Genomic DNA, 112,519 nt, shown 5'->3' with positions numbered 1-112,519 from the left:
GTTTGACAGAGGGGCTGCTGTGTGAAGCCCACAGGAGTAATCTCCCTCTACAATAAGAAAACTGTCACTATCTGTCTCCTTTGGTATCTCTGCTCTGATGGTTTAAATATGAAAAAAAAGTATTTAGTATCATTTAATCTACCTACTGTACGTAAATAAAAGAGTTGGGAAATTAAATTCATCATTAGGCTATATATCAACAAATGAAAATCTAATATTGGAACAAGTCCAACGACAGTATACAACATAGAACATCTCTGAAAAAAGAGAGGATGTCAGCCTAATTGCACGTGAGCAGGAGTCAGAGCATCTCTAGTGAACCGAGGAAGCTCTGCATCCTGATCTCAGCTGCGCCCCCGCTGCCATGTCATAATCAACACCTGGGGACACGCCCACCCACCGGTTCCCAGCTCCGCCATTGGCTGCGCGTTTTAAATATTCCACACGCTGTCCGGCGATTGGCTCAAATCTCACACAAGTGATTTCATAAAGCAAATCTTTTGGAAGTTGTGTAAAGGGAATAAGTGGGGGGAAAAACCCTTGAGATAACTGCGGCATTCACGGCACAATTAAGCTGACGGTGTCTCCCTCTCTCTCCTCGCTGTCAATCGCTGGAGGATTTTTTTGTCGGAGTTTCCCGAGCATCTCTGCATCTGTGAGTACCTGAGTTTGCTTGATGCTGCTGCTGCTGAAGCTGCTGCCTCCTCGCTCTGTGTTCAGGAGCATTGTAGCGCTCCGCTGGGATCTACTGCAGGAGGAGCCCCGAGAAAAGTTGATCTCCGTCCTGATTTGAACGCAACTTTCTTGTCAGAACTAATAAATTCCGATTTAAGAGGTTGCTTTATCAATATTGAGTAAAATAGTCCGTAATCTTGTTTTTATCACCGCCTATATTAACTGCCACGGATTAAGCGCTGCGCTGCCTCACACAAAAGTGGATCCCCTGAAAAAAAAAAAGAAAAAAAAAGCTGCCGATGAGCAGAGTGTGAGATGATGGCAGGTTTTATTGGAAAATTGACTTTTTATTGCTGCAGTTTTCCCCTATTGAAAAGAGTTTTGTGATAATTTCTTCCACAGTTTCTAATTTAATACCACATTCATAAGCTTTGTGTACTGTATCTAATTTGATGCTGATAGATAGATAGATAGATAGATAGATAGATAGATAGATAGATAGATAGATAGATAGATAGATAGATAGATAGATAGATAGATAGATAGAAGTTATTTAGCATCATGTATTATATTATAACAGCTTCAAGTGGGAACTCTACAAAAAGTCCCACAACTTATCATTAAGTTGGGTTCATGATATAAAAACATCTCCATATAAACTGTTTTAAAGTGCAGCTGTGGTCAGTGTTTGGCTGTAAAGCAGATGAGGTCCTTCAATGAGTTGTTACACTCTGTGTCTGCCTGAATGAGGCGTTTGATTGATCGATATTAAATGTGGTAAGTGATGAATGAATTGGAGCCCAACATTAATGGTAATTGTTGATTGCTCATAGAGACTGCTCAGTGTAATTCAATGAGACTGGTACAGCACTTAACGTGTGTGTGTGTGTGTGTGTGTGTGTGTGTGTGTGTGTGTGTGTGTTCTGCAGTGAGTGCCCTTCACAGAGAAGAGCTTATGGAAGTGTGTGTGTGTGTGTGTGTGTGTGTTTGAAACTGAAGATGTTGCCGGCTCTTTGTCGCAGTGTTATCAGGATCAGAGCTGGGCTTGAACGCTCCAGAAAGCACATGCTGATGTTGCACGCTTTGGTAATGGCCTCTTAATGCCACCATAAATAACCAAATCGAAAAACATTTCTCTGCTTCAGACAACATTTTTTCCGGAGCTATTTCATGCTTTACTACAAATGACTTTATTTGATGCTTCCCGTCCTCACAGCGGGACAGACAGTTGTTGACCCTGCAGATGTTACATCCCCAAACCCCCATGAGTGCTTCAAATGTTTTATGAATCTTAGCTAGTAAGAAAAGTCACATTGCAATATTACTGGACGACTCAAATGGAGTGTCTTGGTTTTTACCGCAGTGAATGCGGGACAAAGCGAAGATGTGTCCTTGACTGGATAATGTAGTACAACACCATTTCATCAGGCCGGTCCCCAATGGTCCCAACCACTCTCCTGTCCTCTCTTTTACCTCCCTCATCCATCCAGATATTACTTTGTATGGAATTATTGGAGACAGGTAACTTTTTTCTTGGTTTTCAGACTAGTGTTGAACAGAGAGATATACTGTATATACTATATATAGGCCTTGGTATATGACTGCAGTCCTGGAGTAGCTTAGCCCTCTCTTACACTTAATCCTCATTTGTATGGACACTCAATCTCAGCTGTCCACCTGTAGTATCCAAAAGTAGTTGTTTTGTCCTCTAATTGTTTGTCTTAAAAGGATTCTTCAAGTGCATCTTCACCAAAAAAGATATTCCAAGGGATTGTACCCTTTTCTAACATACTTTTCTTTTTACTTTTCAAGTGTCCTTTTCCTCCTCTTTTTAATTTATAGCCCAGCACCCCTATCTAACACAGAGAATATGAGCGAGCGTGTAAAGCTGCCTTCTGTGGTCTGCAACCGCTCTGCTCATTTGTCATTACATCCCGCTCTAATGGGAAGAAACTGCCTCATCTGGAGCTCCCGGTGTTGTTAATTAACCCTTGTTGCTAACAGCCACAGTCTACATCGCTACCAGCTCTCCAGCCTGCGTTATCGCCGCGCCGCCTGCCTCGGAGAGCTAGCATGAGCCCTGGTTGTATTCCTGCGGGTGTCATCAGAGGTGCTTCCTCCCCCCCGCCGCCCACCCATGTGCTTTTGGGAGTATCATTCAAACAGCAATGTGGTTTTTTTATCTTAAATTGAATTGTTGAGGGAGATGTTAAAGAGCCATACATCACCTGGACACGTGGAGCAGAGAGGGAGAATCAGCAGCAGAGATGGGAACGCCTCAATGGCATTACAGATGGAATGAGTGCTATGATGAAGGCTGGGTTCATAAATCCACAGGCAGTGCAAATCAAGTTGTCAGCTTGTAAATACCATTTACTTTGTGTGTGTGTTGCTTGTGTAAAGTTTTTGCACTGCGGCTGCTGATGAGTGTTTTATTTTAGCCTTAAGGAGGTGACCTTCCTTTTTCCTTTCTCCTCTCAGTCATTTTCTCTTCTCCCGTCTCAGCTCGAGCATCAGAAGCTCCACCTCTACCTGCCTGCACTTCACCAGTCAATTCAATCAATATCTCTACATTCACCTTTTATCTGCTGACAACTGAAACAACACTTAAGACATCACACAGGCCTTTTATTCAAAGAAGATTTCCCAATTTTGTTTTTTTGGTGACCCTCCCTCTGGACAGAACTCCTCAGGTCTGTTCTCTCAGGTTGTATTGGTTTCCTCTGGGCTCACTTGGCTTCTGGCTGATGCCCTGCTCTACGTATGGATTTTCTGTCCTGTAATTCCTCAGCCTGTCTGCATGTGATCGGTTGTTCATATCTGAGCTTGCAGAGTGCTGCTGATTGCAGTGGTATATCTTCATCTTTGTATACGAGTACTGTACAGCAGAGAGCTCTGCAAAACAACACACTGATGTCTCCCTCACAATGGATTTGGAGAATTAGCAACGACAGGAGTTGCAGTTTGCAAGACAACGTATGACCTAAGGCTTTTATTTACCTCAACGGCGGGAACAAATGTGCGCTTTGGTGCAGTTGCAGAGAGTGGGACGCAAATTGTTCTTTGTGTTATCTGCAGTGACAAAGTGGCCTTGTTCTGCCTTTTTTAGTGCAAAGTGAATATATTCTATGAAGGATGCAGAAGTGGTAGTTTTTTGGGTGCGATATAAACAAGGCGTACAACATGATGGTCGGCTTCCTCAATCTCAGCTGTTGATCAGTGGTGTGTTCTCTCCTTTTAGGTGAGGATGTTGTTGTGGCTGGTTTTCTTCCTGCCTGTACACTCCTCGGCTCAGCGATCGGAGCCCATGTTCTCAGCTGTAACCAAGACCGTCCTTCCTCCTGACTACGAAAACAACCCCACCCAACTCAACTACGGCGTCGCCGTCACTGATGTGGATGGCGATGGAGCCCTGGAGATTTTTGTAGCCGGGTGAGAAATGCTTGCTCTTCCACAAAGCAATACAAGAGTGCTTAAATTTTTTCCTAACACACAGGTGGAGCAACTAATGAACTGCTCATTCCAAAATACCAGTGCAGTGTCATTTTCCGAGCTAAAGGTTAAAAGCAAAGGCAAAAGACGAGAGTTGGTAAGGGTGCCCAGAGGCTCACTCAGCTGATGAAAATAGATGTGATTGGATAGAGCGCCATTGATGGGAGCAGTTTGGCAAGCTTGCCTCTACCCAGTGAAGCAGCAATGAATTTCTCAGTGCTTAACAGAATATAGATGCACCAAAATGACCCTGCTTAATAAATGTAATTTAGCCAAGCCATCACATTCAGCAGGTCTGCTGGACAGGAGGGCATCACAGAGCCTTTTAAAAGGATGTGAGTTCATCTGAGGTTAGAAGAATGTGAAAATGGAGAGGTTGAGTTTAATATACTGCTGTTTTTGACCTTTAGCGATTAAGCATAACTTTGATTTGATTTGATTAATTGATAAATTTGATTTTATTATTTCAATTACACTATTATCAGAGAATAGACGATGATTGGATGAGTCACATACAGTCACAATGGTCCCACTTTTCATTCTTGAGCTGTTTTAACATTCAAAAACTAACGGTGAGATGTTCTCCCCTCCTCTCCTCTGTGGCTCTGTCATCATCGTCTCCTTAGCAGAGTCTCTTTTTCTGGAATCTCGAAATGTATGGAATATAAAAAATATTAAGGAAAAGTTTAATTTTGATTGCACCGTGTTGATTCAACCTCACCTGTTACAGTAACAGCATGATTAATTTAAGTGGGACAATGAAGAACATTGAGAATCAATCATCAATAAATAATCGGGTTATGCTGTATCTGTGTTTAATACACAGTTGCCCATAAAGCTGAAATAAAATATTTTTCATGCCTACAATGTGATTTATTCTTGATGGATAAATTGTATATGTCCTCAAAACTTTATTGATCAATCGCTTCCAAACATATCACTGTGAAAATTAAAACACAATGAACCTTTCTAATAGGAATGTGTCTGAAAACAATATTATTCCAACTTTATGGGCAATTAACCTTAACTTATTAGACAACACATCTTGTTAAAGTCTGCTAAGGTCCGGAACACAAAAAATGCAACATTCAAACAATGTTAGTTTGAATTAAGATTTTTCTGTATTGTTTTGCTCTCACTGGTTTCTGTCTCACTCATAGGATGATGTCATATTAGCCTGAGCACCAATCAGGATTTAGCAGTTTAGCAGCAAATCGATGCTAATAGCAGCCTCAGGTCTAATAACCTGACATCTTTCCATGTGCAGGATTTCTGTTGTTGTAAATCTTTGCTCTTTTCCTGCCACAAAACAGACTTGGCCAGTCAAACATGCCATCTTTCAACTTCTCTGAAGTTTTCTGGAGCTTTCAAAATCCAATTCTACAACAGCTGAATGATTTCAGCCATAAATGAAGCATCATGAAATTGTTTTCAGGCTTTTTAGGCAGCCTCATTAGTCAAGACGCGTGACTTGTAGAATATAAATGGCAATGAATGATTCATCCTGTAAAATTCTTGCTGACAGTCTTATGTAATGAACAAACAACATTTTGCCACTGGTGTCTGTTGACAGCTACAACGGCCCAAACCTGGTGCTGAAGTATGACAAGCAGAGTAAGCGGCTTGTCAACATCGCCATTGACAACCCGAGCTCCCCTTTCTACGCCCTGAGAGACCGACAAGGCAACGCCATCGGAGTGACAGCGTGTGACATCGACGGAGACGGTCGGGAGGAGATTTATGTCCTCAACACCAATAACGCCTTCTCTGGTACAGTACAAGCTGTGTAAAAATATATACAGACGCATCACTCACAAAGGGATTATAAGTCTTTTCTTGTACAGAGACAAAGCAGGAGAATCAGTATGCAGATATTAAGCTTATCTCATCGGAGTCTTCATCAGATAACAGACAAGCTTTGTGCTGCTATTAATCAATCTGAGAGCTAGAGAGCGCACACTGCCAAACCTGCAACACCTCAGCTCTATCATTTTTACAAAAACTCCCGTATCGCATTCCTCAGTTTCAGCCACAGCTGCCTGCTCTGGTGTTTCCAATCACCCACAGTTCTCACATTGTATAATAACTCTTTACTCTCCGCAACAGCCTGTGTTCAACTCTCACAAACGTCTCTCCGCATCAAGGTCAGGCAACATATTCTGACAAGCTGTTTAAGTTCCGTAATGGACGCTTTGAAGACCTACTGAACGATGACATTAACGAACACAGAGACGTAGCCAACCGTGTGGCTGGGCGCTCAGTGGCCTGTGTGGACAGAAAGGTATGACACACACACACACACAAACACAATCGCATATACGCACACAGAGCAAGAGTATAGATGCAGATTCGCAGCACGGACGCACACACACACACAAACTCCCCAGAGTGTCTTCTGTGTACATGCATGGCTGCTTCTGTTTGTTTACCAGTGATAACTCATGCCCTGCCTACACCGCCCTTCTCAGCATGTGCTATGACAGTTCATTTGGGGGGAATGGTGTGCCATTTTCTCTCTTCTGTCCATCGCACCAGTGTAATTACAGCAGCCAGGCCTCGTTTGTTTTATAGAACATCTTACGAGGGGAGGAGTGATGACTGCACACTACTAACATTTGCTCTCTCTTTCTCTTTCTCTCTCTTAGTCCCTTTCTCGTTGTTTTCCTCTCTCTTTCCACTTCCTTTACTCCAGTTTTTTTTCTCGCTCTGACTGACACGCTCACACTTTCTTTGTCTCTTATCTCGTGCCCACGCGTACAGTTCTCACTTCCAATCAGGGGGGACGGGACAAAGGAGGTAATAGTGGGAAGAGGACAGTAGGGATTACAATAGATTTTCTTTTTAACCACAGTCCCATCTCACTGAGCACTGATAGGTTATGCAGGTGCCAAAGCGATTGGAGAGATATCTACTTTTAATGGCTGATGCTTTTACGGGAAGCCAAAAACCCTGATGCGTGTTCTTCCATGCTGGTTCCAGCAGACAGGCGGAAAGAGAAGGAGAGAGAAAGACAGAGAGATTACATTTTCCTATTGTTGAGCAGATTTTGAACAACAGCAGGAGGTGACACTGGCCAAACACAGAGCATGTTGCCCTGTTGGTTGACGAGCTAATGCATTTGGTCCTGTTTACTCATAAATAAAGCGTTATCATCCAGGAAGAAAGAGGAATAATTAGTCATCCAACCATTTCGCCTCTCTCCCAGTCTCCCTGAGAGTGACGTCCAATCGTTAGTCTTTTACAAACTGATGAAGGTGACATATTGATGGGGTCTCGCATTGAACTGATGGATCGGGTCACTTTGCACCGGCAGAGCAGAGGATGGAGCTTCTGACAGTGAGTGGGTTTTAAAAGGAAGAAAAAGTGAAATATATTTGACAGGCAGCGCAAAAAGCCATATGTTTCCTTTGAACGGGGAGAAATGGAAACGTTACATCAGGGGTGGGAGCTGTGCGGTAATCGCCGCGATCGCTGTAAAGGGCACGCGGTCACATATCCCTGCACCAACATGTACTCCGCAGGCATGCATGTCACACTATTCACAACGCCAATACCAGTGACAGAAATTTGCCTTGGGTGAGGACTTATTGAAAAATCATTGACTTTTAAGTTTGTTAAGTAACTGCCAGTGGCCTTCATTGTAGTTCATTCCCTTTTTGTCAAGTTCTAAGTGTGTGTGTGTGTGTGTGTGTGTGTGTGTGTGTGTGTGTGTGTGTGTGTGTGTGTGTGTGTGTGTGTGTGTGTGTGTGTGAGAGAGAGAGAGAGAGAGAGAGAGAAAGTGCTACCCACTCCTCCCACCTCAGCCAGCCATAATGTGACGCTTGATGACATTTACATCACCTAGACTCATTTGCTTTTCTTGTCTTGTAAAAATACAGTAAGGTGAATGGAAATGGTGAGATGATGGCGTGCATTGTGTGTGCGTTTGCATATGTGCACGTGTTTGTATTGACTGAAATATGTTAGGCCTGGTGGGAAAGCTCATTGGAATTGAGTGTGTAGTCTATTAGCATGGTTCCGTCTGTGAGTTTGTGTCTGCAGGGACTCTGACTGATAATGGAGTGTGAAATTAATCTCCAAAGGGAGGCAGAGGAAGGAGTAGGGAGAGAGGCAGAGAAAGAGGGAGTAAAGAATAGGAAACAGAGCGAGGGGAGATAAAGGGGAAAGAAAAGGTTAGGACAGGGAAAAGGTGAAAATATGCAGATAATATTCAGAGATGGAAAATCATTTTTAAAAGATGGTTATAAGGGATACGTCTCGAGAACAACGATCTTACTAACAAGTATTGTCTTTGTAGCCAAAGCCTGATTTAACTTATTACTGTTGTAGAGCTGCATGGCTGGACAACATATAATTCCACACACAAACTGCCTACTACAATAAATACTCACTAAAATGAAAATAGTTCCTAAAACTACACAATATACTCCTATATGCTAAAAGCTACATTGTAAGTGAAAAATAATGCAGCAAAAGATCAATATCTCTGTAATGTGCCAAGCTGTTCTACAAAATGACACACATAACATCATTTATTTCATCCTCATCATCAGTAGACACCCATGGGCTTCAGGCTGAGAGTCACAGAGGGAAGTCAGAAAGCTCAGAGATACAAACTCACATATTGATGGGTTTGGTCTTGTTTTGGGATTTGTAGACAATATGGAGGAAAATCATATATTGCCAGCCCAATGATCTGTTCCCTAATAACAGAAAATATTTTCTCATGTACTTCCAGCTATATTAAGCCATATGTTATTTTGGTTTTATGCGAGTAGGTTTTAAGACATTGTTTCTGCCTCCAGCCCAACACAAAGGAGGTGAATGAAACCGTGTTTGTGGTGCCGACAGCACTGAAGAGCTGCATTTTAAAAAACCCATTAACAATGTGTTTTTACTGTGCTTTTAGATAATCCACAGACACACACGCATCTAAAACCCTGACAAGCAGCTAAATTCCAGTGACGCTAAGTTGAAAAATATATGGTTTCTTTGTTTTCTCATTCATTCTCATCTCATCAACAGACTACTTGCAGAAAACAAGTGCAATAAGTTTCAAGGAAAACAGTAAACAGCAAACTTCAGAATAAAAGACGTGCAGTGTAGATATTTTTCTTGACCTGATTTTCCAGCCACAGCGTGGTGTTTTCTCAGCCTGAAGGACAAAGTATAACTTCATATTTATGACTTCTGGGGCAACTGAGAGTACGAAAATTATGTTTATCAAGAAATGGAAGAAAAATAACTTCACTGAATAAAAATAATATTTGCTTTTTCTCCCAGGGTACAGGGCGTTATGCTATCTACATAGCTAACTATGCCAGTGGCAGCGTGGGTCCTCATGCCCTCATAGAAATGGACGAGGCAGCGAGTGACCTTTCACAGGGTGTCATTGCCCTCTCCAGCGTGGCGGAGGAGGCTGGAGTCAACAAGCTCACTGGTAGGTATGAAGAAATGACTGTGTGTGTGTGTGTGTATGTATGTGTGTGTGTGTGTGTGTGTGTGTGTGTGATGAAAGATCATCTAGCACTACCGGACCTTCAGTCTGATTTATACAGACATCTGCAGAGGAGCATGTGCTCGTTGTACCCAGAGAGTCTGAAATATAGGACTTTGCTAGACGGGAGGAGAGCTGGAGAGATGCCCGGCGAGAACAGAGAAAAAAAAAAACGAAAGAGCGGGAGGAAGAAAGGAGAACACGATGAGTGGAAGCGTGAGGGAAAATAGAAAGGACTGGAGAGAAAGAGAGAGAGAGAGAGAAGTGTTAGTGGACTCTTTTGGCCCCGTCAGCTGTTTACTCCAGTCAAAGTCACAGGGAAGCGAAGGGGAAGGGCGACACATACATACATCAGAGCGGCTCAACAGCCCAGAGACGGCATCTATCACTGGCTAGTGTGGTTCCCCCTGACTTTGAAGGTTTGAATACAAGTGGCTGTGGATGCCACTACAGAACTGTGTCTTTAATGTGCAGTTAGCTCAGTCTGAGCCGGTCGGATCCAAGTGGTACACGCCAAAAGACTATTTTCCATGGATGTTAAATGGAAGTTTATGGTATTACTTACTGATTTATTAGTATGGGGATTTGAATGTGGAAAATAGTGCAGGCATTTTCTCTCTATATTCTGCCCAGTACTAAACAAATGAAAACAGCCAGATAAAATAATGTTTAAAAGGCTGAATTCATCACAGTCTTCTAGGCAAAGACACGGGTTTCAGGAAATTATACCTATAATAATTTATATTATTTATTCCATTTGTAATAAATGCATTTGATTCAACCATTCAATTATATCATATATTGTTTCCCAGCTCCCTGCACAGCTCGACACTTAATCTCAGTCTTAGTCCCTCCTAGACTTTGCTGCAGTGTTTTTAATCATTTTTGACTTGTAGTGGAATTTTAATGAGTGTAATGCTTTTTAATGCAAACTATTTTTTGTTTTTCATTCCACTTTTTCCTGTTCCTGTTTTTTTGCTGTTTTATTTTTGCAAGCCGACTCGCTACAAAAAGAATGTCCTCTTGCGGGAGGCAGAATTTAACAAATCGAACTCCAACATTTGAATGATTTGAAACTGGACGGATGATTGAACGTGTAAAGTGTTTTCTTTTTTACTTTGAAAAATAGCACAAAAATTGGTTTGGGTCAGTATGATCCTGTGATGGATACATGCTTTGGTATAAAAGAGGAGAACAGTAAATGTCAAAATAAACTGTTTCACCATGATTTGTTTCAGAGATCATCATGAGTAATAAAAAAAAAAACGCTCTATGATACTTTACTGTAACCACTGAAAAGTCCTTGATGCTGACGCACAGGTAAGTTTTCCAAGTGGGACACGACTTTGTATTTGTGCGTAACAGAATCAATCATCATCACCTTTTACATGCAGGATGTCATTTAAACCACCAGGGGGGCAGAGCGAGCCGGCTCTGATTCGCTCTGAGTGATGTACGAGAGATGGCTTTGTCATCAAACTGCCGTTAATCAGAGCAGAGGGACAGTCAGTGAAGTTGTATATCTAATGGTTACATATCTCTGGAGAGACGTTAGTGGTTTATGGCCGTAGGAGGCGAGTGATATTTGTCTGGGCTGATGGAGCGGGCCACTAAATCAGGAGCGAGTTCTCACTCACAGCCCTGACTCTGCATAGTGGAAAGGCAATCAAGCCCCTTTCAGCTCCATAATTAGACTATGCTGGTCTGAGATGAGACACTTTACCGTGACACTTCACTTTATAGAGTGTCATTGGAAAATCCTGGGGTGATATGGACTGTATTGAAAAGTCACAAAGATCTTTTCACAAGGAGAAAATTACTGTTAGCTTTTGGTTAAAGCAAAAGACTCAGCATGTGTTGTGCCTTTGCATTCTTGAATTTGTTTGAGCCTGTGTTGAGATGTGTTTATGAAACCCATCAGAGCCTGTATCTGCTCTGCTCAGAGGAAATTGCCTGTAAAGACAATAATGATGTCTTGCAGTTCAGTTTTGTAATGGAGCTGATCTTGTTCATTTTCACAACCATCCTGCTTCATGTTTTATTTTACTAACCTTCTTTTATGAATCATCTAATTTCCTCTCATCATCTCTGTGTGTGCAGGAGGGCGAGGTGTAGTGGTGGGGCCCATCGTCAGTCAGGCGCTGCCCGATGTGTTCTGTGACAACGAGTACGGACCCAACTTCCTGTTCAGGAACAATGGAGATGGAACGTTCACAGATGTGGCGCAGCAGGCTGGTGAGAGAAACATCAGCGGTTAAACACGTGTGTCATGTGAATCTGGTGCAACAACGATACACAGCGTCGGCTTCATGGATAATAAAGTGTATTACCACATAACTGCAGGTGTGGAAGATCCCATGCAGCACGGCAGAGGGGTGGCTCTGGCAGACTTCAACCGTGACGGCAAGACAGACATCGTCTACGGGAACTGGAACGGACCTCATCGCCTCTACATACAGCTGAATAACCGCAAACAGAAGTTTAAGGTGAGCTCAAAAGTGGCTCCTGGGTATTTACAGTTACAACTCTACATGCACACAAACAGGGCAGTTGCTAGGAATTCTGGGCCCCCTGAGAGAAAACTAAAGTGGGCCCCTTCCCCCTGACCTTTCCACTTTTTTTTTCTTCGGCTACGTATGTATTATCATTTTTTATTTTGCCTATACTTTGTCTATGGATATTCTCATTCATCCAGGTCATCGTTCTTTTCTGGGCGAATTGAATCGTAGGCAACTGGACTTGTATTTGTCTGGGCGTTTCGCCTCTTATCCAATGGGCTTCATCAGTTCGTACGCAACGCAACGCAACAAAAAAAAATTAGCCTACTTTGTTTTGATGCTAATGCAGCATTACTATGAGTATTAGTCAGGGTCTTATGCAGAACTAGAGAATGCATTTCCTGAAGGAAATACGGGTGAATGCTGAAAGCAGAATAATTCAGTCATACAAAGACTGGGCCCCTACAATTATCATCACCTTTCTCCCCTATACCACGGCCCTGCACACAAATACATTACAGAAACAAAGTACAGTATATTTTACTTGCCCCAAATGCTCACAGAGAAAAGTTTCTTGCCTCCTCACACCTGCAGAAAGCGGTGGGCATCTTTATACTGTAGGTCAAATAAAAGGTGAATGTGTGATTCAGAGCTTGTGGTTCTCTTTTTTCCCCCCTCTGACCAGATCAATGTCTAATGAACTGGCAGCATTAAGAGCAAACCTCACACATTATCTCTAAATCACAGAGTTATTAATGCTTGTAGGAGGGTGGGGAATTAGCATGACTCAGCGCAGACTCAATTTGGGGGCTGAAAGGGATTTAAAGATGGACGGCTGGTGATTTACTCAGCTTCTCAATCGGCTCCTGTGGGACAGGCGGCAGCGGCAGGAGCGTGTGTGTTGGTCAAGTACAGTGAAGAGACAGAAACGGCCTCTGCTGTGTGTAAATCTGCGGAGGTTTTGTTGCTTGGTGATCTATGCGTCAGCACCCGCGACCGCATCTTTTACCAAAGGGATAAACGTCACGGGAGACATCTTTATAGGGGTCAAATAAGGGGTTAATGTGTGATGGTTAGCCTAGAGGCAATTCCATCAGCATGACACACTCACAAACACACACACACACACACATGCTCTCAAGTACACACATGAACACACAGAAGACAAATTGAATTAGTCGGCCGATGTTTTTTTAAACCCAGATTGTTAAATCACAAGCCCACAACACATTTAAGACCCCTCTCCCCCCACACGAGCTGACACTCCCACTCGCCCGTATTGACCTTTGGCATGCATAATGAAGCTGTTGTATCACTCCAGTAAACCGCTAATTAAATTGGGCTGAAACAGCAGCTTGCCTGGGTATTGGAAAGTGCCGATTAGGCCTGTTTGTGCTTTAATTAAAATCTATTGCCGAGGTTTTCCTTGCAAAAGGTTTAACATACGCACGCACACGCACATGCACATGCAAAAACACTCCCACACATATTTAATTTGTATTCAAAGAGATGGAGAAAGTCCAGAGAAGTTTTGTCTATGAAAACCAGATGTGAAACCTTCTTATTGTCAGTGAATGTAAAGTTATTCAGAGTTGGTGTTTAGAAGGATTTTTTTTCATTCTAATTATAATTACAGTCAATTATTCATACCATTATTTCAGCTAGTGATTTTTTTTTCAGTTAAACAAATAATATGAGTAACTTACTAAATTTGGAGCACACACTGAAGAATACAAATGATAATACATAACAGAAATCTTTACAAATGTATTTTCGTCAAGTTGTGAGTTACCTTACATTATGTGTATTATTAGGTTATAGACCAAATTGATTTAGGGAAGTTTCTCACCTCTCACCCTCTTCTCCTGTGTGTTTCTGGGCTCCACTTTTGTTTTGGTAAGAGTCCCTTTCCTTTTCCTGATGGCACATCTATCCATCCACCTAATGGCACAGTAAATGTAAAGCTGTTCCGCTCCCCCTCTCCCTCGTGGCCTTAGTTGGCCATCCCCTCTCCTTCACCTGAGAAGCAGAAGGTCACTGTGGCAGCCCCCCCCCCCCTGCAGCTTTATGAGCCTTATAATTAAAACAGGGAGTAAATACTGGAGGGAGTGAAGGGCTGCTCTATAACTCTTCCCCGACTTATCACTGTGTCACTGAAGCGAGGAGATATCTGTTACTTTCTCGTGCAAAAACTCCTCTGCTGAAGAGACTTTTTTGGGCAGGAGAGTTGTAGTGTACTTCTCTGTTGCCAGAGGATGTAAAAAGAGTCTTTGTTCTTATCTTTAGGCTTCACATGAAACTCTTTTTCCCAGGGTGACTTACAGTGAGTGAGGCAGCAGATGACAGATCAGTGTCTAACTCAAGGACTGGACACTGGATTATTGATGGACGTGTTGTCTGTTGTGAAGATTGAACTCGTGACCCTATGTTCCGGGTTATGCAACCGCCTTTCTACACACTGGCTTGGCTCACACCACCTGAACACCTGTTAAATGAAACATATAAGTGCAGAATTTGATAAGAACAGGTTCTGGAAAAGTTCAAGTGAAAATCCTTTTTAAAAATTATTTTGGGGATTGATGTTTTCTTTTAGATTATAGAACATATAATCTAGCATTTTATAACATTTCAAATAAACATATAACACAAAGCATTGACTGTATGAATATGAGTGTGTTGGATGGATTTAGTGACTACTACCTAAAAAAAGGTAATTAAAGTGACTACTACCTAAAAAAAAGGTCATTAAATTAGACTAGAATTCAGTGAAAAAGGAAAAAGGAAAGGATTAATGAATGGTGTGACAAAACAAAGCAGTTAAGGTGTAGTGTTACTGTCCCTGTGCATAAATATGTGATGAATGATGCAATAAAAACACATTTTGTGAATCAATTCACTGCAGCTCAGAGCAGGTCTGGTTGAAGAGCAGAATTTTTCCAACTGATTCACTGCATTTTCTGACTCATATTCACCTTATAGAAAGGCATATCCAGCACAGAGAAAGAACGTCCTTTGTGTGTGTGTTGTGTGTAAGTGTTACTATCTATTTTACCATGTCTTTGCCTCTTTCAGGACATAGCGTCCCAGAAGTTCTCCATGCCGTCCCCGGTTCGCACTGTTATTGTTGCAGACTTTGACAACGACAATGAGCTGGAGGTCTTCTTCAACAACATCGCCTACAGGGGCCCCTCCGCCAACAGGCTCTTCAGGTACCCACACATACAGTATATAACACAGGTGCACACACTCACAGGTACATACACAAATGTTGCACAAGTATGGCTATATATGGCTAATATACGTTTTAATAGAGTTCATGATGATGAGCTTTATGGACAAGTCTTGCATCTTGATTTAATATTCTAAAACTGGGTTTGGAAGCTGAGAAGAATTTTAAAATCCCAGCCAAGGATACTTATCTAGTCTGGCATCCCGCCTCCTTCTCCACACATGAATGAATCTTTCATTAAGACAGTTTTAGGTCTCTTTTTGGCTCACGGTTTGGCTTCCTCTCTAGATAATATTAATGAACTCCGCTTTCAAAACGCAATATATGATACATATCAATTGTAAGGACTTAACAGTAGAATAAACTCATCCTGCCTGAATAAAAAAATCTGATCTGGCATATTTTTCTGAACAGGATGCAGCAATCATGATGAATTTTGCCATGAGCTGGTGGGTCAGTTCAAACTGAATATCAATAATCAGTGTAAGCCCCAGAGATTTCCTGGCTCAGAGTATTGCTGCATGTCAGGACGTTGGAGGACATATTTTGTCTTTCTGGACACGATGATGGTCTGACAGGGGTCACTGCTCTACAGCCCTGTGGCTCTGCTCAATCGTGCACTATGGAGAAGATTCAGCTAATTTTACTCTGCTCTCTGGCACTGAAGAAAAGCTCAAACTGTTGTGCTCAAGCTAATTATATAACTAATCAATGTTTAGCTGAGCCGTAGTGTTCAACAGCCAGAATCAGCACATCAGTGCACTGTGAAATGAAATTATAACTTGTGGAAGGTTAGGTTAGGTTAACTGTCCTCAAAGAGAAATTAGCTTTGGAGCAGGGTTCACACAAATACAAAAGGACGACATAAAAACAATGCAACAATAAACACCTTAATCAAAGTGCAATGTGCACAAGTGCAAATAGGCCTGGATCAGTGCAAGGAAACAGTCACTGCTGGTTAGTATTTAGCATTTCAATAGCACAGGGATGAAAGATGGATGGAGTATTTTAGTCCTATGAACAGGAGCTGGAAAACAGCAACAGCTCAAATTCCCTGTGAAGTGGATGGTCCAGACAGAACAGTATGCCGTTAGCCCTCTTAAGGACCTGGCTGTCATAAATGGCAGAAAGGTTGGTCTGAATCCTCCCTGAGATCTTGGTGGAGGTTTTGATAAGACTGCCAAGCCCGTTCTTGTCAGACAGATTTATGTTTCCAAACCAGGCAATAATACAGTAGGTCAGAGTAAATTCAATAAAACCTCTATAAAGGGGAGTCCTCATCTCAGCAGAAACATTAAAAGAGTTCAGTTTTCTTAAGAATTAAAGTCTTTGCTGGAGCATCCACAACATGGAAAGTTGGAAATGCCTTTTCACTGCAGGAACATGACAGCTTGTAATGTCTACAGCGGGGCCACGTTGACGTTTAAAATATTATTTAATTGCAAAGTTGCAGAGCATATACTCCATAAAAATCTATGCGTCTTAATTCTACTCAAATAAGAAGTATTATCAAAAAAATTTATTAAAATACATCGTCACAAATGAAAGCTGCCTACCCCTATTTGATGTTATATCACTATACATTACATGATGGAGTGTTAAATCCAACATGCTAATGTAAAACTGGTCAAGTGGAGCTAATTGTATCTATAACAATTGATTTTGTTTTACATATATAAACAGTACGTAAGCATTTAATAAATGCTTTATTACGCTATAATGTATGGATGCAGCAATAATGATATTCTTTAAGTTGTCCTGTACAGTATATACAGCACGTGTCAACAATTATAGCATCTCCTATAAAGACATACACATTATGTATTATTGCTGCTGTGATTTACTACATTATTAGTCACTGTCTGTTTATGCAGCAGCCTATTGTTATGGGCGCCTTCAGGAGGAGGAGGTTGTTTTTTTTCAGATGTTGACAACTACATTAATTATATTAATATAGTTGTCATACAGTTAATAACAATAAAACAATAATTATTACATTGGTTACAAATAACAGTTGCTGCCAAATAAATATATTGCTGGGTAATTGCTGTGATACTGTGATTTGACAGGGTGAGCAGGAGGGAGCATGGAGAGCCCCAGATAGAAGAGCTGAATATTGGGGAGGCATCAGAGCCCGAGGGCCGAGGAACTGGTGAGTGTGGCAGAACGGACGACTGTCAGACAATTCAGCAGTGAGGAGTGAGGAGAAGCAGAGCGTGACTCAAGGCTCACGTCTGATGTTTTAACATCTGTCCATTAGATGGCAGCAGAGCTCCACTAGGGATCAGAGTTTCCTCCTGAGCTTTAGAGAGGAAAGAAAAAGAAAAAAAAAGACGTGTTCCACATAATTAGCTCTATGACTGTTGAAGCACAATGCCCATGTTTCCAGGATAAATGTTATGTAGGCTGTTTCCTGAAGTGCATCATTACTGTGATGGATCTCCAGGAGCTGTGGCCACAGACTTTGACGGCGACGGGCGTCTGGAGCTGCTGGTGTCTCACGGTGAAAGTGCAGCACAGCCGCTCTCTGTCTATAAAGTCAACCAGGTGAGTGTGAGGCATCTTAAAACCCTCAGCATCAGGCTGACACTCGGGAGGTATACAGTGAAAACGAAGGTCAGCTACAGTAAACCCACATTCTCTGTTGTGCGGTAGGGCACCTCTAACTCATGGCTGCGGGTGATCCCCCGGACCAAGTTTGGTGCTTTCGCCAGAGGAGCTAAAGTGGTTGTGTACACAAAAAAGACCGGCCCACACACACGGATCATCGATGGTGGCTCAGGATACCTGTGTGAGATGGAGCCTGTCGCCCACTTTGGCCTCGGTAACACTGGGGGGGATTTGCTCTTTGCAATCAATCTGTTTTTAAAGATTAACAGGCCATTTGGTTTTTTTTCTATAATGAATTGAGGGTTTCAAAAAGTGGCTTGTGACTTTTTATTTATTTTTATTTTATTTTATTTTATTTTATTTTTTACAAATCCTTCAATTGTAGAGAATGAATGTAACAACTTCAGTAAATTGATTCAGCTTCTTTCTCTGAGATGTTGACACAGACAGAGAAATTGACACGATCAGTCTCACAGAGGGAAGCAGGAAGAAGGGAAATGAAAGCATTGTTTCATACCTTCAGCCTGATTAGGCACCCACGGGAGAGTGAGCTGTCTGTGGGTGGGAGCCGGCCGGGTGGACAAAGAGGGAAGAGATGGAGGACAGGTGTTGCAGCTGGAAGCCCGCCCGGTTTGTGAGGAACCAGCTCCCTGTCTCTTCCTGCTGCTTTCCTCCACCCCACCAGGACAGTCTCCTGGTGGTCATCCAGGCTCGGACGGTAGCCCACCCACCGCTGCTCCCTGGCCCTGCTCACTGAGCCTGTTCAGTATCAGGATTGTGCAAGCACAGATCAACTCTGGAGGCCCTCCTCAAGTTTTAATGCCTGATTACTAAGAACACACGCTAAGAGCACACTTTCCACACCGCTGTGGCTTCAGAAATGCGTCACTACTTGCAGACATGTGAAACTCGCTCCCCACCACTAAATGAGAGGGTGTCATGAGGGAGCGGAGCAGGTGAAATATTCCTTGGCTCTCAGGCAGCACACCTGCTGAGTGGATCACTGGCTGGCTCGCTAACTCAAGATCTGTTTGCATTAAAAATGCCACTTTAATTAAGGGCTGCAGAGGCCCTCTGTAAAGGGCTCCTCTGTGCCTGATTAAAATAGTTAATGGAGAGAGAGGAGGAGGGTGCCACTCTGTTTCATTATGTGTGTGTGAGTGAAAAACGGAGGAAGGAGGAATCAATGAGAACAAGGCATGACATCCTACAGTATTGAGCACACTGTATGAGCCTTCAATTTTAGGTAATAGTGATATGAATGTGTGTGTGTGTGTGTGTGTGTGTGTGTGTGTGTGTGACCAGGTAAGGATGTGGCCACCAATGTGGAGGTGTACTGGCCTGATGGTCGGTCAGTGGCCAGACCCCTGGAGCCCTCAGAGATCAACACAGTGCTGGAGATTCACTACCCAAGGGACGAGGAGGAAGTCACTCCCACTGTGGAGATAGAGGTACAACACCGATCCACTGAAATCCACACATTATGTTAGACTTCATCAGTATGTGCAGAGTTTGAAAAGGAAGCAGGAGCACCACTGAGATGTGTAATTAAGGCCTCTCCTGTCTCTGATGGGACTGTGTCTTGCAGTGCGGCCACGGCTTCACTCTGAATGAGAACGGTCGCTGCACCGGTAAGTTGAACAGATTCATCTACCTGTCGACCCTCTCTGTGCTTGTGCCCTTGTTGAATGAAAATGTACCTCACCTCCCCCCTCCCTCTCAGACAAAGATGAGTGTACCCAGTTTCCCTCTGTGTGCCCCTCTGACCGCCCCATCTGCACCAACACCTATGGCAGCTATAAGTGCCGCGCCAAGAGGAGATGCAACCAGGGCTTTGAGCCCAACGACGATGGGTCAGCCTGTGTGGGTGAGTGGCCCTGGCAGAGTCGGGGTAGACTTAGCTGGATTATTAAGATCTAGAGAACAAAGGAAGCACTGCCAGAGAACGAGATGCCTTAAGCTGCCTTAATTACTCTGGTTTTGAGTAAAGGCTTAGAGGTGCTAACATTCCTCTGACTGTGTCCCCTCTCTGCACCCCACTGTCTTGCATGACTAACTCCCCCATGTGAATGAGCTCTCTTTCTTTCAGCCGTAAAGACGCAGATGTTGGCTCACTTTTCCCTGCCCTCTGTTTCGCCCCTCACTCTCTCTCTCTCTCTGTGTCTCTGTAGCCCAGGTGGCTTACTTTGGAGGGACGCGATCTTCTGGAGAACGCAAGTGGTCAGGCCTATCCTCCTGGTTGCTGTGTGTCTCTGTGCTACCACTCCTCTCCTCCCACCTTCAGACTGGACTACTGTAGCCATCACTGTGCTCTCCTCTCCCCCATCCTGACTCTCTCCTCTGCTTAATGGGGATGTACAGAAACTCTTGGAGAGAACTGTTCACTGCAACATCTACTCCTCCTTCTCCCTCTAAGGATCTCTATTATCTTTTTCCATCAGTTATTAACACTTTGGCCCTTCCTGTCTATGGCTATGTGTCACCTCTTGGCTCCCAGCCCCCTCCGGACTGTAAAGAAACACGCAGGGAGCATGCTTGCTGGGAGCTACGGGGTTAAGAACGAACTGTGTCACACCCGCAGAGCCCTCACGTCATCACCTGGCACTTATCTTAGTGGGACCTGAACTGAGGCCAAGTCAATAAATGGAGCCACAGTGTATAAACCTCTGCACATACAGAAGACAGATCTACTGGCTCCACAGACCACATTCATTAAAGACACGCTGAGGCCCCATCTGTATCTCCACGCCGCCGCTATGTTAATCCTAACAGTGTCACTCACATTCTTATTATGGGCTTTACTGGGATGCTGAGGAACACCAGGACTCCACACTGTAGGTTGCGTGTGTGTAAAGTCTGTGTCTGTGTGTGTGTGTGAGTATGAGTATGAGCATGCGCGTGGGCGGGTGTACTACAGAGACGCAGTCGGCCAGAGAAACATATGCCACACCATCTGTCTCAGATGATAGGTTACATTTTGTTACCTATGAATAATACAACAGCACAGTAAAGAGGATCAACACACCAGTGTGTGTGTGTGTGTATGTGAGCACAAGAAGAGTTTAAAGTACAGTCACTGGAACATGCACTTGAACTTGTCATAATTTTTTTGGGCCATTTTCGAGATGTAAATATGAAATACGCATCGGCTAATACTATTTAATGTAACTACTATCAATTTTCTTGCACTTAAAGATGTGTCTTGTTCCTGACAAGACATCCAAAGAGTGCAATAAAATCTACCATGATTTTCTTATAATTTAAAATCTATAAATGTAAAATTTTAGACTCAGTAGTTGGAAAATGCACTTGAACCTATAACAGCTCAATTAACAACTCTAAATCATGCGTCACAAAACTACAAACGCTGTGGCGGGTGTTGTGCCAAATTTTTGTTATTGTCAACAAATTGATTAAAAGATTCTTGTTTGTGCAATCAATCTATAGTTTCACCTTTTAAATACAGTAGGCTATATTTCCTAATGAATAATTTCCTAAAACAGTCGTACACTGTAGCTTTAAGGCGACGTTAATCAAACAGAGGTAAATAAATAGTGTTTTTGTCTGGGACTATTTTCAGCTGCAGACTTTGTGTGCTGCAGTATTTACGGCAGCAGGATGGTTAGCGTGGGATTGGCTCAAAAATAAACTACATGTCACTCAGTTCAGCGGTGTAGCTCATTGATGTATAATGTTTGAACAGTGGATGTCAGTAGTACAGAGGAATAAACTCTGTCAGGGTTTGGATACAGAGGCAATATGTGTATTTGACTGGTACATTAAAGGCCTCATTTGTAAGTTTTGCTTTTGCTACACAGCCAATGTTAGCATGAACAGCTTCTCACCAGCTATTGAAGAAACACAGTGTGCTCTCAATAAAGTCTTTTCTTCCACTGCAGTCAGCAGAGGACACATTACTGTATAAACGTCCATAAATATAAATAAATAAATAAATCATACTATATCGTCTTGTAAATGCAAAATAGTTGTTAATTTTTTTGATTTGTTGACAATAACAAAAATTAAAAATATCACCAGATTTATTTACATTGTGCATCTGAGCTGCTGTGTTTTTCTGAAGCTCCTACAAACCTGTATTGCACTTTGGTTTCTCATAGCGTCATAGTGAGGCCCTCCATTGTAGAGCCATAAAACACATCAGCACATGGGACCCTTCATTTATTTAGAGTTGAACTTGAACCTGAGTTCAATAAATATTTTGACTGAAAATATTACAGAAAAGTGAAAAGCTCCACAGGATGTTGACAGCTGATGCTGACTGATAGATTGTTGCTTCCACATTATTCTGCGGGGCAGCATCAATTCTCCTCTCAGCAATCCCAGTGCAGAGGTTACGTAACACAACTCGCATCTCGCTTGACCACAATCACTGTCCTAGAAGGGGATGTATTCATCATCAAGTGTTGGCCAGTATAGTCCTCCAGGGTGTGTGTGTGTGTGTGCGTGTGTGTGTGTGCGTGCATTATGCTTCATGGATCTCTCCCTATTCACCCGCTGAGGCAAGTGTTATATATTTTGGACATTTTTAGCCAATAGACCTCACACATTCCATTTCAGAAACAGCACAAAGCTCTGCCCCTTGACACTGGCCTGCTGATGAGCTGGACCCAAACCACAGATGCCACCTGTAAATATCAAGCATTTCAGCTGAGATTTAGAGACTAAACTTGTTTCGCTCTTAGACATTTTTAATGAAAACTAAGAAGCATCAGAGCATGAAAAACCAATAAACAAACGATGATGGATGTGTTAAGGCAATTAAAATTACTCACCATGGAACTCCGCTGGATCTGCGTGGATGATGCTGTCATGCTCTCCGTGCAAAGCCAAAGAAATCTGCGGAGAGCGAGAGTTACCCAGGGTTCAGCGAGATCGAGTCCACTCAACACAAATACTTTAATACGTGTGCACAGAAATTTTCACCAACAAATTTATCAAAGAGGGTCAGCTGGGGTTGCTGCAGAGATGTTTTTGTAAGGACAGAATGGAACATTTTTTTTGTAGTGTGAATCACACTCCTGGGTCAAACATGAACTGTGTGACCAGCGTCTGATATGTAACCTCACAGACTGCATGAACAATAAGTGTTTATCAAAACTGCACGCTTAAAAAAAAGAAAAAAAAAGCACATACAGATGTTTTTAACCCTATTGCTCACATCCTCCTTCCTATAATCTCCACAATTCTAATTACAATGTGTTCATTTGCTGTCAGAGCCGTGGTTGTGTGAATCCAATTTGTATCTTTTCCTATTTAAATGTGTTGAAATGGGTCGTGGCATTTCAGCTAATTCTGAGTTTTGAGAAAAGATACCACTGAGGATTGATGGTTCTTCTTTTAGCTACAGGTATATGTACAGTACATGCAACCTAAACAGACTGTGTGCAGTATTTATTGTATCTACTCGGCCAATTCAAACATATAGGCAGGTGTCGGTATATCACAGGCTGTCAGAAACTCAGATACAAAGCTTTTCTGTGTCTTGGAGTTCATGAGGCAAAACTGAAGAAAATAAATTAAAACAACATAAAAGCAGTGGTTACTTTACTCTACTCAAGAACTTCCTTTAGACATCTAGAAGTAGACTTCTATATGTTGGGGACATAATGGAAGTACATGGCTGCGGAAAGTTAGAAATATACTGTAAGATATTAGTAACTACAATAACACTAAGAACAAGGCTTTAAAAGACACGGAATGATGTCCATGGACCTGCAGAAAGGATGTGTGTGTGTCTGTTTGTGTCTGTGTGTGTGAGAGCGATTGTGTGTATGTGTGTCTGGCATGGTCACTGCCACAGGATTGTTTGCGTCCCAGAGGCTCCAGCTGTGTTTCTTTCTGCTGAAATGAACTGCAAGTGGAGATGTCCCTGTGCAAAATAAAAACCTGGAACACAATGCTTAATGTGCGTGCCTGTGTGTGTCAGGGGAGTTTGGACCTGTATGTGTGTGTGTGTGTGTCTATGTACAGCCTGTTTGTGTGTGGCCTTGTGCTCAATGTGGAAAAATAATCCAAATGTATTTCTTTTTTCATGATTCAGACCACCAATCACAAAATGTCCCATAAACAGCAATTGCACATTGTATGCATGCTGTGAAGTGTTCACAGAAACTGACAGAAGATCAGATATGGAAGGAAATGTTAGGAAAATATTTGTACTGTACGGAAATGGCAAGAAGAAAAAAAAAGAAGCGGAAGGAGCCAAAAATGTGGATGTATATACACTGTAGTGGTCGTTTCTTTTTACAGTAGCTGCAGCCAGAGAGTATGCACGTTTATTTTTTCTGGTAGTACTGTGTGCAGACGAATGTCTCCTGTGACTTCAAGCCGACATCCAGTGAAGGTGCAATGAGGTTTGTTGCAGCCTGAGATTCAAACTGGGGCTTATTATAAAAGCTACTAATTTCAAATCACATATCAAAGATAATTTAAAAAATTGCTAACATGTTATCAAAAGCCCTGACAGTTGTTTCTTGACTTTTAGGGCCACTAGAGGCTGCAGGTATTGTCAATATGGGATGGGCAGAGAGCTGTTAGTGTTGGCCACCATTTCTATTTATCAAAATAACTTTGTACAAACTAAAGTGACTAATCCTGGGAGATACAGCAACATTGCAACAATTAGATCTGACAGGAGGGGAAACAAATGTAGCCAGATGATAGGAGAGGTCGTAAAGAAGCCAACAGTTTGGCCAAATTTTCCAAATCCAAACTAGGTAGTCACTGAGCAAAAACTAAGGACAAATGTCCAATCGGCCTGATTTACAAAGACATGAACATGCAAACACAGACGAGCTGCAGCTGGAGCACAGGAGACAGTGTTGAAATGAGGCATCGGAGCTAACCACTGAGCCACCATACCAGTGCATGATGGTTCTTTTACTTTGTTTTGACTTTATTTTATTCTAACCTAAAAAAACAAGGGGGGATTTCAAGTCAGATTTCAGTTGAACAGAAATAACTCTGTATGTGGATGCTATAAAATTACACTTTGCTGAGACTAATTCATGTGGGCAAAACCGTTGCAGTCTGTTCAACACGCAACATGATTTTTAAAGCTGAACGCACTTTATACGGGAACAGAAAGTGTGTATCAGTAATACACGCCTTGTGTTTGTTGTTGGCTGTATAAACAGAGGCAGCGTTTCAAAGCTCTTCTCCTCTATCCCTGTTTGACCCCCGCGCTCTGCAGGATCTCATCTCGTCCTCACTGAGGAGCCGTTAGAAGGGCAGCGACTGACAAAGCACAATTTATTCGCCAACAGAAGGAAACACAATACCCAATCTCACAATTAACCAAGGTGATCAAAAGTGACATTTTAACTGGAACCACACGTTTCCAGCCTCCTACGCTTAACATTGTGTTTTTATGTAGTTTTCTGGGCTGCACTTGGGAGAGGTCCAGCGGCAAACACAACACAAGGCCTGTCAATCACACTGAGGTTAAATAAACTGAGCGGATGTTCATGCCAAAGCCAATAGGCGGGGCAGCGATGTAGTGGGGGGAAAAAATCAATTTAAAAGAAAGACTCCAAAACTGGGCTAAGCACAATAAATCAAGCGTGGCCAAAACAGTGAGAGACAAATCCTCCATGTTTCCACAATGTTTTACCTCCTTTTCTCTTCAAAAAGTGTCTCAGCACGAAATTTCAAAACCAATACTCAAGAGCTGACACATCATGTTCAGACAACAAACCAAAAGGGTGTGTATGTGGGAGCACTAACACCCAACCTTTGTTTGTTACATCACACAGGGAATGGTTTAATGCGCAATCATAACCCATTGTAATCCTGAATTTGGCCGGATGCAGACAAATGTTTTTGTGGGCTTGAATGAGCACAGTCAAGAGTTTTGATGCCTCATGATATGCTGCGGTGAAAGAACAGAATTCACACATGATTTTATGACCCAATTCCTTTTGTTTTTGTTGATGGAAGTGAAACAAATGTGTATTTGTGTGTGAATCCTGGTCACAGATGAGTTTCAGGAGCAGGATATAGGAGTGAACATCCTCCTCTGATGCCACCACAGGCCTGACTTCACTCTCATGCCAAAAGCTTGTCCATGTTTGATGCATTACATGCAAGCACATGCAATTGTAAACTCCACCATAATGACTGCAGTGCGTTTTGCCAGGCACCACTGCCAGTCAAAACATTTTTGGAACACAGAGGAAGCGGTGGGCTACTGATTTTCTGTCATTTTTAGGAATAAACATTTTAACCAATCAATAGCAGAAGGGAACTTGTTTTCCTCCCGTCTGGATCCCCGTGAGTCAGACAGAGAAGAAATTGTGGAAAAGGTAAAATCGGCCACTTTTTTTTTTCCTGTTTAGAGAACAAGGAATGAAAGATCAGGAAGGGTGTGGAGGAAGTAGAAAAGAAAGAAAAAGTGTCGTGTAGCCAAAGAAGATGGAATTTTATAACATGGAAACAAAACAATTGTAGCAACAACCTGTAGACGCAGCCAGGAAAAAAAAACTTAAGGAAGAATGGAGGTCTGTGTGGAGGGAGAGTGAAGCTTGTTAGTGTGAGCGTGACCTTCCCCGACAGGTGTTGAGATGTTTCTTCACTCCTCTGCTGTCCCAGACCAAATATCAGTTCACTCTCACCGCTCCTCCTGTGTCCACTCCTGTGATCTTAACTAAGCCTCAATATCTGCCAGAATGTTATCACTCATTTTGGGCCTTATGAGGAGGCCATGATGGATCTACTGTGCACCTCTTCTGCACACACACGCAAATACACACTCACATATGCACATGGAGATAAAAAAAAATAATAAAAAAAAGTGTTGTCGCTGCAAAAATTGCAACAAAAAAAAAGTCAGTGTACTTCCTTAAAACTATGTTAAAAGATTTACTGGGCACCTGGGGCAGTGCAGCAAGCTGCAGAGAAAACACTGACATTATCATCCTGTGAGGGTGATATCAGGGTAGTGTTGGCCAACACCTATTTACACACCTGGCAGATACACAACCTCATTAGTATTCATTTGGAGTTGTGTGACTGTCCACCTCATGAAGCTTAGTTGGTGGTCAAATCAAGTATCAGCCTTCCAAGGTGTTCTAATAAGGTCTCCTTTTACTGACTTAACAAAACAACTGTTGAACTTGTGATTACAGTGATACCGGTGTATTAGTCACACACCTCCTGTGAATCCATTAAAGGATGTTATACTATTTGCAGGAACTGATCCATTTTATTTGTGTAGTTAGTTCTGGAAACTGAAAAATCAAAAAGTCAGATTTTTGTGAAGCTGGAAGCTGGAACATGTGCACCAAGTTACCCGTCAGCTTAACACAGTGTTCATGTCCCAGCCTGCTGAGCTTTAGTTATACTGCCTCCTTTAGGGCACACAGAGGAAGACTGTAGCTGCTCTACACAAAACACATGGTAAGTAACTGAATGAGATACATTTTTGAAAAGCACACAATTACAACAACCCCTGACCTCAGAGCTGCCATAATCAATAATTTCATTTTATCATAGGTCACAATGCCAAGCTTGAAAGACACAACATTGTCATCCAAATCTATGGTTCCCTGCTGGATCTACATTAATTAGCTTGTATTTATGAACATGTTTTCCATAGCAACAAAATCATAATATGCTGGCGTTGTCTTGGGTTTGCCAAAACAGTCAATTACTATTTCATCCCAGAGGAAGACTTTCTTTGCTGAATTATACTTTCTAAGACTTAAAACTAACTAAATTAAATGACTTAACGTTGAAGTTATTTGTGCTTTTTCACTTTGCCTCCTGCACAGAGTGAGAGATTAATGTACAGAAGGAGCCAACTGACGGTCCAAGAGTTTACCTTCCAGTAGCCGTCGACCTGGAGATCCGGCCCTCAGGTGAAACGACTTGGCTTGGCTGTGGTGTTTCCTGCTGTGAATATCCTGAGAAAACCGTGTGTGAGAGAGAGAGAGAGAAGTCAGAGCAGAGACAGAACATGGGTCGAGTTTCTAAACAGCAGCATGAACCGACCCACACAGCAGAGCAGCAGCCCGGAGTCACAATAACTCTCTTCCTCTTTCCATCAGCTTCATCAGATACTTTATTCATCTCTTGGAAACTCTCCTGCCCATGCTTTGAATAATAATACGTTTTTATGGAGAAAAAAACAAACACATGAATCCATTTCAGTTCATATGTAAATAATCTGATGTAAACACAGTAATAGCATCAAGATAAGGTAGAAATTCCTTTCTCTCAGCAGCACGGCTGAGGGGCTTTGTTGATCAGGGATTTCACTTTTTATCATCTGGTAGACTCTTTGTTTACGTACACATCATGCAGCATGAAACATCAATTCAGTTTGAGTCTCACTGAAGCAAAGAGGCTCAAACTCAAACAGGCTGGCACCAAGACTCCACACATCTTATATTCATAGTAAGACATCAGATTGCACTATGAACAACCTCTCACTTGTTACAGCATAACATACATACAGTATCTGCGCTTAGTGACACAGCTTTAACAAGCTTGCTGCACTAAATAATACAGTACAGTACAGGACAAATATATGGCACATGACTTGAGAATTTACATATCAAAATGGACTATACAAGTTTTATATCTCCACTTCTCTTCCAATGACATGTTTGGGCACGGTGGTTATCTTGATAGTCAAGTGTGACAAAAGCTCAAGGACCCAAAGTTTAATTTGCTGTGCGATAACGTACTCGTATGTCAACACACATCTTCAAACTAGAATACATTTAATACATAATCATCACTCCCTCAGTTTCCTTCATTAATCATAGGACAAGCTACATTAACGCCTCGTAATATGTTACACAGTGCTTCTTTCTCCACCTCAGTCTTAAAGGATTGGCTCAGATGCTTTCGGACTTTATCTCAAGACACCACTCACATGCTCACGTGTTCATTAAAAGCTAGTTATTGGTTCCTCTCGTCATTTTTCTTATTCTTTCCATGTACATCTGGCATGGGGGTGTTGTTTTGATTCATACTTTAAACAAGATAATGCTAATGTTGCTACTGCAAGCTGCTGCCTTTACTGTGCTAAACTAGTAAAATGTCCACCATCTTAGTTTTTCGTGACGTGGACACAAAGCACAGCTGATGGAAAAGGAAAGTCATTGTTTTAGCAGGAATCCAATCAAAAACCAGATGCTAGATGAAAGGTTGAGGGAAATTCTTTTGTACAACTCTGTGAGCATGTGTACAAAATATTATGACAATCCTTTTGATGATTCTTGAGAAATGTCATTCAAAACCACAAACGTCAACCATACAGTATAGATGTGCAAGAGTAAAAGATAAGGGAAGGGAAGTCAGGAAGGTTCATGCTCTGCGCACCATGGATGTATGAATCAAATCTTTGTGTTTTGTTGTGTTGAAAAATTTAGAGAGAGGTGGACCTACTGGCACATTATATACATAGACTTTCCCCTGAGGATCATCATCACCACCCCTCTGTTCAACCTGCACAATAATAAAGATATTGTTATTATTATATCAACAATATCATGAGCTACATCAGCAACACTTGAAACACTGTTTTGAACAAAAATAAACATCTTCATTTAACCTCCTACACAGCAGTTCACAGCTGTATAGACAATATGCTTTCATAGCTGCTCTGTGATTTGATACCCAAAATTAGAGGGAATATAAAAAAATAAAAAAAATCTTATTTGGGACTAACACTGGGCAGCAGTGGCATATTTGAAATTAAACAGTATTATGGCATTTTCTATCCACTTCTTTACACTTCACAAAACCAGCGTGGATAAATATTAACAAGCATGTACAGTACAGTTCTTCAACAGTTCAGTGCATATACACTCATTGTTTTATTTTGTTGGTTTGTACATTGTCCAATGAGCTCCTCTTTTGGCTTATTGGCAGTGTTGAGTCATTTTTAAATTGGTCAGTCCATCAGCCCCAGGTCGGGTATCCATTCCACTGGGATGAAACATGAAGGCATCGAAAAGCACAGGAGGTCGAACACAAGCACAACTGAACTGAACTGCTGTGGATAAATGTCAGTGTAGGTCCATGTCATTTCAATCAAGTAGTAACATTTTATGTTGAAACTAAACTATCCACTGGACTGAAGAAACAACAACAAAAAATATCTTCAGAGACTCTCAGTGAATAGTTTAACTTCAGCGTGTCAGGCTGGGCTGCTGCTGCAGAGAGATAACACTGTGGCGGAATAAGAGGCAGAGGCTACGCTCCCACAGTAAATTAAGACATACTGTATGATATGAAGTGATATTTAAGAAAAAACTAAACCGAAAGAGGTGACAAAATACAACTGAAATAAAATATGCAGAGTGAAACGAGGTTTAAGTCTTGTCTTTTGTTAGACGTGTGGGTGTCCTGTCTACCAGCATCTGCATTTTTGCTACATAATGCTAATCTTTCGTCTCATCAGTCTCTCCACACACACATACAAACATTTTCTCTCTCACACACACACACACACACACACACCGTATGCACTGTTTCCCACTAAGAGAATCTATGTCCCTCAGGCTGCAGTATCTATACCTACAGAGTGAAGCCATAGTTACAGCAAGGGGAATATTAGGCTTCATTAGGGGCTAGAAATTGCTTGAATGACACCAACTTGATCTTTACACCCAAACCTTAATGTGATTACTCACTCAGTTTGTGAATTTCCTCCACCTGACCCTAGAGGGAGCTACAACTGTGTCTCACTGACAGACGACAGAGGCTGTTCCCTGTATCTCTGATGATACAAATGGCACTAATTGATAGACTATGATGTTGATACACCGTATATTCATTTTTCAGTCATTTTAATGTTGGTGTTGTTTTTTGTTTGATTAAAAATGATACATGCCAGCCATAGAGACCATACACACCTGTCATTGACAGTCATACAGCTCCAGAGACGATAACCTGCTTCACTTTTCTCTGAAACAAACATGTTGGTGTTTTAGGTTCCCATTTATTGCACTGCTCTTGTTCTTACGTCCCACAATAAGGATGGGTACCATGGAACAGACACAACCCAGCGCGCGCACACACACACACACACACACACACACACACACACACACACACACACACACACACACACACACACACACACACACACACACACACACACACACACACACACACACACACACACAGATCAACACTAGCACTAGCACCGTCTTACTTGCACGGCCTTACTGGGTTTGCTTGCGTTCCCAATGAGCTGAGACCACAGAGAATATTGTCTGGCTAGGTCGCCTCCAAGTCTGCCAGAATCTGTGTGTGTGTGCGTGCAGAAACACAAGGCCACTAGCTCCAGGTGTGTATATGTGTATATGCAGGTGTGTGCCTGTCCATTCGCTAGTGTCTGTATGAGTACTTGGGCATGGTTGTGTGCAGGAGAGAAAGAGAGAGAGAAAAAGAGAGTGTGTGACCTACAGCTGTGATGTGGATCACTAGTATCCACTGCTGTGAATAAGAAGGATAAATAATCCAAGGTGCTCCCTGTTAGCCGCTTGACACTAAAGCCAAATGCATGTGAACAGAGCATTGAACCAAGTGGTCCCACAGCAGGCCCAATTTACCAGCATTCAAAGTGGCTTGACCTCGACCACGTGAGACATGAGTGCAATCACTCAGCGAGACTGGAGAACACTGCTTCTTCCCAGGAGGCTTCCAGATTTCAGAGCTGCTGCTGCTGCTGCACTACACTGCCAGTGAATCAGCATACAGACCCAGTGACAGTGACCCCGCCCCCCCCCCCCCCCCCGAAAACAATCAAGCATTGACATCCAGTCTAATCAAGGGTAAGCCTGCTGAATCAGCTCTACCACAGAAACGGTGTGACTCAGACGTGAGGGAATGAGAGAAAAGGTGAATGGAAAAAATATGAACAAAAGAAAGAATGATTATTTTGGTTTGGATAGCTGTGGGAGAGTGAAGGCTACTCCATCACAGACACTCTGGGTGTTGGCTTGTACGTGTGTCTGTGTGCCTCTGTGTGGGTTCTGTTGCACTTGTGTGGATTTCTGTTGCGTATCCAGTGTGTTTGTGTAAGCCAGCTCCTGTTCTTGAGGTGGTACGTCGTAGGCTCCTGCAGGGAGAGTGTTGTTGCTGTGGATCGCCCTCCTCAGCTTTTTCTCCCCACTCGTCTTAGAACCTTGTGCTCTCATGTTTCAGCATGCGGATGTTGGTAAGCGTGCCGCTGCCCCTGTGGTGGTACCCGTAAGCCTGGCGCTGCCCCTCCAGTCACCGGGCGCCGCTGCCCGCTGACGACATGCTGCTGCTGGGACTGGAGCTGCCGGAGCCCCGGTCTTCGAAGACACTGATCTCTAGCTGAGGACACAAAGAATGTCAAGGATCATCATGGCAGAGTGAGTATTAAAATACAGCAGGATTGAGAAAGTGCTGGAGGATCCTGTGGGGTTAGAGTTTCACATTCCCCAACTCAAGCCATGGATCCTGTCAGATCCATTTGTAGCTCAAATGCACGAAGCTGGAGCAGAAGTTTCTGTGGCGCTTACACTTTATTCTTCATTGTCTCAGGGTGTTAGCATGTTGATGTGGGGGTGGACAATCAACAGTGATCACACACGTGAGGTGTTGCCGATGAGATTTAAATTCTACTTGAAGAGATTAGTCAGATTATTGCCATGAACGATTGCAATATTCAGGAAACACACACACACTCACTAACACACTGCTCTCTTCCCTTCCTGTGGTTTCCGTTTGCTTTCTCATCGGATCCTGCAAATCTCCCGTCTCAGGCTCCTCTCCAAACACAACTGCATCTTGATTTTTGGCTACGACTGCATCAAATATGTTGGAAAAGCTCATGGCGAGTCAAGGTATTCCTCAGCGCTGCTCAAACTAGATGTGCAGATTCACCGATTCAAGGGGTTCTGACTCAAATCTCAAAAAACTTGTCTGGGGCAGGCAGAGCCCAGAGTTTTGCCTGCATTTAGCTGCAATGTTGTGAAGTTTCAAAGCTAAGGGATCATGCAAACAACAAACAAATGACAGGGGTGAGACACGTCAAGTTGCTCTTGGGGAGAGTGAGGTCTGTGACTGACTCACAAACAGAGAGCATATTGTATAGGGCTGTATTGACTAATATGTGTTGGTAATAGGTTGGCCCTGGGACTTGGAGCCTGTTCTCTGAGCCAGTCTGGGCCAGGCCTTTGTGATGGTCCACTGGATACATTCTCTCTCTCTGCTTCTGCCTCTTAAATACAAGAGGAACTGTGCTGGGATCTGTACGACTGACACAGAGAGACGCGTACTACGTGGCCACGTCTGAAAATGTAGCAACTCACCCACAAGGACAAACGATGAGCCACCTGAAGATTCAGACAGGTGAGTTAGACATTGTCATGTGAGACCTGATTTTAAAATGATAAAACAAAGGTGGATAGCTTAAACAAACAAAACTCCACATTGTAAGTGAATACACACCACGTTCTGTCTTTTTCACCCTTCTACTCAGGACATTTGATCGAGCGCCCGTGCTTTTCTCAGCCCTGCCCTGCTTCAAATTTACACCTGGGAATGATAGTTGGCCATTGAACAGCTTCTCTGCAGCAGCTTGTGTTTAAGTGCCTGATTCAAGGGCATCTTGATGGTAATTTATGAGCAGGAGAAGGCGTTTCTTATCCAACCCAGATGTTTCAGTGATTCAGTGAACAGGTGACTTCCACTGCAGTCTGATTTGTCCAACCTTCTCAGCTACTGCCACCTCTGATCAGTCGTCTTTAAGTCAGACTATAATGTCTGGGCCTTCACCCTCTATTTGTAACGCACTCAAACTGAGAGAGCAGCAGCAGATGAGTAAAGGATACAACCCTCATTCCTCTCTCTATGGGGTCTGTGAGCAGTAGACCTCGAGGAGCGAAGATCTTCTCATTCTGTTCCTGGATGTAGCCTGATATCTTCCTCAGCACCTGGAGTGATACAGGAGAGCGGAGTGGGGTCAGACAGGGACAGAGTTAACATTGAGAAAACAGATTTGATTAGGACCGTCGGAGGAACGATGAAAATCTGAAACACGAGCATAACAATAGCAGAAAATAATATCAACACAGATTTCAACTGGGGATCCATTATCACATATTACCGTGCTCTGCTCCACATGTAATGACCTTGAACCTAAAAAGAGGCTAAACATGGGCAGGGCAGCAGCAACTTTAACCTTCTGCTGCGCTCTCTTGGGTGGAAAAAATGAAAAATGGAAGAAATGAGTTTGCAGTCCTTCTGTGCATAGTTAGCATACGGCATATGATACCGACTCTCGAGTCATTGCCCGTCTTTATTTTTCCTGAACATTATAATCTAAACTCAAAGTAATTCCATTATGCTCTAAGTACGGCAGTTATTTTTATACATAGTTCCAAGCCACTCATGTCAAGCAAGGCTGTATGAATTGAATTACTAAAATTGACGAGCATGGGCTTTTCTCTTTTTGAAGTTTTCCATTTGGAAGCTTTAGTTCCTAATTCCAAAGATGGCTCTCTCAGGCTAAATGTCATGCCTTGGTTGACTGTCGGGGCAATTTGGAACCACTCTAAAATGTGAGGTGGACAGTTTATTTAGATTGCATTGGCATTGGACTTATTTCTCAGTTTTGCAAGTGAGTATTGCATCAACTGTGCAAAAACCACATAGCAGCAGTGGAGTGAAGCTGAGCACCAAGTTCAGACCGTGCCCTGGCACACAAATCCAAACAGGCATGCTTGTATACATTCTCCTGCACATTAGAACTACACAGAGACAGGAAGACTGTTTCAAAAAACCCAAGCACTGTGATTCAGTCCCAGGTCGCAGCTGATAGCAACCAAATGACTGCTGACTGATGACCAGTCATGCTAAATGGACAGCTATTAGCCTAAGTGGGATCATTAGAGCAGCTTACTCAGCCTCAGCTATGCCTCTGTGGACACCAACAATGCTGATGTGCCTTGCCTCTCCTGAACTCTGCCTAACCATGTCAATCAGCTGGACCACGCTCCACTGGGCCTCATGTACACTGAGAGAGCTGTCACCACTCCTAAGACGGAGGTGCGGTCTTCAGCACAGCACAGCTGTGTCTCTGTGCTAAAACAACACACATCTGTATCACTTTGTCAGAAAAATTACAGTATCACATAATGTATTCCTCACTGTATACTTGAGGGAAACTCACAACTGCAGTTTCACTTTCATGACTTTATATTCTGCAACTTTTGCAGATGGCCACCCACTCTGAGTCCAGTTCCCCTCAAGGTTTCTGCCTCTTAAAAAATTGTTTTTCCTTGCCACTGTCGTCAAGTGTTTATGGTGGGAACTGTTGAGTTTCTGTAATCAATGTTATAAAAAGTATGATCTAGGCCAGCTCTATTTAAAAAGTGCCTTGAGATAACATCTGCAGTGATTTGGCATTATATAAATAAAATAACCTTGCCTTTCTATTCACACTAAGCCACTGCTGAGAAATTATATAATAAAACAAAATCAACTTGTATACGACTGGCTGATCCCTTGTGATTCTTGCCTCATCAGACTTCTGTTTGGTATATGTTGCCTTGTAATCAATAATACTAATGTTCTAAATACAAAAACGTGATCTAAGTAGTTACAGTAAAAATGTTCTTTAAAATGCTCTATTAGGATGTAAGTCTTCTATGAGTATTCCTCAAATGATTTATCGAACATGACACATTCACATCCTCCTTTGTAAGTTAACTAAAGGTCACTGCAGCGCTCGGCCTTGAGAGATTAAAACAACAGCGAGTGAGCAACACACTGAGCAGCGCTCCTCTGGGATGTCAAAGGCCTGCTACAGCTGCAGGCACAGCTGCTAATATAGTGACCCCTGCTAGTGGAGACTGCACCACAGAGGAATACTTTTTTTTCTGCCTCCCGCTGGAAAAAGAAGAAGAAGAGACTTTTGCAATGAAAAGTCTGGAAAATGTTACAATCTGGGAACAAACAGGAGGAGAAATTCCTTAGTGAAAGGCCATAGAAGAAGCCATCAAAACGCAGCGGTTTGTGCCAACGTCCTGCTTTAAATCAGTCTATGTCAAATATACCTAAGCAGAAAGCAATTGATATTCGGCTTGGAACACCGACTTCATGTCCACAAATTCTTAACACGATATAAACTGTGCTTTTTGCTGAAAATTAGATCAAACAGAGTCAAACAGAGCAAAGCCAGGACTAATAGGTTTATTGTGGTGCAGAGAAAAGACCAATCATTTCACTGCTAGTGAGCTCTCTGGGCACCTCAATCCTCTTCAGTGTAACAATATGACAGTCAAATATCCAGGCTGAGCCTCTGTTGTCGTACTTGTGTGCATGTGACAGCCCTTCAGGGAAAAGCTCTGTGAGTGTGTGTAAATCGCCTCAGAACTAAAAGTGTCACAGCCTGTTTCACATGCGGGCCACGACCGTGTGCTCTGCTGCTCAATTGAAAGTTGTTCATGTCACCAAGTGCGACCTGGGCTGTGTTTGCACCTGGCATAAACATGCATCTTAGGTGGACCGCTCTAAGCAAGTCAGTTCACACCTGGTCTGTCAGTCTCCTTATGCTTCTCCAGCGACCGTGTGTGTTTGGATCTCACTTCACTGCTCTATATGCAAATAAACATGCAGTCTTTACTTGATCTGAGTCAAGTGACTGGACCACAACGTGTCTTGGGTTCATTCACTCATGCTTCGATTGCTCCACTAATGAGTGAATCAACGGAGATGCCGCACATTAATGCCGTCATATGAGCAGCACAGGGTATACAGTACAGTATATGTGCCTGTGTGACTCCCACAATGCACAATGAAATTCTTGTGAATAATGAAAGAAGAAAAATAGGAGATGGAGGGTACAAACTGTGAGTGAGGAAGCTTTATGAATGCTTCTGTGCACATTTATCTGTTCTAACATGCTGGGAGCAATCAGTGTCCTTTGATAGGGTGAGATGTAAGCATCAAGGGCTTTTGGTGCTCCAACGAATTTACACAATGATCCACACTCACTGGTGTGTGGCCTCTTTATCAGCAGACACACACACAAGTATGCGCAAACGCAAGCATCGACCTGGGTGGGTATATTTGATCATCATCAGTCATAACGTCATTCATCCAAGATGATTAAGTTAAACAAGTAAATAAACAACTCTCCTATGGGGTTTGATAGCATCGCAGCATCTCAATGGAGCAGCTCCCAGCTGACAGGGAGATGAAAGGAGCCTCAGACCAGGCCATTTCTGCATGGCTTCAACACAGCAAAAAGTCCTTTTGTACTTCTTGGTCAAGCTCCCAGTACCCCAGTTCTGCTTAGATAAAGAAATGTTTACAAAACGCAACAAGACGAGGGAGATGAATGTTGTGGATGACAGAGATCACGACAGAGAGGCATGTTGGGGCTTCACGCCACTCCGGTTTCATCGCAAAATCACAAGAGATTAATCAAACTCACTGTGTATGCGTCTGTATGTGGTTGCGTTCTTGTTCCACACAAGCACTGACAAAGCGGCGCTGAGGTTTAATCACCTACCCTTTCTCACGATGGACGTCTTGGTTGCACTGAAGGTAAATGTCATGCTACAGCTGGCGTGCCGTCCCCTGCCCACCGGCACACAGGTGTGGGTTTTAAAGTGGGTTATAAAATGTAGTGGATGGACAGTTTGGCCGAGGGGAACAGAATCAGATCATATCTCCTGTTTTTGTAAATATCTGTGTTCTGACCTGAAGAGATGCATTAGAACACACAATTAAATGCTTTTGTGTGTGAGAGAGAGCTGGCTTCCATAAAAATGGACAAATATGGCAGTAATAATAATACCAGCTGTTTATGAATAATGTCTGAGGGAAAGATGTTCCTGCAAGGACATTTTAAGTATTTTACTGCACATGAAGAAGCTCCAGATCTGGGTTCAAGCCTGCTGCCCACTGGAGGCCTTTCTGTGGGGATTTTCCCAGGGCCTGGGTGGATTTCTTCTGGGTGCTCCACTTTCCAAAGACATGCAGGATATGAAGGATACTTAAATATAGTGGGACCTGTGAATTAGGTGTGTGTAGGGACTTGGCAGATACGTCAGTTAGAAAAGGATGAGTGAATATCTATTAATTCATATGTTTACAAGAATAAACCACCCTGATTTTTCCCTTAAAGTTTCATTAGGATTGTACTGCAGCCCACAATGGGTCGAAGTTGTCATCATTTCCCTGTTATGAGATTGTGTCTTCGTTCTAATGATCGTCTTCTGAGAAAGGACTATTTTAGCTGCAGAAAGAACAAAATGCCGAGCAACCATACCATAACAAGGAAAAACAAAGAGTAAAACCTGATGTAGTCTGAGGAAATGTTGGTGAATAAACAGATACGTCAGCATATTGAGTAATGCGCCCCCGGTCGCGCTCTCCGAGAGAAGATGAAAAGGTTGATGCGGCTCTTGTGTCTGTTTATTAAATATGAAACTAGAGCCAGAAGACGCTGCCTCTTTTTCACAGTAGACATCGTGGGTTTAGTGCTGTCACCCCACAGCAAGAGGGCTTGAACCCATGGTCTGGGGTTTTTCTGTGTGAAGTTTGCATGTTCTTCCTGTATCGAGTGCTCCAGATTCCTCCCACAGTCCAAAGACATGCTCATTACCTTGACTGGCGACTCATAGCTGCTGATCGGTGTGAATGTGTGTGTTTGTGTCTGTTTGTCTCTATATCTCAGCCCTGTGATAGACTGCAGACCGAGGGTGTACCTGCGTTCATGTGCATGGGTAGCTAATGATGGGTGGACAAATTTGGCTTCTCAATGTGAAGCCATCTTTGTACAGATACAAGCTCTTTGTAAACATTAAAGCTATTTTTAGCCATTCAAACCACCAGAGGTTTGTTACCTTCTCATAGCGAGTCTCCATGCAGAGGAAGATGATGTAAGCGGTAGCACAAGCCAGACATCCCTCCAGGTACGACTGACCTCCAATTTTTTCGGCCTCTGCATAATAAGAGTTCAAGGTCTTCACCGTCTCCTCAAGTAAGGTCCGTTCAATCTACTTACAAACACAAACAGGCATCCAGGTAAAGATATGAAGACACACACAAAGCATAAGGGCTATGAAAGTGACATGTGTTTAGACGTAACTATTGAAGCAAGATGTTCAGTTCTAAAACAGCCTGCCAAAAACAAAGCAGCTGCTTTCTGCACGACCCAAAATACCCTTACTTTGACAAACTATTTAGAAACACACTTCACTTGCAGAATATGAGGAAACTTGAGGCTAAGATGACAAATTAGTCAGAAGTGTGACAGCAGTGGCTGGTACAGTAGTTTGAGCGTCTGACACAGCATTTAAGTGACACAGATTTTTTTTTTTATGACTCCCACTGTGTTTCTGTGTGTCTAATAGTGTGTGCACTGTACAGTAGGCTGCAGATGCTAAATGCTAAACAAATCTCAAGTACAGTAGCACCCCTGCATGGCACCTAACCCTAACCCTTCACAGAAGCTAAGTAACAGCAGCAATTTTCCCCATCAAATTAACAGCATGTTATTTCCTTGTGCTCAAAGCAAATGCCAAATTTGAAAAAAATAAAAGCATTCTTAAGCTTTAGTTTCTTAATTATCAGAGTCACTAGAGCTTTATTAAAGTTGTGTCATATTTATTCTGTGTTTACCTGTTGAGTTAAGAAATTTGAGGCTATAGGGGGTGGACAGGGATTCTTCTTTTTTTAATTTATTTTTTTTAGATTGCTTTACATTTGGATTTCAGGCATTTGGATTAATATTCCAGGATACATTGCTCTGCTAATTTTAGTTTCATATCCATCACTCATCAAGTGTTCTGTCATCCAGGATGCATCGTGGTACTGCACCTGATAAAGCTTTCCTGAGCCATCACTAGTCTCTTGTTTCAGGTTACCTGGATGTGTGTCTAGCATGTACAGTATGTGGATGAGTTTGTATTCGTGCTCACCCTGTTGTCAAGCTCCGAGGGAAACTTGGTCAGGAAGCGGCAGACGGTTCCTTCACTGTAGTCTCTCTGTATAAACACCTTTGTTACCAGTGATGCACTGTGCCTCAGCTCCTGCAGGTTATGGAACTAACAAGAGAAAAATACACATGTTAAATTTGAGACAGAAAATACATTCATGTTGATACAAGAGCAGAGGGTTTGTATTTGCTTTTTTTTTTAAAGTGTTTTTTAGAAGCGGCGATGCACTGTGGTACAAGTCTAACCAGCTTTCCCCTGGTTGACTGACTGGTATGTTTAGTTTGGCAAAAGATGGTGGCGATTTACTGCACAGTGTATAAAGATCCTCTTGTCTACATCAGCTCTTAATAACAAGTTCTGCACAATAGTTATATAAAGTTATATAATATTTCCTGCAGGTTTTTGGTTGTTTTCCCGCCTACAGGTGCAACATGGCTACACAGTGAGAAATTGGTTCTATGTTACTACATCAACAGCAGCACAGACGGGAGTTAGCACTCTCATACATTTCTCCAATGTCAATAGGCCCAATTGCAGTAATAACCGACCCTCTGAACGACTCCCCTTTACAGCACTTTGGTGCTGAGTGGTGTGTTTTACACCCAAACAGGCATTCCCCTGAGAAGCATAGAGCAGCAAGTGGGCCAGGGTAAACTTGTCCCCTGCTGATCTAAATTACTCCCCTCAAGAGGATGGTAATTAGAGATACAGTAGGAGTATGGAGGGAGGGAGGGAGAGAGACATGAACAAAAAGGAGTGAGAAACTAAGATAAAGGCACATGATGTCCAGCAATATTTGTCCAGTTGTTGCTTTTTCAATAAAATCTAAATGTTCTTCTCTGGATGTGACAAACACTGCTGCAGTGCTATCATTACTGGAAGCAACCTGAGTCTCTGTTTACAAGGTTACCTGCATATATGAACCCATGGGAGTGATTTCCATGTAAGCAGACAGACTGTAGCACAGTGGCAGCCTTTCATCTCTATATAGGGTATCTCACTCACAACCAGGAATAACATCCAAGCTGCTATTTTCGTCCGCTAACAGCCCAAATCATCTCACAGCCACTAGATCTTTCTGTCTGCCAGCGCTTTTAATATCCTCCTTTTTGCCTTCACCGACTCTCTCTAACACACACACACACACACACACACCCCACTCCCCAACCCCCGCTATCTTCAGGCCATCATGATGAACAACAAGTCGCTCTATTAATAGAAGCAATTATCAGCACACGATTGAACATCATTTATTCGAGTTGCAATCAGTTGGCCGGGAGTGAGGTTCATTAAGATTGTGCAGGTTTTTTGTTTGTGATTTTGTGTGTGTGTGTGTGTGGTACATAAGTTCCTCTGCTTGTGTTGGTCAACTTGTTATATTAGCATGAGACCAGACTCCAGAGTAGTTTCCATCCCAACCACCTGCTATTGATTCTGTTGGTGTTAATAAATGCAGCACGTCCTTCAGATAAAGAAAACATTACCTCTAAACACAACCCATTACATTACATTTCCAGGAGACGTTGCTCATTCAGTATTGTGGTCTATTGTTAAACTACTGATCTCTACTTTACATCTCCACCTGTATTCTGCAGCTAAGCAAAAGAGGCAGTGTGTAAGAAGACAGCACACACACACTCTCTCTTTCAGCCACGCTCTCTGAGGTCACCAGTCAAACACAGAGCTCATTTATCTTTATGCAGCTCTCCTCGCCCAGCCCCTCCCTCTGATTTCTATGGACTTGGAAAGTTGTGTTCCAGGCTGTGAACCTGTTTTGGCCTGATGTGGACGTCATGGTTAAAAGTAGACATTTTTACATCTGACTTTAAGGAGTTGTATTGTAACACTTCTTTTCATCTCTGTGTGTGAAGGAGATTTTGTGACCTGTGTCAGACTGTATGATATCACATCAGATTGTGCTATCAGTTGTGTCATGAGTTCCAGTGTTACAACACATGGAAAAAAATATGAGTAGAGCCCTTGTTGAGCTCTTCAAAAACAAAGCTTTCTTCTTTCCCTAAAACTTATTTTTCATTTAGTCTCCATTTTTATGTTTTGTTTGTGTGTATATAACGCTATAATATAGTATAACACTTTATCATGGCACCTGTTAGTGGGTGGGATACAGTATATTAGGCAGCAATTGAACATTTTGTTCTTAGAGTTGATGTGTTAGAAGCAGGAAACTAATTTGTTTGCGAGTTTGACAGGGGCTAAATTATGATGGCTAGACTAAAACTGTGGGGTGTTCCCGGTCTGCAGTGGTCAGTATCTATCAGACGTGGTCCAAGGAAGAAACAGTGATCAACCATGGCTCATTGATAGAAAAGTAATGCTGGTTCTGATAGAAAGGTGTCAGAATACACAATGCATCACAGTCTGTTGTGTATTTGGCAGCCAAAGGGACCAACACAATATTAGGCAGGTGGTAGTAATGTTATGCCTGATCGGTGTATATGTATTTTTCCCTGAACTTGATTAAAAATGGCATTTAGAAAATAATGCACCAAGTAGTATTCTGTATAATTTCATGCCATATTCTGATTGGGTAGTTTGCAGAGATTGGCAATAGTAGTAGCTGTCAAAGCTGCCAAAGCTTCAAACTGGCAGCAGGCGCACATGTCTCATGGTGCTATCCTGGACCACTACACTGCCCAAGTCCTCTAAACTCCTGCTTTGATAGTAGATGACTTCATCAAATATTTCTTTCATCACGTGGTGTTGGTGTTACTGGCAGAGAGGCCTTGTCTGTGTCCATTTAAGCCTTGAAGACAAATGTTTGCTATTGGCAGAGTGCTGATGTTTACTTTCCTGCGTGGGAGATCAGGGTTCAAATACACTCTATCCCTTTGTCTAAATATAGTCCACAAGCAGACAGCAATGTTAAAGTGTCACACTGATCACACAGGACTCTATTAAGAGTTTCTGCATCGTGCTGCGCCGTCTGACTTCTCCCTCTACCCACACATCCATTACTTATGTTTAAGCTTAGATTTGTTTGCATAATGACTAAACGCAGAAATGAAATAAACAAACTGGAAATAAGTTGCATAAGGAAGACTTATCGCCAGCTAAGAGGCTCATAAAAAAATACTGTACCACGCAAAATTAAGGTTAAAAACAAATGCACCGAACAACCAGGACACTAAACACATAAATCTAACTCTAACTGAAGAGATCTTACACTGTAAATCCACATATATCTTTAGCAACCAATTAATATGACATAGCAGAGATTCGCCCTACACAGTTCATCAAAAAGTTTTATCAGGAGGAAATTCCACTGGACCATAAAAAAATCTTATTTGATATTTCCTGACCAGAAATAGCCACTGTCTGGGCAGACAGAAAAAAGGCAAGAAACTGAAGTACTCTACTTCTACGGCAGTTTAAACCAAAAGTAAAAGCATTTAAACATAATGCATCAATGACCTCTCATGACGAGGACGTGGCTGGAATGAAAATCATGACAATTTTTTAAGTATTTTCTTTTTATCCACCACTCTGATACCCTCGGACTATCTGTTTCCTCCAGCTTGGATCTGTGGGTCTGTGTGATTCTCATTGCCGTGACATGTCTCCTCGTTTAGTCACTCTGACTCAAGGAACACACAGCGACAGCATTGGTGAGTGCTGCCAGTGGGCACGCATTGCAAAGGGCAAAACCCACATACACACAATTACAGCGTGCACAGTAAATGCACTCAGACTCAGACGTTTCATTCTGGTCTCGTAGCTCTTTCAACATTTTTCTTACTGTCAGCTCTCTCTTTTCATCCCTTCAGAATATAACTGGTTTCCTGCCGCTGGGAGCAGAATTTTTCATGTTTACTGCCAAGCTGTGGTAGCCAGAGGTCTATAAATCATTGAAGTTTAGACAGTGTTGACAAAACAGTCAAATTTCCATGACATGTAGGTGGAAGATCAGCGACTGTGGGACCAGAGCTGGAAGAGGATATCTTTTTTGGGAGAAGGTGAGCCATTGTTTCACTAGAGAGCTGAGTGTGTGCCAGCCTCTGAGGTATTTACTATGCTTCAACACATTATTCCTCAACAGGGTAAGACTGGAGCCAGGGGTAGCCTACAGACTGAGAGGAGGATCTGGCACAAGTGGACTTAATGGATCCAAAGACCGTCCATGCAGCACAAACAGTCTGCACTATGAGCTGATTGTTACTCAGTCACTTAATGTGGCCATTTGCTTACTTGGCATTCAATAAATGTCATATAATGAGTTCTGATGTAAAATGACTGAGTGAGAAAGAGAGAGAGGGAGAGGGAGAGATAGGACATAAAGCATGCTTCTCATCTCAGACTCCAATCACTGATGGTTACAAACTGCAGCAGCCTGTTCACATTAAATATGCCATGGATAATTGATGGGCCTTGGACATGGAAACTGTCCCGGTTCCATGCGATCTATGTGTTTGTGTGCATGTGCATGTGCATGTTGTGTTTGTGTGCAATGCATGTGTATATGTGTGCAACATGTAATTAATGGGGCTTGGACAGGGACACTGGCAGACAACCAGATGGAAATCAAGGCCACTCTGCCAATGTATTGCAGGCTCAGAAAAAAAAAAACATCATCATGAATCTTGCTCAGCAATGTCCACTGCACCTTTACCTGCAGCATCATTACGCATGAATTACACCACCACTCACTCATAAATTGGCTGCCTTCAGGTACAACTATCATCCAGAGATATATGAATACACACATAAACTTATATGCAGGCACATATTGCATGCATGAGCGTACCAGAGCTGCTCTAAAGTATACAGTTGTCTCATCTGGTGAGATCATTGTTATGATAACTAAGGCAGCTTTGTCTTCAGCATCATGGTGACATCACCAAGGACACAAAGGGGGGGTGAGAGGAAGCTGCTGGCCTGAGAGCTACCAGGCATCATCCTGGCTAAAAATACAACCTCAAGCTCTGTGGATACTGTGTGTAGCAACTTGTGCAATGTGACACTATTTGAACAAAACTACTGGTATTTCTGCCATGCACTCCCCACGTCCTCCATTTAGTGCTGGTTTCAAGTTGCCAATCATGTTAACTACATTTATTACAGTGGATGAAAGGAGTGTGACACCAGAGAGCTGGTTATGCAAAGCTGATTCAATACATGGCTCATTTAAAATGCAAGGACAAAGCCTTGTCAAGCCAATTTAGAAGTGTATCAGAAGGAAAGACAGGGAGAGACTGTCCCTGTCCCTGTCCATGGTCCTGACTGCTCCATCTTCATCATCATGTCTCTTCAGTGCAGTCTCTTGGATACAGGACATAGACTCTACACCACCTGAGTGACATTGATCTCTGGCTTTACATGAAAAACTCTGTGTTCATGGCAAAAGAGGGAAAAAACTGCAGTGCTCTGAGTGAGGATATCAGTGTACAATCAGAGTTCATGGGGATACACGGTGATGGAGGAAGTGAAATTGAAGCTTCAGGGTGAATTTCTGGCGTGAACGTTACACGACTCTCTAATTCATTCATTCTAAGTCAGGTCCGGTCGGTTCGTTTGGCCGAATCCGAGCGACATTCAGCCGAACCACGATGAGCCACATGAATCGGAGGCACAACAAGCTAAAGACGTTCAGTCTACAACACCGCATTTCTCACCCTGCACTTCTTAGAAAAAATAATAATAATAAGCCGGAGGAATTGAGTCATTCCTCTGGGTTGTGTTCGTCAAAACAGTAAAAGAAAAGGCGGCGAAAGAGACGGATTTCTTACCTCTGTCGCCATGTTGCAGTCAGGGGGTCGCAGGGATCTGTCCCGTGCTGAAAAGCCCGTTTGCTCGTGATGTGTGGGACAACGCGACTGTGGAGCTTTGGCAGGAGGACTGGGCAGCACGAGCGCGCGTGCACGTGTGCAAGAGTGCGTGACCGGCTGCGCGCGCGCCTGCGAGGGTTACCGCGGGATGGTGAGGGTGGTATGCTAATTACTAATGTGAATTTCTATTAATGCATAAACCGAGAATAATTTGCTCTAGCAGTCAGTCCTCAAGGGCAGACTTCCAAAAAGAAAGAAAGAAAGAAAAAAAAAAACGACCCCCTTTTTTTGGTGAGCTATTAAAATTTTTATTGATTATCAATAATTCAAATAAAGTGCCCTCGTTTCCGGTTCCATTTGCAACCACTCTGGACCAAGAACAACAGCAAAAACAACAACAACTCCTATTTCTTGACAACATGAATACCAGGGGATTTTATCAGCTTTTTAAGAGACACAAAAGTGCAACTGTACCTACCTACAGTAATATATGAACTGGAAAAGCTATTTATCAGTTAAAACTTTCCTAAGACTAATGTCGAAGCCAAACTCTAGTGCTATTACAGTGGTGTTGCACTTAGACCCTTGAGATACAGTAAAACATGGGTGAGATCATTAAGGCAGCAGTGAGCGACAAAAGGAGGCTCAAGGGGGTTTTGCAGAGAATGAGTTACTTTGTGGTAACACACATCGAGATAATACATGTGGTGATTTGGGGCTATATGACTGATACTGGATTTAGTGCCAAATATCAACGCCTTGTTTCTGCCAAAATGCAGAGAGGTTGTTCCAATTAAAGCCTGTTCTCATTATTCAGGAGAAACTCTATAATCATCTATAAGATGTGTACTGTAAGCCCAACACTGGTGTCCTTTAGAGGCAGGTTGGTTCTGGTGCAAAGTGGTCATGCCCCGGTGACTCCTACTGTAGTCCATATATTTAATGCATTAGAGAGTGTGAGTGCTCATATAAAACATTTATCAGAGCCCACTTCCATGTTCTATATTGCCACTTTTTCTTATTTCTAGAATAGCAAACTCCTCTGATCCACTAACAGGTCAGGTTTTACTTGGTTTTTAATTTTTTACAAGGTTGGTTTAAAATTCAAAAATATGACAATAAATGTGGCAGCAAGATAAAAGCTCACGTGTCTGTGCTCTCGGCACACCCCAGGGAATGGAAAATGTTTTTGATTCGCTAAAAAAAAGGATGAAAGCTAGTGGGTGAGAGCACTTTGATGAGGCTATTTTTGGGTAAAACTGTTATTTTTCTACTTCTTGTGTGACATCACGAGTCATGACGTGCTGAAATTAGCCGCTTTCTCTTGTCACTACAATACAGACTCCCGTGAGGTACGCTTAGATGCCAATTCTAGTGGAGACACTCAAACGCACACACAGAGACGTACAGTAGCACACAAATGTTCACAAAGACACAACAACACCCAGCTCTTATGAATGGAAACAGAATCTAAAAATAAGATGGAGGAGCTTAAACAAAATGAAAATTATGCAGAACTAATATTATTTGCCAGGATCCTGCTGCTTGCTCCAGATTGCTCGAAAAGATGCGTATCTAATCTCACACTGGCACAGATTCCTTCGGGGTGCGTACATTTATATTCACATTCACATTCACATGTTTTTGTATGCATATGATTATGCGTGTGTGAATTCCCCATTCAGCATCCTCTAGTGTATTTTCTCCACAAGGCTTTCCACTACACACATATACAGTATAGTACACACTCACCCCCACATCATGGAAACCCAAGCCTAAGGAATCCATTAGGTGGATAGGAAATAACTCATTGTTAGTGCTCATTATACTAAAGTGCATAATATGTACCGTAGGAAGTGGAACTCAAAACGATGAAACCAGATATTTGTAGCAGTCATACGAGGATGTGATGCTTTTACCAGCAGTATGGCAAAAACAAAAAGGTCTTAAAAACAAAACTTCCTTCACATAACAAAATATATGTGTGTTCTTAGGAACCAAAATCAATATTGATATTCAAATATTTGGATGTGGAAAAAATGTATACAGCATATAATTGTAATACTTTGTGTGGCAATATTGTATCAATGGCTGGACACCAAGGACTGATGTTTTACTGTATGTAAATCTCAAATATGAATTTAAGTTATCAGTAGAAGAAAACTAGAGTCATCTCAATGTGTTTTTGGTCTGTGTACTTGACAATCCCATTTGACAAGAATTCAAATGATCTGAGATAACCATATCACAGTTTATCACATTATGTTACTGCAATTCTCAGCGACTGCAAAATGTTTAAAATCACAATAATACTGTATTGTGACTTCAGTACTGTGATTATACCGTATCGTGGCGATCTCTGGTAATTCGTACCTCTACCAGATATCTCTGAGTGTGCATTTTGACTGGGGCAGGATGGTGTGTAGACAAAATCCGAATTTGCACGACATGGTATGATTTTGACCAGATGTAGCTGTATTAACTGAAGTAGTTTACCTTAGCTGAACTTGGGCTTAACACACTGACATCCAACTGTTACCACGCTTGTTACCGGCTGGAAGTTAATGTGTGAGCAGCTCGTTTACATGCCTCGGGTCAACACAGTAGCTCCACTTCAGCATGTTATCATGCTCATGTTTGTGCTATGTCAAAGGTAATTCTAAAAAAGGTTGAGGCTGAAATGAACACAATAATAAACTATGACAGTATCCCACCATCAAATGATGAAAACTAATATTTCACAGTGAAGCAAACAGACAGAAGTAAATTAGGTGGTGTAGGCAGTTAGTGTCTGCGGTGAAGTCATAGCACGCAGTTCTGTGTCAGCTAGTTAGTGAGTGTGTTAGAGTTGTCACAGAGGTTTATATTTGGTTTTTAAGATTGACATAAAAATGTTTATTTAGTTATATGTTGACTACGATAGGGAAGCTATTGGGACTTGGTTTTGTGTTGCTTGTCCTCTGGGTTTCCAGCGGATGTAAACCCACTGAGGAAAATTACTGGGTTGTTACATTCAAACTTCCATCATGGCTGAAGACGTGCATTCCTATTCATATTGAGAACATAATGAAAGAAGATGCCTTCATATTACATCTCAGTCTGGTCGTCGAGTGTGTCTGAATCTGCACTTCAGCAGAAAATAATAACTTTGCCACAGCCTTAAATTATCATAATGACCCACAGCATTGTACACACACACACACACACACACACACACACACACACACACACACACACACACATATACATATACACGCCACACACAACCTTTGCCTTTTTCATATTTCTTACTTCATGAAATATTTATTCCAGCAAAATATTCTTGGTTTCCATTTGAGTCCAAAACCGCCAGTTTGTATTTGAAGCCTGTGCTGTGAGATGTTGTCGATGGCGATACTGACCCTGCAATGAAAAGAAAAAAAGAAAGAAGTAAAGAAAACACAGAATATGACTGTGGTTTCTTTACTCTCATGTCCTCGGACTCGCAGAGTTACCGTAGCATTAAGCACTTTGTTGAGGTGTCTTGGTTAATGTGGTTTTGACTTGTCAGATTAATCAAATCATCACCTGCGCTGCAGCACAGAGTCCACCTGATCACTTCTTACACTTCGCAAAACATGTTGTTGGATTTTATTATTGTCTCCATTTTTCAATTTTTCTACAGAGTAAGAACAAATACAAACTTCTTCTGTATCATGAGTAATAATTCGCGTTTTTTCTGTTTAAAGTCACAACCTTACAAAACAAACAACCAAAATAAGTTATAAAAATGTTTGTTCCAATAGAGCATTTTTCAAATACATACTGTAGATCAGGACTTCGGTTTAAGTGTTTGTATGAAGAAATCTTTTCTGAGCAAATCCACATGAGCTCATGAGGACATTATTATTTTCTTGTTCACTGTCAGAATCTGCTTTTTCTATGTTATTGTGACCACGGGGAATGACAGATCCCAGATACCATGGTCCTTTACAAGGAACAGACTGGAGACTTTTGGACAGTTTCAAATGACTCTGCGCCCACAGTATGTAATGAATGTGAGTGTGTGTGTGTTTAATGTTTCTGTATGTTTGTGTTTGTTCATGTGTGTGTGGGAAAAGGTGAAGTGTTGGATCAGATTTTCAGAATCCCTGACCTGTGATCTCTGACATTCCCACACAATAACAGAAATCTGTTTGTTTGTGTCTTTAGCCGTTGTCATGACAAGTCTTCAAGTCTTGCCTTCATTTGTGGTATTTTGTGTGTGTGTGTATGTGTGTGTGTGACTGGGCTGTCCGGGAATGCTGACCTGTCCCCCCTCTTGGCAGTCAAAACAGAGCTGAAAACTGTTGGGGCAGATTGTATTTCCTGGGAGGTTTGGGTTCCTGGAGCAGACAGTCTAAATTATCCTCCACTAGTGAGATCTGAGCTCTGAAGCAGAGTTTTGTTTATGTAGTGCAGCTTGCATGTGTCTTACAGTGACATCAGCCCTTTACGTTTGCGTGTACATGCTACCTGTACAAGGGAGTGATGCATGAGATTCTTGTTCATGCGTACCCCATGTTTTCAATCTCCAGTTCGTCTGGGCATCGTGCCACAGCAAACACCCTTTTCCTATTGACTTAACCACAAGTCGAGAATCTCGCACACACACAAATACACAGATACTGTCGGAGGAGCACATTGAAAGAGATCTTGTTCTCTTCCAACATGACAGGAAATGAGAACTCTCAAACCAAAAAAATATATTAAATTGGAATCTTTGAAAGCAAATAAACATCTCCTCAAATGCCTTCCAACATTTTGGAAAGCAAAGGCGAACTAAATAAAACTCCACAAGTCATCTTTTTCAGGGAGTCTGCGTTTGGAGCTGTCTGACACACATCCTCCATCTTTCATACAGCACTGTAAGTACAGGCTGGATTATCTGGTGTCTGTGTGGCCTTTCAACAGTCGGCCTGGTCCAGGAGAAATGTTGGTCTGTCCTTCTCTCTGGCAACCCAGTCCAAGTCCAAGACTTTTCATTTCAGAGCCAGTGCATGTTCTTGTGTTTGATATCAACGCTGGCTTGTTAAATGTTGCATAGCAGCTGAGATATTGATTTGCCTTGCGAGAGACGCTGTCAAAAGCAACTTGATCATCTCCATTCACACGTCATGATGGGAACGAGCTTCTGAGGGGAAGTGAGAGGAAGAGGGTAATCTGCTCACACTGACTGAAGAGCAAATTGCAAAGAAGGGTTAAAGAAAGGAGTTGATGAAAAGGATGAATGAATAAGAAGAGAGAAAGGAGCTAATTAGTGGATATTTTAAAAAGAAAGGATTGTAGAGCACCTGCAAACGGGAAGATCAGTGTTCGGGAGATGCATTAAAGTGAAATAGCATGTCCTTGTTTAGTCTTACTGAGGAATAATAGGAAAGAGAAAGCTGCTAGATAGAAGATAAAAAGGTAGACAAATGTATGCTGTTCCTGCATGGAGCCATAATAAAAAAAAACTTCCTGTTTGTAATAATCCCCATATGATTCCCTAGCTGTTTTCCAATGTCAGCTGAAAATCATGGGAAAAAACCCACTCCCAGGCAGGAAAGGGACAATGCCAGCTGAACTGTATATTAATCTAGCTGTATAGAAATATGTGCCAGGCTAAAAATATTATAATGCAATTGAATAGGACAGCTGGAACGGTAGAGTGACGCGCTGGAGGCAAAACAGATCTCCCTCTAATAAATTTCAGATCAAGGGAGAGACATCAGCAGGATTTAGTTCCTCTGAGCTATCAGAGGCAGAGGTTGCAAGGGAGAGGGGGTGGAAGAAAGGGGGAATAGGGGAAAAAGAGAGATAAAAACAGAAAGACAGAGAGGATGTGATTTTTGTTAACGTGATCCCTTGTGAGCGACAATACTGTTAATTTAGCACTGAAGAAGATCACAAGCAAGAAATGAAAACTCCCCTGCCAGTTACGGCGCCAGGAAGGAGCGACATTATGAACATTGAACACATAAAACGACACTGGTTTAAATGCTTTTCTCCAGAATTAACCTCAGCTGTATGCATAGAAATATGACTGTAGTGCTTGTTGCTCACTGCACCATGAAGGCATGATTTATAAGCCTGGTATTCTTTCTTTAATAATGACAAATGACAAGCAACGGTTATGACTCTATATTTTGATAGAGGCTGACACGGACACTTCATCTTGGTCCCACTTTATAATGCCACCCATTGTATTCATGCGGTCCCATTAAAATGATGGCTCACAGGCTTTTCGCCATCTTACTGAATAATAATATTCACACTGTATGCTGTGGTGACAACTGTGGTCCTACAGTGTACCCTCAGCCAGGGGGGAAGGAGACGAGACAAATGAGATGAGCCAACAGATTCTTGCCTAGATCACTCATATGCACGCTGCTGCACTTCCATATAAAGACATATTCAGCTTTGTTTAAAGAGACACACGGGGAGAATGGCTGTGCCTCCCTGCTGAAACACAGTCAACGGTGTTTACATGCGAGCCCTGGCTTGGCTTTACTCGGTGCCTATGTTTGTCCAGCTTTAATCTCGAGCTTTGTAAAAATTATGAGGCTAGATTTGTAAACACAAACAGTAAAGCCCCAAATCAACAGAGCTTGTTTTTTTCCACTTTAGCTGCAGAGATGATACAATTTTTATTTTCTCCTGCAGCTCTGTAAAATGGTCGACACGTCTCACTGCTGCTGCTGCTGCAGGTCTGAGATGGACACATGTGGAAAGGCTTTATAGCAGTCGGTACACTGAGACACACATAGCTTCCCACTGTGCTAGTGGAAGTCACAGTACTCTTACATACGTATATGTCTGCTTTGTTGCCATGGTTTCTCTCACCTTAGTGCCTGGCTGCTACTGTCTTGAAAAGAAAAAGTCCCCAAAAATAAAACTTACTGATGCATAGGGGATTTCTTTCTGTTAAAAGTAGTTCCCATTGCAGTGGAAATTTATTATGAATAATCAATGAGTTCACTTGTCAGAAAAACCTTCAGTCTGGTGTGGCTGTGGCTGTACACATGCAGTGTTTCTATCCTGTTGTCTTGTTATGTCACACCACTCTCTGATTTGAGCCATTAAATCTTTGTGTCTGCTCTGTCTCTGCTAATGTGTGGATGTTTGATCAAATCCAAATGCCAATGTCCCTCAGAGCCAAAGCATCAAAGCCACAGTGCGTGATTGTTAAACAGCAGCCATGAGCTCACAAATAGCCATATTAATGGCCATAATGCAATGATGTGATTTCATGCTTTGGTTGGGTGATTCCTAAGCTTGTCAGTGCTAATTGAGGCTTCATCTAAACTTTGCGTTCTTGCTTTCTGCCTCGATGATGTCAGCCAAGTCTGCTTCTTATTTACAGAGCTGTGCAACGTGAAGGAGCTGTTGTTTTCAAATCTGACTTGTTTTGAATTTCTGTGCCGTTTGCTCTGGATCACAAATTTCAAGAAACAAAACAAATAATGTACGTGGTGAAAGATTTGTGGAACATGGCCGAACAGAATACAGCTTGTTTTACTGTATCAATATGAATTCTCCCCCCCCACCCCTTTTTTTTAAAATAAAAAAACAAAACAATGACTTAACAGATTCAAACCAGATATAAATTATTTCCCCAGAGCTATAACTGAATTTTCATGCCAAGGCCACATCTATGATTTTCCACCTGCTGGGATGAATCCAGGTTATGCTCAGCGGTATTGATTATCATAGGGGGAAGTGAGTAAATTATGCACACATGCACACACAGGCACACACCCACACCCACAAAGGAATACACATGCCCTCACAGAGCTGGGGCCTCATTCCAATAATGAAGCGAGAGGGTCCTGCCAGGAGGCAGATGACGCTGCATTAGTCTTCGCCGCCAGGAAGGAGAGATAGCGGGGAGAGGGAGAGGGAGAGAGTGAAAGAGAGAGAGATAAAGAGAGAAGACTATGTTCTTCTCTTACATAACAGGTGATTTAAACGGACTGAGCGTCCACCATGTCCACTGCATCTTGAATGAACACTGGGGTGAGCAGAGGAGAGCAAAACGGATACAAAAGAGTTCTCACTCAGTGACAGTTTGGGCTTTTAAGTGTTTTGTGTACATAGAGCTCCTGTCTCGGTATGGTGCTCTGAAAATATTGGCAGCACACGCAGCCCGCAGTGAGACACCAGATACAAAAGGTTGACTTGTTAAACATACAGAATTTATGAGCTTTCAGGACTTTGCACAGTAAAGCCCTGTCAGTGATAGTGACAGCAACAAGCATGAAAGCTGTTGGAGTGAGCGCCGTGATAGAGTGCCCTGTAATGTAGTGGAGTGTAATGATACCACCACCAGCAGTCGTCCTACTGAGAGAAGAAAAATGAGCCTGTCAGGGGAAAGAAAAGAAAAAGACAGAGGAAGAGGAAAAAAAAGTTCTGATGTGCTGTTTGGCAGTGGATCTGCTTTTTGCAGCCAAGTCTCTGCACAGATTAAAATGCACTTATTCCATCAAACATCCAGCGACGCCGGCTGCCAGTTATCTGGCTGCTATTTGTTTACAGGGGGACCCGGCTCTTTTCGAATGAGGACCGAGGGGCAGGTCCGTGCCGATCTGCTGCTCAGGAGCTGTGGCATGCGTGCAACAAGAAACACCAGGTGTACAGCTGGTCGACCAGAAGACACTTTCTATTACTGTCACGGTAAATGTTCCTTAACTTTCATAAAATGAGCCTCATAATGCCAAGTAATCACTTTCCAGAGCAAAACAGACTAATGCACATCTCCTACATTAAATCAGACAGTAACGCTGCTCTAGCTCTCACCATATGAAAATGACTGTAATCATAAATGAAAGTGAGGCTTCAGGCTGTGTGCCAAGTGTGCCTTGTTGTAACCCACAGTGAGAGCAGAATTTCAGGCTGTTGGGAAGCTTATTTCTCGCTGTGGCTGAGGTACAGAACAGGCCGGTGGAGTTTATAGTAAAAAGTGAGATGGAGCCAGCCAGTTTCCTGCCTTCAGATGGCAGAGCAGATGGCTGAGTCCTGAGGGCCAACGCTCCAGCCTGTCATCCAGCTCTCCATCAGCAGCACACACTTCCTCAACAGTTAGCAGTAGCAGGTAGGACCTAGCACTGCTTACATACAGTACAAAGCGTTTCAGATTAAATATACACAAACACATAGATTAATTTGCTCCCTAATGCATCAGGCATAATATGCAGGTTTTTGGCAGGTTTTAGGTCAATTCTATCTACTATTACAGCGGTATCAAGATCTTTTTGTGTTTTAAGAACAAGTGGGAATTCAGCAGGACAGGTCAGCCAGGGGCCAAAGATCAACCATGCCCACTGCCCCCTCTGGTGGACATTGACAGACAGAGGCAGAGGAACTGAAAGGGACAAAAACCGGGAAAAGGAGGAGGGGAGGATACGATAAAGTCAAGTTTATCCCTTTTCCGTGGAGCAACACTAATATTTAGAGCTGCGGTTTGAGTGTTTGTTAAAAAAAATAGTTCAGATAAAGAGAAACTTAATCAGTGATTGATTATCTGATACACAATATCTGTAATTCCTTTTCCATGCATCAGCGTTTTGGGAAATGAGCAACATAAAAAGGGCAGAACTTGAGACTAATAACGGAAAGAACAGAAGGGCTTGTATTATTCTATCATCTGGACAAAAATGCTGAAGGAACTTAATATATCCAACAGGATTGTTTTTGCCTGTTTTTAATAAACCACAATTTTTGATTTCAGTGCCACAATGAATGTTTTAATGATTTAATCAAAACATACACTTGAACAATTAAAGGGAAACAGTGCCTCGGTTCAGAGGGAAAAGCCAGAGAATGTGAGCCAAGGATACTGAATACTTTGTTTGACAAGTCAGCACATTTGAGTTATCAAACTTGTTCTGAAAGGGACCTGGAGTGAGTGGAAGTATTTTGCATTTGGTTTTGTTGTACACCTGCACGGAGAGACACTTCTCCTCCCCGAGATAAATGCTCATTAACGTCTCATCTGAGAGGAACAGAAAAACAAAAGGTATGAAGCAAAGTTGACCAAACACAATGACAGCAACTCCCGACAGCTTGCCGGCTTTTAAAATAAAATAATGAACACTTGCTATTGGACGCTGGACGTCAGGCCTCATTACACACACACACACACATACTCATGCACATGCACGCACGGACAGACATGCACACAAGCTTGTGAGCACAAATAAATGAATGAATACGTGCACACACACAGACACACAATGATGTGGCAGTGAACACCCACAGAGGCTCGCACACACACACAGGGTTTGTATTATCACAGATACTTGGAAGCAGCCACACAGAGCAGAACCCTGCCCACTTCTTCCCAGAACTGCTGGCTACTTTATTCAAACTTAATCAGAGGAGCTGAAGTGTGTGAGTGTGTGTGAGTGAGAGAAAACCAGAGACAGACAGGAGGACAGGACAGACATTGCTCATTAACATTTACGGTAAATTTAGAATTTCAGTTGTTGGGTTTGTTTTTTTTATGTTTTGTTTTTTTTTTATAATAAAAAAAAAAACTCTTGGACACAAAAATAAATTACCCAAAAGCATCCGCTAATCGCATGAACATCAATTCTCACAAGAGCACAAGAAGAAACATGATGTTTGGATAGAGACTCAAGAACAAAGGGAAAAAAAAGTGAAAGAGAAAGAGGATAATAACTTCAGCATGCAGCGCATTCAGTTTTCCTCCCCTCTTCTGTGTCTCCTTTCTCTCTCTGGAGTGCAATTTAGAGAGATATTCTTCTTCCCTTGTTTCCCTTCATGTGCTGCCTCTCCCTCTCTATCTCCCCAGTCATCTCTCCGTCTTTGCCAGTCTTCTGCTACTTTGAAGTGCTATGTGCTCTCTCCACGCTCGAGACGGCCTTCCTGCCCCGTGTTGAGCTACGGCCCAGGCCAAATGCAGAAATGCTGCTAATTACAGGAGAGTGTGTAGCCGCACATGATTCGCTACGTCTAATTATACCAGGTAATGTCTTCTCCCGTCACTCCCCCTCTCTTCCTAATTTCTGGATCATCCTAGAAATTTATTTTAAGATTTTGCCTTTTTCCTCCCTCCCAGTGCTAGCTCTATCATGATGATCCATAAATGTGGCCATTTCAGTGCCATGGTTTACCCACCGAGCTACACATGGTGGCCCCAGACCAGATCAGAGAATTTCTTGGCTTAGGTATCTTTAATCAGCCAGTCATTTTCCAAACTGTAAAAGCGAGCCCAGATTATTTTTAGAGCCCACCTGGGTCTTAGACTCAGGAAATTGCACCTTCTCCTGTTCTCTGACTCAAAGGAACATGAGCTCTTACCGTCCTCCAAATGTCCCATCACCTCCTAACAGTGATGGAGACAAACTAGCGCACTTGTCAGCCCTCAGCAGAAATCTATTTAACATTTTCAGGGAGTAAAGAAGGGAAAAGAGAGGTGAGAGCATGGTGGGAATGAGAGGGTGAGGGGAGACAGATTTGTGCTTTAATGTTTTGGCACCAGCAGCATCACTGTCCACATGCTGGAAAAGCTGGTTTGCATTTTATGGAGAAGAGAGAAACAGGATAATACATAGAAACTGTGGGATGGTTCGACTGTAGGAGCCAACAATGAGACCATTTCATCTGGAGGCACAAAGAATGGACCTTAATAAATTTGTCTGGGATCTTGCAGAATATGAAAAGAGGTTATTGAATGTGGTTCTGTAGCTGTGCAGGGGTTCACATACTGCCAAGATTCCACTTTAAGGGTCCGCGGTGAAAGAATGAGTCTTTATGGAGGCGAAGGCTCGTTTTCCAGCTGTGATGATCGATCTAATCAATGAGGTTTTCCAGACAGTTGTCAGATGAAAGTGTCCGTCTGAGTTTGTGCGACTCCTAAGTGAGAAAAATAACTGAACCAATATTGTTTATTAAGATGTGTCTCTGGTTGTGAGGATGTGAAATTTTAGAAAGACAGGACAAAGTGGTTACTGTATGTTCATAGGTCCACTGTACCATGGCTAATGTATAATGTACCGCATCCAATGGAAACAATTAGTCCTATAAAAAGCCGAACATACAGGATGACAGCAGTCAGGGTACAGGAAGGGAGGAGTTTTTTTGAGAAATTATAGCTGTCGAATGGCAGAAAGTGTTACCAGACTGCAACAATAATCAGAGCAGTGACCCTGAAAATGAACGTGGAGACAGTGACAATCAGAGACAGGGTTAGTGATGGTGAAGGAGAAGATCAAGAGAGCTCTTCAGCACCAACCAAGAGAAGTGGATACATCGAGGAAGAGAAACCTGTCAGCACCAAGAGAGAGAACCAAAATCTAGGGAGGAGGGAGGAGGAACAGCTGGCCTCTGACTCAGAGCCTGTCCTAAAATCTGCTGTCACAAGAAGGACACTTGTACTGTCACTGAAAAGACAGAAAGGATGAGAGAAGAGACCCTGAGGATACAGAGTCTAATAGCTCTTCCTTGTAGTAGATGAAACTGAAACCATTCCCCATCTGGATGGATTTAGATTAATTACAGTAAATACTGGGTTTAGCCTGCTAATCTAAAATGACACAGTACACAGAGACATGCACACGCACGCACACACGCACGCACACACAACACACACAGCTTGTATTGTACGATTGTTGGCAATTTGAGGAGTCTGTTTCTCCCGTAGAGGGAACCACAGCTGCTCCAGTTGTTTTCTCACCTCAGTCAGACAGGTCTGTTTACAACCAGGACTTGTGGCTCACACACTTCAAAGCCTGCAGCTCTCTCTCTCTCTCTCTCTCTACATCTAAACACTGTAAGGATCTGAATCTCTGAATCATGTGTCACTGGGGTCACGTCCGGTACAGTACACCCACAGAGAGGCATTTATATGCATGCACACATGCAAAAACACGCAACTGTTTTCATTATGTTTCAGTTATTCTTTGTGTTTCCATAAGTCACCCATGATGTAGACAAAATGAGTGGAAAATGTTAGTGTGTCTTTCTGTATGGGCATTTGTGTGCGCCCACAAAAAAGGCAACCATACGCTGACAGAGGACACAGGAGACAACAGTCATTTCCAACATATACAAAAAAAAAAAAAGACCTGAATCAGACAAGACCACTGACCTGCCACGTGGAGGGCATCATAAAAACCAGTAAGACTGGACCAGTGCAGTTGCAGGCAGGACAGATAAACAATGAGCTGGTACGAAAGCCGAGGGGAGCTGCACAATCAGCTGATAACTCTGTAGGTTCATCACTGCAAGCATCTCTGTTCATATCATCGCTTCACACAGTTATTCAATTGTGATTAGAGCTGCTTTAAATTAACATTTTGGCAGCGACAATGTTAAGGCTATGGCGATGAATTATTTTTGTGGTCACTGTAAAATAAGCGAGACTGTTTCTACAAATTAAACTTCATTCTTCGTTAAAATTTTCTTTAAAATGAAAAAGAAAAACTTGTCATGGAGCATCTACTCGTCAGTCATCATGTTCCACAGTTTCACTGACAGACGTGTTACAAGCGCGATCTCTTCCTTTTCTTTCTTGCGTGTAAGACATTTTGTGAAGAAATTTCATGAAATTCTAGGGGAGCAGAAGGATGAAATACATCTAATTTTGAATCAGCAATTTATGTGAAAATATCATAAAATATTGTTTTTTCAGTTTCGGTTTCTACTTTGTTTCTCTTTTATTAAAATACTGTTTCCTGTGGCTACCTATTTGCCAATATGAGTATATTTGAATAAGGTTCGGGTGCCAAGTCATTGGGTGGAAAAGTTTAAGAAGCCCTGATGTAGGTTTCAGCGTCTTCAAACTCGACACAACAGCTTTTCGGGTTTGTAAAATAGACCTTTCCACACCGAATTTACCCAGGGGTTTGAACAGTGCAATAATATTTCAAGTTCTCCTTGTTACACATTTTTGCACTTGTGAAATTGGTTGGATTGGTGTAGATTACCTTGAATGGGACTTCAGTGAGCGTAGCAGCAGGCACTGCCCTGGAGCCGGCCCAACACATGCCTGTCTAATGGCTGTGATATGTGAGCGGGACAGAGCACGCTCTGCACACTGCGCCTCATTGATGAAGACGGGAGGATTTTCCTCTGACCAGGCATGGAATAGCCAGGTGGTCTCACTTTGACATTTTTCATCTGTGCAAATTGGTATGTGTGGGGTAATGTGCATGAGAGAGAGAGAGACATAGAAACACGGTGAGTGATTAAGAGAGAGGGGAGAGAATTATGCTTTTCTTATTCCAAACTTTGTGTTGTCCAAAACTAGCATAGGTATATGGTAACCAGACTGGAAGAGGACAGATGAAGTGGTTTGGAACAGTTGCCCTGCTGCCAATGTGAGACTGCCGTTCTTCCATTAACACAGTACAGTAGCATGTCTGCCCACTGGATTAGTGAAAAGCACCATTGTACCTAACAATTAACTAGTTTGTTCTTACCTTCATTTATTTGGGCAGGGTTTGTGTGGGACACATGGTCTTATGCAATATGTCACATTCTTTCAGTTCTGCACAATTCACCTCCCAGTCGTCTGCTGCTGCTGGACGCTAACTGCTCCAATCATGTGCTCCACTCAAGGACAGCTAAAATATACAGCAGTTGCTATGGAAGAACATTAGTAATGGATTAATTTGAGTCTGGGTCATCCACTCTGAATGAATAATGCGCACGTTGTTTTTACTTCATACATTAGTTTTTTGTCACATTAACAATTTGTACCACCACTTATTAACTGTTTACACATGTGTTCAAATCATTCACAGCTGAGTTTAACTTGTTCATAAATTAATTTACACAGAATTACAACTGTACTGGAGTAATAAAACTTTGACTGCTGTTTATTTTGAAGGGTTGCGCTTTGGATGTTGTGTAATTATTTTTCCTTTGGGGTTTTTATACATGTATTTACTAGAGAAATAAATGTCATGTAATTTTGTTTATTCATGGTTATGAAATGCTTAATTTATGAGGGGTTAAAAAAATGTTATCAAATTTTTCAGTCAGTTTTCTATTTAACCAAAAAATGAACTTGATATGTTTTGTCTGCTTCGGATAAACTTGGACGGCTGAAATCAGTCTGAGCCTTAGTTTATATTTTCCATCTAATTGAGCTTCATTTCATTTGGATCTGAGACTAGAATGACCGTGAGTGCTGTCACTGTGTCCATAAAATTGATTACAGGAGAACATCCAGAACTTTTACTGTGATGGCACCATAAAAAAAAGCCCTTACTCATTTGTTTTTAACTTTGTGTCAGAACTGTTCATGTTGATAACTGTGGAGGGTTGTGGAAAATAACCTTGTGGGGCCCGCTCTGCAGAAGGACAATTTAAATAATAAACCACTCATAAAACGGCGCAGGAGGGAAGCAGAAATATGCAGTTACACGATGTCACTGGCCTGGATAATGTATCAGACGGTTTCCAAGATCATCCATTACAATAAGCAGTCAGCCATCAGCTTTGTTATATCAGACGCTTTTAGATGGTGTCTCTCAATTGTTCCAGCTCATTAAAAAAAAGAGACCCTAATAAACGTTTCTCTTGCTGTGGTGCAGCAGGCTCGAGGTGCACAGAAGAGACTATAAATCTCAGGATAATCAGCGAATCTATTTCACAAAACCGATCGAGCTCTCTGGAAGCCAGTAAAGTGAGATACCTCTGTGGAAGTTTTAGAAAAATGACTGTTGAAGGCAGACGCAGATGCCAAGACCTTTTCTCCCCCAAAAAATGTTATCATGTGATCTTTCACTGAGATACGGGAAAATCCTTCCTTGTTTGCTGAAACTTCTATCTCCCGCTATTTCTCAACAGAGGTGAGGTCTGATATCTTAACTGATGACCCTGGCTATTACAGAGATGAGCAGACACACACATACACACACACACACACACACACACACCCCTCAACAAAAAGATGGAGAGATAACGTGAAGAGGAAGAATGGGTTCTCACTGTCCTCACTGACATATTTGGGATTGCATGTTGAAAGACAAGAAGATGGATCGATAGAGATGCACACACGCACACACACATGCGCGTGCACAAACAGCAAACAGATCAAGTGACAGAAAAGTGTTTAACAATGAAGCACATAAATCACAGCAGATCTTGAACACACAACTCTCTCACACTTGGGTTCACATTACGAACAGCAACTTACACGGCACTTGGAGCGACTCCAAAGACTCACTCTGGCTGTACAGTAGCTCGCACACAGGTTGTGAGTCACATAGATGGGGTCAAAGAGAAATCTGGTGAGCGTCAAAACGCTCGACATTACTTTATTTAAATAGTGTTTCAAAAAGCCCCCACATTTATGTACTCTGCATATCCAATTAAGTGAATGTAGCTGGAGCTGCCTGGGCTCAGCCTGACCTGTGGTTGCTTTGAGCATTTAGCTTTAGGTTACCCACCCCACCCCAAAAGTAACTCCATTACACTTGAGGTTGTGAGGTTTCGCTGCAGTTCGCTCTGGGGCTCTGTCGAAAACTTCAGAAGAAAAATCAAAACTTAAAACTTTGAACTGATCCCGTCCCATTTTCTTAAAAATATACAGATCAAGTGGTAAAAAAAAAGAAGTCACAAGGGGAAAAAGGTTACTCTCAACTTTGTCCAGCTCGTAATGAAGTTAGTGAAATCAGCCAATAAGAGTTTCCATACTTTGACGTGTAAAGTCAACTAAATGTGCTGCAACTGTGCTTTGTCAGGACGTCTGCGAAAAATGATTTTCTCCAGGGGTTCTCCTCTCACGGCCGTTGTTCTTTTATGATTTGTAACCTGCTCTCCCGTCTCGTTTCCTGTCACGGTAGCTGACGTACGTGCGTCTGTCCACATGTGGACGAGATCAAGATCCTATGTGATCAAACGGTCAAAATGTGCTGCCTGAGACAAGACTGGAGCTGACGCTTACATACCCCCAAGCTGGAGGCAACACATTTTTTCCATGTAGAGATATTGAAGTGGAAGTGCAAGCATGCTCACGCTGACACACATGTACAGATTGTGTGAATTCTAGCACCGTGGTAGCAAGTTTTACCCAAAATGCTGACGAGAGCCATCATTTCTGGCTCCGTTACAATAACAGAAACTGTAAGAGATATGCTGCTGCTTGTGTGTGAGATTCAAAAGGAAGTTTGCTATAACACTTGGCCACACACACACACACACGCATACAAAAAAAAAAAAAAAATCCTCCGCTTCAGTTCGGGGATCCTTTTCTCCTCTCTGTCTCTTTACATTGGGTTGCATGTCGGTGATCTGGTCAAAGTGCCTTTACAAAGACTGATTAGGGGAAGCTGAACCCAGTTGTAAGAGTCTGAGTTGACAGCAAAAAGGAGGTGTGTGTGTGTGGGGGTGTGTGTGTCTCAGTTTGTGTGGCGGGCAAAGCACAAGGAGGGAGGTGAAACTGTCTGTCTGTCTGTGTGACTGAATGCACCTTCTGACCCTGTGTGTCAGCCCTGACGTCTAATGGAGAAGCATCTGACGCTGGAACAAGAACAACGGCGACAGGCGAGTTGCGAGATGGAAAGACGGACAAAAAAAAAAAAGAGCAAACATGAAGTGAAAAACACTTGGGGTGGTAGTGAATTTGTGTGCAGGACGGCCGAAGACAGGGAGAGAGAGCAAACACTTGTCAGCATATCTCCTCACCACTGCCCCGGTGTGACGGGCATCTATGGGTTTAGCACTATGTGACTGTGTGGTGCTAAAGTCTTCCAACATAATTTTATCACATTTCAGCAACTACGTGCAACAGTCCCCTGTGACGAAGTGGTTCCTGGCCGTAGGCTCTGTGAACAAGCTGAACCGAGGCAGAAATCAATCATTCCATATAAGCCTGGTATTTCCTGGTGGCACTCGCGCTGCCAAGTTTTGTGTGAGTTTGTGACATTCTTGGAGAACTAAAGCTCTGTGCTGATTTATCTGGTTTGTTTGTGCGTCTGCATGCGCTGGATTATGGATCTGTGGCCACTGTGGTCTGTGGACTGACTGACCCTGCTGTTATTGTTTGCAAACAAGCAGGATAAGAGCGCAGATTACCCAGCAAGCTTTGATCCTTTGTGGACTCGTTGCTAAATTTCAGAACGTAGCTTTTATACAGTTTGTGTCGAAAAACAGAAATATCAGTATAGAACCAAACTGTTTTGACTAGAAATGTTTTACTTTCTGTTTGAGGGGAAGAAAGCATTTTTTTTTTTAGGAAAAAGTTTATCATGTAAAAGGAAAGAGTCAGGCAGAGGGATCTACTTAAGATGTCTAACTTGATCAAGTGATGTGTATCTGGTGAATAAAAACTCAGGCTGACTTACTGCACTTTCCCTATTATAAGAGTTTGGCTTGGAAAAACGATCAGACTCATTAAAAGTTCAAAACATTTCCTCTTGTGGAGTAATTGCAGTGACTTCTTCAGTGATTATGTCTCTGACACAGTTTGTAGTTAGAGTCTCAGTGGTGTGTGTGTGTGTGTGAGTAAGAGAGAGAGTGAGAGAGAGAGAGAGAGAGAGAAGAGAGGGAGAGATAAATAAAGAGAGAACTAAAGGAAAAACTATTTTTGTGGGAGACGCTTGTCTGTGTGTTTCACACATGTTTTGACAGTTCTGCAAGCTAATCCCTATTACTGCTTTGCAAGGCTTGGTGTGTGTGTGTGTGTGTGTGTGTGTGTGTGTGTGTGTGTGTGTGTGTGTGTGTGTGTGTGTGTATGTGTGTGTGTGTGTGTGTGTGTGTGGTGAGGAGGTGGGGGTTTACTCTGGGAGAAAACCTGTTACTGTGTGGATAAAAACCTCTGCACAGCCTCTCCCACAACTGATACATTTTATTGTGCACTGTAGTCGCAGCCAACATCTTTGCTCAGAGTCATGAATCTCCCCACTTTGTCCTCATGGCAATGAGCACAAGTAATATTTGAAATGTTTGTGGTTTCTTTAAAAAGTTACTTTCCTATCAAGTGTCTGAGACACATTACAGTTAGCCCTTTAGCTTTAATTAACTCTGACCTAAAATTGGAGGAACGTGTAACTGAGCTGCTGAGAATACATAATGGCTCATATGACCATGAGGGAGATAAGATACATTTTTCTCTACTTTGTGCAGATTGTATCCGTTCAGTCAGATCTACATCAACCCCTCCATCTTCTTGTGTGGTTTGGAATTCAAACTCTGCTTGGAGGGCATATCTGGGCGGCTGGCCACCTCACCCACACCCTCCAGCCTTTCCTCTTTAGAATCTCCCTGACACACACACACACACACACACACACACACACACACACACACACACACACACACACACACACACACACACACACACACACACACACACACACACACACCCGCCCTTACCCACCACCACCACCACCATCTCCAAACACACTCACTCATACAATTGCTGAGACTCTCTTTTCAAACCATGCTAAACCTTTAGGCCCAACAATACAGGCTGGACTAATCTTATAGCCCTCGTCCAATCACAGGGCTGGAAACTGAAGAGTGGAATTGATTGGCCGGTGGCCACAGGGGCCAGTTAGGGGAAGGAGAACAAGAGGAGACAACCATTGTTGATTGATTACCATGAAAGACACTTTTGTTACCGACTTGAAGGCAGTACACTGTGCCTGTATCAAGAGGAAACGCTAGCAGTCTTAAAATAGGTCACCGCTGCACTAACGCGTACACAAGATACTTCACAGAGATAGTGAGGTGTGCACAAGACAATCTCACCAGCCCTTCATGAAGGAGTAAGGTCCACAGATTATTAGGTGTGAGTATTATTGATTAGCTGCAGTGTAAAGGTTAGCCGAGCAGTTTCTGTCGGTGGAAAACACAGCACTTTGAGGAGAGAAAACAAGAGCAGAGTGATTGAAGAGAAGAGGTGAGGAAATCCAGTCAATTAGCCTTGGCTATAAACTTATCAAAACCAAAACAGCACTTTATATTCACTCTTAACGACGCTTTTTTCGCAATTATGACGACATTGTCGGGGTGATCTCAGCTCGCCGCCATCTCATCTTTCCACGTTGCAGGTTATGAAAACTGCTCTTAGAGAAGATTGAGCTTGTTTGCTCTGCTGGCAGCTTCCTGGTTCCCAGAAGAATCGCTCTGCAGCGTCTGCACACACCAATAAGTCAAGAGGGATTTGAACTGTAGCTCGGGAAGATAAGGTTGAAACACGCTCAACCGCGTTCTCAAGTTTAAAAAATGATTAGATGGCACGGTAATCTTATTCACAATCCCTTGGCTTGGTAAATAACTGTGGTCAAGATACTATAAAACTAAATGCACGCTTGGATTATGTGGACTTCAGGGTTTTATTGATGTGCCTGGTCGCCTGATATTAAACCACATTTTATCTATTTGATTTCATCTTATTGAATTAGATTTTATGGACTGACTGCTGTTTCTGGAATTTTATCTTCTACGCTACAGGCGAAAAACAATACCGTCTCCGATTCTCATCCAAGTACACCTCCAACTGTTTGCAAAACACACACATACACGCGCTTCCCCTGGTCTCCTTGTTTGTTCTGCCACATACAGGTAAAAACAATAATCCAGGGTCACGTCTTTCTACTTCATCTCAGCGTTCGCAGCGCCCAGCTGTTGTACGCTCCAGATTGTGTCCCAACAATCCCCCCTATATTGCAATAAAATGTGCGCTCTCACCAGCAAACAAACACAATCATTTTCTATGAACCTGCATTTACAGGCCATTCACACCAGGAGAAGCATTAATGCGTGACGTAGATCAAAAGCAAGATGTAAGGACACCCTCCGTGTGAGCCACCAATCCCACATCCTGCTCACAATGCTACAGCCCTTTGAATCTGAATGTGACCCTTCCAGTGAGTTTGCTGCCAAGGCGAGGGCTCTCACTGTGTCAGTGGCACTGATAGAAAGAGACAGAGGGGCAGCGTGCCTCTATTCACAGTCAACATACGCATTAGCATAACTCACATAGCGCGGGTAAACCACCTAGCCACCTGTAGCTGCACAAACTCAGACTCTGTCACCTCGCCTCTCCCACGCTGCTGCAGCTCTTTCCTTGCTTGTGCATGTGTGTGTGTGAGTGAGTATTCTCACTTGTTGCTGCCAGCACAAGCCTTTATGCCAGACTGTTTTGAGCTAATGCAGAGAGCAGGCTTGAATGGCAGGCAGACATCATTAGTTATGCGCGGGGAGTCTTGCTGAGTCTCAGATGAGTCGATGCAAGAGGGGTAGAAAGTTCATAAAAACAGCATGACTCAGAGGAAGATGATGAACGCTCGCTGTCTTTCTAATCAAAGAATCTTGTGCATGTTCAAGAATTGAGCATAAAAAATACAACTGGAGAAACTTGCCATAGTTTATCCTCTCTCTCTCTCTGTTTCTCTCTCTCTGTTTCTCATGTTAACTTGTCCTAGAGGAGGGGTTCTGCTGAGGATAAGGGGCAGGAGGAGTGTTCTGGAGGCCGGTGGGATCCTCCCCCCGGGGTCGTGATTGGCTGGTGCTGTGGTGACTGAGTCCAGGGGAGGCCAGTAAGAAGGTGAGTGGTCTGGGAGCCTTCTAAGGGGCAGGCAGCAGCAGCAGAGCAGCTATCACTGCCTCTTAAAACCTAGGTACTCCTCATTACAGCTGCAGACTGATAGACAGAGAGCAGAGCAGGGCAGGGCTGGACACACTTCTGAGAGAGGGACAGGGAAGAGGACAGAGAGATATTGTGGAGACAGGGAAAGTTAGAAAATAAGCAGTGCTACTTGTGTGCTCACCCTTTTCTTGACTGCTGCCTCCCCACTCCACTACCTGAGGCACATATACACACACACACAGGGAGGTGTTTCAAGGAGGCTTAGAGAGGCTGACTCTCCAGGGAAGAAGGGAATTAAACACTTTTGTTTTCAATCCGCCGCATCCATACTCAGGAGAAAAAAAGGGATTACAGCTTGTTCGCCTGCCCCACTTACTGCTCTCTCTTCTCGCTGCATTTTGTTGTCACTGAGTCACTTTGGAGACTTTGGATACAACCTTCTTGAATTGTTGGTCCGGGCTCACATAGTTATGGCACACGGACAAAAGAGCCACAGGTGGGCATTAACCCAGAGCTCCTTCAGCTTGGCACTGGGCCTGTCGCTCTTCTCCCTCCTCCTTCTCACCGTCTCGGCCGCAGATGAGTACGACTACTACAGCTGGCAGTCGGACAACTTCCACAATGGCCGCTTCTACACCAAGCAGCCCCAGTGTGTGGACATACCAGCTGACCTGCGCCTGTGCCACAACGTGGGCTACAAGAAGATGAGGCTGCCCAACCTCCTGGATCACGAGACCATGCCAGAAGTCAAGCAGCAGGCGGGCAGCTGGGTGCCGCTCCTCGCCAAGCGGTGCCACGCCGATACCCAGGTCTTCCTGTGCTCGCTCTTTGCACCTGTGTGTCTGGACAGGCCCATCTATCCCTGCCGCTCGCTGTGTGAAGCTGTGAGGGACAGTTGTGCTCCAGTGATGGAGACCTATGGATTCCCCTGGCCTGAGATGCTGACCTGCGATAAGTTCCCCATTGATAACGACCTCTGCATCCCCATGCAGTTCACTGGCAACCAGGCGACCCAGCCACCAGGTACGGCATCATGCGCACATACACCCACTCTGACACCTCCGTTAAAGCCCACTCGCACACTAAAGTGTAAACATAAACACACACATTAAATCTTGGTATGGGCCCTGAAAGAGTCACTTGTCGACATCGTGGCTTAGAAATGTTTTTTGCGACATGTTAACTTGGCAAAATATCACATTTTTATACACTTTATACACAATCTTAATTTCCAGCGACAACTTCGGTAAGCACATTAAAACCAGTTCAATTCAAATGATAAATAAAACTAAATATTCTCTTCAAAACATAGTTTATATTATTGCAAAATGTGTATTTTTTAGTAAGCAATAAATAAGTAAGCAGTAAAACAATGCACTACTTTAAAAATTAAATTGTAATAAAAAGCTAAATTTATTGCTACAGTGATTTGTGCTGTGCAGACACAAATGCAGAAGTAAAACAGTATTAGAGGGAAACAAATGAAGAACATATGAGTTTGTCTCTGCATTGAAAGCTGCAGGACTTTGATTCATGCAACATAACAACATTAGGACTAGACAGATGAGGGTTTGAGAGCATGCCGAGTCAGACACAATGAGAGTTTAGAAACGTCTGGGAGGCTCATATGGTTTCCCCCCGCACTGCAATCATGACAGATGAAAGCTGGAGCGAGAGACTATCCAGAGGAGGTCAGGGAGGGAGACGGGAGCAGGAAGAGGCTACAGGGGAAAGTTCTTGGGTAAGTGGACAGTTGAGTTCAGGGAGGCTCCCTGCCATCTACATACGCCTCAGGGAGGGACAGAGACAGACTGAGAGAGACACGGGAGACTGAGAGACTCCGGCGGCCAGATCACTCACTGAGTTAAGACAAATGCACTGTGATGTTAAACACATCTCAGCTGAAAAGGTGACACACACGCACATGCATACACACGCACCTTTATCAGCAGACGTCCATCAAGAGTTAATCAATCAATCTAACAAGTGAGTGAATAGAGAGGCTCTGCGTGGATAAATAAACAAACACAACACAACACACACACGCACGTGAGCACACTGCAGTTACTGGGAGATGATTCGCAAAATAGATTGAAAATATTATATAATTTTTCCACAGATAATGAGTAAGAGGACCGATGATAACCGTGAGGTGTGAGTGGGGACTATGTAGAGTTGTGTGCATGTGTGTGTGTGTGTGTGTGTGTATGTGCACCATGGCCACTTAAGCAGCCCTCTTCACAAAAGCAGTCAGTGCTGAGAGTGGGGGAGAGAGGGAGCCGATGAGAGACTTTACACAGTGCAAGGGGACAGTCCCCACTGTGTCCCAGCCTGCTCAGCCTTTTGTTGGGTCTGGCAGCCGGCAGGCCAATTAGCTAGAAGGCCAATTACTGAGCTCCCACTAATTAGTCGACATGACAGGACAAGAGAGGCAGGCAAGAGAAAGCGAATGGGCTAAAGTCTGATTGTCCCAGGGAGAGGAGAATGGGGAGAAATGAAAAGAGAGGGAAACGAGAGAGGAAAGAGAGGCAGACCGTGCACAGAAAAGGAGAAAAGCTGCTTCCTGCAGCAAAAAAAAAGTGTCCGCCTCTCTGCTTTCAATAAGGACTGAAAGAAAACTGTTTATTATTCCTCTATATTCCACTTCTTACCTTTAACCATTTATTGCCATTTTTCTTCCACTTTACCTCAAATGTTCCTGCATGTTAATATTTCATCTGTAGATTGAATCCTAACTTGACTTTACCTTTGACACATTATACTAAAAACATAATTTAACCATGTCAGTCACAAGTTGTTTAAAATCCGTTACATATACTCATATCTAACGAGCTACCCTGATGATTAAAAAAAAAAAAAAGTGGGAAGAGATCATTGGAGGATTCTCTAGTGAATTCATGCGGAGCTGACTTATTCCATTAGGAAAAATGGCTGTTCTGTTTTTGTGGGACTGGTATCAACTATGTGACATTTTGGCTTTGCAGAGCCATAACTCATTCTTTTACGTGCTGCCTGAGAGGGAGGCAGCTTCAGCTCCTTCTGTCACCTCCTCAAACAGCCAACTGTTTGTTGATCCTATCTAATCAAACAATGATCAGAGGCGGCTACATTACAGGAAGTGGTAGTGGAGATCAGTGCAAACATATAGAGGGATCTTTGTTATTAAACATTTTTAAGAAATAAAAGACAAGAATGTGCTGAGTTACTAAAAAAAAAAAAAAGAATAAACCAAAATTGGAATATTGGTTAACTTTGAAAATTCAATTTAGGGTGTAATCGTGTGTACAGTACGTCGTGTGTGTGTGTGTGTGTGTGTGTGTATGTCTGTGTGTCTGCCTGTGTGCATGTGTGTGAGTGTGTTTTAAAAACTGAGAGTGAACCCGTATCACTTCTAGCCCGGAGGCTCAGTCACTGACATTTTGTTAAGAACCAGAGATTCTCAGATGTGCCGATGAGGCCATCCTGAGGACAAGCTCTTGGCTCTAAAACACACACACACGCACGCATGCACGCACACACACACACACATGCAGAAACACGTGCACATATACATACACAAACACGGCCAGGAATAATAAAGAGGAATTTCAGAGAAGAAACTCTTAGAAGTGAGTTTCCTGGGAACCCTCTGTGTCAAAGAACATGGACCGTGCTCTTCACACGGGATCATACGAGGACTCTCGGTGTAATCCAGGTGGACCTTGGCGAGTTGGATCAATCGCAGGAACTAAGTGCTGTTCTACCTGCTGCTCTCCTTGTCTGCGAGGGCCCGGTGCCATCTGAGCTATTCTGCAATTACATGATATAGCACTGATGGAGGGCTCCTGTGGAAACTAACAGTACAGAGTTAGATTCACTTTCCACCTCTCTGTCATGGCCAAAAGCGAGAGGAACACCACCAACATCTGAGCTCAGGTTATGTGTGTGTGTGATGATTTCTGGCATGTGTGTGTGTGTGTAACAGGGGCCCATGGGATGTGATTATGTGAAACACAAGTCTGTAGATATTATAGCAGGGAAGACAAGCAGACTGCTGACAAAAGAGGGCCCAGGCATCCAGGGAGAGAAAAAGGCCGGCTGAGCTCATTCTGTCAGGTAAAGCACAGTTAATGCCGCCCATCATCTCCGCCTTATGGTCACGTTACCTTTATCTACTGTCAGCATCGGTAAATCAACAGGTACCGCGACTGTGGGCAGGACTCTGCTGCTTTAGTGCATTCAAACTGCACGTCTCCGCAGAAAATGCTCCTCAAGACAATATGCACGTTGTCCTGAGAAAGACGTTGAAATTGCATGGTGTGAAAGATATTGTCTGTCCTTGCTGTACTCACTGATGTGGCTAGTGTCAGTTACAACCGTGCTAAAGGAGACGGGCAGCACTGTCAGGTCCCCAGCAGCACAATGGGCGCTACTCATGTGGCCCTGGCTGTTATATGAAAGGGAAAATGTGATCCAATGGTCTGTGCATGGAAGACTGCCTGGGCCTTTTGAGAATGTATTTTCTCTTCTGTATAGGATTCCTACAGATGCAAGGAGCGTGCTGTGTTTTAGAGGCCCCGGGGGCTGCCTGCGGGCCGTGTTTAAGTCCTCCCTCTGTCCGTCTGCATGCCGCATTTAAACAGATGTTAGGCCCTCCGACATAAATCACATGCTGCATTTCATCTCCGGCGCAGTACCGTTTTATGTCATAAGTGTTGCTGCTCGTAACTTAAAGGGCCCAAATGAGGCATGAGATAGTGACCCGCGCACATACTTGAAATGGAACGTAAAAGTCGATGTGATGCTCAGGCTGCAAGGCGCGAGGTTAAAGACACGTCAGGGGATTGGATGACCATGTTGTAAGATATGGTTATCTTTTGAATGAAGATATCTGACATCTGTGTCAGTGTGTGTGTGAGAGAGAGAAAGTGAGCGTTATGTTAAACAAGATTTCCCCTGACTGTGAAATTGATTTTCAGCCCATTCACGACAAGTTGCCGACATAAAATGTGACTTGCATTTCCAAAAGAGTTTTTTAATGCGAAAAAGAAATATTCATTCATGTCATGTCATGACAAATAGTCTTTTAGGATATAATTGTGATCAGGAAATGCGTTGTTTTCTCTTTTGACCACCTAATAATGATCATAATTTATGTTGTTGAAACTACATAGTTATATAAACAGACATAGACATTTCCCACTACACCAACTAATCACAGCAAAATGATGATAATCATCTTGTCTTGGTTTTTGGAGGTCATAGCTGACAAATTTGTCAGAGACATCATTTCACATCGATGTACAATCCAACTTCTTTGTCTATTCCAAAAGTGCGTCATTATAAGATTAATGACTTTTTGGATCTTTGTCATTAACGGACGTGTACTCAAAGTCTCATTTAGGGCGACAGAGGCGGCGAGTGCCATTAACAAGTGTTACGTAAGTCTGAGGAGATCTGGTACATTTTGCGGTTTTCACCAACTGTTTCTACCTAAACCAGGTTATTGGAAAAGGAGGGAGTGAGGGCGGAGGGTGGGGGACAAAAGATACAAGTGGTGAGAGAGAATGAAATCGAGAAAGTGATATTTGATATTAACCTCAGAGTTATGACTAAGTGAAGTTGTGCAGTTAAATTGCTGGAGTCTTGCCGTACGTCGTTTCCACTCTGGCTTACACTTTGAAGATTAACAGCAGGGCTTTCCAACCGAGCACCTCCCAACGCACCCTGCTCCCATCATTCTTCTGCTCTTATCCTCAATCACTGGCTCCTCATCCTCTGACAATATTAGAACATTCTTCACTGCAATTGGAAAACCTTAATGTTTCTGTTATTAAGTCTATAATCCAACACGTAGATGACGAAATGGTGCAGACAAGAGGTAGTCAAGTCCAAAATCAACTGAAGCAAGAGCATAATTTTCACAATTTAATCACATGGCAAGGTTAAAAAAAATAAAACATTCCTAAGCTGCTTTGAGATTATGGCAAAAGTACATCAATGACCTAATGGCAAAATATTTGCTGAGTAGAATCGTGTCCAGGAAAAAAAAAAAAACCACACACACAACGGGTTACGCAGCGATGATTCTCATCAGCACGTAACGGTGATTCCCCCGACAGAGAAAGCCATGAGGGCAGTCGTTGCTTAATTGATTTCTCAACAGCGTCCAAATGGTGGCTTGTCGGTCCAAGCTCAACTAAGTTTCATGGAGGCTGCACCCTCCTGACACATGCTCTGGCATCAGCGCAGCCGGGCCTCCGGCCAACATACCACCCCTGTGAAACCAGAGTGAATGCCCGCAGAGCCTGAATAAGATGCAACGGCTTCAAGGGAATCATTCAAATTAGACAAACCCAGAGCACTTTTGGCATCTCTTGATCTGCGGTTGTGTGTTTCCGAGATCTTGTCCCAGTCTCCTTGTCAGCACCAGACAATAAGAGGCCTGAACCCTGCAGGCCACGCAGCGTCTCCCGCCCGTGAAACCATGGGAACTTTCAGAGGAGAAAACTGGCAGAACCTCTAAAAGAATATGCTTCAACTTCCTCCGACACACACACATACATACATACATACACTCAATAGTTTTTGGAGGTGGGGGTGTGGGTGGTGGTGGGGTGTTCACCTTCCCCCAATTTGAGTGGCGAAGCATGCTAAACTTTGACCCCTCTCATTATCTGCCCAGACGCTGAGGTTTGGGCTGAGGTGATAACCTTTAAACCCTGACTTTTAACCCTGAGGCTGGACTGGGCTAGGAGGATAGACCTGTGTGTGTGTGTGTGTGTGTGTGTTTGTAAATGTGACACGCAAAGGAAAAGAGAGAGGCACAGTCATGCTCTTCTGCTCTGCAGGTGTGCACACTGTATATGTGGTGGTGTGTGGAAGATTTCTATACACTACCTCATCCTTCTCTCCCTGACCGTTTCTAATATTATACCTTGTTCTCTATATGGCCCCGGGCTCTGTTGCGTGGATGAGTGGACTGATATTAGATGTGTACAACCAGCCCCTCTGGGATTACATGGAGTTTATGTAGTAATTGTCATAATAAAGTTTTATATTGAAGCCCTCTGAGAAAATTGCAAGGTAGTATGAAGCATGCCTGTGTGTGTTTGTGTCTGAGAAGGAGATTGAAGTCTCTGAAAGTTTTGTAAGTAGCATGTGCAATAGAAGGGACTCAGAATATTTGTTGGAAATGTTATGATAATTTATCATATTTCCAGACACATTTTCACTTCATACTGCGCACATAAGAGGAAAAGTGTTACAGTGATAAACAAGTAAAACTTAATGTAGGGTCTGTGTTTCTTCCCTCTCACATTGCATCTCCTCTGTGTAGGTGCACAATAAAATCTAAATCAAAGTCAGTGAGGCTAAACATGCTCCTGAGCAAAGCAAGCATGGCCATACATTTGGAGTTAAAAATAAACCCAACTTGTTGCTTTGGTTTCCTCTCGCTGTTTCACAATGTGTGGTTGCTGTGTGGCCTAAATGCTGGCTGTGTCTGTGTACTGAATCACTTTTCAGCCGCGTTCAGCTGCTCCTGCTCCAGCGTTTACCTTTCTGCACAGCCAAGACCACGCGTGCACCACCAAAATATACAACAGCAAGAATAAAAACATTTTCTCCAGTGTAATTGCAGGGCAAACATCAGTCAGCCTGCTGGACTATATATTCACTCCATGGCAAATAGCCTCTGACAAGAGGAGGGGGGCTGCAATGAGTGCCTCCAAAGTGGTCAGGGCTTAATGATTTCATACTGACACGGCTTTGGTTTTGCTGACTGCACTTGACTAACAATGACCTCAACTCAGCTGATAGATATTAGCTAATCTGTGCCTTAATAGCTCTGAATGAAATTGGAATCAGTGTAATAATTACTTTTCTCTCCCCTCATCTCCCCAGTTTCAAAGGTGTGCCCTCCATGTGACAATGAGCTGAAGGCAGACAACATCATGGAGCATTACTGCGCAAGTGACTTTGGTAAGTACCAACGAAGACCCAATAAAGACAGGTAGACGTTGTAAGTAGAGGACAGTTTAATCCAGAGCAGGACTAAAGCTGTTACATTCATAATTGCATGCAGGCGACACAGAAGGTAAAACTGCAGCAGCTACCAGTCTCTTTGCCTTGTAGGTGGAGCCACGGACTACCGAACTGCTGCTGCAACTTTTCTGAACTGGCGTAGGCTAGTATGAGCTGATCTGAATATGACTGAGAAACAAAATTTGGAGTTTGCTCCACGCAATTTCTGGACAAGCCAGCAAAAAAGTAGAATTGCATTACGGACATAACCATGCAAAAAATTAATTTCTGTACAGGCTTCACAAGGATTTAAAAGTCTGTTTCAAGATGTATTTGCGGAAAAGCAATTTAAATGCAATAGTGTGTGGCATGATTAATGTAATGTGTAAAATTTGTTTTGGTTTTAGATTTGGGAAAATTACACTAAAATCAGTTTTGATACATGTCGACCTGGATGTTATCATTACAGGACTGAAACTGCAAACTCAACTCTAACTCTATTACTCCTACAGCACACACATAATCCTCAATAAGAAACCTCCATCATTAAAATATTAGGAAAAGCGTCAAGCATTTACAAAAGCCTTAATATTCAGTTTTGTTCCATAAGAAATTTAGAGTTTTACTTGTGATCTTCTTTCTCCTCCATTGAAACACATATTGGTGTATTTGTAGAAATGCTCAAAGTGCGCACTGACTTGATCAGGCGAAACACAAATTATTCCCTAGTGTAGCATGACTCTTATTCTTGTAAATCGATAAATTGATTTAACAGCTTCCAGTCCCCAGCGTCCATTCAACACCAATTTCCAAACTTTTCCACTCTCCAGCAGTTCAGGTTCACCACGGTAACGACCCGCACACAAAGCCAGAACATAATTATTTCATTATTTCTGCACATCAAGGCTTTTTTGGCCCATCGTACTCCCCAGCAAATGAATTTCTGTTCGCATGGACTGTTGCCCCAGTCACGATAGTTAATGACACACTGATCTCAACTTTCTCCAGTCATAAGATTGTGAGCACTTAACTAGAAATAGTGACAGAAAACGAGCTCGCAACCTTGCGAAATACCGCTTATGTTTCTCAGCAGATTAGGGATAGTGGTGTAACTGGAAATGAAGTGTGGCCAGACGCTGCTGAAAAACAGATTTCTGTGCTGAAGCGTTTCACAGAGGAGATGTCTGCAGTTTAATGGTTTCATCATCTATCTTTTGGCGAATCCCCACACCTCCAAAATGTCCTGAATATACGGAACATGACCCATTATAAATAATAACTTAATAAACACCCGGCACATCAGATCCAATAACAACAACAAAATACGTGCACATCGCTCACACTCTGAGCTGCAGCCAAAACACAGGCTCACCCCCGGTAATTAATCATGACTTTAGCTAATCACAGATGTTTATTTGTCTGATTAATTGCAGTATTGCATGTCTCAATCTTTTAACATGAGGGTGTTTTCCGAGATCAGAAAGTAACACAGAGATTCTTTCTGTTCATTAGAATGAACCATGATGACAAGTGAAGGCAGATAGCCGGACGCTTTATTGGCTATGAATGTATGTGACTGGATGAGACACGAGGATGAGTATAGAAGTCGAGATAACTTTGATGTATGGATTTGGAGATCAAGGCGAGAATGACTCTACGATGTTATTCTATAGGGCGATAGCTGATTAAAGTTTGATGTCACGCCTCATGAATGTCGCTACCTATTCATCTCTGGACACGATTCACCCTTCGAGCATTTTGAAGTTCGTGTTTTGTTACAGTCTACTTTTGATGTCTGATCTCTCCACATTCCTTGTACTACCATCCAGCCAGGGGCGGACCTAGACAATAACTCAGGGTGGGAATATGACTGTCCCAGGCCACTCTCCTGCAAACCATCAGTCACCAGATCTTATAGATTAACCCTTATGTGGTGTTCGGGTCAAATTGACCCGTTTCAAATTTTTACTAAAAGAAAAAATATACAAAGATACGACTTTTCGTCCTGAAAATCCATGGCCTTGGCTTATTTTATGTGAAGAACGTGTGAAAGAAAAAAAAAATATTGACATGATATGCTACAATACTCCTACGCATTTATGTCCTTCATAGGATGTTCGGGTCAATTTGACCCGGATGAAATACATTGACTGACAGACAGGCAGACACACACACACACACTTACATGGACGCAGACACACACACACACACACTTACATGGACGCAGACACACACACACACTTACATGGACGCAGACACACACACACACATATACAAACACACACACGCACACATAAACACACAGAGACACACTTACATGGACACAGACACACAAACACATGCAAGCACACACAGAGACACACACACTTACATGGACACAGACACACACAAACACACACACACAGAGACACACACACACACACACACACTTACATGGACACAGACACACACAAACACACACTTACATGGACACACACACACAAACGCACGCACAGACACACACACTTACATGGACACAGACACACACAAACACGCACACACACACAGAGACACACACACACTTACATGGACACACACACAAACACACGCACACACAGAGACACACAAACTTACATGGACATAGACACACACAGACACACACACACAGTATATGGACACAGACACACACACACTTACAAACACAGACACACAAACACGCACACACAGAGACACACACATGGACACAGACACGCACAGACATAGAGACACACACACACTTACATGGACACAGACACACGCACAGACACAGACATGCACAAACTTACATGGACATAGACACACAGACACACAAACACACACACACTTATATGGACACAGACACACACACACTTACAGACACAGACACACAAACACGCACACACAGAGACACACACATGGACACAGACACACACACGCACAGACACAGAGACACACACACACTTACATGGACACAGACACACATAAACACCCCAAGGCTTTACTATAGTGGATTTTTTACATACATTATAACTTTATCACAAAAAACGAATGACACTTCCATTGTTAAATGTGATCTAGCAGAGAGTAATTGCAAACATGATTCATGTATGTTATCTATATTGTTTGGAACTGAGATAAAGAAAATATATGTTGGAGTTTTTTTATGTAAATATTTAGTTCTATATTTCTTTTAAAACCAACAATAATGTTCCGGGTCAATTTGACCCGAACAGTTCCAAAGGGTCCAAAATGTGAACATAACACAAGGGTTAAAGGATACAATTTTTTGCGATAGAGCAACAAATATGACAAACATGTTTGATTATACATATTTTAAAAATATTTACAATGATTTTAGCGATTGTACATTAATTAAACATAAAGTGGAAGCTACAGTAATAGCAGCAACCCTCAGCTTATAATTAGCTATTTTATGTCAATTAGTTAACAGCACACGAGGTGAAGGGCATACATTTTCTCTCACTGTGAACAAGGTTAAAAAAAAAGTTTCACAAGCCTTCACTTCAGTGGATTATCAAAACTGACGACCATTATCAAGGCAAACTTACTGTAGAGTAGAAAAATGAAGCAGTGTGGTGTGGACACAGATTGTTCAGGTAGCCTTGCACAGAGCCACTGACTCATTCCTACCTGTTGTGTTATTACTGCTGAGGTTGTTGATGGTGTTGGCCTAAACGACCCTCTAACTACAGTAACTAGATTAGAAAGGAAAAGCAGCTGGGTCGATGGCCTGGCAGGACACAGCCCACACCTGGTCGCTACAGTGGGGGAGGTTGTTTGCTTTAGCTTAATGAAAATCTGTTTAACCTCAAAGTGACAGCACATTTCGCCTTTTCTTTCCATACGCTTCTACCACCTACATCCCCTCTGCTGACATTAAAGAAAGTGACTTTGTATAATGACGTGGGCACAGCTTGTCATCAGGATACTGGCCAGGCTGCTCTGGCCCTCCACTGAATCACTTACGAGCGAATACGGGTGGGCATTCAAAGTGAAGCGGGGAGGGAAATGATTTTATCCTTCCTATCTTTGCTGAACACACACACACACATACATGAATGCGTTCATTCACAGACGTACACATGCGCTCATGAGGTGTCAGCACGCAAGCGCAGCACATAAACACACGTCCTCAGTGTGCAGGCTGGATGAGAATCAGGATGTGGATGAAAGGCAATTCAACACACACACATTCCTTCTTCAACATGCTATCACTTCACATGTACTGTATGAGTATCAGAGTGTACCCGGGGGTGTTTATGCAACTGTGGACAAGCAGGCGAGAAGTGAAATGGCGATCTTCCAACAGGCTTGGGTACATAGCGATGCTTCACACCGACCCAGCGACTTTACCCTGCCCATGATTGATTTCACCTGTCAAAATGTTCACCCAGAGAATTCCACTCTCAAAGGCCTGACAGTTCAATTTTAATCTCTTCAATTTAAAAATATGAACTAATAAACATGAATCTCTACGGGAGATTCAAGTCAGTAGTTCATTAGGTTGATAGACCAGAGTTTACTGTAACCAAAGTCCATCTATGCTGAAAGCTGTGCACAGAGGTCTGTTCTGTTCTTTTGCTGAAAGAGATTTAACTGTGTGCACAAATGAATAAAAAAGGAAGAAAAAAAACAACAACTAGAAACTTGACCTGAACTTGACTGCTATGAGATTTGTTTTGAGACAAGACGTCACTCACAACAAGACCTGATACAATCAAACAACAGTTTTAATTGCCATGTTATTTAAGGGTCAGCACTTGCACCTTGACTTGTGAATTTGACTTGAACTTGCATCACAGGATTGTTCTACGTCCAAAAAATTGTCCTTCTTGTTGTTTTTTTACGGGTTTTCCCTAACAAGTCTGCCACACAAATATACACATACAGTATATACACACACAGGATGCAATTTTCTGTGCGCTGTTGGGAGAGTTTAAATGATAATACCCAGGAGAGGTGTAAAATAGTTTAGTCTCTGGCAAGCACAGGGCTCAGTGATGTTCCTGCAGAGACAGAAAAAGTCACATTTGCTCAAAGAGGGAAACAAAGAAATCAGAGTGACACACTCACAGCTCCTGCAGGGTGTAGATATGTGTGTTTTTAGAGAGAATAAAAGAGTAAACATATCTCTTCATCTCTTCTTCCTCAGCCCTCAAGATGAAAATTAAGGAGGTAAAGAAGGAGAAGGGCGACCGGAAGCTGATTGCAGCACAGAAGAAAAAGAAAGTGTTGAAGCAGGGTGTGCTAAGAAAGAAAGACCTGAAGAAATTGACCCTGTACATCAAGAATGGCGCCAACTGCCCGTGCTCCCAGCTGGACAGCCTGGGCTCCAACTTTCTCATCATGGGCCGCAAAGTGGACCAGCAACTGCTGCTCATGTCCATTCACAAGTGGGACAAGAAGAGCAAGGAGCTCAAGTTCGCCATCAAGTACATGAAGTCCCATCAGTGTCCCACCTACCACACCGTCTTCCAGTGACGCGACCACAATCTCTCCCCCCGCACTCCACCCGGTTTCACACAGATCGTATTTCTCCTTCCACTAATGCATCCCCGAACCCCAGATCTCCACTGAATCTTTAACCAGCCCATGACATAGTCCTACAACTGGTTGCAGGGTGGTCAAGCTTTTATTTTCTCAGCTTTATCATGAATCAGGTAGTCGAGGGGGTCGTTCTGAATCTGACATATTAATGTCAGAGAGGCGAAAAGCTGCACATTCTGCACATCCCTTCGAATAATAAAAGTCCCAAAGAAACTGCAAATTTGCAACAATTAGGAAGAAAAACAGACAGTTTGATCTCCCCACTGCAATTTAATACTTTTCTTTTCTGATATAGTAGAACCAATCACTTGTATGATATCTTACAACAACTTAAGCAATACTACGGAGGCATTAAGTAATGGGAATCTAAAGATTTGAGGCAAATATATGAGGGGAAATATGTTTGAAAATGTGATGATAATGGACAGAGAGAACGGGGCGGGAGCTGAGTGGGAACACAGGTTTGTCTCAGTGTAAGAAAAGCTGACAGAAATGATACGTTACAGTACATGTGGGCTGTGCATGGGCCAGTGCACACACTGGCACAGTGCTCCCAGGAACAACATCAAAGCAGAGAAATATAGATGGTCTACTTAACTGCGTGTTTTAATAATGTAAAAAGTAGGTAATTCAGATGAATACTAGATTATTAGAAAACTGGGCTTTTTCTTTTTATCCCTCCTGGGAGAGAAGATGGAACAAGGCAGACTTGGCGGACTGGATGATGCTTCCACTGACTTTGTACAGCACCGTTTTTTGCGGCCTGAAAGAGGGAAACTTGAATACTTTTTTTCTTTTTGAATCGGAGAGAGAGGAGGTTGAGGCGGAGAAGACATCTTCCTGAAAACAAATGGAGAATAAAAGAGAGAGAAAGAGAGAGAAAGAGACTCTGGACAGAACCAACAATGTTGGATTTATAAGTCTCTGGTACTCGCTATTTTTCACTATCACTTTTCAAATGTTTCTTTTTTTGTACTTACATTTTTTTTTTTTTAATTTTGCTTCAGTTAAACTTCTATGGTATGAAAGCAGAAATCATACATACAAACATAGCACCTGAATTCACTGTTGCCGTAGCAATAAGAGATAAAATTTTAACTTTGACAATATTTGCTAATCAGTTAACCTGTAAGTAGTTCTGTTACTGAAATACATCTTTGTTTTACAAGAAAGTAAATGAATAAAATATATTTGAAATTTTTATAAAGAAGACCTCCTTGAAATGTGCCTTTTTTCCCCCATCATAATTAACCTACTGTACTAACTAAACTACCTGTAAAACTATCTTTATGCCGAGTCCCTCACCTGGAAGAAGCTTGGTAGAATAACACATGTAAAATCTAGTCTAGAATTAATTCCATTTGACGTTAAGTAGGTCTGTATCAGGCTTTGAAAATATATTTAACAGCAAAGTTACAAAATTTTGTTTATTTTCCACTATTCACAGATCAAATAATTTCCATGAAATTTAAAAAACTAGTGGAAAATTAAGCTGAGCAAAGTGTTTCACAGACCTGAGCTAAGTTCCAATTTTTCCACAATTACAAAGGATTGAGAAAATCCGCGATGGCTGCCATGCACCTCCATTTCTCCTTTCAAAGGGAAGGAAGAAGTGAAACCTCATCTGCGCTCTGTGCAATGCCAGAATCTCACAGATCCACACTGGGCCCTCAGCTTTACACAAAGCCGGGGCTACAAAAGAGTAAATGGGTGACGCAGACAGACAGCAGGCTGCGGAGTAACAGACCAACTTGATCAAAACCGCCCTGAGCTTAATCAAACCGCACGCACAACTAATTCACTGAAATAAAACGTTCTGGCATCCTTGCTTTCTAAAATGCAAGTTGGATCAATTGTAACACTGTACAATGTTTATTGTCTTCCGCCCATATTTCCCAGAATGTGGAGACTTTTGGACACTGCTTGAAGCGTGAACGCCAGCACAGTGATGACCGACTTCCAACTGATGGTGGAGATAATGCACACTCCGTCTCTGGGCTGTGGAATGACAGAAACAGGAGGGGACAGGGATAATGAGTAGAAATAAGCCTTTATTGGAGACTTCAAAACTTACAAATTCTCAGCGAGAGATCAAAAACGATAAACACTTAGCTAGAAATTCAAATCCCACTGAGGTGGAGAGGGATTTGTTGGAAAGTGTTGACCTCCTCTTCCAGAGCTGAGTCAGCTCTCATGCAGCAGACTGCATCCAGCTGAGAGGGGAATGACGAGCAGCTTCATAAAGCAACATGTGGCACATCGGTGAACTCAAAGTGGAGAAAGACCAAAAAAAAAAAAAATGGAGGAAGGTGGAAAAGGAGCCAGGAGAGAAACTTGGCAGAGTCCCACAGGCGCCCATCAGCACCTCCACAAAGGTCACTTCATAGTTAATAAGGGCCTGATGAGGGACCAGTGACACGCTTCCCCCCAATGAGTTCAAACAAATATCAGGTCCATCAAACATACGTGGTTACCAAAAAGTAGTGCCACCATGCACACAAACACATGCACACACACACACACACACACACACACACACTAATACATATATCCCTTTTTCCCACACACGCAAACTGTGGAAGAATGGCCACATTGTCCATTTTTATTGCAGTGTGCTGATAAGCAGCACCTTTTTCACAGCTGAATAGTGACCGTATGTCTGGCTGTCACCTGCACACATGCACTCGCTCTCTCTCTTTCTCTCTTTCTCTCTCTCTCTCTCTCTCTCTCTCACCCACACACACACACACACACACACACACACACACACACAGGTCACTCAAACGCTTGAGTGAAAATATTTATCTTAGGTCATGCATTATCATATACTGCATATTCTAGGTAATGGTGTAATTTGCTTTTTCATATTTTCCCCCATCCACCCACTTGTTTTCCATAATTAAAAAAAAAACTCAGACAGAAGGGTGTGATCGACTTACAACCACGTTTTTTCATTATGAGAAAATATTTTTCTCCTGTGATGAAGTTCATTTGGGAAATGAGCTAATAAAGCCTGAATGTGTGCGCTGTAAATCTGATTTACAGTATATTTTTACACGTACCAACACTGAAACCAGTGGCTGTGAAAGGCTGATCTCCCCCAGTAATCTCAAATCTCATTATCAGTGTGGTATTATTCATTTTCTTTTTAGTTATGGCCAATGAAAGAACAAATACACACAGATCCAACATGCAAAATCAGATTTCGTAACTTCACTCTAGTTTTCAGGATGCACTGAGAGAACACTGTTGAAAAAAATAAGCAAGTCTGGAAGGAAGCCCTCGTCTGCTCAACAGACAAAAGAAGCCTGACATTTACTGTTGATGTTGTAAACTTCATTGGTATTAGGTTATGACTGACTGAAAGTGTTACAATTTCATTCATGGATGAAAGTCAGATTCAAATGATCCTTTTATTATTGTCCAGGAATTATACTTTTTCACTACAAGTTGGTTTGATTTCAGCGTTTGATTACATTTTTTTTTTACTTGTCTCGACTAAAACATGAATACAGACATGGAAGCACACTTGCACACGTACGCGCTCGTACACACGTTAATCAGATTTGACTAGTCGACTCTACCTCAACAGAAAGAGACCATTATATAACAACCTGGAGAGTCAGAAGAATTTCTATTAGCTGCGGCATGCCTCTCTTTACCCACCACACAAGGTACCATTAAAGCAGCATTAGAAAGTAAGCCAACATCCTTCTGGTCTGAACCCCTAGACCACCTGTCTGCAAGAAGGGAAGACAGAGAGTTGAACATTCATTTAGAAGAGGAGAGTGAGAGTGGGTGGAAACAGCAGCACATGGACAGAAGGACCGTACTGGCTCCGAGCCTTGGCCTGCCATGCTCAGTAAAATGCATTAAAGATGTTGCGTTGCATTTTGTTTTCTGTGTGTGTGTGTCTGTGTGTGTGTGTGTGAGTAAGTGTGCTGTGTAGACGCCCTCAAAAAGGCCTAGAGCGAGCCAGGGAATCATTTTCTCCCTATAATAAAGTCAGAGCAACTTTCTACATGTGGTACACACACAGAGAAAATGCTGCTTTCCACAACACTGTTCTCATCTAAATTCAAACTTGCTCAGGCAAAAAAGCCACTTTCAGCTAGCTGAGTAATTTTCCCAGTCATGATGAATATGAATGATGAAACAGGACGGCTTCAGTAATGTCATTTGTAAGAGGATGCAACATGTAGTTAAAGCTTTTTGACAATACTGTGGAATACTAAATCGCAGTCAAAGGGATTATTTGTGGCTCTCTGTGACAAACCCACATTCAAACTACTGTGTCATTTGATTTTGTTTAATGATATGATCATGTTTCACTTTTTGTTCTGTGAAAATTTCCCATTCATTTCTGTTGAAGCCCACCGGCTCTGGAGGATTAGCAGGTCTGATTCAGCTTTGTTAAACCATGCAGCATCGCACTCACACACTGCTCACAGTGTTCACACTGCTGAAGTGACAACTTATTTCATTCCTCTTTACCCACAACTGAAACATGACATCATGTCCTTCTGGTGCAAGTGTGGGTAAATTTCATCAAGCAAAATATTATGTTATGTGTCAACCTTTATATCTGAGGACATACAGCACAGAGTGAGGTCCAGCTCAGCCGTGTGGACACACACCTACGTGTAGGCTACTGCAGGAGTTTAGGGAGGTAGCCGTCACACACAGGTGAGGAGACTGAGTCCAGCAGGGATCCATAGTGGAGCAGGGGGGTGGAGGCCAGACCTGACCAGATAAGATGGGGGTAGAGATGGAGGTGATACAATAAATCTCAGCTGTTGGGGTCTGTTCTGGCTCCTAGTGCACACTATCTACACACACACACACGCAGACACTGAAAGGTGGAGGGTGTGGTGGCAGACAATGTCCTATAACATTATATTGTCCTGTAACATTTTGTTTACATTCAGCCACACATTTATCAGTGTTGTCACCACTACAACGTATCACTGATCTGACTCCGATTGTTCCTGCAGCAACACTGAGGCACTTGGCTGCAGCTTCTGGAGTTTCTTCTTGGTGATCTGACAAGGACGATGTCAGTGTCATGGCATCCTGTTATCACAGGGGAAAACCCCGGTATGAAGCTACAGAGCACTGAGTGAAATACTCCACATGGAAATTTTGAGACATTTCTTTACCCCTAAATGTCACTTTATATTAAAATTTCTAGCCATCGTTCAAACTTTAAAAAAATAGAAAAAGAAAAGTGGTTTGCCTTGAGATCCAGCAGAGGGCGCTCTAAAAATCAGCTTGACCGACTGCTTGACCTTTTAACCTTTCTGTTAACTAATGTTAACTAAGCTGGTAATGTGGTATTGTTTGCTACAAAAATGGCTAAACTGTCCTGAGAGGACGATCCCTGCACCAAAGCATCTGAGAACCACCGTGTGAAAGGACTCTGGGTTCTCATCTGTAAATGGTGAGGTGACTTACAAAGACAAGGCTTAGAGTAAACTTTATGACAGAAAATCTGTGAACTCACAAGCGAGGCGGCGGCGCTCACCCGAGTGCGGCAGCGGAGACACGGCAAACCAGCAGAGCAACGTCAAATGCGCAACCTCGCCTGACCGCAGCAGACTCCTCGCCAGAAGCTTGTAAAAGAAATGGCCTATGAGATAGAATGAATGATTTACACAGGAGGCAGTGGTCATTTTTAATTTGTTTTCAGGAGAAAATAACAGCCCTTATGAAATACAATCTGATTGTTCCAACTGCAGCCTCTATCTAACGCCTCTTGGCTGCAATTTCTAGATTTTTTTTTAATCAAATAGCATAATGTGAAAGAAGTAAACAGCCACAGACTGTGCTCTCTTTGGTACTGCCCTGTGTCTGACACCGACTCTGTGACACAATGATAGCGTGACAATGACATTCAAAGCCTGTCAGCCAGCCTGTTGCACCAGGGCGATAAGAGTGGATCCACAGAACACACACATAACAACACCGACTGGAGGAAAAGAGGGCAGAGGGACAGAGGAGGAGAAAGAATGAATGAGAGAGGGGGGCGGAGGTGGGGTGGGGTGGGGGGGCTGGATAAGAAAACACCCAAGCTGCTCTCAAGGGGCTTTGACTATCGGAAACATCACATTGGCCTCAGTGTCTCCTCTGCAGTGGAAAATGAATAAATTAATAGGTGGAGTCGAAGGCCTCCTGTGCACAGGGTCCTGAAGCCATCTGTGAAGGCCATCAGTGTGTCCCAAACCTGCTGTTTCCCTACTGAACCAACATGTCAGTGTGGAGATTTACAGCCGCAAGGAAAGCATACACACACACACACAAAAAAAAAAACCACACGCCCACGCACTGACACCATCTTGCGCACAAACATCAAAGAGGACATACTCATAAGTGCAGCCAAACACGCATCCACACGTATTTAGTATAGAGAAGAGTGCCAGGATGCAAAGGCACAGACAAAACAAATACTGGCACAGACACATGAGCGGAAATAAAAGTTCTTGCTCTTCAACACTCCCACGTGTATACACAAACACCTGGCTGGCGCGTAGATTTACACCCGTTTGGAAAGACAAGCATCAGCTAATAAATAAATCAGTTTCCCTGGAGACCTGTTGACCTCCACTCTCTCTCTTTTTGTCACACGCACAAGAGCAGAGGTCAAGGTCAGACAGGGATGAGTGGAGGGTCAGAGGGAGATGAAAGTGTGTTAGTGTGTGTGTGTGTGTGTGTGTGTGTGTGTGTGTGTGTGTGGGCATGCAGACTGATAAAACTCTGTCAAAGCGCTCCTCTGTGAGTTTAGGGGTTAGCAGCAGTCCATGTTTTGGCAGCTAGGTCATGAACTCTGACCTCCACAGACGCTGCAAAAGGAGGCGGTCAGGTCAGGTGGGACTATGGCCACTAATTGACATAATCTCTCTCTATTTGTCCGTCTCTTTTCAAACAGACTGGGATAATCTGATTGGCTCGTGAGATTGCGTTTGGGTGGCATTCTGCTATTGTTAGGTGGAAATAGTCCCTGTGCCCATCCTAGGTCTATCAATTGTCCTTGTCCTTCTGTGGAACTGGACTGAAAATATGCACGGACCCACTGATGCTTTCATTTTTAATGAGATGAATCTGTTGGCTAGGGGATATCTGATGCAATGGTTGATGTAATGGTTGAAAATAAAAGACTCTGGTCCCCTTGGTCCCCTTCACAGCTCTGGAGCTCTGGAAGAAACTGAGGGGAGGCTTATGTTGTGAGTTGAAGTCCAAGACTAAACAAAACTGAAATTGAGGGTTTAACTCAAAGAGGAAGGAATGGGATGAACCGGAAGATAAGTCATTTGAAAAAAAAAATGAATAAATGAAAAAGGGAAAGGAAATAAATTGTATCTGATATTTAGGAAGATAGTGTCGTTAAGTTGTTGGGAATTTTGCAATTAACTTATTTAAGTTTGTTTTGTCTGTCAGTAATCTTGAGATGAAAGGCTGTTTCTTTCCTGTTTGAGGAAGAGACAGAAGGATCTAGGTGTATATCCACATTATCACAGAAAAACATCTTTTGCTTAATCATTTGTGTATGTGGTGTGTTATGATGGCTCTCTGTAGACATCTGGATGTCTGTGGTGCAGTGTAGTTCAAAAGCTGTCCTGAACTTTGTGGCTACTTGGATTTAAATACAAAAAAGGGCACAGTAATGCTCAGTGAATATCAGAATGCAGATGAAACTACACAGTTTGCCATGAAGAGAAGTCTCTGAAGCCTTCTACTGCTCACCATATTAGCATTAGAGCTAATTAGCCACCAGGACCACTAGAGGAGGAACCAACACCTCAGAATTTTCTGCAGCAAAGTGAAAAAGTCACCTGATGATTAAATCACGTGTCAGCCACATTCTTGACATAATACTCATTGATCAGTATTTTTTTTCCTGCAACTATCATATTATCTTGTGTATTTTTCTACTGTGAACATTTTGGAAAAACTTCCCAAGGCTGAAGAAGATGTCTTCTATTTCTTGATTATCTGGCAAATCATTCAAGACCTGAAGCTCCATTTACATTTACATGAGGCAGAGAAAATTCACAAAGCCTCAGATTTGAGGGGGTGGAACCATGAAAAATGTGGCGATATTAACTGATAAACGACTTTGCTGATCGACTTATCTGATCCACTAATTATTTCAAAGGTATAGGCCTACAACAGTTTGAGAGAAAAAGCTGGATCTACTTAGACAAGTGTTTTCATCTTAATCAGCCTTGTTGGGTTTTATTTAACCAGTCTTAAAGCTCAACCTCAGCCTGTTTTTGCCTTCTGCTCAACCTTTCAATCCTCTGCATCTCTTTAGCCTCAGGCCAACAGACCTCTCACTGTTCTCATCTTTATGTTCACTCCTCGGATCCCTGATGTTGTAATTCACGCTTTACTCACTCCCTCCCCTCTCTCAGACAATAACATCTCCCATTGATTCATTATCACTGACCCCTTTCCCATCCAGCTCTTCCAGCAGACTTTGTGTAAAACCTGTGTCATCACACAGAGCACCAAGATGACAAAATACATTTTTTTCTGTTACAACAGGGGTGAAGATACTCAACGTTCAATTCCTAACCTTATAATATAATTTGAGAGTAAATTTGCTTGTTTAGCTAAGAAGCTGAAATGATGTGATTATCTCCGTCTTTCAGGATGACTTAACAGGGTATATGAGATTTTAATGATTTGGTGTAAGCATAGCTCCATCTCAAGCGATGAAGCAGGATGACAAGAAAATGTGATTAGAATGTTTAATATGTCAACGATGCGCTGAATTATCAGAGACCTAATGATATTAGAAAAATGTTAACATTAATAGCCTACATACTTGAAGAAATATTAACACCAATCTGCTATAACTTAAGTCCTTAAATGTTCCTCACTGGTATTTGTCCTTGGTGCGAATACAGACTGCAGAGGCTTAATCATCTGATTCCTTTCCACGAGCAGACTGCTCGCCCAAAAACGGTCTGTACTTTCCCCACTGCCTAAAACAATAACCCCACCAAATGCAGCACCGAGGAGCCAGCTTCAGAGAAATCGCTCCTCTGCGTTTGAAGTGTTTATGGACATTAATGATCCAACATTTCAAAAGAGCAGCACATGTTTGGCATAGCAGAGCACTTGGGCAAGAGGAGAAAGCATGTTTCAATGGAAAATGTTTCATCAGAAGAGTTGTGTTGTTTTACACTGTGTGATGTGAGGGCTGTGTGGTCTGGGACGGGTGAGTACCCTGGGGATGTCAAAACACCAACCGTCCGACCGCAGAGACATCGAGGACATGCAATGAGAAACGTGTGTGCAAGTGAAAGCACAGGAAACGCATCGCAGCCTGTCAGACCTGCTTGACATTCAAGGTTTTTTCAGGTGATAGTGTGGCACTGTAACTAACACCTACTGCATTTTCATTAAAGATCAATATGACAATTATTTGCCTGATTGATTATATTTGTTTAGTATGCGTAATGTGGATAAAAATCCAGAATCTTCAAAGAGTTTGTTGAAAATCGCTGCTGGGCAATTTCTAATTCTTTCCTGACCATATAAAAATACAATGATTAAAAACATAACTAACCAATTAATCATTGATAAAGCCCTAAACCTCTGTAGACATAGTCGACAATGCAGACGGGTAAACAGATATAAACAGCAGAGTGCATAGAGAAGAGACGTCCCTCACAGGGCTCTTGTGGCCCTCTAGCAGGACAGAGCCAGATGTAAATGATTTACTTTGCTTTTTTTGTTCTCCGCTCAGCTTACATGATTTCGGAAACTTGTGATCCTCTCGAACATGTACTGAATGAAGGGACTAAACCATGTGTGCTATCTGCCATAGATGGAGTGTTCCTCACATGTTCTGCATACTGATCTTCAGCCAAGACAAGCACAAGGTCAGTGAGTTCAGCAGGCCGAATCTCAGTCCATCAAAACTCATTTTACTGTATAGTTTCCTCCATTCTGGTTTTATGTGTTTTTCCCCTCACTCGGGCACTCTGTTTTTGTCTCATCGAAACTCTTAACTGTAATCTGGTAATCTATGCATCAGTGTGTCAGCGTCTGTATCAGTGTTTCAGAGATCAGAGTTTCAGGGATGAAAGACATGTAGCAGAGCTTCCTGGGGAACAGAAACATGTTTTCACCAAACATCAGTCAGCCTCCATGAGTCCACACTTGAACTATGTGAGAGTTGCAGCTTGTATTTCAAATATGGACAAGTCACATATCTGTGAAAGATGCAGCGCCGCTGTACAAGATATTCTGGTGTATAAAGACAGAACAACCAAAAAAGGACATCAGAGAGAAAATAAACAAACGAGGAGGATAGTGAGAAGATACACCCTGTCCTCCATGTCTGTCTGTGCATGTTTCAGCCATGATGCACATTCATGCAGGCAATACATCGTAATGAAGTGGGGCTAGGCCAGTTGATGACGATGCCATCTTCCATGGCTGATGATGGTCATACAATGTTGATCCCAGCATTGTGATGCTGATGGTAGAGGATCACTTACATTCTAAACTATTGGGTTCACTCCTAATTTTACCTCTTAGGGTCTGATTTACTAAGATCCCAGATAGGCGCTAAATTGCATGCTCAAACCTTTAGTAAATCAGGCCCTTAGTGTTTACACAGTAAGTTGCTCCAGCTGTTTTGATGTTTTGTTAGGTCTTTCTTCATTGGTGAATTTTGAGGTCCAACAAGTAGATGAGAGACTTACTGTAAGGACTCAATCATCTCTGATCCAATATCTCACAGTTTTTAAGGAGGTTTGAATAGTTTTAGGTGCGAGGATTCGGGTGCTTAAAGAACTTTGAAGCTGAAAATAATCAATCAGGTGTGAATGGTTTGTTTGTTGGCAACTGTGAGGTGTAGGCTTGTATTGGCCCTCTACTATGTCTCTGTGCTGTTTCTTCACACTGGTGCTGCCTATACTTACTGTTGTCCAACTGCACAGTGGAAATATCTGCATTTGTTATGCTGTTGGGTCTGTTTTCGTACATGGTGACAGTGTTTAAGGAACGCTCCCACAATGTTCCAGCGTTTAATGAAAAGACTTGTGTCATGCTTGGAAGGCTGTTCTGTTTATCTTGACGATTTGGTAATTAACAGTGACACTTGGCATTCTCACCTCCGGCAACTTCGTGCACTGTTTGAGCATTTGGCTGAAGCACAGGGCGTTCAAAGTCCAGGGCCAATGCAGAAAGGCCCCAAGCCTACAGGCCCGCGGTGATAATGTGTGTGCACATACACACGAGGGCCAATGTGAGCAGGCCCCCAGCTGGCAGCAGCTCAAGGGACCTCCGCATGCCGCAATTATCTATAAGTCATGGGACACTTAAATCACCATGCAGCACTTAAAGGAATACCCTGCTCCTGATGTTTCTGTGAGCATGGCTTTGTCTTCAAATGTGTTAAGATGAAGCTAAATGGCCAGCAAGGACTTTATAGATCATCGTCTTAAAAGGTGAAGCCCTGGAGGCCAGGTAGGCCTCCTTTTTCATTTAAGACATCTTTAACTATGCTGTATGGTGGAGATCTCCCTCCCTCAAACTGGGTCTGTACCCCACCCCTCCTCCTCAGAGGGATGAAGTATTTGTTTAAGGAGGCTCAGTGAGATCACAGTTACAGAGAAGGGCTGCAGCCATCCAAACCACATAGTGTGGACATTACACTGTTTTAATTATACTGAACCACACGATGTACTGTACATTAATCTGGATCCAAACATGGCCCATTACCTGCTCAACATGTGCTATGACAGCAGGGGTTTTGCAGAACAGGAGCAGATTTTTACATCATGTGTCGAGACAGTAAATATCACAGACAGCTAAAACAGCCTCGAAGAAACAGCTTCCTACATAAAGAATGTGAAACTTTCCACAGATTTGAATTCAAGCTTTAGCGAGCACATGTATCAGTGTGTATTACAAATTGTACATTACAGCTCCTGTGTCGTATGTTGACTGTAAATTTGTTACGCGCTGATTTGTCGATTAAGTAAGCAAGCAAGACGGCTTTTCTTTCGCATAGGCCACCATGCATCTTTGTGGTTTTCTAAAGAGCTTACAGCCATGGGAACAACATGATCAGGGGGATTTCTTTTCAAGCCAAACAAGCTTTATAATCCCTCCACTTACATAATGTAAAAGTTGTTGTTCCTCTTTACAATTCCTTGTTACAAAGAAAAGAAAGACATGTAACTCAAATCCAGATTAAGTTAGCCTCTGAAGAATGGAAGACTGACATGCTTTCATGTACAGAGCCTGCATACATGCAGTTGCTTCACAGTAAAAACCTTGCAGCCAGTGGGAGTCTGCTGGACTAAAAGCGAGGAGAAGGGTTGTAAATTGAAAGATGCACACGCAACTGTTTGACCTTGCTCGGAATGCCAATTTACGACTTGCAAAAAGATTAATCTACTTCTTTTTTTATCTTATTTTTTCCAGCAAAATCTCCTCCGTCTGGTGTAATTGAGGGTAGCAATGTCCGTGTATTGATATTGTGTGTGAGTGTTTTCTCACACGGCTACACTGTCAGGAAGAGCACAGCCATTGTCTGGTCAGTGCAGACGATGTGAGTGAGTGATGATGAAACCCTTGGTCGCTTTGACCTTCACTTATCTGAAAGAGTTCCCTCGGCTCCTTCATCACAACCTCTGTCTCTGCCTGTCATCACCAGCTTATAAAGAAAGAGCCATCATTGGCCAACAGCGCACACAAACACACACTTATACACGGGCACACAAAGCAATCCCATACAGTGTGAGACAACAGAGTGGATAGCTGTAGATAGAGCTGAATGGCACCATTTTTCAAGTAGCGCACTTGCTTTGATAGACAATGGCTGACAGAAACAAAAGGGAGATTCCAGGACTATGAATGTGCACCGCAAGTGAAAAAGAGGACTGTACTGTTCTGTTCTGAGCGCAAAAGCCACACCACCAACCCTTCCCCGCATCCGTCTTGTCCCTCAGATCCTCTTCCTGGAAGCTCATCCGCCTCTGAATACACATTCATCAACTATAGCCCCATCCATGCACCTGTCATTCATCACTCTGACCACTGCACACTGACCAATAAGCCTCTGTTTACTCACCAGCCCAAGCCTTGGATGAGCTCCCTTTCCTGGATGTGTCACTGGCACTACCCAGGGGACCGGCCCTTTGCCTGGAAGGCACGGCGTCAGGTTTTGATCCCATGCTAACACTCACTGCCCAAATATTCAGATGCTGTGACCTGATTCTTCACTGCCAAGAGAATTCATTTCATGTGGTTTTGTCCTCCGCATTCTTATTTTGAATAACATCTAACCTTCAAAAGAGATGAATCTCATTCATCTTAAACATTTATGCATAAAATATTACATCCGTATATTTATTTGTTGTTCTAAAACCATCTCCCATTCACTCATTTGGATTGTTACATAACCTTATCCTGCTCTTGTTTTGATTAAAAAAATGATTTGTCAGGGCCAATTTGTCAATACCATTACAAATTAAACATCTTTTGGTTTATGTAGATCACACATAACAAGTCACTTTAGGTTGTTATCTCGTGCTGCTTGGAACTGTGGTGGGGATTTTCTGCTATCTCAGCGGTGCATAACTAAAGGATGATAAATTGTGTATTTGACAGTATGACTGTGGTCTTAACTGTGTGTGTGTGTCCTCAGGTTACATTCTGCAGCCAATGTGATTGGTTTGGAGCCAGGATATATCTGTGGTCCAGTGCAGCCTCGACAGCCCACACCTTCTCTTCTCTTCTCTCTCTGCCATTTCACTGACTGCAGACCTACTGCTGGCAGCTCTGTTGATGTAGAGGGACAAGTCAACAAATCAACAGCTTGGCCATGCCAAACTCATCACACAACGCTCAAACTGTGCTGCACTGCCTCATCCACACATAGACAGATATAGACAAGAGTTTTCACATGTACATACCTGCAGCACAAACACATACGTGCACTTACGCTCCTGTAATTAAACACACAGTTACACATGAAACACCCAAGTTTGCCACTAATGTGTTTGAGTGTGTTTATCTATGTTTACAGAGCGCTAACATGATACAGTCGCTCAGTTCACAGCCAGCAGCTTGGCGGCTGCCTGATTTAATTTTTCAAAGGCTAAGAATAGACTTTTACAGGTCCCCCCTCCTGGGCCAAAGCAAACACCAACACATTTTCACAACAACAACAACAGAGGCTCTGAGAGTCAGTCAGAGCAGCCAAAGACAGGGCCCCAAAGAGGCCAGAATTAACTACATCAGTTTCTAGCAGGCAGGGAGGTTTGTACTATACTAATATAAATATATTCCTCTTTGTCATCCATCTCTGTTCTGCCGTCTGAAATGTAAAATGTAGCCTACCCCCACAAAGAAACCGCTCTGAAATGTGGCATGTAAATGTCTGATGTATTTAATCTCCGGGCAACACATGTAACTGCTCATGTTTTATTAGCCAAGCCAAATGTTTAAAATGACTGAAAATACTTACTTACGTATTTTAAAAGGAACAGTGTGCTTGCCATGTCTCTACTAACCGGGCTGGAGGAGATATGCATGTACAATGAAAAAGCAAGTAATGATAAAGGTCTGTTGCAGGCCTTATGGGTAAAAACTGGGTCATGTACTTGTCAAAGTAACTACAGGGGAGACAGATGTGTGTGTTCAATGGGACAGAGACAGAACGGTTGCAATAACTCAGCCCACCGCTCAGGAAAATGATGACTTTATTGGCTACCTGTCAACAAGCTATGCCTTTGGAGAAGATACCGTATCAGAAAAGGGTGTTTGTGCCTGTATGTGTGTCTGTGTGTTTGTGTGTCACGACTGGTCACGGTCAATGACATATATATAGCAATCAATTAGGGTGTGTCCTGAGGTTTCTGGGTAAAGGTTCTTTCCTCTTGACAAGGTCAAAAACACAGAGCCTCAGATAATAATGAACCTTCTGGAATATGAAAGAGGGGGAAAAAGATGAAGTGCGTCTCATTTTCTGACATTTCTGGCTGAAATATTATCAAAGACTCTCATGTGGGGAAGCATTAAGGCCTAACCTTGAAGAATAGCCTGTGCTGTGTCACCTGTGTGTGTGTATGTGTGAGAGAGTAAGAGCAGGGGCCTCTTAGAGCACTAATGACAGCTGATGATAGGCTGAGAAGAACAGCTCTGTGACTGATGAAAGCTTCTGCAATGCTGAGGCAGAGAGAGAGAGAGAGAGGGGTTAGATTGTGGTGGGGTGGACCACAGCGCAGGAAAGATAACGCCAATGACACGGCTGTTTCACTATTTAACACTTGCTTGGCCAACACACTGACAATGAAAGTGACTACTAAAGTAAAAGTTGGACCCAATGAACTGATATCACCTGATTTTTTGAATGTTAAACTATATTTAAAAAATGAATAATGAAAAAGTGTGGTTTATTGGACATGAATATTTAATGTTATTACAAAACACATCATTCTTCAAGGACTTAAAAAGAAGGTTTCAGAAGCTCTCTTCTTGGGCAGTCATGTTTTAGATACACTAACTTGCAACAGGTCATGGGAAATATCCATTTGTCCCATGAGTTGATGGGAGTGGCTGTCTGCAGGGTGATATTGGCCGTATCCCTCTGGCCCTGATGGTCACTAAAATGTTTTGATGAGCATAAAAATGATGTGAACCATATGCCATGGGCATGTCAGTCACATCTTAACACTTATTAAATCAGACACTTTGGATTTGGGCCTGAGGCAGCGCCTTCCACCGACTACCAGCAAAAATTAAAAAACCAATAAAGTAATTTCTCATGGAAGAACACTGTCATGTCGGTCGGACTTTGCTCCGCTTTGTACTTTGGCTACATGAACAGCATTTGGTTTAACAGTGTAGCTTATAAGAAATTACTCATTTAAGTGCCCACATTAGTTGGATTTAAATCTACAAGCCAGAAAAATGCTTAAAACTCTTGAAGCGCGATGGAGAAAAGCTGAAACAAGGCTGTGACCGATGACGGCTGACTTCATCAACGAGGAACTTCAAAGGCCAGCTAAGTCTCTACTGTATAGCCTCGGGCAGACTACTCATCAATCTGGAGACAGCACTGAGGTGGTGCTATACATCCAGTAGATAGCATCATACATCAAACAAAGTCTGGAAATACTACCCGGCTCTTTGGCTGCAGCAGAAAGCTATCTGGTTTTAGCCCACACACGGCCTCACATGGAAAATATACATATGAAATGTTTAAAATACACTAACTGTATGTTTTTTGTTTGTTTTTTTCCATTTGTTTTAGTAGCAAAATCTCACCTGACAATCATCACAGTGAACCTGCAGGTTTGAAACACTACAGGGGTGTTCAGTGAGCTTTCTTGACCAGGGTCAAACGTGCACCTGGTGGTGCTGGACTGTGAATAACATGTGAAACATTCAATACTCCTCAATCTTGATGTGTTTGCGTCCTCTCATTCCACTGCTGAATAGTTGGAGAGTGTGTTAGAGGGGAGTATGTGCTACACCCAGAAAAAAAGTGTGTGGAAGTCATCGTCTTACTCAATTACACCTGATAAGAGCTGGTTGGAGCTGAACTATCAGGTGTTATCAGATGTTATAAAAAAAAACAAGAACTTCTGCAATGTGAGATTCTCTCTCTCGCTCTCACTTTGTACATGTGTGTGTGAGTGTGGGTGTGCGCTGATGGGGGCAGAGACATACACACATGATTACTTGTAGATAGAAGAGACGTGGAGCCCATTGGAGAGACGGAGCTGTACAACTCTCTAAACTCATTGCTAAGTGAAATACAGCCTCGCTATCACTGATCATACATGGAGCACTGTGTACAGTAGGTGACAGCATACAGATGCTCTGTTGATACAGTACACCCAGACAGCAGACACATCCTGTATGCATTATAGAGGACATGGCACCACCAGGGAGCCCACACGCCACACACAGAGTCTTCAGCCTTCAGGCTCGGAGCAGAAGAAGCCTCCATGGTGAAATGCTGTAATTGCAGCTTAACTGTCCAGCACAAACACAAACAATTTGGTCATATCCTGCACAGATGCAAACAAACAAAGGAAGGGGAAGAAAAATACAAGTGCAACATCAAATATCTGATGCTGTCATCACAGCTACCGCTTTCCGATAGCAGTATCACACCAGTGAAGTAGAACTTTTACAGGCGTTACAGTAAAACAAATAAGATGAGAGGCAAAACTGCAGTTAATTAGATATTTGACTTCTGACAGGACTGTTAGCGGAATTAATAAAGGAGCAGTAGACTGAAGTAACAGGCAAAGGAATGAAAGTGAGCAAGAGTGCAAGAAAGAGAGGGGGGCAAGAGACCAAACAGAGGAGAAACGGGAGGGAGAAGGGTAACGTCTGAGTGTAGGAGACCCAGGAATGTTAATCCTCTTTGTATGTCTCCCAGCAATGATTAAACTTTTCTAATATCAGGCATGACGAGAAAAAACGGGTCAGAAATGGGTCAGCTGAGGGAGAAGAGGAAAAAACAAGAGCAAAGCCAGTGGTTATGCTCACAGCAGCGCAGCTTTATAATCACACAATGCAAAGCCGCAAACAAGCCGGGGTCACTGCCTGCAGGCATTCATGTACAGCAAAGACCCGGTGTTAGTTTGCATGCCCCAACAACACTGGGCTGGATGTATGTCAGCAGTGAAGAAGACATGCATACTGTATCTACAGCCTAAATGAAACCAAACGACAGTGATGTGTGACACATGCTGGCCTGGTTAACCATTCACCACATGCCAGCCAGGGCCACGTGACATAAGAAATACATCATGCCTGCTGCTACTGTGTGAAAATGGCCTGAGAGGCTGGCAGGCTGAGTGGAGGAGTCACAGAGAACCACTTAGCAGCTACGCTAGGCTAATCAGAGGTGAGAGGTCAACACCAAACTATGTGTGTTTAACCCCTACACTTCCTGGAAACTGTGCTCTCTGGAGGAGGATGAAGAGACGACGAGCGCACATTTTCCACAGCACGGAGATCACCGAGGCTCTGGGGACTGGACGTATCTCTCTTTTTCTCTGCATTTCTATTTTTTTTCCCATCCCAGTCCGTCTTCCCCCCAACTCCTGCTCTCACCACTTTCAATGAGCTGCATCATTACCAGCAGATATAAAGACAGGGCAGACGGAGCGCGGCACAGGGAAGCGAGGGGGGCACAGGGTGTGTTAAAGGAAGGGGTGGGGGGGGCATGTATGTGTCTGTTACGCACTGGTGTCAGCAGGGAGACAGATTGGAGAAGTATTTCCTTGCCTGTCAGAGGAAAGGCCCTCTCACAGGAGGGCTCAGACATCATAAATCCTCTGTGATTCTTTCCATGCCCCTCTCTCTCCCCTCTTTCTCTCCCCCTCTCTCTACATCTCTCTCTGAGCACAATTTCTAGATGCAGTGTCGAAAACAATCCGATTCATAATTTCCCCTGAGTGGCTCTGTGAATTAAGACCCTCACACAGCTTAGCCGGCTTCACTTTCACACGGTCAATTCATCAGCGTCTGTGGTCACACACACTAAAACCTGCAGTAACCTCCAAGCTTGTCAGGCACCCAGAGCAACCTCACTGGATTGTCTCCACTGATACTTCATTAAGCTCTAAACGTACCATTTATCTCTGTGATTCTGTCATCTATTACTATGTTAAGTGTTATGGTCAAGTACTTTTTTTATGGGGCCTTTATTGTGAAATACATAGACCCAGTTAGGCTCTTTCACACGCTCTCACTTGGCTCTATATATATATTCTTCCATCAAAAGCAGTGCAGCCCCTGATCATTAACATTCTTACATTGAAGAGCAGTTTTATCACCCCAACCACACCAAGCGGATGCTCCCTTTGAAGTTGTGTTACAGCCAGCATCAGGCTTGTGTTCCTACTAACCGCACGTGTGTCTGCAGGATGTCTAACTGCTGCTAATCTAATAAAGACGCCGCTGTGGAGTAGCCACACATACCGAGCATTGAAACCCTACACAGCGAGGGCGAGTAAAAATAGTTGAATCCGGTTGTTTGACGGTGAGAAAAGCCACCGTTGATCTGCTAAGTGTCTGATAGAAGGATTTACACCCTCACCTCTGGACCAGTTCACTCATCAGGCCATACACGTTCCTCAGATTCTTTGCTGGGTGGGGAAAACCCACTGCACAAAGCCCTTCCCATAAGTGATGGACTGTTCACGCTCAAAGGCACACAAGACAAAGTGAAGCACGAGATATAAAAACTTTGTATAAAGAGATACACAGGTGCCAGCCAATATTTATTTATACTGCACGTGACTGCCCTCTTCTGGTCCGAGTCCTTTTAAGGGATTTCTTACTGTAAGTGAATGCTTTGGTTTTAAAAAGAAAAAGGTGGAATTTTTCATACTGTGTTTACAGTTTACATCCAGTAAGTTTTACTATCCGTTCAACCTTTTCATGGTTGTAACAATAGCACAGCATTTAAGAGGAAGACCACACATAGTCTAAGAATACTGATGAATGTTTTCAGCACGTTTGCAGTGGTGAGGAGTGTGAAGCACAAAATCTTCCCAAAAAAGGAACCAGCCAGCCAAAAACCTGACCTTTTTATAAACTTGAAAACTTCACTGGGTCTAAGATTAGATTAATTTGTCCAAACCACCTTGTTTGTTGGCTTGAAGTAGCACAGCACCTGCTCCAATATGGTTTGCATCCATGTGAGGCCTGACAGGTTGATCCAGCCTTAGGAGTTGGAACACAAAAAGCTTTGATGTTATCAGAAGCTTGCTGACATAAGGCAGACTACATGAATTTTGAGTTTAGCCTCAGCAAGTCAGTTCCAACAGAGACGATGTCAGCTCATACAGAACTAAACCTAAAAACCCAGTCATCTGTCTCTTTAAAATACAAGCAACAGGAAACTACACAACAGCTATACTGTATAGTCTACAGGCAAATCAGGCTGATCGCCAATGTGGACACTGCCATTCACAAGTCCAAAAGGAAGACTGGCATCACATAATCACAGGAACTTTAATGGTGCTCCCAGTGAGAGATGCAAACCCGCCTGACACCAACACTTGAAAAGCAAACTGAAATTCAAACTACTGCAACTGGTGCGGTGCAGTGCACTGACAGCCAGTGGTTTGACAGATAGACCACCGACCCCCTGTCATGGCAGCAATTACAGTCTTGACCAAAACCTTTGCAGACTCACAAAGACATTAAAATATGACCAGCAGTGTTAGTATGAGCGTTCTCTGAAACACAGTTTCTCCCAAATTTTTCCTCATCTGTCAGAGTAGCAGCTTCACGTAGTTTGTGGAAGGCACTCTTCAAAGTATCAGCAATACCTGACAGCTTACCTGCCTAATTAGATCTAACTGGAACTGCTGCGACACCAATTTTTCTTTTTCCAAAGCCTTCATCAACTGTTCCTTCTATATGTGTAATCTATCCTTCTCCGTTTACAAAAAACACTATTTTTGCTGCTCAAAGATCAAAGTTACTGTAAGAGGAACCACAGACTCACCAACACTGTCACTTGGACTCAGCAATGTAGCTGGCAAAACACCATTTTCCATCAAAGCAGCCCTCAACAACCCTTTAATTTCCTCCTGTAACCATATGTCTCCAGCATCAATCCCATAATGCTCAATGAGCTTCAAATTTGCTCTTTTATATGACTTTTTAAAAAGTTCATAAGACTGAACAAAGCTAGCAACCGTAGCCATAACAAGACAATACTGACCACTGAGGTGAAGTGGAAATGAGAAGGAAAAAGGCAGAAACATCAAACTAACTGACCAAACCTATACACACACAAACTAATCTCAATTACAACCTACAGGTCTCCAAAAGGTTTCAAACATGCAGCTTCCTGAAACTACTTACTCAAACCACCAACTGCAGTAATACTGTACATAATAAACCTTTCAGCATTAGAACATTTACTGGATGAAGATGGACAGACAAGCCCCTAATTTGTCTGTCTGTCGATACTAAAAAAGCAAGTCACTATCTAGTCATTTCTCGTTTTGTTGTGTTGCTGCATCATGAGGATTTGGGTTTCCTAGGAAGGAAGAAATAAACTGAGTTCATCTTGGCCAGGACTAAAACTGCTGTTTCGTAGCTCCAAAAGCCCCCAAGGTCTCTAAGCTCTCAGCTAAAGCTCTGACTGCAGGGACCAAGTCAGGCATTCACTGTGTTACATTCCCTGTCTTGTCCAGGGGTATCGGGGAAGCAACAATGAATGAAATAACAGAACGAGGTCAAAACAGAAACATAACTCAGGTCCAGGATGAAAAGAAGCAATGAGTTTTATTATCAACTTAAGACCGGCAGCCATGTGCTGGGAAAACCACACGATGAATGAGAACGAAAAAACAACCAGAAAACAACCCAACAGGCAGGGACACATGGCCACAATGCCAAGATCCACATGATCCAGACCCACACTCCTCCTGCAGCTGATATCAAGGGGGTAGAACGGACTACGCACAGACGTAACTCACAGGTGGCCATATTGGGTGAGGCAACGTGCTCTGACTCTGGCTGCAGTAGATGGGTGATCCGGTCATCTGCACTAAAAAACATTTAGCATTTCTGACGTTCACAACATACCAAACCGTTTGAATATAGGTCAAAAACAGGTTCTGGTTATTTGATTAGAACAAGCACCAAATAGCCTTAATGCTCTGAGCGAGCGAGTTGACCGATCACTTCATACAGATGGGCGCATCCTAGAAACCCTACTGTTTAGTGTAGCCATTGCATGCCACTTTGCAGATCTGTGCCCCCACTCCTGAAAGGAAATGTTTTTGAACGAACAGGAAACTGTTGGTCTCCTCTCTGCTGTCAGAGGGCACGGAGCTGATTTTCTGATTATCTTTAAAAACACAAGATTTTTATTACAATAACAGAACTCAGCCGTAGGCAACAGTGCTTTGGAATACTAAGCAGGACAAAGCCAGCGCAGCCGCTGCATAGCACAGTGCACAGATCCTTGTGCTGATGATGATGATGGAGGCCTCAACACGCTGCTAACCTGTATGTCATACATCACATTTCAGGTGTACATAAAAGGTCAAGTGCTATGAGAAAGTGTAGGTCTTGTGCTTGTGGACTTATTGCCCTTTGGTTTCTCCCTCACACCCCTCCCTCCCTCATTTGACTTCCTCTCCTCTTAGGTTCCTGCAGAAGAGGAGAGGGTCCCATGTGTTCGCTCATCTGTCCCTTGACACACATTTCCTAAACAAGCACTCTCCAAAACACTGCTGGTTGCCATGGCAGTGCTACTGACCTGAGTAAATAGTAGAGGGGGAATAATGTCCTTAGAGGGGGGGAGTGTTGAATGTAGTGGGGGCAGTAACATATGTGTCTGTGTCTCTTTGCCACTGCACTGCCCCCATGGGAGAGCTGCCTGGCAGAATTATTACGGTCTGTGCAAACACACGCTGACATCTCGACTTCAGCCAGCCTCGCCACACACGAACAAGCACACACAGACACGCACACAGTCGCACACATTTGCGGCAGCTGTACATAAACACATGCAAGTGTACACACATTTTGCTTGTTGTCCGCCACAAATGCTCAGTTATGGTGGTGTCAAGTGTTTTGCAGATGCTCACTGCTGGTCACCGCTGCTAAGCCACATGTGCTCATTATAGTAATTGCATATTTCCTCGTGTTTGTTTACAGAATGACTACTAGGGTTGGGCGGTATGAGCAAAATCTTATATCACGGTATGAGTAATTTCATATCACGGTAACGGTATATATCACGGTATGTTTTTTTCCCCCTGTAAATTCAAGTGCTTAAAATAACCATACTGTCGCATTTGATCATTTTCCTCTTTTATGCAATTATATAAAAAGAAATCACAACATCACAAATTTGCATTTTACAAAAATGCCTACGGTCTGTGCTGTCTATGGCTGTTCAAACAGGTCAAACCGGGAAAATCAAAGAAGTTACTTTAGAGTTCCTAAGGTAGTAAGTAACCTTTACAGTCTATGGTAGTACGGGCTCAAATGTCAACAACTGACGGAAAAACGGTGGGTGGGAGGGACGGAAGTGACCATAATAAACAGTGTCCTAGGCTAGCCTGTCCTACAGTAAAAATGGCACATAGAAAGAGGAGTAAAGCAATATGTTAAGCGGCAATATATATTTAAGCATCAAAGATGTTCAATCAAACCCACATAGTTTGAAATAACGTTTAAAACACACACAGCCAGTGTCACAACTAAGCATAAAAAGCCCGCTAGCTTAATGCTAACGTATAATGTAAAACACCATAGACGGGCTAACAGAAATTAGCATTGCTTATAACCTGACTTACTCCTCTTCTGAAAAACTCTGACAAGTCAAACTTAAGGATGTGTTAGAGGTCTAATTCATCTGTCTAAACATCAGAACTATGACACATGAAACGGTAAACAGCTGATCGATCGAAACGGCTGGAGTGAATTACTTTCACTTTTCACTTTTTCGTCTTGTTGGGCGGGTCGGGCTGCCTCCGTTTCCTCGTGACTCCCACTCATGGATGTATTATATTATGCTCCCACTTCTGCTTTCACTCTCCGCCTCCGCCATGATTGTTATCACTCTGCACTCCGGTAACCGGTAAAGCTGTTTCTTCTTCGTCGTGCTCATGCAACCACGCCAAGCAGTCTGCTGCAGTGCCGGCTCCCCCGTGTGTCGAGGCGGTCTAACTACAGTGACTTCAGAGAGATGCCGCAGACATCTGCTCTTTCTCCGGTATAAACGGTATTGCAAAATCTCTACCGGTAGACATTTTATACCGTCACACGGTATAATACCGTCATACCGCCCAGCCCTAATGACTACTTGTACATCTGAAATAAACCACATCTACTGTCTCTGCCTCCTAATCTTATTTAGTCTATTACACGTGCAAGCACAAAGGTAAAGCATGTTTAGTCTAGTTCCTCTAAATTCTACATCAATGAAAATAAAGAGGTCCTCAGAACATTCGAAAACAGGTTATGAGTCAGTGTATAAGGTAATGACCAATTACAGTGCAGCCACACATACAGTATCCATGGTTACTACTTGAGGCACTGATATTGACATTTGGGCTGATTTTAAAACATTGAGTGTGAAGTAGTGCAGTGGTGTGCACACATGGACACATCCAAGTATACACAAGCACATACAGTACATTTGTATTTCAATACCTGTGAGGTCCCTCATTAAGAAAACTGTACAATAACTCGGGTTACAACTAGCCAAAATATCCACACTTCACGCTCCAAAAATGTCCCCACTCTCAAGGTCTGAAAATGAGACTGGCCCTTTCTTTCTTGCATACACACTCTCTCTCACACACACACACACACACACACACTCACATAATCAGTCACAGGGCACCACTGAAGCAGCTAAATGTCAATTAGACACTGATGAGAGACATGAATGAAGGAATGTAGGACTAAGCGAAAGTTTAGTCCTTACTTGTCCAAAGTCCACTGTGATTTCCATTTTTCAATCTCAGAGCTGAGGAACATAGTCTAACCTGTGGACCCTCCTGCGTCCCCTCAACCACACTGTTTGCATATCACACCGCCCAGCAATAAATCTTTCTTGATGTATCCTTGTTTTAGTCGGCACTGCGCCGTGTGTTTGTATGCACACTTAGATTTGTACTTATATGAGTGTGAGGGAGTACAGTATGGCAGGGAGCGTTTTTTTTCCTGGTGCACACATCCCATGAGCATACTGTATGTGCCCTCAGTGGCTTTTATTGCGTATATAAAACCAGTGATTAATGGAAGTCAGGATGGCAGATGAAAATAAAAATGTCTTTGGTCTTTTAAGGATTTAGTGCATTTGTGAAGTTGCAGTATAAAAGCGTTCTGCCAAATACTAAGGTTTCATCTAAAATAATCTTTGATTCAATTTGCCCTAGTTTTCATTTTAGGTCTCTTAATCTCCTCAATTTTCTCAAGTCCCAGTTCTTATGCCAGCCGTCTTTAGACTTACATGAATATCATATAATTTGAAAATGTCAGCTTCATCAAAGTAGAGCTATGATGATAAAGCAAAGCTTAAAGAGATTTACGGCTTCTGTGACACATGTGAGCTGCCTGTGGTTTTCTTTCCATGTAGGACACACAAATGACAACAGACAACAAGCAGGCTGGGAACGAAGTTAACTAGTTCCTTGGTTACCACTAAGTAGCTCAAAAACAATCCATAAAACACACCTCAGTGCACTTTATGGACACATTAAGCATAGTTGGAACACCCAAAGGACCAATTCACGTGCATGGCAGAACTACCCATTGCATCATCAAAAAGCAATGACAGGCTGGTCTATCTAAATCATACATATGTGATGTATGACCCTACCCAGCTCTCACTTCTGACCCAGTGGGGGCCTCTCTCCAAGCCTGAGCCAAGTCTTAGTTGGCCCTACATTACGTACCTAATCATCCCGGGTCTAAAGACCACATCTGGAGCTAACCAAGACCTCCAGGCCCGAGGCGAGCCAGAGTACAGCCCGTCATGGTCAACACATGCTGCGGCAGAACAGCTAAAGCACCTGGTCTCTGGATACTGGAGCCCAAAGTCTGCAGGCACAGGACACAGTTACAGAGTGATGTTTCAATCTGCATGGACTGACTGGCCAGACTGGTAACAATTAATTGTCCATATGCAGCAAACAAACGAATGAATCACATTAAGTATATTTCATCTGTTCATTTAGGACGTGTTACTGCTGTGTAGACAGAAGAATGGCAGGGCGGTCGTCTCTAAGCGTTTGGGGAAAAAATGGGATTCTGTGTGTGTGGTCACATGTGAGTGTGTAACTGTATATTTACACAGACATGCATACAGTATTCGAAAATTGGCCGGTGTATTTTATGTATGTGTGTGCTGGGAGGTTCTTGGCCCTAAGTGTTTATGATTATTCTTTATCAGAAAGCCTAAATGAACATTAGCAACATGAGTACTGCCTGTGTCAGTCTCAGCACTCCATAAATCTCCTCCCCGCCCTGTCCCTGGCTGATGACACATGTCTCTGTCTCGCTAAACATCTTGTTCCAAAACGTTCCTCGTTCCAAATGCCACGTCAGTATGGGCCACATTTTCATTAGCCGGGCCAGAACACACACACACACACAGCACTTTGCTTATATATACGCAGTACCCACACAGAGGCACACACAGTACCACACGCATGCATGAGAAAAACACACGCACAAAACAGTGAAACAAGGGAAACAAACACACGGGCAAACAAAAGCATAATCATCATAATCCGAAAATCCCTTCTTTATGTAATCAACTTTTTACTGAAGTTGCTCCACAGTAGTCACACAAACAGAAGGAACTTTAGACTGGACAGAGAAATGAGGCGTTCTGCGATGTTACATGAAACAGAAGACAAGAAAAACTTCACAGGGGCAGATGTGAAACAACTGGACACACAGCAGCAGCAGCCAACCAGACAGCACTGGTGACGGTGTGGTCAGCAGTCTTCTGCCTGATGGAGCTCCAGCTGCGACTAAGCAAATGGCTCATTAATTGAACTGCGATGGACGTACAGGCCTGGACATCTGAGACCCACACTCACCTGAGAGGCATGATCTAAGAATAACATTCACACAAAAATGACAATGTTGATCTCCGTATCACCTGACATGGTTCCCAGGATGCTCAAGTGTGTGTCCATCTGAGAAACATGATCACAGACCACAAAATGAGAGCCAAACATGCAGACACACATCAGACAGCACCACCTTGGCACAGCTGTCAATCATGTCTTGGCAAAGCACGGCAGAAATGGAGGAGAAAAATGTAGGAAATGTCGGATATTGAATTAGCAGCAGTCTTCGCACTCACACAAATGGACACATCATACAAAGTACACATACAGTGAGGTTAGCGTAGCCCTCACAGGTAATTCTGTTTGATGGCTTTAACAAGCCACCACTTCCATTCCTCTCAGACTGTCTGTTTAAACACTTGCAGGATAATATTGAATTTTCTGTTTGGTCAGGCCAAATTGGCCATTTGGCTAACGAAAAGGAACAAGGTAAGAAGTTATGCACCGCAGATCCCAAGGTGTACAGCAGGGTGGAGCAGTCCTCAGAGGTGATACTGTCACATTTATGAATTTTTGAGGAGTGATGGAGGACGAAAGGTTCAGTGTTTTCGTTTTGAAAGAATTCAAAATATGCATGCATGTAATATATTCTAGTTTTTCTAGTTTTTTCAGAGAACCTGCAATCCAAGGGTCATTTCAACAGTTGGCCTGTTTTTGTAGCACATTTCTGTGGATCCATTTCCCTCCACTTCTTCCCTGAGCTCCACGGGTCACTGCAAGTTCAAAAGTCATTTGACTAAATCTGATTTTTCCTTCTTTCCCAAAAGGTTGACCTAGTCTTCAACATAGGGGAAAATTAGCGTATCCAATGCTGTTATTTCTGGCTAAATGTTTTGTATATGTTTAGATGCACATCAAGATAATTTGCCTGTGACATACAAAAAAATTGGCAGCAAAGTGGCAAAAACTGTTGCTTTGTCTGTGTGATCAATGTAGCAGTACAGGGGCTGAGAAAAACAGACTATTTTGACAAAGACAAAATAAGAAAATAAATAAAGTGAAAGTATGTGTCAATGATTTTCCTTTTTTCAAATTTGTTACATGTTCTGAAAAGCACAAACATAAAATGATGTCCACATTTAATACATGTGTTATCATTTCAAGGTTCATCTCACAGTTTTGAGTGTTGAACCTTTTCATAAAACAACAAAATCTCCCCATCCCTTTAATTTCTTGGATCATAACATGTCCAACATATTGACTTTAGTCAAAAACATTTTTTTTTGTTTTTGCGCAAAATCGTTAATTCAATCTACACCAGATGTGAACGGAAGCATCATGTGGCTTCAGCTTTGATACTCTAAACTCTTTGGCTGTGATGTGCAAGAATATTTTGTAACAAAGAGAAAAAGGGGAAGTGAGCCATTATTCTGGAAAAGTGATCATAGAAAAGTTGTTTTGAACCTGGCTGCATGATCGTATTCTCATTGATGCACTTTATCTAAATGTTGCTGTTTGCTGTTGTTGTTGGTGGTTTTGAGTGTGGTGAGTGAAAGCACAGCAAACGGATGGGTTGATGGGTGAGCTTGCAACATAAAATTATTGATTTTTTTTCCACTGTATTGTTCTGATTTAGATTACACAAGTTTCCGTCCTACCACAAACACACACACACACACAGCCCCTGCTGTGGGCCCCAGGTAGCCCATCAACCCACCACCGTATCTCATCATCTCTTGGACAAAGTGACTGCTGAAGAGAACATTTTAAGCACAGGTCAAAAAACCTCAACAAACACGCACGCACACTCACAGGTACAGAACATGAACGTCCATGACACGCATGCACGCAGACATGGTTGAGACTACACAGAGGACCTGCAGCATACGGTCCCTGTAAATGTTTTTGTTCAGTTCCAACCACAAGACCATGAGTTCAGTCTCGTTAGCTGGAAAGCCAAGAGTCTTTTGTTTAGAAGAAAGAGAATAATGGCTTGTTGGAAAGGGTTACCCTACTTTACTTTCATGCCGGTGGTTGTTACGGATTTCTGGGGATTTAGAATAAAGCCATTTGAGGATCATGTCATTGTTCGGAGCGGCATGGATACACGGGGAATGGAAATTCACAGAGCTTAGGTAGAGCTTGCAGTTCAACATGTTTGGAAATGATGACGGAGAGATTAATGTGTAAAGTCAAAGTCAACCGTAGGTATGTCTATGTACATATTGTGCAATCTAAATACAGGAATTTCAATGCATACATACACACAGACATACTTTTAATCTGATGCTTGTGGGAAAATACATAGGCTCAGACGCTCAGTACAGTATTGCTACCTATATACCAAAGAGATCTAGATAAGATGCTCTGGAGCTAAAGGAAACTTTGGGAGCGATTTGCTGAGTGGAAGGCTGGGATGTGATGAGGTAGAAAGTGGGATTTAAGGGATTAGGATGACCCCAACTCCCAGTAAGAGCCAGAGAGGAGCTCACACATGAGTCACACAGACTGTTGGCCAGGCAGCAAAGTACTATACAAGGCTGAGAACATGAGTGACCCACTGCAAAAGCATGCTCAGCAACCAGCGTGGAGAAAAACACACGCTGCATAGCACACAGCACGTAAATGCATGTATGTACTGTAACATAGTTCAATTCCTCTGGGTGTACACAAATACATACACGCAGTCTCACACACAAATACAGGCAGATGAACAGCAATTCAGTGTTTAAATTCCAGAGAGACATCTGTAATGAGGACTGAGTCATTTGGATTTAATTATGGGCAACCAAGTGGAAAAGGTGGAGTAAATCAACTCAAAGTGATTTCAGTAAAGAAAACTCAATTCCAGTGTGCAAACTAAGTTGTGCTATGAATGTAATTAATGTTTGTTTAAATAGAAGCACTCAGCTGATTGTGTCATAAAACACTGCTGAGGTTGCGACTTCGCTCTCTGTCATGCTTGAACATTTGTCTTTCCTTTTGTGTCCACGAGTATGGTGTGAAACTATGGTGTTCTATCGCCATCTTGTGTTACATCATGCTTCCTACAACAGGCCTTCATCTGAACATCACATTTAAAGGTGTACAGAAATGGCCGTTTGTCCTGTTTGTTGCGCCGAGGTGTCACGAGTTGCCGCACAAGTTTACCTGTGTAAGGAAAACAAATTTGATTGGCCGTTATCGAGCGGGCGGGATATTCGATGCTTGGGGCGAGACCGAGCTCGGTGTGTGTGTGCATGTCTCAGACGTTTGATTGATGGATGACGGATCCAATATCAGTGGCTGATGAATCGTGCGCAGGCTGACGTATAATCCCTGCGCCTGCATTATCCAATGCGAAAATCCACAACACTTTCATCCCGGATTTACTCAAAAATAGAATTTTGCGTAAAGTTTGGGCTACATCGTCTGATAGATGAGTTACACAAATGTTAGGACCCACAGTGGGCTCAAATTCAATTTTCTTTTCTGTACAGCTTTAAATGCTGAGAGAAAGCTGCTTAAAGGTAGTCTGATGCGTGAAATAACTTGTGCATACATGTTTGGATCATCCTGATAATAATAAGGTTAATCAGAATAGCATTAGCAGGTGTCAAATCACTTTTTATTATTCTTTTTGCTAAACAAAAACAGACTTTAGCCCTTTTGTATGTTTGTTCTTCAGGACTGGATGATTTCATCTTAGTATCAGTCTGAGAGGGAAAGCAACATTTAAGTGTCACATATGTGTCACAACACAAGTTGTAGACATATAGAGCATAACCTTCAACAAAAGCTTTCAGGAGAGGTGACAAGCTGAAGTCTGAAGGCCATTGGTATGGGGCAAATATTGGTGGTAACTGCACTGTGTTCACATTTCCTCTAGATGGCCGTAGCTACTAACTGAAGAGCAGAGGGTTGATAAAAAAGGAGACACAGTATATATGCAGTGCCACAAGAGACATGAAAAATGCCTCCAGGTCAGCAAAAGTCAATGCACTGATTATTCCCTAATGAGGAAAGTACACCATTCAAGTGGCTGTAACAGCAAACCTATGTTATTTAGAAGGCCACAGGCTATATTTGATGTTACTGTGGCATGCTGAGTGTTGGCATGCAAATTAGTTTGAATTATAACAAAGTCTTGGTGTTAAATAAATAAATAACATAGACTTTGATTCACAACTCTCCAAATAATTTGTTTCTCGCTCTGCAACTGCAGGACAGGATCTCATGCATATTAAAAGTGTGCAGGTGTTGTTAGTGTAAAAATACAGCTCCAGACATCTGATGACAAGTATCATGTTTGCGCAGTGGGGATGGCATAGATCTGTCTGCCACCTCGCCGCATAAATCATTTTCACGGCACACAAGTTCGAGGTCACGCAAAGTCACTTTCGTCACTGCTTTCTTGATTTGTCGTAATGAGAATAAGGAAAGATTAAAAGTAAATGATTTGAGCAATGTATTTACTTAATACTGACAGGGTTTGAATAAATGAAGTGACGGGCTTTTAGAATTAAACAAAGCTTAAGTAGAACTGTTCATGCGTAAACAAACACACTCTATTTTACCTATGTAAGGCATGAGGCACGTACAAATATACTGTATGTCTTAGTTGCTGTAATAAGTCATGGATAGTAAAGGAAGGAGATGTTAATCACATGGGTAAATTAGTGTTTTAGTTGACGTTGTGGATATCAATTACTCTTCTGTCCTCGCTCTTTCTTTGTCGCTTGGTGTTGAGGTTGATGACAGGACCACATTAATTTTGATTTAGCTTCTGTGCGCTCTCAGTGTCAGCTGTCCTCTATATATGACTGTAAGCGATCTGAGCTGGAAGTGTCAGAGTTGCTGATGCTCCTGAAACCAAATCCATCTCTCTAGACCACCCCTCACCTGTTACCAATAAACACTTTATTGCAGAGAACATGGACCCATATTTGTCCGTATCCTTGCGGTTCTATGTTCGCCTAACTCATTACACACACTAGTATGCACACAGCACATTCATGCACGTACCTTTGTGTGTCCCAGTAATCGTTGTCATGCTACAGTACGTCTCTGTCTCTGACCTGTGGGTGGTGGACAAATAA

At 42.7% G+C, this 112,519-nt stretch overlaps 3 protein-coding genes and 1 long non-coding RNA gene across 6 annotated transcripts; 2 read left to right on the top strand and 2 right to left on the bottom strand.

The window, feature by feature from the left end:
• The first annotated feature begins 461 nt into the window (after positions 1-461).
• Positions 462-23,919, top strand: crtac1b (cartilage acidic protein 1b). Of its 3 annotated transcripts, none has more exons than XM_085800077.1 (15): positions 462-655; positions 3,917-4,107; positions 5,741-5,937; positions 6,312-6,448; positions 9,451-9,607; positions 11,765-11,899; positions 12,008-12,150; positions 15,235-15,371; positions 17,461-17,543; positions 17,838-17,938; positions 18,047-18,215; positions 19,307-19,452; positions 19,590-19,632; positions 19,725-19,868; positions 20,173-23,919. In XM_085800077.1, exons 2-15 carry the CDS (start codon positions 3,923-3,925, stop codon positions 20,298-20,300), a joined length of 1,905 nt encoding a protein of 634 aa, XP_085656203.1. In that variant the 5' UTR covers positions 462-655; positions 3,917-3,922; the 3' UTR covers positions 20,301-23,919. The 3 variants fall into 3 exon arrangements, with proteins under 3 accessions (XP_085656203.1, XP_085656204.1, XP_085656205.1); XM_085800079.1 differs by lacking the exon at positions 462-655 and adding an exon at positions 3,361-3,651; XM_085800078.1 differs by lacking the exon at positions 19,725-19,868.
• Positions 19,314-29,204, bottom strand: LOC146973484 (uncharacterized). Its single transcript, XR_015037760.1, has 3 exons — positions 27,843-29,204; positions 22,795-22,858; positions 19,314-19,438 (listed from the first exon to the last, which is right to left on the bottom strand). It is a non-coding gene; the product is annotated as an uncharacterized LOC146973484 (long non-coding RNA).
• Positions 29,205-30,556: 1,352 nt separating this feature from the next.
• golga7bb (golgin A7 family, member Bb) lies at positions 30,557-45,913 on the bottom strand. Its single transcript, XM_085800076.1, has 5 exons — positions 45,708-45,913; positions 39,946-40,071; positions 38,869-39,021; positions 33,844-33,945; positions 30,557-32,341 (listed from the first exon to the last, which is right to left on the bottom strand). The coding sequence occupies exons 1-5, from the start codon at positions 45,717-45,719 to the stop codon at positions 32,255-32,257; spliced, it is 480 nt and encodes a 159-aa protein (XP_085656202.1). The 5' UTR covers positions 45,720-45,913; the 3' UTR covers positions 30,557-32,254.
• A 21,361-nt stretch (positions 45,914-67,274) lies between these two features.
• sfrp5 (secreted frizzled-related protein 5) lies at positions 67,275-82,093 on the top strand. The gene is made up of 3 exons (XM_085800073.1): positions 67,275-68,337; positions 75,199-75,276; positions 80,489-82,093. The coding sequence occupies exons 1-3, from the start codon at positions 67,785-67,787 to the stop codon at positions 80,815-80,817; spliced, it is 960 nt and encodes a 319-aa protein (XP_085656199.1). The 5' UTR covers positions 67,275-67,784; the 3' UTR covers positions 80,818-82,093.
• Positions 82,094-112,519: the final 30,426 nt, after the last annotated feature.

The sequence above is a fragment of the Trachurus japonicus genome, chromosome 15, assembly GCF_045865225.1.
Source record: "Trachurus japonicus isolate A0001 chromosome 15, Traja_1.0".
Taxonomy (NCBI): Eukaryota; Metazoa; Chordata; class Actinopteri; order Carangiformes; family Carangidae; genus Trachurus; species Trachurus japonicus.
The sequence above is the reverse complement of the archived record's forward strand: the minus strand, read 5'-3'. Positions and strand labels throughout refer to the sequence as shown.

Excerpts from the sequence above, each read along its gene's own strand:
- crtac1b (XM_085800079.1), top strand. The coding sequence starts at position 3,439 with ATGGATTTTCTGTCCTGTAATTCCTCAGCCTGTCTGCATGTGATCGGT. Across the intron at positions 5,938-6,311 it reads CACCAATAACGCCTTCTCTG|GTCAGGCAACATATTCTGAC; the intron begins GTACAGTACAAG and ends CTCCGCATCAAG. Across the intron at positions 19,633-19,724 it reads TGAGAACGGTCGCTGCACCG|ACAAAGATGAGTGTACCCAG; the intron begins GTAAGTTGAACA and ends CCTCCCTCTCAG.
- golga7bb (XM_085800076.1), bottom strand. Across the intron at positions 39,022-39,945 it reads CCTCGGAGCTTGACAACAGG|ATTGAACGGACCTTACTTGA; the intron begins GTGAGCACGAAT and ends GTTTGTAAGTAG. Across the intron at positions 33,946-38,868 it reads TGGAGACTCGCTATGAGAAG|GTGCTGAGGAAGATATCAGG; the intron begins GTAACAAACCTC and ends GTATCACTCCAG.
- sfrp5 (XM_085800073.1), top strand. The coding sequence starts at position 67,785 with ATGGCACACGGACAAAAGAGCCACAGGTGGGCATTAACCCAGAGCTCC. Across the intron at positions 68,338-75,198 it reads CCAGGCGACCCAGCCACCAG|TTTCAAAGGTGTGCCCTCCA; the intron begins GTACGGCATCAT and ends TCATCTCCCCAG. Across the intron at positions 75,277-80,488 it reads TTACTGCGCAAGTGACTTTG|CCCTCAAGATGAAAATTAAG; the intron begins GTAAGTACCAAC and ends CTTCTTCCTCAG.